This window comes from Pan troglodytes, chromosome 6 (genome assembly GCF_028858775.2).
Source record: "Pan troglodytes isolate AG18354 chromosome 6, NHGRI_mPanTro3-v2.0_pri, whole genome shotgun sequence".
Classification (NCBI taxonomy): Eukaryota; Metazoa; Chordata; class Mammalia; order Primates; family Hominidae; genus Pan; species Pan troglodytes.
This window is the reverse complement of record NC_072404.2, coordinates 67613499-67757677: the sequence shown is the minus strand read 5'-3', so window position 1 is coordinate 67757677 and position 144179 is coordinate 67613499. Positions and strand designations below refer to the sequence as shown.

General features: G+C 40.9%; 1 protein-coding gene, 3 long non-coding RNA genes and 7 pseudogenes across 10 annotated transcripts in view; 6 read left to right on the top strand and 5 right to left on the bottom strand.

The window, feature by feature from the left end:
- The window catches only part of LOC100611103 (zinc finger protein 479), a 13073-nt gene extending 4540 nt beyond the window's left edge, over positions 1-8533 (bottom strand). The window contains exons 1-3 of the mRNA XM_024357844.3: positions 8357-8533; positions 2689-2815; positions 2115-2210 (exon numbers count right to left, since the gene is read on the bottom strand). Coding sequence (XP_024213612.3) covers positions 2115-2210; positions 2689-2815; positions 8357-8395 — 262 coding nt within the window. The 5' untranslated portion in view covers positions 8396-8533. The remainder of the gene's footprint in view (positions 1-2114; positions 2211-2688; positions 2816-8356) is intronic.
- Positions 8534-44054: 35521 nt separating this feature from the next.
- LOC134810614 (serine/threonine-protein kinase A-Raf-like) lies at positions 44055-47724 on the top strand (annotated as a pseudogene).
- On the top strand, positions 50059-50951 carry PANTROV1R-PS219 (vomeronasal 1 receptor panTroV1R-ps219 pseudogene; annotated as a pseudogene).
- LOC134810538 (uncharacterized) lies at positions 53261-55988 on the top strand. Its single transcript, XR_010158863.1, has 2 exons — positions 53261-53766; positions 55818-55988. It is a non-coding gene; the product is annotated as an uncharacterized LOC134810538 (long non-coding RNA).
- A 2072-nt stretch (positions 55989-58060) lies between these two features.
- LOC134810539 (uncharacterized) lies at positions 58061-75230 on the top strand. 5 transcript variants are annotated; one of them, XR_010158868.1, is made up of 5 exons: positions 58111-58584; positions 59351-59515; positions 63279-64011; positions 66488-66597; positions 74188-75230. It is a non-coding gene; the product is annotated as an uncharacterized LOC134810539 (long non-coding RNA). The 5 variants fall into 5 exon arrangements; XR_010158866.1 differs by having other exon boundaries at positions 58133-58296; XR_010158864.1 differs by lacking the exon at positions 63279-64011 and having other exon boundaries at positions 58061-58296.
- LOC129144574 (uncharacterized) lies at positions 72613-98586 on the bottom strand. Of its 3 annotated transcripts, XR_010158861.1 has the most exons (12): positions 98113-98586; positions 97182-97346; positions 92686-93418; positions 90100-90209; positions 80782-80914; positions 80551-80708; positions 79359-79435; positions 77644-77804; positions 74835-74985; positions 74583-74647; positions 74359-74449; positions 73568-73875 (listed from the first exon to the last, which is right to left on the bottom strand). It is a non-coding gene; the product is annotated as an uncharacterized LOC129144574 (long non-coding RNA). The 3 variants fall into 3 exon arrangements; XR_008549009.2 differs by lacking the exons at positions 92686-93418; positions 98113-98586 and adding an exon at positions 97916-98087 and having other exon boundaries at positions 72613-73875; XR_010158860.1 differs by lacking the exon at positions 92686-93418 and having other exon boundaries at positions 98401-98562.
- PANTROV1R-PS220 (vomeronasal 1 receptor panTroV1R-ps220 pseudogene) lies at positions 74143-75059 on the bottom strand (annotated as a pseudogene).
- Positions 84275-85116, top strand: PANTROV1R-PS221 (vomeronasal 1 receptor panTroV1R-ps221 pseudogene; annotated as a pseudogene).
- A 4051-nt stretch (positions 98587-102637) lies between the features above and the next one.
- Positions 102638-103343, top strand: LOC134810537 (tricarboxylate transport protein, mitochondrial-like; annotated as a pseudogene).
- Positions 103344-105745: 2402 nt separating this feature from the next.
- Positions 105746-106482, bottom strand: LOC129144486 (vomeronasal type-1 receptor 94-like; annotated as a pseudogene).
- Positions 106483-108972: 2490 nt separating this feature from the next.
- Positions 108973-112645, bottom strand: LOC134810613 (serine/threonine-protein kinase A-Raf-like; annotated as a pseudogene).
- Positions 112646-144179: the final 31534 nt, after the last annotated feature.

Below are 144179 nucleotides of genomic sequence, written 5' to 3'. Positions count from 1 at the left end.
AGAAAAAAAGTAATACTGGCAAATCAAAAATACATGGAAATAAACACACTCTTCACTGTATTCTTGCACAGGGTCAAATAATTTAAATTAATTTAATATTTTTTCTCGAGGGCCAGCATATTTAAGTGATGACTTAATTTGTTAAGATGTCAATATAACCCACAGTGGTGAACAAATTTAATATAATCTGTATCAAAATTCCAAAAGTATATTTATTCCTGAAATATTGTTTAAATTTTTTAAATTTTATTATGAACCAAATCTACAGAAACACACATGAAAAACACAGAGGCACTATACTTCATAATTTCAAAACATAATAAAAAGCTGCAATAACAATAACTATGTGGTATTCACAAAAAGACAGATAAAGACATGATAGAACAAAATAGAAAGCCCAGCAATGAACTCTTCTGTGTATGACCAAATAATCTGCCTCAAGGTTGCCATGAGCAGACAATGGAGAAAATATAATCCCTTCAACAGATAATGTTGAAAACTGGACATCTACATTGAAAAAATGAAGTTGAATGGTTTAATTGCATCACATACAAAAAATATGTTAAACAAAGTACTTAGACTAAGAAAAACCTAATGAAACTCTTAGAAAAAAAGCATAGTGCAAAGACATGACATTGGTCTTGGCACATTTTCTTAGATATGCCATCAAATGCATGCGCAACAAAGAGGAGAACAGAAAATTTAATTGGGCTAAACTTCAAAATTTCTGCAATCAAATAAAACATTTAATAGAGTGACAGTGTCTCCCAAGAAATTGGTGACAATATTTGAAAATCACATGTGATAAGACTTAATATTGAGAATACATAAACTACTCCTAGAACTAGACAACAATAATTGAATTACTTGATTTAGAAATGGACAAATGAGCCAGGTGCGGTGGCTCACACGTGTGATCCCAGAACTTTGGGAGGCTGAGGTGGGCAGATCACCTGAGGTCAGGAATTTGAGACCAGCCTGACCAACATGGCGAAACCCATCCCTACTATAAATACAAAATTAGCTGGGTGTGGTGGCACATCCCTGATCCTAGCTACTCAGGAGGCTGAGGCAGGAGAATCATTTGAATCCAGGAGGCAGAGGTTGCTGTGAGCTGAAATCGCACCATTGCTCTTGTTGCCTGGGAAACAAGAGTGAAACTCCGTCTCAAAAAAGAAAGAAATGGAAAAATGATTAAACTAAATTTTAATAAAAAAGATACACAAATGGGAAGAAGCATTTGAAAGGTTGCACAAAATTAATAATTTATAGAAAAATGCAAAACATAATCACAATACAAAACAAAATCACCTTACATCAATTAGGATGGCCACTATAAATTTTTTTAAAACACCAACTGTTGATGATGTAAAGAAATTGAAACCTATGTAAGCTGTTTTTTATGAGAAAAAAGATACAGCCATCATAAAAACATCATAAGCGTTCTTTAAATAATCTAAAATGAAATTATTATATAATACAGCAATACCATTTATGAGTCTATATCTAAAATATGCAACACAGTAAAATGAAGGCATAAAAGGTACCCTGCTTGCATATCCCCCCACAGCAAGTGGGGGGATAACCAAGCCTCTAAATAAATACATACATATAAAAAATTAAAAAATTTGTAAAAAATTTGTAAAAACTTTAAAATATATTTCAAGGCTATAGTAATAAAAACAGAATGGCATGTGCAGAAAAATGGATGACCACCAATGAAAGAGAAACTACTATTCTCACACATTTTAGACATGATGCAAAAAAAATTTTAATGCTTTAGAGTTTTTCAAAAATATGCAGATATTAGTGTGTCCCCAAAAGCAATGGCAAAGCAGTCAGTTTGCGCAGTCCCTGATAACCTTTAAAGAAAACTTTGGCTCACACTGCAAACTTGAAGAAAGATTATTGAAGCAGAAGTGGAATCCTTAGAGACTTTAACAGCATGAGGCAGGAGGTGTCCCTATGTGAGAGCAAAAGAAAAAAATGACTTGAGCTTCTCAGAAACTCTTTTCATCAAAGCACAGCTCCCCAGACCACATTTTAAGGACTGGCTGCCTCCTTGATTTGTATACCTCTCATCTGTCTCATCTGCTTCATTCGCTCTCACCTACCTGGGTGTTTGGCTACCATCTCATTTCTCTTTATATTCTGGGACTCTTTATTTTGCTCCAGACAGGTGATCAAGTCTGGCTTAGAGACAGCAATACCTGTTTAATTAAGAAAAAAAAGTAACATAGATCATGCTGAATTCTTTAATTACCAAATTAGTATTATGCTTAGAGGATATAATAGAAAATTCTAGAAAATTAATATTGATTCATAATAGAACTTTCTAAATATTCAGAAAATATTTTAAATTTGTAGGTCCTTAATTTCACTACTCAGTACTACTGAATCAAAAATTGGTGGCAGCAACTGAATTCTAATGTGTGGGCAACGATCTTTTATGCCATGGCATTTTTGGAATTCCCACTAACCTAGAGCAAAAGATACATAAGCTCAGGAAAGGCAAAAGTTCTGGTCAAGATAAAACATCTTGAAGAATTTGTTCTACAGCAATGAATCCCCAAGATTTTCTTAAAATTGGAGATCTAAAATTCATTCATGCAAAGCAGAAATTACCAAAAACATCTTAGAAAAGAGAAAAGCAATATATTAGGAATTATGTATTGAAGTTATCCTCACCCAGGGAGACCAGGTTTCTGTAGTTCTCTAACATCACATCTGTATATAAATTCTGCTGAGCACAATCCAGGCATTGCCATTCCTCCAGAGAGAATTCTATAGCTATGTCTCTGAATGTCAACAGTCCCTGGAAAACAAACAAACAAACAAAACCACTCATGAACACACAAGCACTTACCACATGGCCATAGGCAGAGATTTTTATTTGACTCAAGTTAAAAAAGAGAGTAAAAAGAAGTGGTTCTCACTTACAAGAGTGACTAAAATTATTCAATAAGATAATTTTTAACACTGAAGTATTCTCTAACTCTGAGAAAAGAGGATAGCATAAGATCCACAATACCACTGTAGATTTGATACTTTTCTGGATGATACATTATAAAGTTAAGGGCATCAACATGGACATGTCTTTTTCTTTTCTGTTTTTCTTTTCTTCTTTTTTTTGAGACCGAGTCTCACTCTGTTGCCCAGGCTGGAGTGCAGTGGTACGATCTTGGCTCAGTGCAACCTCCACCTATCGGGTTCAATCGATTCTCCTGCCTCAGCCTCCTGAGTAGCTGGGACTACAGGCATGAGCCACCATGACTGGCTAATTTTTGTATTTTTAGTAGAGGCGGGGTTTCTCCATGTGGACCTGGCAGGTCTTGCACTCCTCACCTCAGGTGATCCACCCACCTCAGCCTCCCAAAGTGCTGGAATGGTAGGCATGAGCCACTGTGCCTGGCCGGACATGTCTATTTTTGAGTGCTATATTTACATCATATAGAATAAGTTGTGTATATTTCTCAGATAGAAGAGTCATGATGAATTGGAAGATACCTCTCAAGTCTTAGTATGTGCAATAACTAAAGATCTTGTGAGATTTTGTTTCAGGAGATTTCGGAGGAAGTCTGAATTTCTGAATTTTTAGCAAGCTCACCAATGTTTCTAGCCTAGTAAGAATATGTTGTCAAATATCCAGTAAATGGCAGAGTTTGGGTTTTTCCCAGTTTCTCTCACCTGTAAATAAAGATAAGAGCCTTCATTTTTAAAAGACAAATATAAGCAAAAGTCATCTAAAAGGAAAGGACAGCTTCCAGATTGAATGCAACGGTTTATGCACTTCAGCTAGTAAATCTCCTAAGTGTCCTTAATAATTAAGAGAATAAGAATTAACTCTAGAGTGGAAAAAAAATGTCATAGAGATCTTGAACCAAGTGAATAAAATTGTTATCAACTTTATTAGGACACATTTTTATTATGTGCTGATGCACACACAACACAACATCACTGCTGTGGCATTTCTCTCCTCTCAGAAAAGTAAATTATAATCTACATTTAATTTTATTATATATATATATATATATTTTTTTGAGACAGAGTCTCGCTGTGTCACCCAGGCTGGAGTGCAGTGGTGCCATCTCATCTCACTGCAACCTCAACTTCCTGAGTTCAAGCAATTCTCCTGCCTCAACCTCCCAAGTAGCTGGGATTACAGGTGCATGCACCATGCCTGGCTAATTTTTGTATTTTTTTTAGTAGAGATGGTGTTCCACCATATTGGTCAGGCTGGCCTTGAACTCCTGACCTCACGTGATCCGCCTGCCTCGGCCTCCCAATGTGCTGGCATTACAAGCCAAAGCCATTGCGCCTGGCCTAAATTTAATCATAAAGAAACATCAGTTTTATGCAAAGTTGAAGGTGCAGATAACTTCCCTGTTCTGTAATTTTTATTAGTAATTTTAAGGAGCCTTTCCTTAGCACCCCGGAAAGCAAGTATCTCCTAACAGTTTTTTCAGAACTTTCTGTGTAATAAATGCCACCCTGTTTAAATGAGCATTTTCTAAACGCTGTTCTGCATGGAACTAATAGAGCACACAGATGAAACCTCAATATAACATGTTTCACTTTTCACTAATCTCCAAAGACAACGGTGTTTCCCCAATAGAAATCTTGAGTATCCACACCTTCTAATGTTCAACAGCTACAATGGGAACATTTTATATATCGTAGGTCATAAATTTGTGGTAAGAATTCTGCATGATATACAAGAATCCAAGATGAAGAGAAATGTATAGAATGCTATGGCATAGAGAAAACAAATATTTTTTTCAGAACCCCTTGACTATCATAAAAATCACAAAAAATAGTTGAAACAAACTCATTAGGGATCAACAGCACAAGTAGAGAAGTAAAAATTTGCAAGTTCTGAACACAAGGCATTCCAAAAGGCAGAGTGGACGCTGCGCTTGATCTGAGACATGCTCACCTGAGAAAAAGTGATTTGTTTCTTTTCCTCCTCTTTCTCTGAAATGTATTTTCAGATAAGATGCTCTGGACATATCAAACCTGCATCTTGAGAATATGACTTTAAAGTGCAACCTATTCACCTGCTACCCCCACACACACCCACGGGTGGAAGACCGAGACTTGCAGAAAACATTCACCCATTTTTGTTGTTTATAACTGAAAAGATTTAAGAGCAATGAGAGAACAATGAGCTTCTCCACAGCTATTAAAATATAAGTTTCTTTGTCCCTGCCCTCCCCTATCAGAAACCAGCAATTTTCTTTAGAGTAATGGGAACATGAACCGCACTGACCTCTTCCTACCAAACTGAAACAGGGCAGGCAGTGCAGCCTTCCTTTGATGCAAAGGTTGAACTAAACTCTCCTGAATGTATCTTGAACCCCTCAAGTTTATAAATCACTTGGTAATCTTGGCCCCGCTCTATGCAACGTGATTCTGCAGGATCCAAAAGGGTCCAGGAATGGGCTTTTACAACAAGTCCCCTGTAAATGCTGATTGTGCTTTCCCAGACACATTATTAGCATTAGCAAGAGAAAGCAGGCACAGCAGAGTCCCTTACACACACCACATTTGTCACAATACTAATACTTCTGCTACAAATAAAAACAACCAATTTCCACCCTGAAATGCTATATTTTTGTTGGCTTTTTTAAGTTTACAGGGACAACAGAAGACAGCAATGTCTGAGTGAATCTGCACCTGGGAAACCTGTACACATGTACTAATAAAACATTTATTAAGCAGGTACTGTGTGCTCAGGAGCATGTCACAGAACACTGCGCTGGGAATAACACATTTTGTGATTTAATTTTCATAGCACCCTGGGAGTTGGTACTAAGTGCTGAATAATTTTTAGCATTTAGATTAAGAGCACAGCATTTTTATTTCTTCTTATCTTTCTCATTAATTTTAAAAAGAAAATGTATAGAATAATTCAATACAAAAAAAAAACATGTGAAAGGATGCAATTACATAAAAATGGAATAATCAGCTTCCAAATGGCTATTTTGGAAATAATGAAATTAAGGCAGAAATAAAATTTTTGAAACTAATTACAACCGAAATACAACATACCAGAATCTCAGGGTTAGAGCTAAGGCAGTGTTAAGAATAAAATGCATATCACTAAACATCCACATCAAAAAGTTAGAAAGATCTCAATTTAAAAATCTAATGTTACAATTAAAAGAATTTCAAAAGTAAGAGCAAACCAACTTCAGAGCTCACAAAAGTCAAGAAATAACCAAAATCAGAGCCGAAATGAAGAAGTTTGAGACATAAATAACTATAAAAAGTTCAATGGGCCACTCATGGGCTGTGGCTCGCTCCTGTAATCCCAGCACTTTGGGAGGCCAGGGCGGGAAGATCACGAGTTCAGGAGTTTGAGACCAGCCTAGCCAACATGGTGAAAGCCCATCTCTACTAAAAACACAAAAATTAGCTGGCCGTGGTGGCACATGCCTGTAATCCCAGCTACTCGGGAGGCTGAGGCAGGAGAATTGCTTGAAACTGGAAGGCAGAGGTTGCAGTGAGCTGAGACCGCACCACTGCACTCCAGCCTGCGTGTAAGAGTGAAACTCTGTCTTAAAAAAAAATTCAAAGGAACCAGAAGTTGATTCTATGTAAACATAATAAGATAGATAAAACACTGGACTAATGGGAAAAAAAGAAATAATTCAAATACAAACAATTAGAATAAAAAGTAAAAACAAAAACAAAAACAGATGCTTGTGAGGTTGTGGAGAAACTGAATGCTTATATGCTGCTGGTGAAAGTATAAATTTATTTAACCATTGAGAAAAGCAGCTTGGCATTTTTTCAAAAACCTGAAAACAGAATTACCATTCCCAATCCCGCAATTGGGAATATACCCAGTGAATGTAAGTTTTTCTACCATGAACACACATGCACGCATATGTTTATTACAGCACGATTCACAATAGCAAAAACAAGAAATAATCCTGTATGTCTTCAATGGTAGACTGGATAAAGGAAATGTGGTATGTAAACACCATGAAATAGGATGCAACTATAAGAAAGAACAACATCATGTCCTTTGCAGCAACGTCGATGGAACTAGAGACCGTTATTTTTAGAAAACTAGTGCAGGAACAGAAAATAAAAAACTGTATGTTGTCACTTATAAGTGGGAGCAAAATAATGAGAACACGTGGACACAAATAAGAGAACAACAGACACTGAGGCTCAGTTCAGGGTAGAGGATCAGAGGATGAAGAAAATCAGAAAACAAATCTGTTGGGTACTATGCTTAGTACCTGAGTGATAAAATAATCTGTACACAAAAACTTCATGATATGATTTTACCTATACAACAAACCTGCACATGTACCCCTGAACCTAAAATAAAAGGTAAAAAAAAAAAAAAAAATCGGCCGGGTGCGGTGGCTCACACCTGTAACCCCAGCCCATTGGGAGGCTGAGGCAGGCAGATCACCTAAGGCCAAAAGTTGGAGACCAACCTGGCCAACATGGTGAAATCCCGTCTCTACTACGAATACAAAAATTAGTTGGGCCTGGTGGCACACACCTGTAATTCCAGCCACTCGGGAGGCTAAGGCAGGACAATTACTTGAACCTGGGAGGCGGAGGTTGTAATGAGGTGAGATCGCACCACTGCACTCCAGCTTGGAGGACAGAACGAGACTCCCTCTCAAAAAAAAAAAAAAAAAAAAAGCATTTCTTGGAAATTACTATCTTGAAGAAAATATTCAGGCCTAGGCAACCACAGACTGCCAATTAATCTCGGATGACATAACCAAGAAATTTTTACCTGGATCTCACAAATAAACTACATAACTGTACCAAACCAATTATTGAATCTGGTTTGCTTCTTCATGAAACTTATAACAGACTTTTCTTCAAGTCTCTCCCATGGATCACAACCCACAAACCATAGTTGGGCGCTCTATGATTCTTGAATCACACTTTGATCAGATTCTCATTTTTAGAGTGACTCCCATACATCTCTAAAAGGAAAAATGAGGAACTAAGGACCCCAGGACCACAGCTCTTTCCACTCATGAATCTTGCACCCTGAGTCAGGATTCTCCCCGATGACTTTCCTATCCCTGTACAATCTGGGTGAGATGAGGCGCTAGGAGTGCAGAGCAAACCAGAGAGGCCTCCAGTCCAGGGTAAAGCCACTGCAGAGGAAAAAGACAGAAATCCCAGGGTCCCAGGCGCTGGCCCAGGCACCATCTTGCGGCTGGAGGGGACGAGAGCCGAGCTGGGCCAAAGACGATTTGGGTCGTCAGGCTCTGGAGCTGACTGCGAGAAAGTCTGGGACCTGCTACAGCCACTTTCTGCCGGTTCCAACCAGCCCCCACCCCTCTCTCACGATGACAGACCCAGCACTCACCATTTCCCGGCTTCCAGGGGGTCCCGGTCTTTTAGCCATAAATCTGCAGATACCTGCAGGACACAAGGACACATAGGCTTGGCCTCTAGGAGCAGAGGACACAGAGCAGTGAAGAGAAGAACTGCAGCTCTGGACGCAGAAAAACACAAAGGACCCGCAAAATTACGGAAGTAGCCTGTTCTTTCCAGCTGCATGCCTGATTGGACAGTTTCTAGACCACGGCTCCTGATTGGATAAGGTTTCAGGCCCCACCCTTCATGCCCTGAGTGAGGGAATATTTGATCAGACACCGGGCTGAGCGAAGCAAAAATAACAGCCTAGGCTGCAGCCTTCACAGGCAGGGCTTCTTCCTTGATCTGAGCCAGGCCAACTTCAGAGGATATTTGCATTTAACCTTGTGTATAATGTCATACGCATTTATAAATGATATATAATATTTATTCATAAATTGAAATAATGACAATTATTTTAAAATTTAGGATTTTATGCCCTTCCTTGCTGCAGGTCCTTTGCAGTGATATGGTGTGACTTTCTGGCTCCACCCAAATCTAATCTCAAATTGTAATTCCCGTCCATGTGCGGTGGCTCACACCTATAATCCCAGCACTTTGGGAGGCCGAGGCGGGCAGGTCACTAGTTCAGGAGTTCGAGACAGGCCTGGCAAATATGGTGAAACCCCGTCAATACTAAAAATACAAAAATTAGCCAGGCGTGGCAGCGCGCCTGTTAGTCCCGGCTACTCGGGAGACTGAGGCAGGAGAATTGCTTGAACCCAGGGGGTGGAGGTTGCAGTGAGCCGAGATGGCGCCATTGCACTGCAGCCTGGGTGACACAGAGAGACTTCCTCTGAAAGAAAAAAAAAACTGTAATTCCCATTTGTCAGGGCAGGGACCGGGCAGGAGGTGATTGGATCATTGGTGTGGATTATCCTCATGCTGTTCTGGTAGTAGTAAGGGAGCTCTCAAGACACCTAACGGTTTAAAAATGTGGCACGTCCTCCCCGGTTCTCCCTCTTTTTCCACCATGTAAGATGCGCCTTGCTTTCCCTTCACCTTCTGTCATGGTCATGAATTTAAGTTTCCCAAGGATTCTGCAGCCATGTAGGACTATGATTCAATTTACTTTAAAAAAAAATTACGCGGTTTGAGCTATTTGTCTGTAGCAGTGTGAAAATGGACTAATACAGGCGGACAGCCTGAGATTTCAGAAGGGAGGCAATCCTCTGCAGTAAAATATGAGCCACATGTAAATTTTTAATTTTCTAGTAGCCAAATGTTAAAAATAATAAAAAAAAAAGTGGGGCCGGGCGCAGTGGCTCACGCCTGTAATCCCAGCACTTTGAGAGGCCGAGGTGGGGAACCACCTGAAGTCAGGAGTTCGAGACCAGCCTGACTTACATGATGAAACCCCTGCTCTACCAAAAGTAGAAAAATTAGCTGGGCGTGGTGACAGGCATTTGTGATGCCAGCTACTAGGGAGGCTGAGACAGGAGAATCGCTTGAACCCAAGGGGCAGAGGTTGCAGTGAGCCGAGATCACACCACAGCACCCCAGCCTGGCGACAGAGAAACTCTGTCTCAAAATAAAAAAGAAAGAAACAGGTGGAATAACAGGTGGAATTGATTGCAACAACTTAATCAGCCCAATATATCCAAAATATTATTATTTTAATATGTGATTACTATGTAATTGTTAATAAAGCATATACATTTTTGAAGCTAAATCTCTGAATGTAATCTTGTATTTTACCTTTCTAGCACATTGCAGTTCACACTAGCCACATTCCAGCACCCTGTAGCTATGTCAGAGGCGTCTGAAGCAGAGAAACTGCATCTGGAATAGGTGCTGGCTAAAATGGGGCTGAGACCTACAGGACTGTATTTCCATGAGGCCCGGCTTTCTAAGTCACAGGATAAATAGAAGATTGGCACAAGATCCATTTTACAAAGACCTTGCTGATAAAACAGTTTGCAGTAAAGAAGCCACAAAAATCCACCAAAACCAAGGTGGGAATGAAAGGGACCTCTGGTTGTCCTCAGGAATCACTATACGCTAATTATAATGCATCAGCATGTGAAAGACATTCCCACCAGCGCCATGACAGTTAACGAATGCCATGGCAACATCAGAAAGTTACCTTACATGGTCTAAAAAGAAGAGAAACACTCAGTTCTGGGAATTGCCCACGTCTTTCTTGTAAAACTCATGAATAATCCACCCCTTGGTTAGCATATAATCATGAAGTAACTGTTAAGTATCCTTAGTTGAGCGGCCCACATTGCTGCTCTGCCTGGAGAGTAGCTATTCTTTTATTCTTCTACTTTCCCAATAAATTTGCTTTTGCTTTGCACTGCAGACTCACCCAAAACTCTTTCTTCTATCTTCTTCTTTTTTTTTTTTTTTTTTTTTTTGTCTTTGAGACAGCATCCTGCTCTGTCACCCAGGCTGGAGTGCAGTGGCGCCATCTTGGCTCACTACAACATCTGCCTCCTGAGTTCAAGAGATTCTCCTGCCTCAGCCTCTGGAGTAGCTGGGATTACAGGCATGCGCCACCATGCCTGGCTAATTTTTTTACTTTTAGTAGAGATTGGGTTTCACCATGTTGCGAGGCTGGTCTCGAACTCCTGACCTCAAGTGATCCTCCCGCCTCTGCCTCCCAAATTGCCGGGATTACAGGCATAAGCCACTACCCCTGGCTCTAAATTATTTCTTGCACGAGATCCAAGAACCCAATCTTCGTTTCTGAATTGGGGCCATTTCTGGAAGCTTCTTTTCAGTGAATTACAAAAGGATGATACTAAGGAAACCCGCAGCTCAAAGGAAATAGACTGAATTACCAATTGGCTAACTTTTTGTAAGTGGTGGCATACGCGGGTAAAGAATGGGATCGGGTTAGTAGCCCAATTTAGTGGAGTTAGAGTGTCTCCTAAGACAGATAAGATAAAAGGTCCCTTTTAATAAAAGGCAAGAACACTTGAAAAACTTGTGTTTGAGGTGCAACTTAGAAAGGTTAGAGTCTTTCCTAAGATTTAGGGGGTTAGAGGCCCCTGTCAGTAAAGTCCCTCTCAGTTAAGATTAGATTTGGCATTATGGAATATTAACCATTGCTGTCTTTGTGTTTGTTTGTTTTTTTGTTTGTTTTGAGACAGAGTCTCACTCTTGTCCCTCAGTCTGGAGTGCAGTGGTGAGATCTTGGCTCACTGCAACCTCCACCTCCCAGGTTCCAGTGATTCTCCTTCCTCAGCCTCCCAAATAGCTGGGATTACAGGCGCCCACCACCACACCTGGCTAATTTTTGTATTTTTAGTAGAGACAGGGTTTCACCATGTTGGCCAGGCTGGTCTCGAACTCCTGACCTCAGCTGATCCACCTGCCTCAGCCTCCCAAAGTGCTGGGATTACAGGCATGAGCCACCGAACCAGGCCTTGTCTTTGTATTAAGTTGCCTTGCACTTTTTGCTAATGGCTGTGGCTGACAGAATTAGGTGAGTACAGAATCATGGAACATGTGGAGATTTTTCCTCCCTAAAGTGGGAAACTTGAGAGCAGATGGGACTGCAAAAAAGATTCTTGCACAACCAACAAGCGGCCACCTAAACTTTTGATTCGGTGCAATGCTTGGGTCTTTCTCTGGCTTTCCTGAGCTCCTCACCTTTCCTGCCCTGCCATAGGCAATCTCTGTCTCTCTGTCTCTCTCTCTCTCTCTTTCTCTCTCTTTCCTTTCCTATCTTTTCTGTTACTCTAGGCCACCATCTTGTGCAGAGATCACATGTTGAAACTTCTGATCAGAAGTCCCTGAAACAGGCCAGGCATGGTGACTCACGCCTGTAATCTCAGCACTTTGGGAGGCCGAGGTGGGCGGATCACCTGAGGTCAGGAGTTGAAGACCAGCCTGGCCAACATGGCAAAACCTCGTCTCTACAAAAAATACAAAAATTAGCCAGGGTGGTGGCAGATGCTTGCAGTTTCAGCTACTCAGGAGGCTGAGGCAGGGAGAATTGCTTGAACCTGGGAGGCAGAGGTTGCAGTGAGCTGAGTTCACGCTACTGCACTCCAGCCTGGGACACAGAGCAAGACTCAGTCTCAAAAAAAAAAATACTCCCAAGGAAACAAAAAAGAAGTCCCTGAAACAAACAACAACAACAACAACAACAAAACAATGGATGAAATTTCCCTCTTGTTTTATGTTCTTGGGAGCTTGACTTTGTAGCCATGTGGCAGTATTTTCTCTCGGTTTCTACCATCCGGCATACATAAATTTTGAAATTTATGTTATACTTAACTCTAAAAATGATCTTGAGCAGTTAAAAACCTTTGCAAGCTCAAAATTGGCTGCTGGAGGCTTCTTCTGGGAGACTCCAACGGAGACTGCTCAGTGCTGTAGCTCAGTAGCTGGGCTTTGCTGTCTCACAGTGGCAGCCTGGGTTCAGGGTTCAATTTCTAGCTTAGGAGATGAGTCCTTTCTGATTTGATATCTGTGTGAACATTTGTTGATTCTCTTCCCCTCCATGAAACATTTTGGATTTTCCTTTCTCTGAGCTACCTTTGAAGATTCTAGATTTTGTAAAAACTGCTTTGCCACCTTTTTGAAAATACTTTGTACACTTGTGGTTAGGTTCTTAACCTTAGTTAAAGCTTATTGGTTTCAGGAGGTGGGGGTTTCAGTGAGCCAAGTTTGGTCACTGCACTCCAGCCTGGGCGACAGTGGGAGACTCCATCACAAAACAAAACAAAACAAACAAAACAAAAAAAGGCTTATTTGTTTCACCTGTGACGTTATGTTAGTAAAGTTCAAAAGCCAGAAATATTGGCAATTTGGCATGGCTAAAGTCAAGCAATGAGAGAATTAAATACATGTTTTCAGAAAGAGCATCATGGTTAAAAGCTGGCTTAATTATTATTATTATTTTATTTATTTATTTTGAGATGGAGTCTTGGTCTGTCACTCAGGCTGGAGTGCAATGGTGCAATCTTGGCTCACTGCAACCTCCACCTCCCGGGATCAAGCAATTCCCCTGCCTCAGCCTCCTGAGTAGCAGGGATTACAGACACCCACCACCACACACGGCTAATTTTTGTACTTTTAGTAGAGATGGGGTTTCACCATGTTGGCCAGGCTGGTCTTGAATTCCTGACCTCAATTGATCTGCCTGCCTTGGTCTCACAAAGTGCTGGGATTACAGGCATGAGCCACCACACCTGGCCCAAAAGTCAGCTTAATTAATTGCAGATATTCAAGCTCCAACAGCTAGAAGTCCTTAGAAAAAACAGAGGAGGTGCCACAATAGGCATTTTGGGAAAAACATCTGTTTTCTTCATGAAACTCCAGGAATTAGAAGTGGATAGATCCCTCTCAAAGTCTAAGGCTCTGTTCCATTTTTGCTTTGCATTATCTGATGGTTTTTACTTTCTGGGGTATCAGAAATTACTTCACGTTATGAAAAAATTTAGATATGTAATAAGTAGGTAGGAAATGTACATTCAGGGATGGCTAATGGCAGCTATGGGGGGATACTTGGCTTTTTGCATATTTGAATCAGAGAAGTGTGCTCTTGGCCACCTAGAAGGCATGGAAATGTCCCCGCCCCCCACTGACAGGTAAGATGCCAATGGGAGATGGGCTGATTCCCTCTTTTTGGGATCCAGGTTCTAGTATGAAAATAGGAGTCTTAATCTGGGGGGGGGGGAAATCTGTTTTGCCTTCCAGCTGTGCCTACTTATTAAGCTGTAGAAATTGCTTAGGTTTTGCTTTCCTGGTCCTATTTCTCCTATGGATCCATCTTGAAGCCAGGGTGGTAATCCAATTGAGAAACTGACAAATGTAAAATCTTACAGGTACTTGATCTTCTTCCAGCTGTGTATTTATATGTGTTGTGTGTGTAATATGAAGGAGATTTGATTAATTGGTTTAAAAATACTAAGAGCTCAAATCAAATATTTTATCAGAAAAATAGAAACCATGGTGTATTTTAGTTTACATCACTTTAGTAATCATTGGGAAATAAAAACAGTTTTACATGCTAGGTATGTAAAAAAAGTCAAATGTGTTTTCGGTAAAAGATTACAAGAAGTCATGGGAATGTAGATTACTTTTGTCCTAAATTAAAGGGTCAAAGGATTGTTTTAAATTAGATAAAACAGAGCTGAAGGATTAAGCAAGTTGTGAAAAGTTCGTAAAAATTTACATCTGGTAAAAGAAATTCTGTGTGTTAACATATTGGCTAAAGTTAAAGGGGTATTCAGTTTTTTATAAATTGAACACTGGAATAAAAGTACAACTGGTTTTCTTTAGAGCACTACTCTGCTCTTTCACAAAAATTGTAAAGTATTATAAAAGGGTTATAGGAATCTTACCTTATTGTCAAACTGATTAAGACTAGATAGATTTGTCTATAAGGTTTTATTAAGAATTAGGTTTGACATCAATAGTACATTAATGCAAGGGTGAGATTTAGCTTTTTTTCATGAACAAGATTTTCATGTAATATTTTAAAAATGACATATTTTTGTCTGCCCTTTTGAATAAACTGGAGCAAAAGGAAAGGAAAAAAAGATTGTGTGGAAAGTGAAGTCTTCCCTCTATTAGTGAGTAAAGGTTTTTGTCTTTTTAAAATTTTTGAGTTATCATTTTGGTTAGTGAGTGACTTATGATAACCTGGGATTTGATATTTGACAAACCTTTAAAAAATCAAATTATAAATTATGTATTTTTCTTACCTAAATATCTTTTAGATATTAGGTCCTCTAAAATACAAACATGACATTTGGCTTATTTCGTATAAAAATCAAACAGGAGGAAATGTCAGAAAGCATTGTCAGGCCGGGTGCAGTGGCTCACACCTGTAATCCGAGCACTTGGGGAGGTCAAGGAGGGTGGATCACCTGAGATCAGGAGTTAGAGACCAGCCTGGACAACATGGTGAAACCCTGTCTCTACTAAAAATACAAAAAAATTAGCCAGGCGTGGTGGCATGCACCTGTAATCCCAGCTACTCGGGAGGCTGAGGCAGGAGAATCACTTGAACCCAGGAGACGGAGGTTGCAGTAAGCAGAGATTGCAGCATTGCACTCCAGTCTGGGCAACAAGAGTGATACTCTATCTCAAAAAAAAAAAAAAAAAAAAAAAAGGAAAGAAAGAAAATATTGTCAAATATGAAATGGTGTTTGGTTTTCCTTGGGCTGTATTTGTATAAACATGTTATTGGTATGTGATTCAAAAAAAGGGAAAACTCCCATAATTCCAATATAACTTAGTGTATGTTATTAATAGTAATAATTGTTATGTAAAATCATTGTACGCAACAGAAGTAACCAAAATCTGTCAATTGTAGCTTTAATAGTGGCTGTCCTAAGACTTCTTTGTCATCCACAGACAATTGTTGTCTTGTTTTAATCCTCTTTGAAAGGTGATTTATAATCAGGTTTAGGACGTTGACAGGTGCTCTTAAATGCAGGTTTCTGATAACTTTGGAAATTTTGGCAATAGAATAAAGAAAAAACTTTCAGAACTCTCATGGAGAGCTGAAATGTTCATCAATATCAAGCAGAACAGGAGATAACTGCGTGGAGTGAACTAATGTAAGACTAAAGTAATCTTTTTGACTTTGCTTAAAATATTGGTGATCCATTGTTTTGTTTTTCAGAGTCCTGGAAACTTTTATTTTGAGCTATTTACAGCTTTTAGCAATTGAGTAAAATATATTTCTGTAAACAAAATTTGGAGCACATTTGTTTCTATCTGTTTTCTCCAGAATTTGGAAACTATTTGTGAGTATTCTTAACTTATGGCAATATAATTTGTATAAGTGCAAAATAATGTTTTCTTCTGCAACAGGACACTGTTGGAGAAATTAGTTATTTTGCCAAGGCTTTGGCTGGAATGACGTGCTTTCCTTTAAGGAATCAAACTTGACTTATAGAGCCAATAAAAGCCCCTTGGGAAAACTGGCTTTATGCCTTGTCTACACAGTCCCTATACAGGGTTCCTAATCTGGGGTAAGTAAATAATGTCACTTTTTGACAGGTTCATGAGCCCCAAGTTATCCCGTGATATCAAAAAAGAAATTTATGCAACTCATATTTGAGGGTATAGACTCATGGCTGGCTCAGCTTTAAAAAGTCTTATCTGAGATTCATTTTATGGAACAGTTTCATCAAATGCAATTTTTAAAACCTATGTAAAAATAATTATTCTTGCTGCACTTCGTACAAATAATCAGGCCAAGTATAATAAAGCAACTTGGTCATACCATGATTTGTCTTTAGTAAAATGGCAGACTGGGGAGAGTAAAAAATTATACTTCAAGAACTATGGTACATCTGTTATTAAATTCTAGATTTATCTGTTGTTGTTGAACTTTTTTTTTGAAAGAAGTTGAATCTTTGAATAAGCCAATGACAAGTTCTAAAATTGAGGCAGTAATAAATAGCCTGCTAACCAGAAAAACCCAGGACCAGATGTTTTCACAGCCTAATTCTACCAGAGGTACAAAGAGGAGCTGGTACCATTTCTCTTCTGAAAGTATTCCAAACAATTGACAAAGAGGGACTCCTCCCTAACTCATTTAGTGAGGCCTGCATCATCCTGATACCAACACCTGACCCTGGTGGCGCTGGTGGTGGTGCAGCATGAGAGGGAGTGGGGATGGGGTTTATCCACGGGCCAGGGGTTAGAGGATTCCCTGGGCAGCACACTGCCTGGCTCCATTCTCTTCATTTTAGATATATTGGGAGGGTTTGACACACAGAGAAAGAGGAGACCCATCTCAATAAAGTGTGTGAATAGGAGACGGAAATCAAGGACCAATCTTTGGAGGAGGGCTGCTTGTATCTAACTCTGAGAACAGACTGGGGCGGCATGGGACTGGAGGAGAGGAAGGAGCCTCTTAAGAGAAAGGCCCCAAGAGGCTGGGCCCCTGCTCCCTCCCTTCCCCACAAGGCCCCTTGAGCATCTTCCACCCAGGCCCTGTGAGTATCCTGTCCTTCCCTCTGTGTCTAGAAAATCAAAGTTCTCCAGGAGATGTAGCCACTCCAGGTGGCTGGAAAAAATGACTATTTTCAGCCCAAGGAGCAATTTTGGGTCTGCTTTCAGGCAATGAAGTGGTTAAATGAGAATGAGAGAAGTGGACCCAGTAAATTAGCAGAGGGGAGGAAAAGACTTTTTTGTGGCCAGCTACAGAGAGCCTGTGGCCATAGCTCCCTGGCCAGTGTCAGGTCCTGTTGCATAGTGACCCCTGGGGCACAAATATTCCAGCTGGGCAGGTACCGGGAGGGATACCTGAGGTGTGACTCCTGGTAGCCTCACAGCTGCCTTAATGTCCTGCAGCTACAACCATTTCTGCCAGCGGCCGCCCCTATCCCAGCAGGCCAGCAGCTCATCCAGCACCTGTAGTGTCTGAGGCTCCACCAGAATGTGATTCAGGACATCAGCCCTGTACCATCCTTGACCTAGAGAGTGAGCCCCAGGGAACAACCTCGATGTGGGTGGCAACTTAGCTCCATGGTGTCTCTGTTACCAAAGACCAACTGCTCCTGCTGGTTGGGATTAGATCCCAGGACCTCTGCAGGTGATGTGGGTGAGCATGAGGCAGGCACCCCAATATTTGATGCTCTGGGGCTTAACACCTGTACAACAGGCAAATGGCACCCCCACTTGGCAGACACCCCAGTGAAGGTCAAAGCAGCCCTCAGTGGGGAAGACTCTGACCCAGTGCCTGGAGTCCCACCAGAGAATTCTCAAACCAGGGTCTAAAAACTCTTCCTCAAAATGGCTAGGGTTCAGTATTTGCAGCTTTGCCAACCCATGTCGATTGCAATGACTCAAATCTGCAGTTGCAGTGTGACAGCAGCCTCCCGCAGACAACCTGTGAATGAAGGTGCATGGCTGCAATCTCATAGAACTTTCCTTACAGGCACTGAAAACTCCAATTTCAAAACATCAAGTATGATTCTTCTTTTGGTTTGTTCGACCATTTGGAAATGTAAAATTCATCCTTGGCTCATGGGAGACAGGAAAGCAGGCAGGGACAGGCTGCACCTTGATGACCTCTGGCAGAAATGAAGCTCAGAGGAGGAGATGACAGGAGGGGGTGAGCCCAGCCCCCTCACAGCTGAGATTTACCCCAGGAGGGGTCCCTGCCAGCACCACCCTACTTATCCCTCATCTTGGCTTCAAGAGCAGTTCAGGTGAAGAGCAGGGGAACAGAAAAGACCTCAGCAACGAAAAGGAAGGAGATGCAGGGTTGGGCAGCCATGTGGATGGATGGCGCTCAACAGTGCATGCTACCACAGCCATTGATTTTTACTTTTTATTTATTTTTTATTTTTTGAGACAGAGTCTTGCTCTGTCACCCAGGCTGGAGTGCAGTGGTGTGATCTCGGCTCATTGCAACCTCCACCTGCCGGGCTCAAGCAATTCTCCTGCCTCAGCCTCCTGAGTAGCTGGGATTACAGGGGTGCACCACCATGCCTGGCTAATTTTGTAATTTTAGGAGAGACAGGGTTTCACCATATTGGCCAGACTGGTCTCAAACTCCCGACCTCGTGCTCCGCCTGCTTTGGCCTCCCAAAGTGCTGGGTTTATAGGCACCCAGCCTAATTTTTATATTTTTAGTAGAGATGAGGTTTTGCCATGTTGGCCAGGCTGGTCTTGAACTCCCGACCACAGGTGATCCACTCGCCTTGGCCTCCCAAGTGCTAGGATTACAGGTGTGAGCCACTGCACCCGGCCAACAGCAGCCATTTACACCAAGTTGAGCAAGGCATGACCATCCCCAGGGGGACCATGGTGGGGGCTCTGTGGGATAGAGGACATGCTGTATTCTGCACTTATATGGACGCTCTACACAGCAGTCATTACAGAAAACACACCGGGTAAAAGGGCAGTATACAAATAGGACACCAGTACTGGCCAGTTGGGTCTCACTGGTCAGTGGGGTAACGAGGTCCAGGTGGGCCCACAAGGTGTGGCTGGTGGTTGGTTTCTGTCTGCAGGAAGCCTGGGACCCGTGTCTAACAGAGGAGGACCCAGGCTGGAGTGAGGAAGTCATCAGAGTCACCAGGTGAGGGGTCAGAGCTGGAAACAGAGCAGGCAGGGAGCCCTGGCCTCTCCCAGTGAGGGCTGAGAAGCTGGGGTGGGAACACAACCCATGGGCAGATGCACACAAGTGGTCCCTGGGCCCCTGCCGGTGCCCAGTGACTGCCCAGTTCTAGGGAGCCACTGAGGCCTGAGACCCAGGGACACACCACCTGATCATCACCCCCAGGCCTTTCTGCTGAGACCAGACAATGCCCAGTGCAGGCAGGTGGTCTGGGATTGGAGTCTGGGGCAGGGGTGCATGTTCCTACCTGGCAGGTGCCCTGACCTAGACCTGCCTGAGCTGGCTGCACCATCACTTGTTATTCTGCCTATGTATGGCCTAGATTCAAAGGTCCAGCTGTCCATTCTGGCCACACCATTCCCTGGCTCCTCTGCCAGGCCCAATTGTGCCTGACCTACCTAAGCCAGCCCTATCTGCCCAGTGATCACAAGAATCCTGCCAGCCAGAAGGACTCACTTTTTTCCCCTGAAATATCCACAAGAGCCTGTCTTTTTTATTTATCTGTTTATCGAGACGGAGTCTTGCTCTGTCACCCACGCTACAGTGCAGTGGTATGATCTCGGAGGAGCCTGTCTTTTGCAGGGGCCACAGCTCAGGGCCAGCTTTCTGGAAGCCCCAGAGTCAGATGTACTCCTGTCCTGACTTCCAGCCTTCCAGTACTGGCTATCATGTCTTTTGGGGACCACTCAGCACTGGGAGCTGCCTGAGGCCCCCACATGGCAGAGAACATGCTGGTCATGACAGCCTCAGCCCAAGACCCTGGCCCAAGAGCAACAGCCAGTTGGTTCTAGTGTCTGGATAGTGACAACAGGTGAAGCCATCTGCACAAATACTGCCTTCAACCTGGTCCAGTGACAGACTAGGGGAGCCACAGAGCAGCCCCCAGGCCAGCCCTGCCCAGTGTTTCCATCAGTGTGGCATGAAAAAAGGACCCTGTACTCAGCCAAAAGCTGAGCCCTGACCTGCCCACCCACCCTGCCCACGAGGGACTCTGACTTCAGGCAGAGGCAGGCAGCAGAGCTGTCAACTTCTGTGATGCTATCCCAGGGCCCACAAGGTCCTCAGGAGACCCAAAAGGAGCTGAGCTGGGGGAGTCAGGGTGTGGCCTGCTGAGTGAAGGGCAGCGTGGGCCTGGGCGTGAGTCGGCACTAAGAGCACATGGCCTGGCTCCCACTGGAGAGGAGGCAGCAGGGGAGAGTCCTGCAGAGCTCTCACACACTCCACTCAGCTCCCAGGTACATGTAGTGCCCATAAGCCTCCCAGGAGACCCAGAAATGGTTCTTTCTTGGTCAAGAAAAGAGGCAACCCCACCCATACCCACACAGGCCCTGATGCCCACACACATCAGAGAACAAAGCTTTTGTGCCCAGGGTGGGGCAAAGGGGGAATATCCCCTCCTTCCCCCTGTGGATCCCATAACACTTGCTCCTCCTGGTGCTCCACCCCCACCCCACAGGGTGCTGACTGCAACCAAAGCACCCCATGGAAAGAACAGCCCATGGATGGAGCCCAAGAGGCGCTATGTCCTGAACGGGCCGTGCTGGGTCTAAGGTGATATTTCCCAATCACAGAGTCTCTAACTTTGCCACCCACTGGCCCTGTGCTTCCGCTTCCCTTGGTGGCCCAGGGTAACAATCCCACTCTGAAGGCTGGAGGACCCACAGAGGCACCACCCCCAGTTAAATGGCTGCATTGTGAAAGGGGGTGCACAAGAGACATTTCCTGCCTTGGGTCTCTTGCCTCAGGACTGATGTGCATCAGGCCACGGCCAGGCCAGCCTGCTGGAGAGGGCTGCGTTCCCTGTGCTCTGTGTGGGGAATGGTGTTCACAGTTCTGGGTCACTACCGTTGACTCCCCCAAAACACGGGGGCAGATGTGCTCCATTATATAAGCCTTGGGTCAATCCCAGAGAATGAGCATCAAATTCACTCCCGTCTGAAGCTGGCTGCCCCAAGGCATTTGGGTTTTGGGGTGAGGTAAGGGTCTGGAGTCAGCATCAAAGTGTTCTGGTTTTGGAAACACATGAAGTTCTCTGCAGCTCTCTGAGGTACAGGAAATGGTGCTAGGTCTGTGCTTTAAAAAAGCCTAAGAGGAGGGGGTGCCTGGGAGGAATCCTGAAGCCAAGGGTAAGGGATTTCCTACCTCCCCACCAGAGACATTCCACAAAGTCTCATGACAAACTCAGAATAGGCAAAAAAAAAAAGGAGGCAGGGTGAAGGGTGAAGGAAAGTGGAGGGGAGGGAGGGGAGGGAGGGGGTAATAAGAGATTACAGGGGATCATCTGGCCCAATCCTGAAACACCCCTGCCATATGATGCCCTATCAGTCCTCTCAGACAGCTGAGGAATCTGAGGTCTGGAGGAGGCGCCTTGAGCCTGGACAGGCAGCTGGCAGCCTGGAGCCCCTGAGGTCCAGGCAGATTCCGCCACAAGCCTGAGCCAGAGGCAGCGGGACCCCAGTTCATTCACTTGGAAATCACTCAAGTTGACTGGGCCACTGCCCCTCCCCAGACCCTCCCCTTTCACTTGTCAGGCAACAGCCTTCCTGCAAAGCTGCCAGGCTAGGGATGAGGATGCCTCGGTCCCCCTAGGAATTGGCTGTCCCCAGGGTGCAGGTGCCCGGCAGCTGCCCACCAGGCCACTTCTCTCTGCTTACTGCCTGGAGCCTGGAGCGCATGTGAGGAGCAGGTGGCTCACGGAGCGCTTAGCCCGGCCGCGTACTGTAGGCACTGCATTATGGGTACCATGGTACCCCTGCAGGTTGGGGTTGGCATACCCTTCCCCGGCTGACCCCACAAACCCTTCTCGAAGACCCACCACATTCCACCTGACCTTGACAGCCAGGGGCCCCACAGCCCTGGGACATTGGCCCGCTACCCTCCTCCTTGCATTCAGCACCCCTGGGGGGGAGACCCATTAGCTCGCCAGGTAGGAAAGCAGGGTGGGGGCACTGGTGACACTAGAGGGTGTCACCTTGTTGTGCCGAGCACTGGTGGGGGGGGCTGGACATGAGCTCACACACTCACACTCACCCTCCAAAGTCCAACCTCTTGCTTTAGCCAAAGCTGGCCAGAAACTAGGGCCTGGGGACAGAGGAGATAGAAGTCTCCATGCCGGCTTCCTGCAGTGTCCCCACGGTTGGGTGTCGGTTCTGCCCCTGCAGGTGACACATCAACTGCTGCACCCAGGTGGCTCCAGCCGCCATCTTCAGGAAGCGGGGGCAGCAAAACCGGGCACTGGCCCCACAGTGCCACTCACACCTGGCAACCACTTTCCACCCAGGCGCCCATTCCGCCTCCTCAAAGCCTCAACCCGCTGAACCCAGGCCTTTGCCTTGTGCTGGCTGAGTCTTTCTTCACCTGCTGCTCTCCAGGAGCTTTGAGGAGGCGCTGGCCACAGGGGTCACAGCCAGGCAGAGCACAATGGTGCAGGCTGAGACGCCCAAGGCGGAGAGGGGATCTTAGCATCTTTAACTGGTGCCCTCCACTACCGGAAGGCATGCTGCCCCCCAGGCCCGTCTATGGCACCCGCAGAAGGAGGGTTGTGAGAAGCAGGCTGCTCATTATAACTCCAGTTCTGGGCCCCTTAGACGTGGGATAGAGGGGGACAGGCAGAGCTGGGATGTGACTGTAATGGAGATGGGTCTGTCAAGGGCTGGCTGGGAGCTCCAGCCTCCTCTCTCCTTGGCAGGGGGCCTGAGGCCCATCCGCAGCTCTCTTTGACTCCTTTTATTCTGCAGAACACCCAGACCCCAGCCTTCTCATGGGAATCATAAGACGCATGAGGCCCAGGGTTCTTTCTGCCTCTTCCCAACCATGGTCTTTGTATTTCCCACAAGGAGTGTCTAACTCCTTGAACAGAATTGTGGCCCAGAGATCTGTATGCTGTAGTCATTGAATTATGCCAAGGTTCTAGAAAAGTAACCACACAAAATGAAGTGCTTAATATTTCTGTGTTAAATGAATGAATCCCAACTAGAACCTTCTTAGATATCTGAGTGGGCACAGGACCCCTTTTCCAGCACTCAGGGACCCTGAGCTGTCTCTATAACTGATGGCGACTAGCTGGAAAAAAGACCGTCACACTTTCTTTAAAATGGAAAACAGATTATTAATTTGTCTTGATGAATAAAACAGATTTGCTTTCTATGTGCTATTTTAAATACAGTGTAAAAAACGTGGCAAAGCCTTTATTGTTCACACTTTACTCAACATCAGATAATTCATGCTAGAGAAACACTATACACGTAATGGATGTAGAAGGAGTTTGATTTAAAATATAAACCTTAGAAATAACCAGAATTCATACGGAATTCTTCCATAGGGAAACTTTTCAGATGCAATAAATGTGAGGAAGTATTCAAAAATCAAGTCTAAATAAACATCGGAGAATTTCCACGAGAAAGTACAAAGGCACTAAAATTTTAAAACTTTACATTAAACAAGAATATCTAATATAGAGACTAATCTAAAGTCAAAACAATTAGATAATTTATTTGTATGTTTCAGTGAAGCAAGGGCTTTGTATTTGGACAGGTATAATTATATATCAATGGATACTCGTTTTGTATTGTCATTATTTGCTTTTTTTTTTTTTTTTAGAAACAACTATTATTGATGTAATTCAACTTTCAATTCAGTTGACCCTGTCCCTACATTCCTAGTGTTTATATGAAAACATGTGACCTACTGTTGCTGCATCAGAGCTGGGAGAGGCCATTCTACATGAATTTCTCCATGGAACCTTCATGGAAAACGTAAAATTAAGAAATAAAAATAAAAATAAAACTGCCAGGCACTGTGGCTCATGCCTGTAATCCCAGAACTTTGGAAGGCCGAGTCAGGTGGATCACCTGAGGCCAGGAGTTCAAGATTAGCCTGGCCAACATAGTGAAACCTCATCTCTACTAAAAATACAAAAAATTAGCCAGAGGTGGTGGCAGGCACCTGTAATCCCAGCTACTTGGGAGGCTGAGTCAGGAGAATCGCTTGAACCCAGGAGGCGGAAGTTTCAGTGAGCAGGGATTGCATCACTGCACTCCAGCCTGGGCAACAGGAGTGAAACTCTGTCTCAAAAAAAAAAAAAAAAGAAAAAACAAATTTAAGGAGAGATCCTCTTTGTGGTTTACTTAAAGTCTGCATGCGGGAGGTGTTCTGGAAGTTATTCTTCTCTATTAAAGCAAGAGTGAAAAATCCTGAATTTCTGAAATAAATAATTTTACCAATCATCTCTCCTTGAAGGATAAAAAAGCTGGCCAGTCTATTAAAATACCAGTGTATTATAGTAAAAGTTTAAAGTCTTGAATATCATTCAGTGTGATAATTTTTTAAAAAAATTACAGATACCAGAGAAAAGTAAAGATAACACCTCCATGAGAGGTTTTTAATGTGTTTTAAATCAATGTTTCTTAAATAATTAACCTTAGTCTTTAAAAATGGAGAAAGGAAGTATCTAAGATAATTACATCAGAGAAAAAATAATGCTTATTCAGTGTTTGTGACTGTATTTTCACCAAGAAGAATATAGTGGATTTTGGAATGCCTTACTTAGACTATGTGTGAACTTAGTTTTAATTAATAAACTAAATGGTTTTCAATGTTTTGACACTGATGTGCAATAAATGAAATGTTATCCTGCCACCAATGTTAAACTATTTTCTTTAATCAAGATAACAATATACTATTGAGTAACACAGTGAAATGACTTATTTAGTAATCATTTGTTCAGAGAACTTAAAACAAATAATTTGGTGACTATTGTTGTCAAAAGTTTTATTTCATTTTTTTAACCTTTTGGTAACTACAGGAAGATTATGCCAGTTATGATAAAGATCATATAGGCATGTGGTTGGCCAGGTGCAGTGGCTCACACCTGTAATCCCAGCACTTTGGGAGGCCGAAGCAGGTGGATCAAGAGGTCAGGAGTTTGAGACCTGCCTGGCCAATATGGTGAAACCCTGTCTGTACTAAAAATACAAAAATTAGCCAGGCATGGTGGTGCACACCTGTAGTCCCAGCTACTTGGGATGCTGAGGCAGAAGAATCACTTCAACCCGGGAGACGGAGGTTATAGTGAGCCAAGATAATGCCACTGCACTCCAGCCTGGGTGACAAAGTGAGACTCTGTCTCAAAAACAAACAAACAAACAAACAAACAAACAAAAAAAGATATAGGAATGTGATTGGAAGCCATAATTTCTGAATTTTAAATTATTATTTATAAAAATTTACTGAATGTTGGCTGGGCTCAGTGGCTCATGCCTGTAATCCCAGCACTTTGGGAGGCCGAGGTGGGTGGATCACAAGGTCAGGAGCTCAAGACCATCCTGGCCAAGATGGTGAAACCCTGTCTCTACTAAAGATAAAAAATATTAGCTGGGCGTGGTGGTGTGCCTGTAATCCCAGCTGCTTGGGTGGCTGAGGAAGGAGAATCACTTAAACCCGCGCAGCAGAGTTTGCAGTGAGCCGAGATCACACCACTGCACTCCAGCCTGGGTGAGAGAGCACGACTCTGTCTCCAAAAAAAAAAAAAAATTATCATCAAAAAGTGGGCAAAGGATATGAACAGACACTTCTTGAAAGAAGTCATATATGCAGCCAACAAATATGAAAAATTTCTCATCATTACTGGCCATTAGATAAATGCAATCAAAACCACAATCAGATACCATCTCATGCCAGTTAGACTGGTGATCATTAAAAAGTGAGGAAACAGCAGATGCTGGAGAGGACGTGGAGAAATAGGAATGCTTTTACACTGTTGGTGGGAGTGTAAATTAGGTCAACCATTGTGGAAGACAATGTGGCAATTCCTCAAGGATCTAGAACTAGAAATACCATTTGACCCAGCAATCCCATTACTGGGTGTATACCCAAAGGATTATAAATCATTCTACTATAAAGACACATGCACATGTATGTTTATTGAGGCACTGTTCACAATAGCAAAGACTTGGAACCAACCCAAATGCCCATCAGTGATAGACTGGATGAAGAAAATGTGGCATATATACACAATGGAATACTATGCAGCCATAAAAAAGAATGAGTTCATGTCCTTTGCAGGGACATGGATGAAGTTGGAAACCATGATTCTCAGTAAACTAACACAAGAACAGAAAACGAAACATTGCATGTTCTCACTCATAAGTGGGAGTTGAACAATAAGAACGCATGGACATAGGGAGGGGAACATCACACACTGGGGCCTGTCAGGCGGGTGGGGGGCTAGGGGAGGGATAGCATTAGGAGAAATACCTAATGTAGATGACGGGTTGATGGGTGCAGCAAACCACCATGGCACGGGTATACCTATGCAACAAACCTGCACGTTCTTCATCCATGTCCCTGCAAAGAACATGAACTCATCCTTTTTTATGGCTGCATGGTATTTCATGGTGTGTATGTGCCACATTCTCTTTATCCAGTCTATCATTGATGGACATTTGGGTTGGCTACCATTCAGGACATAGGCATTGGCAAAGCCTTCATGTCTAAAACACCAAAAGCAATGGCAACAAAAGCCAAAATTGACAAACAGGATCCAATTATAGGTTTTAAATACCACATTCTGATCACTTAATTGAGGTGAGAGAAAAATAATGCAATAGTCCAGAGCATCAGATCAGGCAGTCAGCACTGTGGCAGATGTGGAGACAGATTAAACATGATGATGGTGTCCTTCTTAGAGAGGTAGATGAGGCCTATTCCAAATATATGTGTGTGTACGTATATATATATATATGTATATACATACATACACACACACACACACACACACATATAGCAGACGCATTTGAAATTTGGGGTAGAAATTGAAGTGAGCTCTCTGTAATCACTCTGAGGTCTTAGGATAGCTAGCTACAAGTGGTGTCATCACGTGAACAAATGTGACAGAGATGAGATGGGGACTTGGGAAATGTAAGTTTCTTTTTCTTTTCTTTTCTTTCTTTCTTTCTTTCTTTTTTTTTTTTTTTTTTTTTGAGACAGGGTCTCGCTCTGTCACCCAGGCTGGAGTGCAGTGGTGTGATTGCGGCTCACTGCAACCTCTGCCTCCCGGGTTCAAGCGATTCTCCTGCCTCAGCCTCCTGAGTAGCTGGGATTACAGGTGTGCCCCACCATGCCAGACTAATATTTGTATTTTCAGTAGAGACGGGGTTTCACCATGTTGGCCAGGCTGGTCTCAAACTCCTGACCTCAAGTTATCCACCCACCTCGGCCTCCCAAAGTGCTGGGATTATAGGTTTGAGCCACCGACCCGGCCTAAATTGAGACAGCTTTAGAATGTTAAGCAGTGATAGAGTTTGGATGAGAGTTTGGATGAGTTTCCCCGCCCAAATCTCACATCGAAATGTAATCCCCAATGGTGGTGGTGGAGCCTGGGGGGAGGTGATCGGATTGTGGGTGCGGATTTCTTCTGAATAGTTTAACCCCATCCCTCCTGGTACTGTCCTCCCAATAGTGAGTGAGTTCTCAGGAGATCTTGTCATTTAAAAGTGTATAGCACCCCCGTTGCCTGCTTTACAAGCTCCTGCTTACCCTTCCACCATGATTTTAAGCTTCCTGAGGCCTCCCCAGAAGTAGATGCTGGTGTTTTGCTTTCTGTACAGCCTGTAGAACCGTGAGCCAATTAAACATCTTTTCTAATCAATTACCGAGTTTGAGGTGTTTCTTCATAGCAATTCAGGAACGGATTAATAGAGTTTATTTGCACAAACAGCAATTTATGAATCAGAGAGCACCAAGTTATGGTTTCTTTGGAGGCTCCAAGGAGGGTCTTGTAAAAAAGGTTTTTGTAAAGGGCATCAGAAAGAAAACCAAATTCAATATCTGATTGGTTACAGTTATATATTGCATTTGCACCCATCAGGTGGAAATGTCTTGGTCGTGTAATGAGAGCTTTATTGGCAGCTTGTGGTTGGTTAAGCCTAATTTTTTTTTTCTCAAAGTTAGTAATTTACAATAAATTCCTTTGATGTAGTTAGGTTTCCTTAGGAAGAATCCCAGGGCAGCATGGCCACTTCAGTGTAAGTGCCTGCTATTCAATTATTTTAACCCTCCACAGAGGGCCTGGTTTTCCTCGCATTTTTCAAATGTATGGCAAGCAGGGTCTCAAATCCATGACTGTTCTCCCAGCCTAACTGTTCTAGGCCCTGTGGAAAATTCTAACTTTCCAATTCCTTTCCCACATTCCCAAATGCCAACCGTTCTTCTCCAAATCACAACATTATCAACTATTAGTCTTTTATTTAGTTTTAAAACAGACACAGCATTTTAATTGTTTATTTTTGTTTCACGGCGTGGTGGATGGCTCTTCTAAAAATATGTGTCTGTTTGTGAACATTTCACATGACAGGGAAGCAAAGGGTAATCACCTGACACTCTGCTGTGACAAGTCTTCGCGCGTCTAATTTTCCCTAGGCACACACACCTTACCAGAATATCTCTGGGTGAAGGTTTCTTTTTGGAACCTTTGCAGGGTGATGTGTCCTCAGCCACTGTCCTGTCTTTTCCTGGTTCTGAATACTACAACCGTCTGGGGATGACCCAAGATACCCACAAGAGCCATGTCTCTTGGAGTGTCTAGTAAATATCAGTCTTTCTGTCATCTTCCAGAGGAGAGTCTGAGATATTGGGTGGAGCCTCTCAGAGAAGCAGCTGGATGTCCTTATGCTGAGAGCAGTTTCCTGATATACCATTCCTCTAAAAAGCTAACTGCTTAAACATTTAAAAAAATATTCCCTCAGCCCCAGTTTTTATTCCTCGCAGACATATTGGTGGTCAGCCAATCAGGTGCTGGTATTGAGGGGAAAAGGCGCCAATGCATCTTTCCCTCTTGTTTCTCTCACGCTTGTGAAAGGAGAATATCCCAAAGTAGAAGTAAAACCCACCCTATTGAGGTAGTGTATGAACTTGCAAAGCCAAATACACATCAGACACACAGGGGGCAAGTGCATTGTCTTCTGAGAGGGTGGTGATCAAGTTCTTTAGTGAGCAGGATGTGGGGAGGAGATTCTATCAAGTGATTGATACATGAATCCAATATGTCTGTGTTCCAGTGTGGTGATTCCTCAAGGATCTAGAACTAGAAATCCCATTTGACCCAACAATCCCATTACTGGATATACACCCAAAGGATTATAAATCATGCTACTCTAAAGACACATGCACACGTATGTTTATTGTGGCACTATTCACAATAGCAAAGACTTGAAACCAGACCAAATGTCCATCAATGATAGACTGGATAAAGAAAATGTGGCACATATACACCATGGAGTATAGGCAGCCATAAAAAAGGGTGAGTTCATGTCCTTTGCAGGGACATGGATGAAGCTGGAAACCATCATTCTCAGCAAACTATCACAAGGACAGAAAACCAAACACCACATGTTCTCACTTACAGGTGGGAGTTGAACAATGAGAACACTGGGACACAGGGCAGGGAACATCACACACTGGGGCCTGTCAGGGGGTGGGGGGCTGGGGGAGGGATAGCATTAGGAGAAATACCTAATGTAAATGATGAGTCGATGCGTGCAGCAAACCAACATGGCACATATATACCTATGTAACAAACCTTCATGTTGTGCACATGTACCCTAGAACTTAAAGTATAATAATGAAAAAAAAAAATGTCTGTGTTCCAGTCAGCACCACCTCCCCAGGTGTTCATCACCTTGAATATATTTGTTCACTTATTTCAACTTCCGCCTTTCATTAACCATATGCTGTATTTCATCATTAGAGCTTGAAAGATAAAAAACACAAATGTTTTCTAAGAGAAAAATAGGTAGATTTCAGAAAAAAATCATATTCCATTGGTTAAAAATTCTCATGTACTGCTTTTATTTTGCAGAGTGAGCGTAGTAAGATTCTGAGGTCTGTTCTGTTTTAGCATGATTTCAGACAGAGTCGCAGGACTTGGTTTTGGGAATGCTACCTTGGAAAAGAAATAGAGAAAATGTCTCTCTCTTTATGCCTGCATAAAAATAAATACATTTCTACAAGAAAGTGTTACAGATTAACACATGAATTACAAACATTCATGAAAACGCCAGTTACACTCTTGTGCAGGGTGGAGAACTTGTGACAGTTGGTAACTTATTTTTTTCTAGAGGAATTTCTACTTCATAGGGAATATTTATATATATATGATAAAGAAGTATTTGCCACTATGCATACACCTCTTTCCTCAGCTAGCATATAACCTAAAGCAATATGATTGTCTAGTACAAGCTTAGCCAGTGAATCAGTAGCATTTTTGTTGAGCTACAATGAATACAACAGTGTCATCTGTAATTTTTTCCAAGGTTATAAAAATATTTTAAGTCATGTGTTCATGGGAACAACTCACCAAGGCAAAAGCATTTTTCCAGTAAAATGCATAAAGCTGTTCTCCTGAAAGCCAGGCAGATAATTAGCAGATTTCCTCCAAATGGAGTCTTCATCTAAAACAGATTGGTGGCCAAGCTTGGGGAAAAGTTTGAGAGAATTTGTCCAGTGTTGGGTTTCTTCGGAGCTGTGTATAAATAGAGGGGTGACCAAATATCCTAAAAGACATTGCCCTTCAACTTAGCAGCACAGGTAGTGGCCAAGAAAACCTAATATGGTTCCTTCCAACAGGTTTGCAGGGTATCTGTTTCTTCATAGAAATCTCGTTTAAAAGAAAAACTCAAATTTTATGATTGTATTTTTGTATGGTTAGTATTAAAACTAATTTTAAGAAAAACCTTACAGATAGGTGTATCTAATCTCAATCAACTTTGACAATACAAGATAGGACTTCTATAAACCTTTTATAACTCTTTTAACTCTTTTCTCTTTTTTTATTCTCTTTCTCCAACTTTTTATATCCATTTAGTTTATCTCTCTTTTTTATTTTTTGAGACAGAGTCTCACTCTGTCGTCCAGAATGGAGTGCAGTGCACCATCTCAGCTCACTGCAACCTCTGCTTCCCGGATTCAAGCGATTCTTCTGCTTCAGCCTCCTGAGTAGCTGGGGCTACAGGCGTGTGCCACCACGCCCGGCTAATTTTTTTTTTTTTTTAGTAGAAAAGGGGTTTTACCATAGTGGCCAGGCTGGTCTCAAACTCCTGGCCTCATGATCCACCTGCCTCTGCCTCCCAAAATGCTAGGATTACAGGCATGAGCCACTGTGCCCTGTCGAGTTTATCTCATTTTCTTTGGCTTTTATTCTTTCAATTTTATGCAACCTTTAAATAAACTCTAAACTCACCAAAATTGCCCTTTAAGAAAAAATCACATCCTCATGTCTCCTTTTTAAAATAAATTTTTCCACCAAGAAACACATCTTATTTTCTTTGTACACGCTATGTAGAATTGTTTCTCTTCTTAACAATAGTTTTAGTTATATCTTAACCAGAATTTTAATTCTTAGTAATTTTAACTCATAGTGAAATTCTAAGAAGTAAGCAATTTTAACTATTAGTCATATACTAACAATTTATGAGTACATATTTTATGATTTTTTAGAAACGTAGGATCTTAAATGGAAACATCTTTTTTTTTTTTTTTTGAGATGGAGTCTTGCTCTGTTGCCCAGGCTCGAGTGCAGTGGTGCAATCTCGGCTCACTGCAACCTCCACCTCTTGGGCTGAAGTGATTCTCCTACCTCAGCCTCCCGAGTAGCTGGGATTACAGGCGAGTGCCACCATGCCCAACTAATTTTTCGTATTTTTAGTAGAGATGGGGTTTCACCATGTTTGCCAGGCTGGTTTTGAACTGCTGACCTTAAGTGATCTGCCTGCTTTGGCCTCTCAAAGTGCTGGGATTATAGCCGTGAGCCACTGCGCCCAGCAGGAAACATCTTTTAACGTGGAACAGGATGTATTTACTTACAGATCTAAATATCTTTTGTTTTTGTGAAATAAACCTTTAAGAAAACTTTATAAATAGGTGTATCTAATCTCAATCAACTTTGACCATACAAGATAAGATTTCTACAAACCTTTTATAACTCTTTTTCTCTTCTCTTTCTCCAAATTTTTATATCCACTTAGTTTATCTCTCTTTTTTACTTTATTTTTTTTATTTTTAGAGACAGACTCTCACTCTGTCGCCCAGAATGGAGTGCAGTGCGCCATCTCGGCTCACTGCAACCTCCGTCTCCCGGATTATATATATAAATTTGAGATGGAGTCTCACGCTGTCATCCAGGATGGAGTGCAGTGGCACTATCTCTGCTCACTGCAACCTCCACCTCCCGGGTTCAAGCGACTTGCCTGCCTCAGCCTCCTGAGCAGCTGGGATTACAGGTTCCCACCACCACACCTGGGCAATTTTTGTATTTTCAGTAGAGACGGGGTTTCACGATGTTGGCTAGGCTGCTCTCGAACTCCTGACCTCAGGTGATCCACCCACCTCAGCCTCATTTAAGTTAATTTGATATCATGTAGATAATATACAAACACGTAGATAGACATATACATACATGTAAACACAAAATAGAGCTTACACATGTATGTATCTAAAAGCCCTAGAGATGCAGGAGTTCATTGTAAAAGAGTAGAGCTTCAGACCTGAGAGCAACCTGTCCACCCACAACTCTTGGGGCTCCATGAGGAAAAATAGAGGTACCCTGCCAAAGACGGAGAAGCCTGTGGTGCTTTATCTGTGTTCTTCAAGGGGTCCAAGGCTGCTAGAAGTTTCCTTTAGGTTCTCTCACATGGTACCAAAAGGTCGCAAAAGGAAGATGAGATAGATAGAAGTAAACAGAAGAGTTAATTCTAGAAAAGGCCGTTTGAGAAGATTTAGGTTTCCAAAAAGCCAGTAAAGTTTTACATTATCCTTGGCAAAAATCATGTCAGCAAGAGAAGAGACAGAGGGAGCACACATAGTTAGCATGAGTTTAGGGAAAGAGGAATTGAGTTGACTGAGAAGCTTATATAAAAAAACTCACAGGCCTCAAATTAATATATACATAAATAGCCTGAATATCAGTTATAAGTGGACTTTTGACTGTAGAGCTCTTAAATTTTTTAAAATTAAATTTTAGCCAAGTAAATAGCAAACATTACTTGTTTTTTTCTTTCTAAAGTTTACATCAAGATGAAATTTTGGAGGTGGGACATTTCTGTTTACTGGAGGTCTAGGGTAATTACTATTTAAAGCTGTTTGTCTTCGGAAATTTTTAGTAAATGTTTTCTATCTTCCAAACCACAGTATATGGTTTTATTTATGTCAGGAGAGAAGGTTAAATGAAAAAAACAAAACAAAACATTTCTGTCACACTCTAAATATGAACCAAAATTTTAAATTAAAGGCGTACCTGAACTAGTGACTCAAAACCAACACAAATAAACATGTGTGAGACCAAATCCAAGAAGTCATGCATGGCTTTAACTAAAGCTCCAAAGAGAGCACGAAAAGTGTAGCTTTTCCATGATTAAAACACCTATTAAAAACAGCTTCCTGCAAATGGGGTGCAATCTACATTTTCAGGCCACATATTCTAGTGCCTCAACTTCTCAGTTTACCATCAACCCACAAAGGCCAGTCAGAAGATGGAAAGCAATGGTCGGTAAAACAGAAGAACAAAAAATTTCTATGGGGTAGAAAAGGTTCCAAATGTGTACTCCAAAAGTCCGAGAGTCATACAAATGATAGAAAACAAATAAATTCATCATTATAAATGTTTCTTGCCTAAGCTAGAGGTACTAACCGAGAAATAAAATTTTGAGGGTGAGTCTAAAAACCTTCAATTTTTTTTTTTCAATTTGATTTCAGCTGCAATGCTGTTTTGCTAATTACCTGGATGTTAACATTTCAAATACATGGTAAGGTTTACATCTTTGAGGGACTGAGAAAGGCCTGGGAAAGGTTAAAATATGTGTTGTAAATCCTGCAGCAAAGTCAAGCAGGCAATTTGAGCATGTAAAGGGTTTTCTTGAGGTGGTGAAAGAAGAGCCCTCTGAAAATGTTATGTAGTTATTATACAGTTAATAGTTATTCAACTTGGTCTTTAACTTGTCTGTGGCTGGATATTGTTTATGGGTTACACTCTAATTCACAGTTTCAGATGTCATTTCACAATGTCTAAAAAATATGACCTATTGAATGTCTACTTTCATGAAGTTACTGACATAATTTTGCATCCAAAATTTTAAAATTTTAAATATTTTTCTATGGAATTTGAAAATAATATGTATACTCTTTATACTAGTTAATAATGCTATCCATTTGTTCATATAATAACTAATCAAACTGTCTTAAATGTTAATGAACACTCTTTATGTTTACTTATTTGTTGTATATAAAAAAAGTTTATTTTTTGACAGTTTAATGTCACCTAATATTATTTTTAATGTTTCAATTTCTCATTTACATGAATGTTTGTGTTGTTTATTTTAGTCTTACAGGTATTATTTAAACTGTCTGTGCAAATGCCTTGGAATAGCGCATAACACATCGTGAATTCTATGTACGTGTTCAGGGCTGTTTCATCACATTTTAATCTGTCATACCCTTCTTCATTTACCGTCATTTTGTGTTTGTCCTTATTCAGATTATGTTTGTGCCTTGACTTGACTACATATTCATGGAAGAGAGAAGGTAGACTCAGACTTCCATCCGGATTAAACACAAAGTTAACTAACATATCTTCTTAGCTCACTTTAGATAGAATATTATATTTGTTTTATAATATAAATATGAATTTTAAGTACTGCATGAAGAATAATCTTCCCCATCTTACAAAAGAAGATCATCAGACATTGGATCATTCATGAATTACCCAAAGCTGTATTCTCTCAACAATTCTTTTTATTCTTACATCTTAACCTCCACGAAAATCTAGAGGCATGAAGTACTAGATATTAGAAACAAATTTGCAGAAAAGCACAAATTGTCAAAATTAATCCAAGAAGAAAGAGAATATATTAATATACTTATAACAGGTAAAGATATTGACAAGATTCCTTCCCAGAAAAAAAGGCTCAGATAGCTTCACTGGTAAATTCTACTAAATATTTAATGAATAATTAATGCCAATTCTACACAAACACTTGCAAAATGTAAAAGGGAAAAGAAAACAATTCATTTGTTGAGGCCGGTATTACCCAGTAAATGAAACCACATGAAAGCATAAAAAAAAAAAAATGAGAGACCATTATTCTTCACAAGTATAGACCCAGAATTTTTTTTTTTTTTGAGATGGAGTTTTGCTCTTGCTGCCTAGGCTGCAGTGCCATGGCCCCATCTCAGCTCACTGTACCCTCTGCCTCCTGGGTTCAAGTGATTCTCCTGTCAGCCTCCTGAGTAGCTGGGATTACAGGCACCCGTTACTATGCCCGGCTAATGTTTGGTATTTTTTTTAGTAGAGACGGGGTTTCACCATGTTGGCCAGGCTGGTCTCAAACTCCTGACCTCAGGTGATCCGCCTGCCTTGGCCTCCCAAGGTGCTGAGATTACAGGCACGGGCCCCCGCACCCAGCCTAGAAGTCTTTAAAAACTCTAGAAAACTGAATTCAGCAACACATAAAATGTTAGATAAAATGACCAAGTGGAATTATCTCACTAATGCAAATATCAGTCAATGTAATATACCATATTAATAGAATAGAGGACAAAACCATAATTATTTCAGTAGACACACAAAAGCATTTGACAAAATCCATTACTCATTAACAATAAAGCCTCCAGAAATCTAGGAATAGAAAAATCTGCTTAACCTCTCCTACAGGGCATCTATAAATCTTTCACACATTCCAGTAAAATATAATAGAGGACATATTGGTATGTCTTACTTTATGGTTTTAAAAATTAACAACGCATAATAAAGATAATTTATTTACCTAGAAAACAAACACTTTTCTAAAAACGTTTCTATTGCATGTGATAAAAGTGGAAATTAAGATAAAAAAGAGTAGTACTGTTGAGAATGACTAAGATTTGGTATCATTAATTTTCTTATTAGCAATTAAAATAGTATCAACAATTCTAACAAGACACAGGTGCATTCTCCCCAGCAAAAAGGCAAGATGATCACATAAAATCCTTATGTTATACATAACAGAAAGTATTTTATATTTGAAACATATGGCAACATTGTCATAACTACATTCTACTAAAAATGTTGCACAATACATACTCCAAAAAATTAGAACTTTCCTTGGGGACATATGGTTTTTCTAAAGATAATTGTGTTCATTATTCTGATAAGCAATTCCTCCAAAGGTAAATGTGGCTATCTGGGATTCTGGGAATATCCTGAAAAGTTACATGTTCTAAAAATAGTTCCATTGAAAAAAAACACCACAAAGCCTAGACAATGCAGCAAGTGCTTAACTGCAGAGTTTAGTTCTAAGTGCTAAAGTAAAAATAAAGGGGCTGGGCATGGTGGCTCACACCTGTAATCCAAGCACTTTGGGAGGCTGAGGTGGGCAGATTACTTGAGTTCAGGAGGTCGAAACCAGCCTGGGCAACATGATGAAACCCTGTCTGCCCCTGAAAATACAAAAAAAAAAAATATATATAGCCAGGCGTGGTGGTGGGTGCCTGTAATCCCAGCTACTCAGGAGGCTGAGGCAGGAGAATCGCTTGAACCCGGGAAGTGGAGGTTGCGGTGAGCCGAGATAGTGCAAATACACTCCAGCCTGGGCAATAGAGTGAGACTCCATCTCAAAAAAATAAAACAAAGAAAGAAGCACAGGCAGCAGAAAGAAGGGAGGATGAGACAGTCCATCTGGCAGGGTGAGGCTTCCTACAATAGGTTGATAATAATAGGGGCATCATTTCTTGGGTTTTTACAGCTCTCAGGGGTAGATGTGGTGCCACACTAGAATCAAAGTAAGGGAGATGAACCTGACTAGCCTAACTAAAGCCAAAAGCCTCAAGGTTCTGCAAATCTAAGAAAAATGAGATAGAATATGAAGCCTGCAGTCAAAGTGAGATAAAAAGGGAAGCTAGTCAGTCCGTGCCTTGGCTGATTTGGCAAGGAAGGCCAACTGTACTGATATGTTGGGGTTTGAATTGACCCGGAGTTTTTATAGAGAAAAATTTAATAAGTTAATTTAAATGTTTTCAGATTCATGTAGAGAAGAAAACAAAAATTCCAAGACAATTTTTTTTTTTGAGGAAAAAACCCTCAACCCAAAAAACTGAAAATCTTATCAGTTCAGGCTTGTCAAGTATAATCACACAACGTAATTTTTTTAAATATGCAAAATAAAGGACACAAAAATTAATTTTGTTCAAAAATAACAACAATCATAAAACACTTGTACCAGTAGACTTCAAGGAATTCCGAGCAGACGTACAGAAAATATGTAAGCTAGGCATGGTGGCGCTTGCCTATAATCCCAGCATTTTGGGAGGCCAAGGCAGTAGAATCACTTGAGGCCAGGAGTTTTAGGCTAGCCTGGTCAACATAGCATAACCTAATTTCTATAAAAATACAAAAATAAAAAATATATACATACATAGTTAAAATATTTAGATAAATATAAGGGATATGAGCAAAGTAAAAAATAGGAGCTAAAGTATAAGAAAAAAGAATGAGCTAACAATGCCAGGTGCGGTGGCTCACGCCTGTAATCCCAGCACTTTGGAAGGCCGAGGCAAGCAGATCACGAGGTCAGGAGATCGAGACCATCCTGGCTAACACGATGAAATCCCATCTCTACTACAAACACAAAAAGTTAGCTGGGCGCGGTGGCATGTGCCTGTAATCCCAGCTACTTGGGAGGCTGAGGCAGGAGAATTGCTTGAACCTGGGAGGTGGAGGTTGCAGTGAGCCAACATGGCGCCACTGCACTCAAGCTGGGCAACAGAGGGAGACTCCGTCAAACAAACAAAAAAAAACATAGATGTCAGGACAAGGAGAAAAATGAGTGGAAAATATGCAAGTCAGAATAAGTTAAAAATGAAATAAGAGTGCTATGTCTAATGGTTTGTTGTTGTTGTTGTTTGGTTTTGGTTTGGTTTGGTTTTTGAGGTGGAGTCTCACTCTGTCGCCCAGGCTGGAGTGCAGTGGCACGATCTCGGCTCACTGCAACGTCCGCCTCCCGGGTTCAAGCGATTCTCCTGCCTCAGCCTCCTGAGTAGCTGGGACTACAGGCGCCGGCCACCACAGCCCAGCTCATTTTTGTATTTTTAGTAGAGACGGGTTTCACCATGTTGGCCAGTCTGGTCTTGAATTCCTGACATCAGGTGATCCACCCGCTTTGGCCTCCGAAAGCGCTAGGATTACAAATGTGAACCACCACGCCTGGCCTTGTCTAATGATTTTTTGAACAAAATAGAGAAAATATGGCATGCTTAAACATTTTAAAGAACTAATAAAACATCAACCAAGGAAAGTACAAAAAAATATCTAAAAACATCATAATAACTAAAAAGCTTACCACCAAAATGATTTAAAATCATTGAAATATAAAATGTGAATCAACTACAAAGCAACAAGAGATTTTTAACCCATATTTGGCATCTTCATAGAATTCACAAATCAATGGATATTATGTTCGAAGTTCTGAGTTAAAATATCTGTAAATTTTGAATTGCATCCCTAGTTAAAAATTTTTTAAGATCAAAGATAAAATTAAAATAATTCATATAAGTAATACAAACTAAGTTTACTTCAGTTATTTACTTGTTTAATAAACTTATTAATTACATTAGTCATCACATAAATAAAATGCTGCTTCCTATTGTGAAACATATAATTTGTGAAGCATATAACGTTCAACATTTTGTCTCTAAAACAGGTAACATTTTGAATGAAGAGAACAAAAATTTAATGATTGGTATAAAAATAAATTTCAGGAAAATGAAAGGTTTGTATGATGACATAATTAACATAATAGAAAGGACAGAAATCTCAATATTTGTTTTTACACATTTTGGAGGGAAAGTAACCCTGAGATATTAAAGTGCAGAAAATAATATTAATTATATTCTTGAGTTTTCAAACCCCTCTTTCCTTGGTACTTACAGAACATCCGGCACAGGCCCAGGATTCCCTGGGTGTTTCTGCCAAGGAGACTATCCAGCGGAGTTAAAGTGGAAAGCCATGTGCACAAAGATGGATGGATGCTCACCTCTAAGAGATCAGTGGGTGCAGGTTGCAGAGGGAGTTGGGTGAGTGCAGTTTGTAGAGGGAGTTGTGTGGGTGCAGGTTGCAGAGGGAGTTGGCCCTTCTTGGAGGTCCAGGGAGGGGCTACAGGCACCATCCTTGAAGTGGGTCCTGGAACTCCACTGAGCCCTCCTGCCTACAGGGGCCTTAGAGGGTCCTGGGGGAGGCCAGCCTGGGTGCCCTGTCCTGTCCGTGGCCCCTGAGTCCTACCTCACCCGCTAGCTTTTTTTTTTCTTACAGAGGAATCAGGGTGGCAACCCCAATGCAGCCTTGCTAGAGGAAGGATATCAAAAGTGTCAGGGTGATGGGAATAGCATTAAATCTATGAATTACTTTGGGCAGTGTGGTCATTTTCACGATATTGATTCTTCTTATCCATAAGCATGGAATAGTTTTTCCATTTGTTTGTGTCCTCTCTTATTTCCTTGAGCAGTGGTTTGTAGTTCTCCCCGAAGAGGTCCTTCATGTCCCTTGTGAATTGTATTCCTAGGTGTTTTATTCTCTTTGTAGCAATTGTAAATGGGATTTCATTCATTATTTGGACCTCTGCTTGTCTATTATTGGTGTGTAGGAATGCTTGTGATTTTTGCACATTGATTTCATATCCTGAGACTTTGTTGAAGTTGGTTATCAGCCCAAGGAGTTTTTGGGCTGAGACAATGGGGTTTTCTAAATATACAATCTTGTCGCCCGCAAACAGACAATTTGACTTCCTCTCTTCTTATTCGAATACCCTTTATTTCTTTCTCTTCCCTCATTGCCCTGGCCAGAACTTCCAATACTGTGTTGAATAGGAGTGGTGAAAGAGGGCTTCCTTGTCTTGTGCCAGTTTTCAAAGGGAATGCTTCCAGCTATTTTGCCCATTCAGTATGATATTGGCTATGCGTTTGTCATAAATAGCTCTCATTATTTTGAAGTATGTTCCCTCAATACCTAGTTTATTCAGGGTTTTTAGCATGAAGGGGTGTTGAATTTTATTGAAGGCCTTTTCTGCATTTATTGAGATAATCATGTGGTTTTTGTGGTTGGTTCTGTTAATGTGATGGATTACATTTATTGATTTGCATATGTTAAACCAGCCTTGCATCTCAGGAATGAAGCTGACTTGATCGTGGTGGATAAGCTTTTTAATGTGCCACTGGATTTGGTCTGCCAGTATTTTATTGAGGATTTTTGCATCAATGTTCATCAGGGATATTGGCCTGAAATTTTCTTTGTTTGTTGTGTCTCTGCCAGGTTTTGGAATCAGGATGACACTGGCTTGATAAAATGAGTTAGGGAGGAGTCCTTCTTTTTCTGTTGTTTGGAATAGTTTCAGAAGGAATGGTACTAGCTCCTCTTTGTACCTCTGGTAGAATTCGACTCTGAATTGGTCTGGTCCTGCCTGGGCTTTTTTTTTTTTGGTTGGTAGGCTATTAATTACTCCCTCAATTTCAGAACTTGTTATTAGTCTATTTAGAGATTCAACTTCTTCCGGGTTTAGTCTCGGGAGGATGTATGTGTCCAGGAATTTATCCATTTCTTCTAGATTTGCTAGCTTATTTTCGTAAAAATATTTATAGTATTCTCTGATGGTAGTTCATATTTCTGTGGGATCAGTGTTGATATCCCATTTATCACTTTTTATTGTGTCTCTTTGATTCTTCTCTCTTTTCCTTTTTATTAGTCTAGCTAGTGGTCTACCTATTTTGTTAATCTTTTCAAAAAACCAGCTCCTGGATTCATTGATTTTTTTAAGGCTTTTTTCATGTCTCTATCTCCTTTAGTTCTGCTCTGATCTCAGTTATTTCTTATCTTTTGCTAGCTTTTGAATTTGTTTGCTCTTGCTTCTCTAATGCTTCTAATTGTGATATTAGGGTATTGATTTTAGATCTTTCCTGCTTTCTGATGTGAGCATTTAGTGCTATAAATTTCCCTCTTAACACTGCTTTAGCTAGGTCCTAGAGATTTTGGCACATTGTGTCTTTGTTCTCTTTGGTTTCAAAGAACTTCTTTATCTCTGCCTTAATTTTTTTTATTTACCCAGTCGTCATTCAGGAGCAGATTGTTCAGTTTCCATGTAGTTTTGTAGTTTTGAGTGAGTTTCTTAATCCTGAGTTCTAATTTGATTGCACTGTGGTCTGAGAGACTGTTTGTTATGATTTCATTCTTTTTGCATTTGCTGAGGAATGTTTTACTTCCAATTATGTGGTCAATTTTAGAATAAGTGCTATGTGGTGCTGAGAAATATGTATATTCTGTTGATTTGGGGTGGGGAGTTATATAGATGTCTATTTGGTCTGCTTGGTCCAGAGCTGAGTTCAAGTCTTGAATATCCTTGTTAGTTTTCTGTCTCATTGCTCTGTCTAATATTGACAGTGGGGTGTTAAAGTCTCCTACTATTATTGTGTGGGAGTCTAATTCTCTGTGTAGGTCTCTAAGAACTTGTTTTATGAATCTGGGTGCTCCTGTATTGGGTGCATATATATTTAGGATAGTTAGTTCTTCTTGTTGCGTTGATCCCTTTACCACCACATAATGCCCTTCTTTGTCTTTTTTGGTCTTTGTTGGTTTAAAGTCTGTTTTATCAGAGACTAGGATTGCAACCCCTGCTTTTTTGTGTGTGTTCCATTTGGTTGGTAAATATTCTTCCATCCCTTTATTTTGAGCCTATGTGTGTCTTTGGATATAAAATGGGTCTCCTGAATACAGCACAGTGATGAGTCTTGACTCTTTGTCCAATTTGCCAGTCCATGTCTTTTAATTGGGGGCATTTCACCCATTTACATTTAAAGTTAATATTGTTATGCGTGAATTTGATCCTGGCATCATGATGCTAGCTGGTTATTTCACACATTAGTTGATGCAGTTCCTCATAGTGTTGCTGGTCTTTATATTTTGGTGTGTTTTTGCCGTGGCTGGTACCAGTTTTTTCCTTTCCATATTTAGTGCTTCCTTCAGAAGCTCTCATAAGGCAGGCCCGGTGGTGACAAAATCCCTCAGCATTTGCTTGTCTGGAAAGGATTTTATTTCTTCTTCACTAATTAAGCTTAGTTAGGCTGGATATGAAATTCTGGGTTGAAAATTATTTTCTTTAAGAATGTTGAATATTGGCCCCCACTCTCTTCTGGCTTGTAGGGTTTCTGCAGAGAGATCCACTGTTAGTCTGACAGGCTTCTCTTTGCAGGTAATCTGACCTTTCTCTCTGGCTGCCCTTAACTTTTTTTCCTTTGTTTCAACCTTGGATAATCTGATGATTATGTGTCTTGGGGTTGCTCTTCTCGAGGAGTATCTTAGTGGTGTTCTCTGTATTTCCTGAATTTGAATGTTGGCCTGTCTTGCTAGGTTGGGGAAGTTCTCCTGCATAACGTCCTGAAGTGTGTTTTCCAACTTGGTTCCATTCTCCCCATCAATGTCAGGTACACCAATCAATTGTACGTTTGGTCTTTTCACATAGTCCTATATTTCTTGAAGGCTTTGTTCCTTTTCATTCTTTTTTCTCTAATCTTGTCTCCCTACCTTATTTCAGTAAGTTGATCTTCAATCTCTGATATCCTTTCTTCCACTTGATCAATTTGGCTATTGATACTTGTGTATGCTTCACAAAGTTTTCATGCTGTGTTTTTCAGCTCCATCTGGTCATTTATGTTATTCTCTAAGCTGGTGACTCTATAATAACTGTTGGTTATTACAGCAGTTCCTGTAGCCTCTTATCAAGGTTCCTAGCTTCCTTGCATTGGGTTAGAACATAGTCTTTTAGCTCAGAAGAGTTTTGTTATTACCCAGCTTCTGAAGCCTACTTCTGTCAATTCATCAAACTCATTCTCCTTTCAGTTTTGTGCCCTTGCTGGAGAGGAGTTGTGATCATTTAGAGGAGAAGAGGCATCCTGGTTTTTGGAATTTTCAGTACTGTTACACTGGTTTTTCCTCATTTTGTGGATTTAGTTACCTTTGATCTTTGAGGCTGATGACCTTTGGCTTGGGTTTTTGCGTGGGGGTCCTTTTTGTTGATTTTGATGTTGTTGCTTTCTGTTTGTGAGTTTTTCTTCTAACAGTCAGGCCCCTCTTCTGCAGGTCTGCTGCAGTTTGCTGGAGGTCCACTCCAGACCCTGTTTGCCTGGGTGTCACCAGCAGAGGCTGCAGAACAGCAAAGATTGCTGCCTGCTCCTTCTTCTGGAAGCTTCGTCCCAGAGGGGGCACTGGCCTGATGCCAGCTGGGGCTCTCCTCTATGTGGTGTCTGTTGACTCCTGCTGGGAGGTCTCTCCCAGTCAGGAGGCATGGGGATCCGGGACCCACTTGAGGAGGCAGTCTAAGAGCTCGAGCGCTGTGCTGGGAGAATCCTCCTTTTCAGGATCTGCTGCTCTCTTCAGAGCCAGCAAGCAGAAATGTTTAAGTCCACTGAGGCTGTGCCCACAGCTGCCCCTTCCCCCAAGTGCTCTGTCCCAGGGAGGTGGGAGTTTTATCTATAACCCCCTGACTGGGGCTGCTGCCTTTCTTTCAGAGATTCCCTGCCCAGTGAGGAGGAATCTACAATGGCAGTCCGGCCACAACCGCTTTGCTGCACTCTGTTGAGTTCTGCTCAGTCCAAACTTTCCAGCCTCTTTAGCACTGTCAGAGAAAAACTGACTACTGAAGCCTCAGTAATGGTGGACACCCCTTCCCTCACCAAGCTCAATCATCCCAGGTTGACTTCAGACTGCTGTGCTGGCAGTGAGAATTTCGAGCCCGTGGTTCTTAGCTTGGTGGCCTCCATGGGAGTGGGACCCGCTTATCGAGACCACTTGGCGCCCTGGATTCAGTCCTCTTTCCAGGGGAGTGAACAGTTCTGTCTCGCTGGGGTTCCAGGTGCTACTGGAGTATGAAGAAAAAATTCCTGCAGCTATCTCGGTGTCTGCCCAAACAGCTGCCCAGTTTTGTGCTTGAAACCCAGGCCCCTGTTTGTATAGGCACACAAGGGAATCTCCTGCTCTGTGGATTGCAAAAACTGTGGGAAAAGCACAGCATTTGGACCGGATAGCACAGTGTCTCACCACTTCCCTTGGCTGGAGGAGGGAGTTCCCTGGCTCCTTGCACTTCCCGGGTGAGGTGATGCCCCAGCCTGCTTCTGCTCGCCCTCCGTGGGCTGCATCCACTGCCTAACCAGTCCTAATGAGATGAACTGGATACCTCAGTTGGAAATGCAGAAATCACCCGCTTTCTGCATTGGTCTTGCTGGGAGCTGCAGACTAGAGCTGTTCCAAGCAACCCCACTTTCTCTCTTTTTGCTCCTCAAAGTCACTAAGGTCTTAAGAGCTAACACTGAAGATCAACTTTGTATTTGTATACATGTTTTATTACAGAAAATTTAAAACATATACAAAATAAAACAGTATAATACAACTGTTATCCAGGCTCAACAACCTGTGCCAAGTTTGTTTTATCCATACTTCAATGCATTTTCTTCCCAGACTTTATTATTATTTTTTTCTGAAATAAGATGTGTGCTAATTGAAGGTAAAATCTTGGCTGAGCACAATGGCTTAAGCCTGTGTAATTCCATCCTTTTGGAATGACAAGACAGGAGGCTCACTTGAGTGTCGGAATTTAAGAGCAGCCTGGGCAACATAGTGAGACCACATGGCTACTAAAAATACAAAAAAAAAAAAAATGAGGCATGATGGTGCATGCCTGTATTCCTAGCTACTTGGGATGCTGACATAGCAGGATCCCTTGAGTCTGGCAGGGTGAGGCTTTAAGTGAGATGTGATTGGGCAGCTACACACAAGCCTGGGTGACAGTGAGACTGTCTCAAAAAAAAAAAAAAAAAGAAAGGTTTACTCTTAACTGTACATTTTTAAACATCAGTACACATATATAAACAATTTTTCTTTTAAGAATAGAAGTACCCAAGTTAATAATCATTAACGTGAACCCATTTGTTACTCAGACTTTATCTTTTAATTAGTTTTCCTTTTTTTAAATAAGATGTGAGCTCATTGAAAGGACCAATCTTGGCCAGGCATAGTGGCTTGCATTTGTAATTCCATCCCTTTGGGAAGCCAGAGCTCACGAGTTTGAGACCAGCCTGAGCAACATAACAAGACCTCACTGGGGCAACGTAGTGAGACATCATCTCTACAAACATTTTTTAAAAATTAGTTGGGCATGATGGTGCACACTTGTAGTCCCAGCTATTTGGGATGCTGACGTGGGAGGATCGCTCGAGCCTGGGAGGTCAAGGCTGCAGTGAGCTGTGATTGCACCACTACACTCCACCCTGAGTGACAGATTGAGACGCTGAGAAAAAAAGGTACAATCTTAACTGTACCTGTTTGACACATCAATACATCCATATAAACAATCCCTTTCGTAAAAATAAAAGCACCCCACTTAACAATATTGATACGCATGGGAATTACCTATACATTTTTTATTTCTTTTAGTTTGGATTTTTATTGAAAGGAAACACCTAGAAACATTATGTAAAATCTAGATTTTGAAAAAAATAGACCTGAACTTGGTTTGAGAATTTCAAAATAGACATGAGTTTTCTCTGAGAATTTGTCTTTCTAACAACGTACAGATCTTACAGCACATGGTAGATACAAGGACTCTTTTATCTAAAATAAATAAAATTTGACGAATAAACATTTTAAAATTTGACCTGTGGCTAAAGGATGAATCAAAACACCTGTGCAATGGGTTATCTGTAGAAGTATATTTTAATGACAAACTATTAATAACCAAAAAAGTTATAATAAGTTATTAACTAACATGAGCAAAATTCCTATTATGGTATCTATGAAAATGCTTTCTTAGAGTAAAATATTCTCTTATCTTGCAAGGGCACTGGTTAATAACAGCAAAGATTTGGAGGTCAATGTCTCATAAAGTAAGTAGCAGACCCCTTTCACACCCATAGCTGGCCTTCAGAGTTATCGAAAAAATGGTCATTTACACAAGAGCAGATAATTTTCTTAGGTTCTATTAAGTTTATATGTTAATGTTGTTACAAAATTTAACTCAGTTTTCTTATAAGATTATCTGACAAAATTTTATATGTTATAATATCACAATATATTATGTAATATCATGTAATATAATAAAATTTTGTCAGATACAGTGTCATATATATAATTTATTTCATAAAACATATACAAAAAAACAAAATTTTATGTTATGATATCACAATGTATTATACCATATATTATATACGATTATATATCATGTATTATATTATGATATCACAATGTATTATGATATATATCGTATATATAATACATGATATATCACAATATATTATGACATTATTATATATTATGTCTGACATATATTATATCACAATATATTATATAATATGATATAATGTTACATTATATTTATTATATGATATTATATTATGTTGCATTATATATTATATTATATAGTCCAGCTAATTGACATGGCCCAGCAGACTGCCCAGGGTGTGAACTACCTCCATGCCAAGAATATCATCCAAGGCGATCTCAAGTCTAATAACATTTTTCAACACAAAGATGAGTGACTCTCGTCTGGCCACAGTGAAGACAGAGTGAAGCAGGGCCCAGCCCTTGGAGAAGCCTTCGGGTTCTGTTTTATGGATCGCAGCTGACCTGAACCCCTTCAGCTTCCAGTCGGACGTCTATGCCAGTGTGGCTGTGCTCTAAAATCTCACGACTGGCTCACTGCCTTACAGCCACATTGGCAGCTGTGACCAGATTATCTTTATGGTGGGCTGTGACTCTTCATCCCTGGACCTCAGAAAAATCTCCAGCAACTGCCCGAAGCCATGTGGTGCCTGCTGTCTGACTGCCTCATGTTCCAGCAAAAGGAGTGGCTCCTTTTGCCCCAGACTCTGGCCACAATTTTTCTGCTGCAAGGGTCGCTCCCCAAGATGGAGGGGAATACCTCTAAATCGTCCTTTTATCAAACCCAAGCTGATGAGTTTCCTTCCTGACTACTCAACACAGGCTGTCTTGAGCCTGACCTTACTCCCAGCCACTAGGGAGCCAATCTTAGCCCACCATGCCAAGGAGCCCTGCCCACCAACGAATCAATGTTTTATCTCTGTCCCGAAGTTGCATCAGGATCTCATATCCCCCACCCTGTTAGATGAGGGGGTCCCGATGTGCTTTCCCAGTTCCTCCAAAATTGGAAAACTCTTAAAGATTGAGCCCCTGTCCCCCTCCATCATTTTATTTTTTGGCTTAGAAGATACCTCTAAATTGGGGGAACTCCTTCATCTCTCATGGCTAAAATTTGTAGCAGGGATTTCACTCAGAACCTCTATGGGATTTGTGCCTGATGTGACTTCCACTGGACTTTGGGGTTCTCAACACATCATGTATTTTGGGGGTTCCCTTTTTGTCCTCTCCTCCATTCAAGGACTACTGTCTTACTTCATTAAAATACAGAGAATTTTGCTGAAAAAAAAATAAAGTGTTTCAAATAAAACCTTCCCAACCTTTGCCTCTGGGGAAAACATAATTTTATTAAATTATTTATGTATGTATTTGACCTCTGCTCTAAAAAGAGACACTACTCACTTCACACAAGGCTGTTAGTTATTTTAAAACATCCTTGAAAATATTGTCCAAATGGAAGCTTATATAAGATGTAAAACAAATTAACCAACAGGTCTATAAAAATTGGCTCCCAACAGAGTACAACATACACTTAAAAATACAGAAATATTGGTACAAACATTACAGAAACATTGTGAAGCTTTCTCAAATAATTAAAATAGAATTGCCATATTATTCAGCAATTTCACTTCCAGATATATAACCAAAGAGAATAAAATTAGTATCTAAAAGAGACATCTGCCCTTCTGTATTCATGGCAGAATTATTTACAATGACAGAGACATGCAAACAATCTAGGTATCCATTAATAGATGAATGGATAAAGAAATTATGGAATATTTATATAATGGAATATTATTCAGCCATAAAAAAGAGAATTCTGCCATTTGCTACAAAACGAATGAACCTAGAGGACATTAGGTTAAATGAAATAAGCTAGACACAGAATGACAAATACTGTTTGATTTCACTCATATATGAAGCCAAAAAAGTCAAAGTCATAGGAACAGAGAGTCCACAGTGGTTGCTAGGGGGTGGTGGGTGGCAGAAATGAAGACACGGTGATCAAAACTTTTAGATATAAAATAAACAAGTTCCAGTGATTTAGTGCACAGCATGGATGTTCACGAATGTTGTCTTAGGCTATCCCTATTTCTGTAATAAAATACTTTAGAACAGGTAATTTATATAGAGTCTAAACTTACTTCTCACAGTTACAGAGGCTGAGAAGTCCAAGACCAGGGCACTAGCAGATACACATAATATAGTACCTGCTAATTACATTAATTTGATAATTACACCATATATATGTATGTAGGTAGGTATTGGAGCTTCACATTTTAACCTTATATTCATTTTCTGAAAACGTTACTCCTGTACAACTTTATTCTGTCTTTCCCTCCTAGTTTGGGTACTAATGTTTAAATCTACATATGTTACAAACACAACAGTTTGTAGTTATCTGCTTACATAATTTTATTTTTTAAAATAAGCTGAAATAAGAAAAAAGAGCACTTGTGTATTTACAGGTTTGTTTTGTTAAACTTCTTATTATTCATTATGTTATTGTAATCCTTCGCTTTTTCTGATGTATTTTTTTAAATCTTTGTAGATACAAGTTATTATCTGGAAAGATTTTCTTAGCCCAATATATCTTTTCTTGAACCCACTTTCTCTGTGCTGTAATTGGCAAATAAATTAAATTTCTTTATGTTATAGCACTGAAGATCCCATTACAAACAATATTACACAGTTGCTTTTGACAATCAGATAATATGAGAAAAAATATTTCTTATATTGCCTTAAATATTTGTTACATTTACTAGTCCTCTTTGTCTTTTGGGGGCATTAAAATTGTCTGGGATTACTTGCATTCAGCCTGAAAACTTATTTCTATTCTTTCTCAAATGATCTGTCTGCTATCAAAAAATTGCCTCAGCTTTTATTTACCTGAAATGTCTTTATTTTTTATTTATTTTTAATTGATAGTTTTTCTGAGGATAAAATTTTTAGTGGACATTTTTTCATCTTTGAGCATTGAAATATGTATACATTCTTAGAAGTTGAAAAGCTTTTAAGAAGAAAAAAAGTTTTGATCTGAGAATGTTCAGTGATTTGAGGAATTCAGAAGGGAAGGAAATGCTTTCTGATGAGTGAGCCACAAGTACTCTATGAGTATAGATAATGTGCACCCTACATGGGTGTGATTGTGGATGTATGGAAGTTTCAGATACGTATAACTTACTTGTTGTAAGATAAAATGCTTAGGCTACATTTTAAAGAATTTATTTAAAGATAGTCCAGGTTAATCAGGATAAATGGGTAAAATTAAAATGATAATATTGGTAATAATTTTGACCGTGCAATAAATAATACTGATGATAGGATATCTATTGCTTTTTCAGATATATAAAATATGATTCCTCTTCACCATTAAGACGACCATAGTCCACTTATGACACTATTAAAAATTGCCCTTTTTTTCCAAGCTGGTATTGGACTCACAGCCAACACCTTCCTCCTTTTCTTCTGTATCTGCACACTCCCTCTGGACTGCAGGCCTAAGCCCACTGACCTCATCACCTGTCACCTGGCCCTTGTCCACTTAGTGATGCTCCTCACTGTGAGCTTCTTGGCATCTCTGGACCTCTTTGAGTCACAGTATTTTCAGAATGACTTCAAGTGTAAGGTATTCTTCTACATGCATAGAGGGATGAGGGCTCTCCATCTGCACCACCTGCCTCCGGAGTGAGCTCCAGGCTGTCACCATTACCCCCGGCACCTCCTGGTTGGCAAGAATTAAACAGAAATTCACACATTGCATCTTTCACTTCTTGGGGTTCTCAGTTTCTTTCTCAGTAGTAACCTGCCCTCCTCCACTGTGGCCTCTTCTAATGTGACCGATAGCAATGTGCCAAGTATCAGTAAATACTGTTCACTTTCTTACATAAGCTACATCATCAGGAGTCTGTCTTTCATGCTGCCACTACTTGCAGATGTCTTCTTTGTAGCAGTCATGTTGCTCTCAAGGGCATACATGGTAATTCTTTTGTCCAGGCATCAGAGACAACCCCAGTACCTTCCCAACACCAACCTGTCTGCGAAAGCCTCCCCAGAGAAAAGGGCCACCTAGACCATTCCCATGCTGGTGAGTCGCTTTGTGGTCATGTATTGGGTGGGCCTCATCATCTCATCCTCCTCAACCCTGTTATGGGCTTATGACTCATTCATCATGGGTGTCCAGATGCTTATGGGCAATTTCTATCTGTTAGCCCTTTTATGCTAATTAGTTCTGATAATAGAATAATCAAAATTTTGCATAATGTGTTATATAAATATCATAGATGATAATAAAGTATGACAATAATTATCTGAAAAACAGATTTGGACATCAAATAATTCAAGAAGCAGGTGATTTTATATATTATTTTATTACACTTTTATTTCATCTAAATACTTTTGAAAACTATGCTGCCAAGAACTTGGTGGTTTCTTTAAAGTCCACTGTCATAGTCCCCTGTGTCCACAAGTTTCTTATATTTAATTTTGATCCCTTAAGTTTTATATAAGACAACTTTTCTATCTTCTTGAAGTGTACACTTAAGATGCTCCTGTTGGTAGATAAAATTTCTCTTTGTGTGTGTGTGTGTTTTACTTCTGAAGGTTATTTAGTTTACCCTTATTTATTAAATATATACTAGCTATGTATTCAGTTATAGGTTGAACAATAATTTTTCAGCACTCTTAATATTTCCTTCTCAGTTTTCTGGCTCTGCCTGGGCTGTGGAGATTTCACTCTCACATGTGTAGATTCTCTCTCTCTCTCATGGCTTTGAAGTTTCTTCATTCTCTTTGGTGTTATGCAGTTTGACTTATGGTGTTGGATATCTTTCTTTATTGCTTTTTCTTTTTTTAATTTGGTGACGGAATCTTGCTCTGTCACCCAGGCTGGAGTCTTGGCTCACTGCAACCTCCGCCTCCCGGGTTCAAGCGATTCTCCTGCCTCAACCTCCGGAGTAGCTGGGATCACAGGCAGCTGACACCATGCCCGGCTAAGTTTTTTGTATTTTTTTGTATTTTTAGTAGACACGGGGTTTCACCTTGTTGGCCAGGTTGGTCTTGAACTCCTGACCTCAAGTGACCCGCCCTCCTTGGCCTCGCAAAGTGCTGTGATTACAGATGTGAGCCGCTACACCCAGCCTCTTTATTGCTTGCTTTCAGGCACAGTGTCTCTTTTAGGCACATGTCTGGTTTTTACTTTTAGAAATTTGTAAATAATTATTTATTAGTATGACTTATTATTTGTATGAATTCAAGTGAAATAATTGTGCTTTATTCTTTGTCATTCTATTCTTCACATATGTATAATTACATTCATATTACTATTATTTTGTTTCTCTTTCTTTTATTTGGTTATATTCGTTCTGCTCAAAATTTCAGTTCATTAATCCAGTTCACTAATTCTCTCATCAACTTAGTCTAATTTTATAATTAACTCACATATCGTATATTAAATTTCTTTATGTTTAAATTATTCCATTTCTATTTGACTCTTTTCCAAATTTCCTCATTCAGTTTATAGTTTCCCGCTCTTTCAAAAATTATTTGGATATCATCTTTTCCTCATTTGTTTTTACCTAAACATTTAAAATATTTAAATTTAATATTTTATATTAATATGTACAAATATAAATATATTTATAATACTTTTTAAATTTAAAATATTACAAATATATTTCCCGTATGCAAAGTTTATGTGATATCAAATTTCTTCCAACCGGGCCAGGCACAGTGGCTCATGCCTGTATTGGGAGGGAGAGGCAATCCGATCACTTGAGGCCAGGAGTTCCAGACCAGCCTGGTGAACATGGTGAAACCCCATCTCTACTAAAAACACAAAAATTAGCTGGGCATGGTGAGGCATGCCTGTAACCCCAGCTACTCGGGAGGCTGAGGCAGGAGAATCACTTGAACCCGGGAGGCGGAGGTTGCATTGAGCCTAGATCGGGCCACTGCACTCCAGCCTGTATAACAGAGCAAGACTCTGCCTCAAAAAGAAAAATCTTCTAACCCTTTTTCCTCGTAGCTTATTTTCTTCTGTGCTTCATACTTTTTATTTATTTTTTATTTTTTACAATAGGATCCGGTTTATTCTGCCTTGGCAGGGTGATCCTGAGAGTGGTGGGTGTCACCCTCTCCTGGGCAGAGGGAGGGGCCGTGGGCCAGTCAAGCCAGTGGTAGGAGAAGCGCTGGTGAGGGGCGGAATTTGGGGTTCAGGGGTGTAACCCCAAGAATGCAGTGAAACCAGGCCGAGGCCCAGAGGCAGCTGTGGTAGGCCAGGGCAGGGTGGAAGGCAGTGGACTGGGCCCGGGCCGGGATGACAGGGCCAAGGACTCAGGCCACACTGGCATCCCGGGAGGCGGGGCGCAGTGTCGCATGACGTAGAAAATGAATCACAGGCCCAGGGCTCACAATAAGCACATGGACAAGTGGGCACAGACTCACAGGCCAGATGGACCTCCAGCCACGGCCGGGCCAGACTTGTGGACACAGGCGCAGCGTCACATACAGACCACGGGGAGACATGGCACTAGGGGACAAACGGACGTGACACCACAATGCACAGGGCAGGCCACAGAGCTCGAGGGACGTGGGCAGGGGCCTTTTGGCATTTCTGCGCTGGAATCATGTGAGACAAGGGTGGTGGCCGCTCTGGAGGTGCCTGGGGGGTTCCCTCATGAGCCCTCTGGGCTTAGTCCATCCTCCACACTGTTGTGCAGCTTCTCCACCTCCTGGTAGAGGATAAATACTGTTACCCTTATCCCTGGTCACATCCAGGGAGACGCGGTCCAGCGGCCCAGGCGGGGGACAGTGCCGTTCTAGAGGTCCTTGAGCCCCTCCTTCCTCAGGATCTGCAGTCATAGGCCGGTGTGTTCCGCATTTGTGCTGCTCCAGGCCCCGCATCCGGGTCTCGATCCCATCCAGAGGAGCGTTTCCCAAGACACTGGCTGCGCCCACAATGGCTCCGAAGACCCCAGCGACCAGCGCGGGTCCATGGGCTTGCTGGGGTTGTCCCCTCGGTACCAGCTGTGCAGGGAGGTCAGGAGGAGAAGCAGACGGCCTGGTTCCAGCCCTGCTTCAGCGTGGGTGCCATGAGGCCCCGGTGAGTCCCCTTGTTCTCGCACAATCTCTCTAACCTGGTGGGAGACTCCTCTGCACTGGAGGTCTGGGAAGGTCTGGCCGTGGATGAACTTCACCTTGATGGTGTCCATGGAACATACGACCACCATGGCCTCGGCCACGCCAGCGCCCTGGCCGCACCGCAGCCAGCGCTGCCGTCAGGCCGTCCCTGGGCATCCCGCGTCTGGCTGCTGTGGAACTGGAACATTCAGAACCCAACGCCGCCCTGGAGACAAGAGCCGCAGAGCAGGGAGCTGAGGCCGCGGTGCCGGCCCCCGACGCCATGACCGCGACAGTGCGCACGCGGGATCCATGCGCGGTGCCCGGCTGGTGCCAGCGCTCGTCCGGCTGCAGCTACGACCTCCCGCGCTCCGTGGGGAGCGGACGCCCATTTCAATGCCGCCGGCCAGGCCGCCTGCCTGGTGTCGCCTTCCCCGGAGCCTCCGCTGCGCCTTCCCGGACGCGGCGCGGCGTGGCCACGGCGGGCGGGAGGCGGGCGCCCGCTGTGATCTGAAGTCCCAGCCTCCTAAACTCCGCAGTGGGACCTTAATTTGGTTTTAACACAAATGAAGATCTCACTAAAGATAAAAAGGGATGTCTTGGCTTCTAATTTTTGTTAAAAGCAATAGCATATGTTGTATAGGATAGTGCATTGGGGTAAATCTTTTTTTAATTATTTTTATTTTTTCATCAGCCCACTGACATTGAAAGGGGATAGTTTTTAGGTTATTGACGAGCAGTTTTCTCTCAGATAACTGCCTTAGTATAGGGGTTTGTGGTCACGTTGATGAGAGCGTAGGCTGGGGTTAAAAGTCGTTATGGCAGTAACAACCTTCTGAGGACCAGGAAATTCAAATCCCTCTCATGATACTTTGCTAATATCTCCCGAGTTTGCTGTGCCTTCCCTTTGTGCCTCTTCCCACACGTGGTTTCTTGCACTTGGCCCAGCTATATTCCACTGTTTTGACTCCATGCTTCTTAGCCTGGTGGCAGTGGTGAGGGAGTGAGGAGATCTCTAATGTTCTGAGGAAGCCTCAGACTTAGCACTGTGAACTGGGGTGTGGCGTTACTGACCATTGAAGAGTTTCCTGCCCATCCTGTACATGCAATGCCAGGACAAGGGCACATTCCTGTCCCTCCTTGTCCATGGTAGGGGAAACGTGCTCCTTCTCCATGCTCTTAACTCCCAGTTGAAGTGGGCCTTGAACAGTGCCCTGTAAATTAATGGTTTCTTTTCTTTATGGGAGATGCATCTGTGCAGAAATGCGGGTGTTGGCCTTGTTCCTTCACCCTCAGTTCCATGAGTTTTTCCCCAGTGCCCTTTGGCTCAGGTTTGGATGCTCTTTCTCTGCAGATTAGGCCTCATGTTATATAGGAGAGATGTGAGGGCTGTGTCTCCAGAGTTGCAGTAGTGGATGGGATAGTGGTCCCTCCCCATCAGCACTGTGGGGTAAGCATCCTCAGGATTCTACCCCCATCTTCCCTGACAGGCCTTGTAGGGTTCCTAGAAAAATTATACACAACGGTATAAACCCTATGTCTGTAGACTCCAGGGTTTCTCATTCTCCTCACCCACCCACACACAGCCACCAGGAACTAGTTCAAAAGTTCTGGCTTAATTTTACCAGTTTACATGGTCTTCAGGGTACACATAAAAGCCTGGAGCCTGTGTGACCTGCAGGCTTTCTGCATCCCCTGATGTTGGGTTTGTAGTCTGCCCTGTGACCTCAGTTCTTTAAAGGGCTCAGGAGAAACCATCCATTCATTTGAAGTTTCTCCAGCATTTTTGTTTGTTTGTTTAATGTGTAGGAGCAACTCTTTGTCAGGTCTCTATATCTACAAACTTAACTCAGAAACTAATATTTTTAAATATATTTCTTTTCTATCATACTTCTAGTGCTCCTCTACCTATGCTAATTGTTCTTCAGTATTTTTTATATTTGTATGTCTTTATCTATTTTAAAATCAGGTTTAATTGCTTCTTAATCGAATTAATAACTTTTCATTTATTTCCCTATGTAACTTTCTTTTCAGACGTTTAAAGTATTGCTGTGTGTTTCAAGTGGAGGAGGTCATATTACAACTGACATTTATCCTTGACTACTGGACATATCACACCAGCCCTGATTGCAGTTATACTTGAAGCCAGATCTACCCTTAACGTATATTCATTTTACTATTCAATAAATATTAACTTATCATGAATGGTATATATTGTTACAGTTGTAGGTTTATGGACCTGAATAGACAATAAAATAAATAAAACCCAAATTACATGGCTTCAGGGGGGTATAACTTTTTATTAAGTTTTTAGTTAAAACATTTTTGCCTTTCTGTGATTTGCAACTTTGAGTGATTGCCTTGAAAAAGGAACCAGAGTTGAAACTGAAGTAGTAGGTGTTGGTGAGATTTTGATGGCTAAGAGCATCGGGCTCATTTTGTAACTGAAGGGGAAATTAGAACAGGCCACCAGTTCCATCTGACCACAATGCATTTGGAATAATCACCATGGCAACCCATGACTTGTATTTTAGGGGAAAAGAATTGGAAATAAAATGACCAAGCATAAAGCTGACCCAGTCTACATGGATCTTTGTCTTTAAAACATATCTGCAATACTCATGTAGGCAGTGTATAAATAACTTGTCAGAAATATCGTTTATGCCAAGGTTCTTCTTGAATTTTCAGGATTTTGCTTCTCCAGTAGTGAGTGTGTTACTGAGCAAAAGGGGCTTTCTATCCAAAACACTAGAACCCAAAACTGTGGCACTGGGTTTTTCTTTTTAAGAAAAAAAAAAGCTGCTCCTTATTATAATTTTTGTTTATATTATAATTATGTAAGTACAATTTTAATTTTATTATAAATTTGCTTTATTATAATTTTTATTTCAGTATCATTTACAGTACAAGTGGTTTTTGGTTACGTGGATGAATTATATAGCAGTGAATTCTGAGATTTTAGTGCACCTGTCACCTGAGTAGTTTATATTGTACCAAATAGGTAGTTTTTTCATCCCTCATCCACCTCCCACTCTCTGCTTCTGAGTCTCCAAAGTCCATTACATCACTCTGTATGCCTTTGCATACGCATAGCTTAACTCCCACTTATAAGTGAAAAATAATAGTATTTTATTTTCCATTCTTGAGTTATTTCACTTAAAATAATGGCCTCATATCCCTTGCCCTGAAATTAACAGCCAGCAGGGGTGTCCTCAGTATCAAAACAAGTCAACCACACAAAGCCGTCAAGGACTCCAGGAACCCAGGTCCATGGGGTGCAGCCCTGCAAGGTGGAAAAGCTGACCAAGTCTTCCTTCCAGCCAAATCTGGAAGAAAGGCCCCTTGCCTGCAGCAGCGTTCCTGGTACCCAGGCCTCTGTGGGCATCCCTCAGCACAAAGACCCTCTCCAAGGGGCATGGGCCGGCCCTTCCAGGACCACCAGCCCAGCTCCAGAAGCCCATGGGTCATCCCCACCCTCACCTGACTGAGCTGTCCCTGAGGCTAAGGCCCAGCAGCATGAAGAGACTTCCACAGAAACCAGGGCAATAGGCTGCTCTCTGGCGGCACGGGGGGCTCAGGGTCTGGCTAGCCTGTCCCTGGCTCAAGTCACATGCCTGGAAATTAGGGTTTTCTCCTCTGCTCTTAGCATCTCCTGGGTAAACCAATAATTACCCTCCTTCATGTCTCAAAATTCACATCCATGTAAAAGGCTCTGGTGAGGGTGACATTTCCAGGAAGCCACAGCCCATGTCAACCCCCTGCAAAGCTGTGACCTTGTCCGCGGGCAGGTGAGGCGGCGGAGTTCTCCCAAAAGCCGGTGAACTGGCGCTCTGGCTGGAGAGCGCGGAGGGCGGCAGCACAATGGACAGCGTCTGGGACCTCAGGCCAGTTCCACAGCAGCCTAGGAAAGCAGGCGGCTCCTGTGCTGGAGGAGGCGTGATGCTCTGGAGGGAAACCGAGCTGAGCAGCGAGAGGTGGGGTGAGGCTGAGACCCGCCCGATTTAGGCAAAGACGAGGTGCACTTCGCAGCGTCACACTCTTCTCACTGCCCAGCCCCGACTTGCCCCTCAAGTCCCTCTCTGGACTCACTCCCCTTAGCCAGGGATGGCACAGAATCAGTGGCCAGCATAGGTTTGGAAGCAGAGAGGTCCACACGGCTTGCGCCTCCCTCCGGGACTGCTCACCACCCCGCAGCCCGGCGCTTGCTGGGACTGTAGGCCGGTAGCCCTGCGACCAACAGCCGAAAGCGGTTAAGAAACTACTCCCAGAATGCCTGGCGAGGCGCGCACCACGCGGCCCCTTCCTCCAGGCATTCGCACCACCCCCCACTCCCGTTGCATGCTGGGACTGTAGTTGATCGCCTGCGATCAACGGCCGGAAGCGGCTAAAACTACTCCTGCCTGCATACCCCGCAGGAGCAAAGCGCGCCATGTCTCCCTCCAGGGATCCGCACCGCTCACAATCCTGTTGAGTGCTGGGATTGTAGTCCTGCGAGCCTACGACTAATAGCTGGGTGCGGATAAGAGACCACAGCTCCCCCCATTCCCAGCAAAGGTCCCTCCTCCACCGAGCTCCTCCAGGCTTCCAGTGCAGTTCCGCCGTGCGGTGGGAAGCTTGGCTGTTCACAAACCTCTCCTGCCCGCGAGGAGACAGCTTGGCCAGGGCGGCTGATCTCACCTTGTCATTGTGACACGGTGTCTCCCCAACGTGCTGGCTTCATGACTTGTGCCCAGAGTTTGATTTTCCACAGACCAGGTAGAGGCCAAGAGCCTCTCACAGACTCTGCAGCAGGGTTTCTATGGTAACGCTTGCCCCCCCCAGCAGCCGGCTCGACACCGCCCTTTCCCTCTGAAGGGCCACTCGTTTTAGCCACGTCCTCTTATTGTCCCTCCCCTGGCCACACCCCTTCAGACATGCGTAGTGCTCCCCTTGGTCCAGCGCGGGAAGCTCCCTCGTGAGTGTCCGAGACTACTAGCTCACTCACTGCCTCATGTGAAGGTACCCAGTCTCTGGTAACCTGGCACTTCCCTTTTGAAAACCACCTTTTTCTCTCTCTCTGGGCTGCCACGAATCCCCCTGTACTCCCCAGATGCACCTGTTGGACCCCGGGCTGGCTGCATGGTCCACACCTGGGTCAGGCCTCGCACAGGGGCGCTCCTGCCACTATAATAACGATGAGAAAATGTCCCAGGGGAAAGGCCTGACCCTGCTGCATCCAGTCAGGAAACTGCCACGGGGAAGGGACCACCTAAACTACTTTGCGAGCCACATCCACCACTTCTTTGTCCCCCACCCAGGCTGGTTCCCAGGCCTTGGGGTCCTAGTGTAGACCTCCCGGCCATAACTAACACAGGTGCAGGACCAGAGAGTGCCTTGGTTCCTCCCAACACATGAGGAAGTTTGTGTGGTGAGGTTTGGACAGTGTCTTTGTTTTTGCTCTGAATAGGGTGCCCTGGAAAAATCTTTACCTCTTATTAAATACTCCCTTTGGGACCACTTTTAAGACTTTGCCGATGGAACTTAACAGTGATCATTTATTGAATCCATTTTTCTATTCGCTTTTTTAGATTAACTCTTAAGTACTCCACAACTACACGCTTTTGAAACTGGCGTTGGCATAGCGTTAGTTCTGTGCAGGGCGGACGCAGCAGGACAGAATCTCCCTGGGCATCTTTTCGGAGCATCAATTTTACTGCAAAATTTTGAAAAAACAAATTTAATTGATTTCCAAGGTAAGAAATTAAACCTTGAAAAATAGACTAAAGAGTCATCTGCACCTGACATATCAGACTTTCTGCAGGAAGAAAACTCTAAGGAGAGCATATTGTCCATTATTATAAATAGTGAAAATGAGAAATCATAGCAAGTCCCTTGAAAACCCTGCCCTGCCAGTTTTCTAATAGGGCCTTGGTATGGTTTTATGTGTATTTTCTTTTGAAGTGTGCTCATCTTTTGAATATACAAATTTGAGGTTTTGACCAAATTTTGCAAGTTTTCAGCTATGAGTTGTTTATTTGCTCTTGTATCATATTTAATTTTTCTGTCTCTCCCTCTCTTTCTCGGACTCAGTCATTCCACAGGTCTCTAAGGAGCTTTTCATTTTCTTCAAACTTGTTTCACTCTTCAGATTGGATGATGATGATTTCTATTGCTGTCTTCTGTTTCTACTCTGTTTATAAACTCAAAGGTCTTTTTAATTTTTCATTTCATTATCTCTGTATCCCATTCTTTTTATAATTTTCATTTCTCTGTAATGGAGTCTCGCCGTGTCACCCAGGCTGGAGTGCAGTGGCTGATCTCAGCTCACTGCGCCCTCCTCCTCCCAGGTTCAAGTGATTCTCCTGCCTCAGTCTCCCAAGTAGCTGGGACTACAGGCACACGCTGCCACACTCAGCTAATTTTTGTATTTCTAGTAGAGATGGGGTTTCACCATGTTGGCCAGGATGGTCTCAATCTACTGACCTCATGATCCACCCACCTCGGCCTCCCAAAGTGCTGGGATTACAGGTATGAGCCACCGCCCCCAGCGTTTCTGGTGTTTTATCAGGGGAGCAAAACCTGAGGTAATTCAGATTCTGCTCTTTGTTATCTTCTAGGAGTTTTGTGAGTTTTCCTCCTATATAGGTCTATGATCCATTCTTAGTAATTTCTGTGAAAGTTGTCAGGTCTGGGTTTAGGGTTTTTTTTTTCTTCTTTTCTCTTGTATGTGGATGTCCAGTTGTTCCAGTACTGTTTGTTGAAAAAGTATTGTTTCTCAATTGAATTTCCTTTGCTTTTTCCTCAAAGATAAGCTGACTATATTTCATGGGTCAATTTATGAGCTTTATCTTTTGTTTGATTGATCTGTTTCTCTATTATTTTTTACCAGTACCGTGTTGTTTTGATTACTGTAGCTTTATAGTAGTGCTTACAGTTGGGTAGTGTCATTCCTATAACTGTTCTTTTAAAATATTTTCTTGGTTATTCTGAATCTTTTACCTTTCCATATAAACTTTAGAATCAGTTTGTCAATATCCACAAACTAGCTTTGTGGAATTTTGATTGGGATTGCACTGAATATGTAGATCTAGTTGGGAAGTACTGACGTTTTAACAACGTTGAATCCTTCTTTACTTGAATGTGGATTATCTCTCCATTTATTTAGATCTTCTTTGATGTTTTCACAGTTTTGTAGTTTTCTTCATATGGTTTCTATATTTATATTTATTTTCTTATATTTGTACCTAAAGAATTTCATTGTTATTGGTGCTAGCATAAATGTCACTGAATTTTTAAATTTCAAATTCTAATTACATTACTGATATATAGGACAGTAATTGACATTTGTATATTAATCTTATATTGTGCAAAGTTGCTATAATTGCTCATTAAAAATGGTTATTCTAAGATTTTGTTTTGTGATCTTTTTGTATTTCTCCATAGGTAATTATATCATCTGTGTAAAAAGACTGTTTTATTTCTTCCTTCCCAGTCTATGTACCTTTTCTATTCTTGTCTTATTGCATTACCTAGGGCTTATAGTATAATATCATATAGGAATGGTGAGAGGAGACATCTTTGCCTTGCTCCTGATCTTAGCAGGAAGGAATCTAGTGTTTCTACATTCAGTATGAGGTTAGATGCAGGTTTTTTTTTTTTTTTTTTTTCTTGAGATGTCGTCTCACTCTGTCACCAGGCTAGAGTGCAGTGGTGTGACCTCAACTCGTTGCAACCTCCGCCTCCCGGGTTCAAGCAATTCCTTGCCTCAGCCTCCCAAGTAGCTGGGACAACAGGCACGCACCAGCATGCCCGGCTACTTTTTTGTATTTTAGTAGAGACGGGGTTTCACCATGTTGGCCAGGATGGTCTCAATCTCCTGATCTCATGATGCACCCACCTCAGCCTCCCAAAGTGCTGGGATTACAGGCATGAGGCACTGTGCCTGGCCAGGTGCAGGTTTTTTTAATAGACATTATTTATGAAATTGAGGAAGTTTTCCTCTATTTCTAGTCTGCGGAGAGTTTTTCTCATGAATGGGTTTTGGATATTGTCAAATGATTTTTCTGAATGTATTGATGAAATCTTATCTTTTTAAAACTTAATATGATGAACTAATTTTTTTTAAAGACAGAGTCTTGCTATGTTGCCCAGGCTTAGTTTGAACTCCTGGCCTCAAGTGATCCTCCCTCCTTGGCTTCCTACTGCATTTAGGATTACAGGTATAAGCCACCACACTTAGCCTAATTTATTTTCAAATGTTGAACCAGCCTGGCATGCCTGTAATAAATCTCACTGGGTTGCAGTATATAATTATTTTTTACATTTTTGGACTTGATTTCTTAATATTTTGGTGAGGATTTTTGCATCTTTCTTCATGTGAGATATTGTCCTGCATTTTTTTCTTGTAACGTCTCTGTCTGAATTTGGCATTATGGTAATCCTGGCCCCCTTGAATAGTTTGAAAGTATTCACTCTGCTTCTGTTTTCTGGAGGAGATTGTAGAGGGTTGGAATAATTTCTCTTAAATATTTGCATAAATATACTAGTTACCTCATCTGGGTCTGGTACTTTCTATTTGGTAAGGTTACTTATCATTGACCCAATTTCTTTAATAGATGTAGTACTATTCAAATTGTCTGTTTCTTATTGTGTGAGTTCGGGTAGGTTGTTTCCTTCAAAGAATTTGTCTATTACATTTGGGTTACCAAATTTGTGGGCAAAGAGTGGTTTATAATGTTTCTTTATTATGCTTTAACTCTTCATGGGATCAGTAATGATAGATCCTCTTTCATTTCTGAAATTAGGACTGTGTCTTCTGTCTTTTTCAACCAAAACTAAAAAGGAACGTTTTGAAAAGTGAAAGCTATTTTTGATAAACTATCTAATTTCCCATGATCTGCAACTGTGGGTACATAGGAAGTACATGGAAACAGATGTTTGGCAGAGCTTGCCAACAAATTCTTTTCTGCATCAAGAAGGCATGCCTCTCAGCATGACACTCTTAAGAGGCAGAAATGTGACAAAAGAAGGATGTGATCTGCTCCTGGTGAAGAGCCACCTGACTCTCCCTCAGCTGCACATAGTGGCCTTAACGTGCATCTTGCTAGAAGGGGCATGCAAGCCAGGGGCTGCCAGCCAAGCCATACAGGCCAAGGACAGTTTCAAGTCTGCCTTTTATTTCATCGAACTGTTGTTCTAGTAAGCAGCTAGAGTTTTATGAACACTGTAAACTCTTTATCATATTTCTTTGCTATTTCTGGAGGATTTGTTCTAGGAGTCCTCTTGGATACCAAAATGCATGGATGTATAAGTTCTTTATGTATAATGGCATAGTATTTACATATAACCTATGCATATTCTCCTGCATACTTTAAATCTTCTCTAGATTACTTTTAATACCTAAATTGTTGTTATGCTGTGTTGTTTAGGGAATAGTGAAAAGAAAAATAAAATTCTGTAAATGTTCAGTACAGAAACCTTATTAAAATATTTTTGATTCGCATTTGTTGAATCCAGGAATGCAGAAATAAGGAGGGACAGCTCTACCTATGTTTGGAGTCCATGAATGTGTCATCTTGCTGTGTTTGTAAATAGAAATTTATTTCACAAAATGACTCAACTGCTTCTTCACTAACATGTTCAAAAACTTGCAAGAAGCAGCCAGGCATGGTGGCTCACACCTGTAATCCCAGCACTTTGGGAGACCCAGGCAGGAAGATCACCTGAGGTTGGGAGTTCGAGACTAGCCTGACCAACATGGAGAAGAATCGTGTCTACTAAAAATACAAAATTAGCCAGGCACGGTGGCGCATGCCTGTAGTCTCAGCTACCTGGGAGGCTGAGGCAGGAGAATTGCTTGAACCCAAGAGGTGGAGGTTGTGGTGAGCCGAGATCGCACCATTGCACTCCAGCCTGGGCAACAAGAGCAAAATTCCGTCTCAAAAAAAAAAAAAGAGAGAGAGAGAGAGAGAAAAGAAAAGAAAAACACTTGCAAGAAGCAAAACAAGAATTGAGAAAGGGGAAAGATGATATCTGAGAGTTGGAAGGTTGCACATTTTCACAGAAAAGTAGAACGGAATTGTAACAAGCACTCTGATAGGAAATCATAGTTTATGTCTCACAACTGTCCCTAAAAAAATACAATGGTTGGCAGAAAAGACAAGAAATGAGATAGACTATAAATTAACTGGAGAAGAGAAAAAATAATTCCCAGAAGTAAATTGTCAACGAGTTTGAAAGCAGGTAAAAGGTAGGTGCATTATCCCTACTCTTTCTGAATAATTTTACAACCTTGTGCAACAGGAGCTTCTGTCACTGCAGAACCAGGGTCACCTGTGGAAAGTCCTTGCTGAAGCCATCTCCCTGTCTGTCTGTCCCTCAGGCCCAGGAGTCATGAGTCCTTTCTCCAATAAGTCATTCAGTTGGCTGGCAGCAAACCCTGGTAAGATTCTTCAAGGCAGCTACTTTTTATCTTAGATTTTAACAGAAACTCATGAAGAAAAGTCTTAAGACCTAAACTCCCAAGTCCCTGACTGTATCATTTTGAGTATTAGGAAATCAGTCAGAGGTCTTTTCAGCATCTCTGAAATCACAATGCAAAAATAGCCCCAGCTTCATAAGGCCGATTCTTGGTATCTCTGTTCTGCAAAGTAGGGTAAGCAAGATGCCACAAAAGGCAGGTTGAATGCAGCATTATCCTCACTCCACCAACAGAACTATCATACTTTAAGTAACCCAGCAGGTCTTTAAAATAAAGAAATTATAAAACATAAGGAAAAACTTTCTTGAGAGGAAAAAATTTACAAATCAGAGGAAAATCTTCTAGAACTTTTACATCTTATAACAAATAAATCATATGCTTTATTGTTTTCCTCTGAGTACATCATCAGTACTTCCATAATACTTCTAATTTTTAGCTTGAAAACACCAGTTGCTTAAAAAAACACAGGGACACAAAACAAAATCCCAGAAATGTATAATTATTTTTTTTTAAGCTGACAAAGGAGTAACACACCACTGACTTCTCAGGGAAAAGCTTTCAAGCAAAGCGGTCATTTCTGGTGGGGATTATAGAAGAGGGAGTTATCATGGTGAGATGGTGGAACTAATCCAGAACAAGCCAGATTTTTAGTATTGACAAAGGGATTTAATCAGTTGCCCAGGAATACTCACTCACTTGGAAATCAAACTTCCATCATTATTCTTGGAAGAATTTATGGAACTTCCCCTTTGGAAACAAATTTTTATCTTCAAAAATACCAGACAATAGAAGAAAAGAAATGAAAAAGGAGGCAGAGGAAGATGAATCTTGCTTAGGCAGGGACTGAAAGGGAATTCGTGGCCATAGGCCACATTTTTCAGAGCCCACTGTGTGACGGCTTTCCCCAGGACCACACGTGTGCCACTGAACAAGAAGAGTCCACAGGGACCTTCACCTTATTCCTCCCCAACATCAAAACCAAAATGGAACAACCTACCATGAGAATATGAGTATATATCACAACTTCCGTTACATTTAAAGCATGCAGAGTATCTAATTGCAAATTCAAACAGTGGAAAAACAAATCTACTTGCCTCCTGGCCACAGCCTTACTCTTTTAAGAGAATGTGGTCTATGCTTTCTAATCCCATCACCAGGGATAAATAACCACAGGTTAGTGTGACATAGAACCACCTCCATGCAGAGGTAAATACGCATTTATTTTTTATAAAATAAGAATTATACTCTGTACTTTTATACCATACTTTTAGAATATAACAGTTCTTATGATCATTTTATAATTATTTGAAACAACCTCAGTAGCTATATAACATTAAATCAAAAGAACATTTCATAATTTTACCATTTTCCTATTGGACATTGAGTTTGCTCTCATGAAGTTTATATTTGTGTGATGATTTGGGGGAAGTTTCTCGGCCTCACTAGATTGAACACCTTGTGATGGTGGTCACTGTTATATTCTTTTTTATTTTTATTTTTTGAGATAGAGTCTTTCTCTGTTGCCCAGGCCGGAGTGCAGTGGCATGATCTCGGCTCACTGCAACCTCCACCTCCCAGGTTCAAGCGATTCTCCTGCCTCAGCTTCCTGAGAAGCTGGGATTACAGGTGCACGCCACTATGCCCAGCTAATTTTTGTATTTTTAGTAGAGACGAGGTTTTGCCATGTTGGCCAGGCTGGTCTTGAACTCCTGACCTCAGGTGATCCCCCCGCCTCGGCCTCCCAAAGTTCTGGGATTACAGGCGTGAGCCACCATGCCCAGCCCTATTCTTATTTCATTAAAATACCTGAAACATATCAGGTATATTGCAGCATCTGTTGAATGAATGAATGAATCTCTCCTTCAAATCTTGGCTAAAATCTGCCTCATCCACAAAAGTTCCTGACCCTCACTTCAATCATAAACCTCTTTCTCTTCTATAATTTCCCATGTAGCTGTTTGTTTGTTTTTTTTTAACTCCCTGGCAGGAAAAAGAGGAAACATGCTATTTATTGAGCACTATTCTGAGTCAGGGACTGTGGTAAATACATTCAAGAAGAAAGTCAGCATCAAAAGGGCTATACGTCAGCCTAGACAGTGTGCCCCAGAGGGTCCTTGATTGAACATTTGGTGACGAGCATGTTGGGCATGTGCTCTAGGCTGAGGTGCAGCTCTTATGCCACAGACTGACCCTGGATCAATTATGGCTCAAGCCCCACCCTGAAATCTCTCTTTCCCATTTCTAGGTTTGTCAAGGAGGACAGAAACTCAGAGCACCCTGCACTTGGGGATCGGCACTAGGAGCTGCTCTCTGGATGGGGAGATGGGAGCTAGCAGCTCACAATGGGGTCACAAGGTAAGTTCCAAACAGCTCTGTCACAGAGAGTGTCAGCAGATCTTTGTGACATCAATCGCAAAGAAAGGGAGCATGTGAAGGAGAAAGCCCTGAGTGATGTCACAGCTCATTTCTGGGCAAAGGGAGAAGAAATTAGCACCCTGAGGCCCTTCCGCCTTATTAACCCATTGCACTTATTCTCAGAGGCTCCTGCCAAAAATAGAGACATTATTCCACCTCCACCTCCTCAAATTCTAAGCCAGAAATATGTGTGTGTTATCATTCAACTTATATCATTTTTTCCTCCTTAAATGATATTTTCGCCACTAATAAATTTATCAAAATTGTACTTCACATGTGTAATACAGAAGAAACAAGGCTTCCTTCAACACTGAATTAATGAAAAACAACTCAGGATATTTACTTTTCTTCACACCATAAATTTTGAAGAGCTTTTTCATTATGCTCTGTGTGTTACAACATATGTGCTTAAGCAGTCAAGCAAGTATCTCATATCTGAATTTGAAAGCTTTAGAGTATTGACAAAGAAGATGTATGTATGTATGTGATGTTGCTGGCCTAAGACAGGCCACTGCTACTGCACACAGAGCAACCGTATGTTAACAACTGCTGTGCTAGGGGCGTGTCCCCTGAAGTTAGTGTTGCTAGCATGGAATTGAAAATATTTATGAGTCTCAGACATGGCATCACGGTGTTTGACTATTATTACATTAGTTACTTTTAGTCACTGTTTTATTACAACATTTTAATGTACATTTGTTCACAGTGTAAAGAAACTGAAGTTTTTGTTTGTTTGTTTTTTCTTTGTTTCTGTTTTTGTTTTTAACTTTTATGGTTGTGTGCCCATGGGCCCCCACAAGAGGTCTCTGTTTGATCTCATTTCTGTGCTAGTGATATTTCTAGGAGTCCAATAATATGGGGCATGTTATAATATACCTTTTAGAATGAAGAAAAAGTGGTTACGTATACATTCTCCTACATCAAAAAAAAGGCGCAAGAGCTGGCAGGTTTCTTTGGGTTATGAGAAACCCATTCCTAGTTTGAGTATGATACCCTGGCCCATTCAATGAATGTAATAGAAAGCTGCTACTTTTAAATTGGGCACAGAATAATAGAAGGCCTGCAAAAAGTCCAGAGTGCAATGCAAGCTACTTTGCCACTTGTGCCATATGACTGCAGATGCAATGGTTTTTAAGGTGTGACTGGGAGATAGGAATGCTGTTGTATCTTTGATAGGTTGCTATACATAAAGCCTGGTGTAGGTCCTTATAATTTTGGAGCAGAGCCTTAAAACCTTCTGCAGATAATTAATTCTTTCTTTCTTTTTTCTTTCTTTTTTTTCTTTTTTTTTTGAGGCAGTGTCTGCCTCTGTCAACTTGGCTAGAGTTCAGTGGCATAATCATGGTTCACTGCAGCCTCAACTTCCTAAGTGCAAGCAATTCTGCAGTCTCAGCCTCCTGAGACTACAGGTGCATGCCACCACATTCCATGGATTTTAAATATTTTTGTACATATGGGGTCTTTCTGTGTGTGCCCAAGCTGGTCTCGAAATCCTTGCCTCAAGCAGTCCTCCTGCCATAGCCTCCCAAAGTGGTGGGATTACAGTTGTGAGCCACCACAATCAGCCTTACCTTTTGAAACTATTGTAAATGGAATTGTTTCTTCATGTCATGTTGAGATTGTTCATTGCTAGGGTATAGAATTTTTATTAATATTTTTATATTTATTTTAAATCATGCAGTCTTAACTCATTTATTATAGTGGGTATTTGTGAATTTTCTTTTTTCTTTTCCTTTTTTTCTTTTCTTTTTTTTTTTTTTTTTGAGACGGAGTTTCGCTCTTGTTGCCCAAGCTGGAGTGCAATGGCGTGATCTTGGCTCACTGCAACCTCCGCCTCCTGGGTTCAAGCAATTCTCCTGCCTCAGCCCCCCGAATAGCTGGGATTACAGGCGCGCACCACCACGCCTGGCTAATTTTTTGTATTTTTAGCAGAAACGGGGTTTCACCATGTTAGCCAGGCTGGTCTCGAACTCCTGACTTCAGGTGATCCCCCCGCCTCGGCCTCCCAAAGTGCTGGGATTATAGGCGTGAGCCACCATGCCTGGCCGAATTTTCTAGAAAGTTTTATATACAGGATGTCATCTGAATAGGCTTCCGATCTTTATCTGAAGGTCATGAATTTATTTTTGTTCCATGATATTTCTGGCCAAAATCTCCAGTGTACTGTTAAAATAGAAGTGGTAAAAATATATTCTTGTCTTGTTTCCAAACTAATGTTCTCAAACCCAGGATTTCAACATTATGCATGATATTAGCTGTAGGTTTTTAATAGATGTCTCATAGCAGGTGTAAAAATTTTGCTTGTGTTTCTAGTCTAGTTAGGGTTTTTTCATAAATGGGTCTAGATTTGTCAAATGTTCTGTGTTTTTCAGAATGATCATTTTGATATTTTATTGTTTTATTAAGCTGTATTATATTGACTGATTTTTGAATGTTCAATTTGTATTGTGAGATACCCCTCTTGGTAATGGTGTCCAATAATTTTCATTTGTGGCTACATTTATTTTGTTATTATTTTTGTGGATTTCTGTGTCAATATGGATAAGGGATGATAGTCTATAGTCTTGTAGTGATTTTTCCTGACTTTTGTCTGGGCAATACTGGCCTCATGGAATGAACTGGTAAGTTTCTTCTGTTATTCAGTTTTTTGTTTTGTTTTGTTTTGTTTTTGTTTTTGTTTTTGTGGGGCAGTCAACTAAAAGACCTGGTTTTAACTCATTATTAAATATTTGGTCAAATTTACAAGTGAAACTATCTACTGAGCTTTTCTTCATAGAAAAAGTTTAATCTCTTTAATTGTTTTGGTTCTATTGATATATTCTACTTATTCTTGAACTTACTGTAATAACGTATGCATATTATCCACTCATCAATTTCTAATTTGTAGCATACTATCTTTTTATATTTTCATTGCAATAAAAAGTAAAGGGAAGAATAATGTGGAAAGACAAAGATTTTGGCAATCCATGTTTCCCTAGTGTCTCAGGGTCCTCTGTTGTAGGGAGGAGATTATTGTACTTGTTGTACTGAATACTCACATATGTTCATGAAGTAAATGGGACCCATCATCTAAAGTAAATTAGAGAACTTTGCAAAATGTAACCAAAATAAAAGTTTGTGCCTACCTCTCTTTTAATCAATATTTAGACGGGACAGGAATATAAATTTCAAGAAAAACATATACAAAATGACATGGTAAATTAAGAATGGCATGAAAAGATAAAAACCTAATATATCAGAGTTGTTTAGTACAGTGGCGTGATCTTGGCTCACTGCAACATCCACCTCCCGGGTTCAAGCGATTCTCCTGCCTCAGCCTGCTGAGTAGCTAGGATTACAGCTGCCCACCACCTTGCCTGGCCAATTTTTTGTATTTTTAGTAGAGACAGGGTTTCACTATGTAGGCCAGGCTGGTCTTGAACTCTTGACCTTGTGATCCACCCACCTCAGCCTTCCAAAGTGCTGGGATTACAGGCATGAGCCAACACACACGGCCTAGAGTTGTTTTAAAATTTTTTAGAGACAGGGTCTCTGTTGCTCAGACTGGAGTGCAGTGGCACAATTATAGCTCACTGCAACCTCAAACTTCTGAGCTCAGGTGATTTTCCCACCTCACCCTCCTGAGTAGCTTGGGGCTACAGGCACTTGTCACCATGCCAGGCTAATTTTTAAATTTTTTTCTAGAGATGGGGTCTCACTATGTTTTCCAGCCTTGTCTTGAACTCCTGTGGGCAGTCCCACAGCAGCATCTCAAAGTGTTGGAATTACAGGTGTGAGCCATTGTACTGAGCTCCAGAGTTGTTAATACTTAAGGATATATGATGTTTTAGGCACAATTCCAAGCCATTTGTATGTATATATTTAATAACAAAGAGTTTAATGTGTAACCCAAAGTTTCATGTAAGTGAGGAATTTATACCTTTATAAAAATATTAGGTGACATTAAAATCATTCTAGAGGCCAGGCACAGTGGCTCATACTTATAATCCAACAGTTTGGGAAACCAAGGTGGGAGGATAACTTGAGGCCTGGAGTTTGAAACCAGGCTGGGCAATGTCTACAAATTAAAAATTAGCCAGACATGGTGGCATGCACCTGTCTTCCTTGCTACTTGGGAGTTTGAGATGGGAGGACTGCTTAAACCCAGGTGTTTGAGGTTATAGTGAGCCATGACCATACCATTGCACTCCAGCCTGGGTGACAGGGTGAGATCCCATCTCTAAAACAAACACACAAATATCAGAGAAAGAATTTTTCTTGTAGAAAACAAATAAATGAATATAAAGAGTGCTAAATAACTTTTTAAAAGTTGTGCTAGTTAATCAGGTAGACAAATATTATCTTTTAGCACTCAAAAGAAGATAAAAATAATTTTCAAATATCATAGAAATTATTAAAATTTCAAGAGTTTAGGCTTGAAAATGTATTACTAACTTTATAAAAGCAAAAGTCTTACATGTGATATTTTCTAAGTACCATTAAAGGGCAATAGAAATAATCATTTAAGGTGTAACCAACCAAAAAATAAAGAAAACAAAAAGTGTAACAAGTAATATATAACCACATACTAGTTTTTAAAAGATCATTAAAAAAAAGTTATACAAATAATCAAAAAAATCATTTTAAATAACTACTGGAGGAAACAGAATCCAAATGTGATTACTTTTACAAAGTCAGAGTACTGCTAAGGAGAAACCATTTTGACTGGAGCCAAATGACTAAATTCAGGTAATTAAATCTACCAATACTATCTTAATATTAAGGAAAAACAGTAATTCTAGCCATAAACATGTATTATTCCTTACCATGGAGGATTATCTTTTAAAAGTTTCTGCAGTATATAAATATACATTCAAGTAATAATAAAAATTACCCTGCACAATAATCCCAGCATATGGTAGATATTGGCGGTGGTGTTCTAAATGAAGAATGTTGAGATTTCCAATGAGACATTATTCTGCAACAAATATCAATGTGAAATATTTTACTTACAGATGCATGGTGAATATTTGATGTTTTAGAACAAAAATGTATTTACAAATCTCATTTGATGCAGACATCTGAAAATACTCAGAAGTTACAAGAATTCATAAAATACCCGCCAAAGCTAATAGAAAACATGGAACCTTCCAGGACAAGAAGTAAATTAAAAGAACAACCCAGAGGAGTAATCAAAGTGAGAAGCCAGTGCCGCCTCCAAGTACTGGATGATCACAGGGACCTCAGGCTTTGGGGATTATTCAACTACCTTCTTGGAATAAACAACAAAGAAAGTACTGACTAAAGTTATTTTGTACAAAATCTCTCAAATACAAAACCAAAATTATTTTCAAATTATAATTTCTCACATACTATGAAGTACAAAAGAAGCTACCAAGATGAAGAGTTAGAAGAAACTAGACATCACATAAAATTCAGATATTGAAAATGTGTTTAAAATGCTTAAGTGAAGTAAATGGTAAAAAATAGAAAATGAAAATATTTTGGCAAAGCAAGAAACTATAAACTTAACAAGCATATTTGGAAAAGAACCACAAAGAAGTTGAGCAATTGAAAAATAAATTCAATGCACAGTGTTTGGGATTAGGCTGAACTGACAAAAATAATAGTGAATTATAATATTTAGAAGAATAAATATCACCAGATAAACCAAAGGTAATAAAAATATGAGTATAATTCATCACTGGCCATCAGAGAAATGCAAATCAAAACCACAATGAGATACCATCTCACACCAGTTAGAATGGCAATCATTAAAAAGTCAGGAAACAACAGGTGCTGGAGAGGATGTGGAGAAATAGGAACACTTTTACACTGTTGGTGGGACTGTAAACTAGTTCAACCATTGTGGAAGTCAGTGTGGCGATTCCTCAGGGATCTAGAACTAGAAATACCATTTGACCCAGCCATCCCATTACTGAGTATATACCCAAAGGACTATAAATCATGCTGCTATAAAGACACACGCACACGTATGTTTATTGCGGCACTATTCACAATAGCAAAGACTTGGAACCAGTCCAAATGTCCAACAATGATAGACTGGATTAAGAAAATGTGGCACATATACACCAGGGAATACTATGCAGCCATAAAAAATGATGAGTTCATGTCCTTTGTAGGGACATGGATGAAATTGGAAATCATCATCCTCAGTAAACTATCGCAAGGACAAAAAACCAAACACCGCATGTTCTCACTCATAGGTGGGAATTGAACAATGAGATCACATGGACACAGGAAGGGGAACATCACACTCTGGGGACTGTTGTGGGGTGGGGGGAGGGGGGAGGGATAGCATTAGGAGATATACCTAATGCTGAATGACGAGTTAATGGGTGCAGCACACCAGCATGGCACATGTATACATATGTAACTAACCTGCACACTGTGCACATGTACCCTAAAACTTAAAGTATAATAATAAAAAAAGTCAGTAAATCTCAAAAATAAAAATAAAAATAAATAAAAATATGAGTATAATTATGTGTATTGAAATAGAATAAAAACAATTCACTAGAATACATAAAATAATGAATCACAGTAGTAAAACAATTTACTAATTTCTAAAATTGTAAATCAGATATACAAATATTTAAATGTGTAATTGTACTATACCAAAAAGATATAAAAATACAACTCAATGTAACAAACTATAAAATACTAAAGATAAGCAGAAAACTAAAAGAAGTGTGAGAAAGAAAAGGAAACCACCTATAAATATAAGAGCAAAATGTCCAAAGCCTGTGTAGAGTCAGAGAGCAGAGAAGTAGTGCCGAGAAAAATTATTATTGTTCTTATACTGGATACCTGGCTAAAATATCTTTTATGAATGAGGGTAGCCTAAACAAATTTATAAAGTAAAACACTTTTATAAACAATAAGAACTTCTTCTTTTTTTTTTTTTTTTGAGATGGAGTTTCGCTTTTGTGACCCAGGCTGGAGTACACTGGCACAATCTTGCCTCACTGCAACCTCTGCCTCCCGGGTTCAAGCAATTCTCCTGCCTCAGCCTCCCAAGTAGCTGGGATTACAGGTGCCTGCCACCACGTCCGGCTAACTTTTGTATTTTTAGTAGAAACGGGGCTTCACTGTGTTGGTCAGGCTAATCTTGAACTCCTGACCTCAGGTGATCCACCAGCCTCTGCCTCCCAAAGTGCTGGGATTACAGGTGTGAGCCATCACGCCCTGCCAACAATGAGCTTCTTAACGATGTAACTCAAGAAGAGAGAAAAGTTTCCTTGTATAAACTTTACAAAATCAAAATGAAATGTAAGAAACTTCTAAGACATATGGGACTTCAGTCAACATACACATCAAACTTAAAAACATCACCCAAGTTCTTGGCAGCATCAGTTTCAAAATTATTTAGATATAGTAAAAGTATACTTTTACATATTTTAATTAATTAAAGTAAGTTATCTGCTACTGGAATGATTTAACTGATGGCAGAAGAACTCATTTTTCCAAGAATTATTTTTATTATTAATTGATATTAAATCTGTGACACTTCTGTTGTGTATTTTTCAGAATATTGGTTCTTCTTTTATCTGAACTGAGGAGCACCAGAGGACTGATCATGGCATAGACATTCACTACAAGACTCTGAACTTGCTGGTTGATTGGGCCATATGCCCACAACATTGCTGAGGAGAAGGAGATGATGAAATCCACCCAACAGAGGACCACAGAGAAACTTACCAGCAGCAGTATGGTCTGGATGGCCCATTTCTCAGGGGAAGCTCCTGGGGAAGGACCATTGCTGTGAAGGTGGTGGGATCACCTCTGAGGCCTGAATAAGAGAGTCACCATGTATGCAATTAAGAACAGCAGTATTCCTACCAGGAAAGCATCCCTAAGTGTTGTCAGAATAAGAAACGTGGCCCTGAGGATGAAGCTCATGGAGAAAACTGGGCAGTACTTACCTATATTCAGTACATTTGTCTGGCTCACACTGGAAGCAGCTACAGTGTAGAAGATCCTGTTACTACTGAAAGACAAGTTGAGGAACCATAAGAAGAAGAAAACATGGATAATGTAATTTGAAGATTTATGTTTAAACCTTGCCAATCAGGAGGTGCTGGGGCTGATGGTGGTGGCCTGGAACACACTCAGGGGGCAGGTGGTGCAGATGGAGAGGCCCCACAACACCCTGCTCAGGTGGAAAAGTGCCTTACACTTGAAGTCATTCTGAAGTTCAATGATGCAAACAGGTTTGGAGACTGCAATAACAGTGCAATGAAGAAGTTCACTATGTGGACGAGGGGCAAGGGACAGATGATCAAGTCAGTGGGTTTTAGTCTGTGATACAGAAGGAGAGTGAAGATGCTGAAGAGGAACAGAAAAGTATTGGCTGAGATTCCAACAGCAACTTGTAAAACAAAGCAGCTTTTTAATAACATATATGATATGTATGTACATTGTAGTGGCAAAGAGGAAACATTTGTATATCTGAAAAAACAAGTTTAGACATCTTCAGTGCTGTTCTATAGTTAAAATTATCACAACTATGATTATGTTTATTTCTCCCAATTATTAAGACTTACAATGTAATATAAATTATTAGAAAATACTCCTTCAGCATTACATGTATTTATTTGCACAATGCTTCAGTGTGTGTGTGAGACACTATACGTAAATGTATATGTCAGCATTACACATATATATAGTCAGCATTAATTTTATGCCAAGTAACATATATATAATGTGTTTGTGCATAATCGTTTTGTTTTGTTTTGTAGGGACAGGATCTTACTCTGTTGCCCAGGCTGGTCTCAAGTCCATGGGCTCAAGTAATCCCTCTGCCTTGGCCTCCCAAAGTGCTAGAATTACAGAAAGTAGCCACCATGCCCAGCCTATGTACACACACACATATATACATACATATCTAACATATGTATACATATACATAAGTGATCACTTAATGTAATCACTAGGTTCATAAAAATTGACTTTAATCAAAATGATATACTGTATCATGAAACCAATTTAACCATAGGCTAATAGATATAAACAGGTACTAAGTTTCTATGGAATAAAACAAACTTTTACACTTAAAATTGCACATTTCTAAAACCTATCATGATATTAAGTGATGATGTAGTGTATGTAAAACACCAGCATATCCTCTATCATGTCTACGTAATGTACTCATTTTCTATGCTCCTACGGTTCTTGGCCTTACTCTTTAGAAAACTTTGCTTTACTGTTCTGTATTTCACTGTTTAATATTCAGCACACACAATGGTGACAGGCATGTATATGATGCAGAAGTGTTTGTATGGCTGAGCTGAAGCAAATTTATGCTAATGGTAAAAGAACCCCCAAAACATGCAACTGGAAACAAAGAATGTCCAAGTGAGTCTTTGTAACATGACATTCATTTCAGCCTGCATGTTTCTGTTTTCTCTAAATTTGTATGTTAAAACCAAACCACCAGTGTAATGGTATTAGAAGGTAGGACCTTTGGGAAGTAGTTAGGACATTTTCAACAAAAGCCCTCATAAATGGGATCTGCACCCTTCTATAAGAGGTTCTAGGGAGCTGGCTTGCCCTTCCAGTTGTGTGAGGACACATGTAGAAGGTGCCATCTCTGAACTAGGATACAGGCCCTCACCAGACAGTAAATCTTCCAGTACTTTGATCTTGAAGTTCTCAGCATCCAGCACTGTGAATAATAAATTTCTGTTGTTTATAACCTACTCAGTCTATGATATTTTGTTATAGTATCTTGAATGGACTAATAAGACAGCATCACTCCGACACTTTCTCTTCTCTATTTCTCTTTCACATTTCAGGACCCTTGTGATTATATTAAGCTCACCCTAGTAATCCAGGATAACCTCCCTGCTTTAAAGTTAAGTGACTATAACCTTTATTTTATCTGCAATGTTATTTCCCATTGCTGCATGACCTAATATATCTGCAGTCTGGGGATTAGGATGTGGACACCATTGGAAAAGCATTAGTCTGTTTATCACCAATCTTATTCACTATTTTTATTAAATATTATTCTGGCCATCTTCTAATTTACTTTAAATTCAAGAGATCCATTATATAAACTATTTTCATCTCACAAGAAAATTGTTAAAATCTAGCTTTCAATTTTTGGAAAGACAGTCACCATATTTCTTTACATTTTGACATCTGTGAGGTTGTATTGAAATATTTACATGGTGATGCTATTCTTGAGATTTTAATGGAGGGATAGCCTCCCGTGCCTCTAAAAATATTTAGATCTTCTATGGAAAAGATTCTTTTTTGAATTTTAATCAAGATGTTTTCACATTAGAACCCTTTGTAAAATTTCACTGAATAAGTTTGCAATGATATTATCATGTTATTTTTCTAGATGCAGGCATTACTATTTCAACTGTATAAATCAATTTAATGCTGAGAACAGTTTAGCTGATGACACCAATAAATAAATAATGGAAAAGTGCATAGGCATTCAGATCCTTTCCCTGAGATGAAAGAATGTTTACTTATGTTTTCAATGCAGACATTCTGCTAGTGTTCTTGGCTTCAAGTCAGAAGGTCATATATGGTGGAGAATATTGCTCTAAAACTGACTAATATGTATGAACATATAAAGAAAATATTGTATATTTTGTTAAATTGTTATAACACTTTTCCTACATCTTAATCTACTGAAGGAATCCATTTATCTTTAATACAAAAACCAAATAACTGATAATTACTACCAACTTATGGAACCATGCTAAGCACAGTTGACTTCTACTGCTATGTGGGAACAAGTGTAAGATTAGTATTAAGGCACAATAATTTCCACATTTTAAGAATCACAGTCCAGTACCAGTAAAATAATATTTGGGCACGAACCACTAATATATGTGTAATCATTTAGTAACTATATATGAATTATTTTACTAATATACTGCATCTATCACAAGTCATATCCCCAAAATAGTAAAATTTATCACATAAAAGAACATAGATAATAATGTTAATATTTTCATTTCTTACCTCACAGGGTATTTAGCTCATGACCACTAACTTTAGCTCCCTCTTTCTAAACATCACATACCACAAAATGAATGTATCCATTAGATTTAAAAATGTTGGCTTTCTTCAATATGACTCTCAAGAGCATTAGTGTTCAGCCTGGACAGGAGAGCACCATGGTTCTGTGAATTAGAGTTCAGAGAATAAAGCACAACACATAGTATTTAAACTTCAGGTAAAAAATGAATAACTACTTCGGTGTATGTATCTCCAAAGTATCACATACAACTATTACATTCAAGTATGCAAAATATTTCATAGTTATGCTAAAAAGTTACGGTCATCTTTCTGAATTTCAAACTTAACTACAACTTGAATTGTTATTTGGTGAATCTGGAAACCCCACCATGAAAGAATTATGAAATTTAGATAACATGGTTAGTATCATAAAAACAAAATAGAAAAAATCATGAAAGTCATATCAGTCAGAGTATAAAGGAGAATTTGCCTCTAACAGCTGCCTTAAAATACATAAATCTGAATGTACATCTCAGCATTTACTATTAGCAGTGACAACCAGATTGTTGGCCTGAGCGTGAAGCTCCTGAGCACTCAGATAATGCAGTTAAAGTTCGTTCTTAGTATTATGGCTTCACTGTAGGCTATCTTAATATTGTAAATTCAAAAGCAGGAACATAAGCACAGATAAAGGTGGAGAAAATAGCACCATCAAATAGACTAGGTACAAAAGTTTTTTAATGTAGACATCCAAAGTAATAGGAAAACATGTTCAAAAGTAAGAAGCTACTTATAATATCCTAAGTGCTATTATGCATAAAAAATATTTTGGAGAAAATAAAATTTGATAAAATCTATTTTCTCATATTTATAGTAATATATTGTCTCATATTTATAGTAATATAATTTTAGAGTTTTATCATCTTATAAATCATATTATTTAGTACAGTTCGTTGTACTCTGCCTTTATGTATGTGTTTTGCTTTATTATTGTATTAATTAATGGCATTATTTTGCTTGTAAATTTTTCCCACATTCTATGGGGAATTTTTCACATTCTATGAACAGCATTGCACAACCTATTGCTGTTCTTGGACAGCATAAGTCATAATGAAGTTTTCAGGTGACAAGGCCAGGGTGAGTTTGTTAACCCAATGGCAATATTTGGCAACCTGAGAAACACAGCTGACAGTGGCAGGAAGGAAAACACCTTTCCATCTAGATTAATTCCATGAAATTACCTTTATGAAATGCATAAATGGTGAAGAATAAATATAATAAACATTAGACAGTAGTGAGTAACTGATAAAACAGCTACTATTTTTTCTTGGAATTTGAAATTAGTGTAGGAACAGCTAGGAACACAATGCTGCTGACAAGGAAATTATAACTTAAAGACATTTAATTCTCAGCTTTCCCAAGGAAAGGAGAAAACACAATAAAAAAGCAAAAGTAGGAGACAGAAAAACACACAAAATGTTTGACCACAAATCTTGTGTTATAAATTTTGGGAAACCCTATAAACCTGTTTGGAAATGTGTTTTTGTAATCAACACAACCTAGAAGATACCAGCGAAATATACAATTCTTATGTCAAAATGCTTATGTGGTGTTTTAGGATCAGATATCTGTGCATCACAGTAATGAGAAGATCGTAGTCATACCAATTGCATTCAACTGGAGAATTTGGAGGAAAATGGAGGGCATGCCTTGTGTACCTGAGGTCTCCGGTTCAGGAGCAGTCAAGGTCCTCCTCTTCTCAGACATTCTCTCCACTATGCATGGAAGCCAGGGGCTTTCAACACAAATTATTTTAAGACAAATTCATTCATATTCAGAAATATAGCAATTGTCCACTGAGTATGTTCCTTAATATTTTGATGCCCACATGGACCACAAATTTATTTTATCATCATTTGTTCCTTTCTGTGTTTTACTTATCCTGATTTCATCCTCTCTGTTTTCTATTTTAAAGAAACACACATACTTGATGACGATATGCCTGCTGAATACAGACAATGATTATTTGTGTTTTTAAAAACCAAATTTACTTGTCACATTTTGGACTGTGTTTTATTGAACACATTGCAGTTGGTAGTCTTCAGAGGTATAAGCAGAAATACTAAATCAAGAGGATGTTTTATAATAAGAAAATACCATTGTTTTAAATATTGCAAATTATTTTCTCATCATGAAATAACCTCACCCAAACTAATACACAGAGTATTTTAAAGTTTTGGTTTACTTAGAAACAATACCATACTAAAACAATTTACTTTAGGAAAAGATTTCAAAGCACACTGAGTATCACCTCCTCCCCATTTATACAAGGTAGTAGTTAGCTCAACAGAAATTTATATAAACAGCAGAACATTATATTCTCAGATAGTTTTAATATCACAGGAAAAAATCTCTATTGGCAATTACTATAATGAAATGAAACAAAAGAATCTGGGTATCTGCTAAAATCTTATTACTGTAAAATGTTAGACATATCTTGTGTTTTTAACATCCTAATTTGAAACAGTTCTAAAATATCAGAATTATATAAAGCAATCTTCAAAGTTTAAAGAAGCAAGAAGTATGACTAAATAATTTTATTAGTTCAGATTTCTGTGTTTACAAATTAAAACTTCACATAAATGCAGAAAGTTGTAGTTCAGCTAATTATATTGAGAGTTCAGCTATTATATTGAGAAAAGTTAAATGTATACAAATTCAAGTAGAACATCTCCAAAAATCTAAATGTTTTTCTACAAATCTATAAATTTGTTACTTCATAAGATTAATTATTTTGTATCTGGAAACACCTTCTTATGATAGTTAGAATTCAATGAACCACAGACTGAAATTATTAGGAGCTAATTCTAACAACTAGCTAATAAAATTCTATCTCGATTCACCACTCACCTAGACTTGTGAGCACCCACTGTTAATGAAGCTGAGAAGCAGACACCCAGGTCAGTCTTTGGAGTGAGTCTGTGTATGTGAGATCAGATCCAACAAGTGGTTATAGGGAAGGGATGTTGTCAACTCATCTCCCTCCAGGCCTACAATTGTCATGTCGCCTGTAGAAAAAGGATAAGAGCAGATGTTGAGATTGGTGGAAAAAGGAGCCACCAAAGGGAAAAGTGAACTTACCTATCTGAGGAGGAGCAGCTGGGTTCCACACTTTTCGTATCTGAAGATCACTTACACAAGTCAACTTTGCCTGGTGAGTTGGATGATCTCAGTATTTGTCAACAAAACAGGATTATCCCAATAACACTCCTGTCTAAGTAATGAGAATGTCATGTCAGTCTTCCCAGTGTGACTCTGGTGACTTAAGAATGTTTTCATAGTAAATACTGAAGTTTCTTATAGCAGTAGGAAGCCTTGCACCTGATAATTTTCTTTTTTTAATTGGCAAAGGTAATTGTGTATATTTATGTGGTACAATGTAATATTTTGATTTATAGGAAGATCCAGTCAAGCTAATTAATATATTGCCTAACCAAATTGCTAACAATCTATTCTTTTAGCAATTCTGAAATATATAATTTATTATTAAGAACTCTGGTCATCATTCAGTACAATAGATCACTAAAACTTCTTTCCCCAGCCTAACTGAAACCTGTACCCTTTGATCAACATCTTTGCTATACCCATTCCACCCCGACCATAGCCTCTGGTGATCACCTTTCTTCTCTGTTTCTATGAGATCAACTTTTTTAGCTTTCATATATGTGAGATCATACATTATTTGCCTTTCTGTGCCTGGTTTATTTTCACTGAGCATAATGTCCTCCTGTGTCACCCATAGCCATTCAAATAAAACAATTATTGTAATCCAATGACCTTAGGGTCCCAGCTGGACTATAACTACCTTTTTGAGAAAGAAAAAAAAGGTAGTTATAAAAAGGTAGTTATAAAGTCAGTCACTCCTCTGACTGACATTCCCAGAAATAATGCTCTGTTCTCCAGGTGACACAGCCTTGCTCCAGGGTACCTGGCATTGGAATTCAAATGCAGGCTGCATTTTAACACTTATTTCCCCCACCTATTTCATCAATTTTCTTTACGGAGGGCAGAAGGGTTCCATCTATTTAAGCAACACCGAGGGTTAGGATCGGCACTGTTCTTTGCAATATAGCTTATTTAGACATGGAGCTCTAAATGGCCATGCCTCCCATGGTGATGTGTTCTGTCAACCCCAACCTTCAGTCTCCTCGGTTCCTTCTACTCAAGAGACACTGGATCTCACATATCCAGCAGGAGAACATCCACATTTTAAACACTATTCGGTTTTGATTTTGTGACAACAACTAGCCACATCTTTGTGTAATTAGCTCTAACTTTAACCTTAATTGTTATGACTATCATATTTGTGGCCCACTTTCTTAACCAAACACTATCTTGTGTTAAAGTGAAGATTTCTTTTAACAAACCAATACATTTTTTACCTGGGTACTAGATCAAACTGTTTAGCTTCATTTTGAAGTATCTCTCTCACATTTCATCTCTAATGCTCAAGCAAACAATTCCCACACTCAACACCTGCCCTGCAGACTTCAAATTTTGCAATTATATGTCTTCCTGCTTTCTCCAACCCGGTACACTCTATAATCAGCTACTATCACTATGTTATCATTGACAAATCCAGCTAACTTATTAGATCTTATTTGTTTGCCCCCTCCTCTCAAACTTCTGTCATTTCAAATGAAATAAATGGTTTCTAGTGCACTTCCCCAACACTTCTGTGTCTTTATTTGTGCCTGACTTTTCTTTCCTTCTTCCAAACTGGCTGGACAGTACATATGTCTGAATAAAGCACTGGGCTGTGGCTTATTTGGAAAGAACCTGGAACTGTGCAATAAATAGATGCTTCTAGTAAAAAAAGAAATCTGAAGCAGATTCTGATGAGTTAAAATGTATGTATTAAATCCTAGACTGAACAGTAATTAAATAACTCAAAGAAAAAAGCCATATAGATATTAAAATGTAAGATAAAATGTATTTACTTAATGCAAAAGAAAGCAGTTAAGGAAAGAAAAAAATGAGACATGTAGAAAACAAAATTTAGAAACATTAAATATAAAAGTATTCAACAATCAACACGCAGAGTTTGCCAACTGGGATGTTAAAATCAAGAACCAACTCTGGCTGGCATGGTGCCTCTTGCCTGTAATCCCAGCACTTGGGGAGGCCGAGGCAGGAGGACCACCTGAGGTCAGGAATTTGAGACCAGCCTACCTAACATGGTGAAAACCCATCTCTACTAAAAATACAAAATTTAGCCAGGCATGGTGGCACATGGTGGCGATTCTCCTGTCTCAGCCTCCCAAGTAGCTGGGATTACAGGTGTACACCACCACGCTCAGCTGATTTTTGTACTTTTAGTAGAGACAGGGTTTCACCATGTTAGCCAGGCTAGTCCCAAACTCCTGACCTTAGGTGATCCACCCACCTCGCCCTCCCAAAGTGCTGGGATTACAGGTGTGAGCCACCATGCCCATCCAGAGCATGCTTTTTATCTATCATGCAAGAACTCAGAGGGAAGGTGGCTATCTTCAAGCAAGGAAGAGATAGTTTGCTGAGGAATTGAATGAGCTGGCACCTTGATCTTGGACTTTTCAGTCTCCAGAGCTACAAGAAAGAAATACCTATTGTTTAAGCTACTAAGTCTATGGTATTCTACTATAGCATCTAAAGGATGCTAATACAGATTTTGATATGGAGAAGTGGGGTCCTGATATAATAAACACCTAAATGTGTAAGCAGCTTTGGAACTGAATGATGTGTAAAGGCATCAAAGAGTTTGGAAGTGCATATTAAAAATATGTAATCAAGCTGAATTGTGATGAGGGCTCAGGAAGAAAATACAACTGCAGAGAAAGTTTTCATCTTCTTAGAAAATATGTAAATAATTTTGAAGACAATGTTGGTAAAAATATGGACATTAAAGGCCAATCTAATGAGGTATGAGACAGAAATGAGTAACATTAGAAACTGAAGAAAAAATAGCCACAAATAAAATGAAATACCTAGCAATGTACTTAATCAAAGTAAAATATCTGTATAATGAAAACTATAAAACATTTATTTTTAAAAAATTGAAGAGGACACAAAATTTTTTTTTTAATTTGCTTTTTATAGAAGAATCAATATTGTTAAAATGTCTATACTAGCCAAAGCAATCTCAGTTTCAATGCAATTCCTATCAAAATACCAATGACATTCTTCACAGAAATAAGAAAAAAATTCTAAAATTCATATGAAACCTTAAAAGACCTAGAAAAAAACTAAATAAAACAAAAAGAATAAAACTAAGGGAATCACATTACCTGACTTCAAATTATACTACAGAGTTATAGTAACCAAAACAACATGTAATGTATATATTATTTACTGTACAAAATAACACAGAAGGTAGATTGTTAAGAATTCATATGAGATAAGGTTAATGATGAATAATGAAGATTGTCAAGAATTCATATGAGATAAGGCTAATGATGAATAAATGAGCAAAATAAAAATAATGATGATTGGGATAATGTCACTTTAGAATGAACATTGATGATGTGAGGTATATTGTTTCTTCCAGACATACAAAAATGTTTCTTCTATGTCATTAAGATGAAAACAATTTTTACTTATGTTATCATTAACAAGTGCCTTTATTTTTCGAGTTGGCATTGGATTATTCATCAATACCATTTTTTTTTCTTTCAAATCTTTACATTTCTTCTGGATCCCAGGCCTAAGTTCCATGACTTGATCATCTGCCACTTGGTCCTCAGTCATATTCTAATGCTCCTTACTGCAGTGGATTTTTTTCCTCAAGTTGTGTTTGAATCACTGAATTTGGGAATGGCTTTAAATGTAAGCTATTATTTTACACAAAAAGGGTGATAAGAGGCATCTCCCTCTGTCCCCCCTGGCTCTTGAGTGTGCTCCAGGCCATCACCATCAGTCCCAGAAACTCATGGTTGGCAAGGTTTAAACATAAATTTACAAATTACATTACTAATGTTTTCTTCTTTTTTTGGTTCTTCAATTTGTCTTTTAGTAGCAGCCTAATCTTCTTCACTGTGTATTTTTCAAATGTGACTCAGACTGATCTATTGAATGTCAGTAAACACTGCTCACTTTTCCCCATGAACCTCATCATCAGGGAGTGAAATTATCCAGGGATGCCTTCCTTGTCAGAGTTATGCTGCTCTCAAGTGCATTCATGTGGATCCTCTTTTTCAGAAATCAGAAGCAATCCCAGCTCCACAGCACCAGCCTCTCTCCAAGAATCTCCTCAGAGAAAAGGGCCACCCAGACCATCCTGCTGTTATGAGTTGCTTTGTGGTCATGTATCCTATGAACCTTCTTATTTCAACATCCTCAATCCTGTTATGGGTGTATGACCCAGTTGTCCTGAATTTCCGGAGGCTTGTGCTCAATGCATATGCCACTGTTAGTCCACTGGGACAAATTAGTTCTGATTAAAAAAAAAGTATTCTGCAGAATTGTAATTGATGTGCCACCAATTTTAACAAGCTATTGATGAAAAACATTTTCTGAAAAATAGTCATCTGCTATTATTTAAACTGCTCAAGTAGCTCATTTTTTATCTGATTTAACCAATGTGTATAAGATCACCTTTTAGAATTATATATGAATACTTTTGAAGCTGATATTACTAAGGACTTTATAGCTCGCTAAGTTCAATATCTACCATAAATTAATATTCTCATATCAAATCTTTTTCTCTTTCATTTTCATTTTAACTTTATATTAGTAAATGTTTCTTTTTTCTTAAAAGGTACTCTTAAGCTCCTGTTGGTAATCAAATCTCTCAAAATTTTAGCTTTTGAAAATATTTTAATTTACCCCTACTTTAATAAGTAGGGATATTATGGTATTATGTAGGGGTATTAGGTATTATGACTATTCAATTATATCTTTAATATCATGCTTCCTCATTAGAATTTTCCTTATTCTGTAAAAATTATGTCAGTTTGGATTTTATATTGAAAATCTAGAATTTATTTAAATGGGTCTAAATAAAATTTGCATGTGGCTAGACATTAGTTTGGTTACACTTAATTTTTCCATTTTAATTGGGATATGATTGACAAATAAAAATTGTATAAGTTGTATCACCTTACATATATGTTCTAATAAAGTTGTATATTGTGAAATTATTAATATAATCAAGCGAATTAACATGTCCCTCACACCTCACCTAGTTGCCTTTTCCTAGTGTGGTGAGACTATTTGAGTTTTATTTTCTTAACAAAGTTCAAGTGTACAATACATTATTAATAACTATAGTTATGGAACAAAAGGGAGCAGAAACCTCTGCAGACTTAAATGTCCCTGTCTAGCAGCTTTGAAGAGAGTGCTGGTTCCCCCAGCACAGAGTTTGAGATCTGAGAACGGACAGACTGCCTCCTCAAGAACGGACAGGGTGCCTCCCGAGTAGCCTAACTGGGAGGCACCCCCCAGTAGGGGCAGACTGACACCTCACATGGCCGGGTACCCCTCTGAGATGAAGCTTCCAGAGGAACAATCAGGCAGCAACATTTGCTGTTCAGCAATATTCGCTGTTCTGAAGCCTCTGCGGCTGATACCCAGGCAAACAGGGTCTGGAGTGGACCTCCAGCAAACTTCAACAGACCTGCAGCTGAGGGTCCTGATTGTTAGAAGGAAAACTAACAAACAGAAAGGACATCCACACCAAAATCCCATCTGTACATCACCATCATCAAAGACCAAAGGTAGATAAAACCACAAAGATGGGGAAAAAACAGAGCAGAAAAGCTGAAAATTCTAAAAATCAGAGTGCCTCTCCCCCTTCAAAGGGACACAGCTCCTTGCCAGCAACAGAACAAAGCTGGAAGGAGAATGACTTTGACAAGTTGAGAGAAGAAGTTTTCAGACCATCAAACTTCTCTGAGCTAAAGAAGGAAGTTCAGACCCATTGCAAAGAAGCTGAAAACCTTGAAAAAAGATTAGACGAATGGCTAACTAGAATAACCGGTTAACAGAAGTCCTTAAATAACCTGATGGAGCTGAAACCCATGGCACGAGAACTATGTGACGAATGCACAAGCTTCAGTAGCCAATTCGATCAACTGGAAGAAAGGGTATCAGTGATTGAAGATAAAATGAATGAAATGAAGCAAGAAGAGAAGTTTAGAGAAAAAAGAGTAAAAAGAAATCAACAAAGCCTCCAAGAAATATGTATTTGTTTTTCTTGAAATTTATATTCCTGTCCCGTCTAAATATTGATTAAAAGAGAGGTAGGCACAAACTTTTATTTTGGTTACATTTTGCAAAGTTCTCTAATTTACTTTAGATGATGGGTCCCATTTACTTCATGAACATATGTGAGTATTCAGTACAACAAGTACAATAATCTCCTCCCTACAACAGAGGACCCTGAGACACTAGGGAAACATGGATTGCCAAAATCTTTGTCTTTCCACATTATTCTTCCCTTTACTTTTTATTGCAATGAAAATATAAAAAGATAGTATGCTACAAATTAGAAATTGATGAGTGGATAATATGCATACGTTATTACAGTAAGTTCAAGAATAAGTAGAATATATCAATAGAACCAAAACAATTAAAGAGATTAAACTTTTTCTATGAAGAAAAGCTCAGTAGATAGTTTCACTTGTAAATTTGACCAAATATTTAATAATGAGTTAAAACCAGGTCTTTTAGTTGACTGCCCCACAAAAACAAAAACAAAAACAAAACAAAACAAAACAAAAAACTGAATAACAGAAGAAACTTACCAGTTCATTCCATGAGGCCAGTATTGCCCAGACAAAAGTCAGGAAAAATCACTACAAGACTATAGACTATCATCCCTTATCCATATTGACACAGAAATCCACAAAAATAATAACAAAATAAATGTAGCCACAAATGAAAATTATTGGACACCATTACCAAGAGGGGTATCTCACAATACAAATTGAACATTCAAAAATCAGTCAATATAATACAGCTTAATAAAACAATAAAATATCAAAATGATCATTCTGAAAAACACAGAACATTTGACAAATCTAGACCCATTTATGAAAAAACCCTAACTAGACTAGAAACACAAGCAAAATTTTTACACCTGCTATGAGACATCTATTAAAAACCTACAGCTAATATCATGCATAATGTTGAAATCCTGGGTTTGAGAACATTAGTTTGGAAACAAGACAAGAATATATTTTTACCACTTCTATTTTAACAGTACACTGGAGATTTTGGCCAGAAATATCATGGAACAAAAATAAATTCATGACCTTCAGATAAAGATCGGAAGCCTATTCAGATGACATCCTGTATATAAAACTTTCTAGAAAATTCGGCCAGGCATGGTGGCTCACGCCTATAATCCCAGCACTTTGGGAGGCCGAGGCGGGGGGATCACCTGAAGTCAGGAGTTCGAGACCAGCCTGGCTAACATGGTGAAACCCCGTTTCTGCTAAAAATACAAAAAATTAGCCAGGCGTGGTGGTGCGCGCCTGTAATCCCAGCTATTCGGGAGGCTGAGGCAGGAGAATTGCTTGAACCCAGGAGGCGGAGGTTGCAGTGAGCCAAGATCACGCCATTGCACTCCAGCTTGGGCAACAAGAGCGAAACTCCGTCTCAAAAAAAAAAAAAAAAGAAAAGAAAAAAAGGAAAAGAAAAAAGAAAATTCACAAATACCCACTATAATAAATGAGTTAAGACTGCATGATTTAAAATAAATATAAAAATATTAATAAAAATTCTATACCCTAGCAATGAACAATCTCAACATGACATGAAGAAACAATTCCATTTACAATAGTTTCAAAAGGTAAGGCTGATTGTGGTGGCTCACAACTGTAATCCCACCACTTTGGGAGGCTATGGCAGGAGGACTGCTTGAGGCAAGGATTTCGAGACCAGCTTGGGCACACACAGCAAGACCCCATATGTACAAAAATATTTAAAATCCATGGAATGTGGTGGCATGCACCTGTAGTCTCAGGAGGCTGAGACTGCAGAATTGCTTGCACTTAGGAAGTTGAGGCTGCAGTGAACCATGATTATGCCACTGAACTCTAGCCAAGTTGACAGAGGCAGACACTGCCTCAAAAAAAAAAGAAAAAAAAGAAAGAAAAAAGAAAGAAAGAATTAATTATCTGCAGAAGGTTTTAAGGCTCTGCTCCAAAATTATAAGGACCTACACCAGGCTTTATGTATAGCAACCTATCAAAGATACAACAGCATTCCTATCTCCCAGTCACACCTTAAAAACCATTGCATCTGCAGTCATATGGCACAAGTGGCAAAGTAGCTTGCATTGCACTCTGGACTTTTTGCAGGCCTTCTATTATTCTGTGCCCAATTTAAAAGTAGCAGCTTTCTATTACATTCATTGAATGGGCCAGGGTATCATACTCAAACTAGGAATGGGTTTCTCATAACCCAAAGAAACCTGCCAGCTCTTGCGCCTTTTTTTTGATGTAGGAGAATGTATACGTAACCACTTTTTCTTCATTCTAAAAGGTATATTATAACATGCCCCATATTATTGGACTCCTAGAAATATCACTAGCACAGAAATGAGATCAAACAGAGACCTCTTGTGGGGGCCCATGGGCACACAACCATAAAAGTTAAAAACAAAAACAGAAACAAAGAAAAAACAAACAAACAAAAACTTCAGTTTCTTTACACTGTGAACAAATGTACATTAAAATGTTGTAATAAAACAGTGACTAAAAGTAACTAATGTAATAATAGTCAAACACCGTGATGCCATGTCTGAGACTCATAAATATTTTCAATTCCATGCTAGCAACACTAACTTCAGGGGACACGCCCCTAGCACAGCAGTTGTTAACATACGGTTGCTCTGTGTGCAGTAGCAGTGGCCTGTCTTAGGCCAGCAACATCACATACATACATACATCTTCTTTGTCAATACTCTAAAGCTTTCAAATTCAGATATGAGATACTTGCTTGACTGCTTAAGCACATATGTTGTAACACACAGAGCATAATGAAAAAGCTCTTCAAAATTTATGGTGTGAAGAAAAGTAAATATCCTGAGTTGTTTTTCATTAATTCAGTGTTGAAGGAAGCCTTGTTTCTTCTGTATTACACATGTGAAGTACAATTTTGATAAATTTATTAGTGGCGAAAATATCATTTAAGGAGGAAAAAATGATATAAGTTGAATGATAACACACACATATTTCTGGCTTAGAATTTGAGGAGGTGGAGGTGGAATAATGTCTCTATTTTTGGCAGGAGCCTCTGAGAATAAGTGCAATGGGTTAATAAGGCGGAAGGGCCTCAGGGTGCTAATTTCTTCTCCCTTTGCCCAGAAATGAGCTGTGACATCACTCAGGGCTTTCTCCTTCACATGCTCCCTTTCTTTGCGATTGATGTCACAAAGATCTGCTGACACTCTCTGTGACAGAGCTGTTTGGAACTTACCTTGTGACCCCATTGTGAGCTGCTAGCTCCCATCTCCCCATCCAGAGAGCAGCTCCTAGTGCCGATCCCCAAGTGCAGGGTGCTCTGAGTTTCTGTCCTCCTTGACAAACCTAGAAATGGGAAAGAGAGATTTCAGGGTGGGGCTTGAGCCATAATTGATCCAGGGTCAGTCTGTGGCATAAGAGCTGCACCTCAGCCTAGAGCACATGCCCAACATGCTCGTCACCAAATGTTCAATCAAGGACCCTCTGGGGCACACTGTCTAGGCTGACGTATAGCCCTTTTGATGCTGACTTTCTTCTTGAATGTATTTACCACAGTCCCTGACTCAGAATAGTGCTCAATAAATAGCATGTTTCCTCTTTTTCCTGCCAGGGAGTTAAAAAAAAACAAACAAACAGCTACATGGGAAATTATAGAAGAGAAAGAGGTTTATGATTGAAGTGAGGGTCAGGAACTTTTGTGGATGAGGCAGATTTTAGCCAAGATTTGAAGGAGAGATTCATTCATTCATTCAACAGATGCTGCAATATACCTGATATGTTTCAGGTATTTTAATGAAATAAGAATAGGGCTGGGCATGGTGGCTCACGCCTGTAATCCCAGAACTTTGGGAGGCCGAGGCGGGGGGATCACCTGAGGTCAGGAGTTCAAGACCAGCCTGGCCAACATGGCAAAACCTCGTCTCTACTAAAAATACAAAAATTAGCTGGGCATAGTGGCGTGCACCTGTAATCCCAGCTTCTCAGGAAGCTGAGGCAGGAGAATCGCTTGAACCTGGGAGGTGGAGGTTGCAGTGAGCCGAGATCATGCCACTGCACTCCGGCCTGGGCAACAGAGAAAGACTCTATCTCAAAAAATAAAAATAAAAAAGAATATAACAGTGACCACCATCACAAGGTGTTCAATCTAGTGAGGCCGAGAAACTTCCCCCAAATCATCACACAAATATAAACTTCATGAGAGCAAACTCAATGTCCAATAGGAAAATGGTAAAATTATGAAATGTTCTTTTGATTTAATGTTATATAGCTACTGAGGTTGTTTCAAATAATTATAAAATGATCATAAGAACTGTTATATTCTAAAAGTATGGTATAAAAGTACAGAGTATAATTCTTATTTTATAAAAAATAAATGCGTATTTACCTCTGCATGGAGGTGGTTCTATGTCACACTAACCTGTGGTTATTTATCCCTGGTGATGGGATTAGAAAGCATAGACCACATTCTCTTAAAAGAGTAAGGCTGTGGCCAGGAGGCAAGTAGATTTGTTTTTCCACTGTTTGAATTTGCAATTAGATACTCTGCATGCTTTAAATGTAACGGAAGTTGTGATATATACTCATATTCTCATGGTAGGTTGTTCCATTTTGGTTTTGATGTTGGGGAGGAATAAGGTGAAGGTCCCTGTGGACTCTTCTTGTTCAGTGGCACACGTGTGGTCCTGGGGAAAGCCGTCACACAGTGGGCTCTGAAAAATGTGGCCTATGGCCACGAATTCCCTTTCAGTCCCTGCCTAAGCAAGATTCATCTTCCTCTGCCTCCTTTTTCATTTCTTTTCTTCTATTGTCTGGTATTTTTGAAGATAAAAATTTGTTTCCAAAGGGGAAGTTCCATAAATTCTTCCAAGAATAATGATGGAAGTTTGATTTCCAAGTGAGTGAGTATTCCTGGGCAACTGATTAAATCCCTTTGTCAATACTAAAAATCTGGCTTGTTCTGGATTAGTTCCACCATCTCACCATGATAACTCCCTCTTCTATAATCCCCACCAGAAATGACCGCTTTGCTTGAAAGCTTTTCCCTGAGAAGTCAGTGGTGTGTTACTCCTTTGTCAGCTTAAAAAAAAATAATTATACATTTCTGGGATTTTGTTTTGTGTCCCTGTGTTTTTTTAAGCAACTGGTGTTTTCAAGCTAAAAATTAGAAGTATTATGGAAGTACTGATGATGTACTCAGAGGAAAACAATAAAGCATATGATTTATTTGTTATAAGATGTAAAAGTTCTAGAAGATTTTCCTCTGATTTGTAAATTTTTTCCTCTCAAGAAAGTTTTTCCTTATGTTTTATAATTTCTTTATTTTAAAGACCTGCTGGGTTACTTAAAGTATGATAGTTCTGTTGGTGGAGTGAGGATAATGCTGCATTCAACCTGCCTTTTGTGGCATCTTGCTTACCCTACTTTGCAGAACAGAGATACCAAGAATCGGCCTTATGAAGCTGGGGCTATTTTTGCATTGTGATTTCAGAGATGCTGAAAAGACCTCTGACTGATTTCCTAATACTCAAAATGATACAGTCAGGGACTTGGGAGTTTAGGTCTTAAGACTTTTCTTCATGAGTTTCTGTTAAAATCTAAGATAAAAAGTAGCTGCCTTGAAGAATCTTACCAGGGTTTGCTGCCAGCCAACTGAATGACTTATTGGAGAAAGGACTCATGACTCCTGGGCCTGAGGGACAGACAGACAGGGAGATGGCTTCAGCAAGGACTTTCCACAGGTGACCCTGGTTCTGCAGTGACAGAAGCTCCTGTTGCACAAGGTTGTAAAATTATTCAGAAAGAGTAGGGATAATGCACCTACCTTTTACCTGCTTTCAAACTCGTTGACAATTTACTTCTGGGAATTATTTTTTCTCTTCTCCAGTTAATTTATAGTCTATCTCATTTCTTGTCTTTTCTGCCAACCACTGTATTTTTTTAGGGACAGTTGTGAGACATAAACTATGATTTCCTATCAGAGTGCTTGTTACAATTCCGTTCTACTTTTCTGTGAAAATGTGCAACCTTCCAACTCTCAGATATCATCTTTCCCCTTTCTCAATTCTTGTTTTGCTTCTTGCAAGTGTTTTTCTTTTCTTTTCTCTCTCTCTCTCTCTCTTTTTTTTTTTTTGAGACGGAATTTTGCTCTTGTTGCCCAGGCTGGAGTGCAATGGTGCGATCTCGGCTCACCACAACCTCCACCTCTTGGGTTCAAGCAATTCTCCTGCCTCAGCCTCCCAGGTAGCTGAGACTACAGGCATGCGCCACCGTGCCTGGCTAATTTTGTATTTTTAGTAGACACGATTCTTCTCCATGTTGGTCAGGCTAGTCTCGAACTCCCAACCTCAGGTGATCTTCCTGCCTGGGTCTCCCAAAGTGCTGGGATTACAGGTGTGAGCCACCATGCCTGGCTGCTTCTTGCAAGTTTTTGAACATGTTAGTGAAGAAGCAGTTGAGTCATTTTGTGAAATAAATTTCTATTTACAAACACAGCAAGATGACACATTCATGGACTCCAAACATAGGTAGAGCTGTCCCTCCTTATTTCTGCATTCCTGGATTCAACAAATGCGAATCAAAAATATTTTAATAAGGTTTCTGTACTGAACATTTACAGAATTTTATTTTTCTTTTCACTATTCCCTAAACAACACAGCATAACAACAATTTAGGTATTAAAAGTAATCTAGAGAAGATTTAAAGTATGCAGGAGAATATGCATAGGTTATATGTAAATACTATGCCATTATACATAAAGAACTTATACATCCATGCATTTTGGTATCCAAGAGGACTCCTAGAACAAATCCTCCAGAAATAGCAAAGAAATATGATAAAGAGTTTACAGTGTTCATAAAACTCTAGCTGCTTACTAGAACAACAGTTCGATGAAATAAAAGGCAGACTTGAAACTGTCCTTGGCCTGTATGGCTTGGCTGGCAGCCCCTGGCTTGCATGCCCCTTCTAGCAAGATGCACGTTAAGGCCACTATGTGCAGCTGAGGGAGAGTCAGGTGGCTCTTCACCAGGAGCAGATCACATCCTTCTTTTGTCACATTTCTGCCTCTTAAGAGTGTCATGCTGAGAGGCATGCCTTCTTGATGCAGAAAAGAATTTGTTGGCAAGCTCTGCCAAACATCTGTTTCCATGTACTTCCTATGTACCCACAGTTGCAGATCATGGGAAATTAGATAGTTTATCAAAAATAGCTTTCACTTTTCAAAACGTTCCTTTTTAGTTTTGGTTGAAAAAGACAGAAGACACAGTCCTAATTTCAGAAATGAAAGAGGATCTATCATTACTGATCCCATGAAGAGTTAAAGCATAATAAAGAAACATTATAAACCACTCTTTGCCCACAAATTTGGTAACCCAAATGTAATAGACAAATTCTTTGAAGGAAACAACCTACCCGAACTCACACAATAAGAAACAGACAATTTGAATAGTACTACATCTATTAAAGAAATTGGGTCAATGATAAGTAACCTTACCAAATAGAAAGTACCAGACCCAGATGAGGTAACTAGTATATTTATGCAAATATTTAAGAGAAATTATTCCAACCCTCTACAATCTCCTCCAGAAAACAGAAGCAGAGTGAATACTTTCAAACTATTCAAGGGGGCCAGGATTACCATAATGCCAAATTCAGACAGAGACGTTACAAGAAAAAAATGCAGGACAATATCTCACATGAAGAAAGATGCAAAAATCCTCACCAAAATATTAAGAAATCAAGTCCAAAAATGTAAAAAATAATTATATACTGCAACCCAGTGAGATTTATTACAGGCATGCCAGGCTGGTTCAACATTTGAAAATAAATTAGGCTAAGTGTGGTGGCTTATACCTGTAATCCTAAATGCAGTAGGAAGCCAAGGAGGGAGGATCACTTGAGGCCAGGAGTTCAAACTAAGCCTGGGCAACATAGCAAGACTCTGTCTTTAAAAAAAATTAGTTCATCATATTAAGTTTTAAAAAGATAAGATTTCATCAATACATTCAGAAAAATCATTTGACAATATCCAAAACCCATTCATGAGAAAAACTCTCCGCAGACTAGAAATAGAGGAAAACTTCCTCAATTTCATAAATAATGTCTATTAAAAAAACCTGCACCTGGCCAGGCACAGTGCCTCATGCCTGTAATCCCAGCACTTTGGGAGGCTGAGGTGGGTGCATCATGAGATCAGGAGATTGAGACCATCCTGGCCAACATGGTGAAACCCCGTCTCTACTAAAATACAAAAAAGTAGCCGGGCATGCTGGTGCGTGCCTGTTGTCCCAGCTACTTGGGAGGCTGAGGCAAGGAATTGCTTGAACCCGGGAGGCGGAGGTTGCAACGAGCTGAGGTCACACCACTGCACTCTAGCCTGGTGACAGAGTGAGACGACATCTCAAGAAAAAAAAAAAAAAAAAAAACCTGCATCTAACCTCATACTGAATGTAGAAACACTAGATTCCTTCCTGCTAAGATCAGGAGCAAGGCAAAGATGTCTCCTCTCACCATTCCTATATGATATTATACTATAAGCCCTAGGTAATGCAATAAGACAAGAATAGAAAAGGTACATAGACTGGGAAGGAAGAAATAAAACAGTCTTTTTACACAGATGATATAATTACCTATGGAGAAATACAAAAAGATCACAAAACAAAATCTTAGAATAACCATTTTTAATGAGCAATTATAGCAACTTTGCACAATATAAGATTAATATACAAATGTCAATTACTGTCCTATATATCAGTAATGTAATTAGAATTTGAAATTTAAAAATTCAGTGACATTTATGCTAGCACCAATAACAATGAAATTCTTTAGGTACAAATATAAGAAAATAAATATAAATATAGAAACCATATGAAGAAAACTACAAAACTGTGAAAACATCAAAGAAGATCTAAATAAATGGAGAGATAATCCACATTCAAGTAAAGAAGGATTCAACGTTGTTAAAACGTCAGTACTTCCCAACTAGATCTACATATTCAGTGCAATCCCAATCAAAATTCCACAAAGCTAGTTTGTGGATATTGACAAACTGATTCTAAAGTTTATATGGAAAGGTAAAAGATTCAGAATAACCAAGAAAATATTTTAAAAGAACAGTTATAGGAATGACACTACCCAACTGTAAGCACTACTATAAAGCTACAGTAATCAAAACAACACGGTACTGGTAAAAAATAATAGAGAAACAGATCAATCAAACAAAAGATAAAGCTCATAAATTGACCCATGAAATATAGTCAGCTTATCTTTGAGGAAAAAGCAAAGGAAATTCAATTGAGAAACAATACTTTTTCAACAAACAGTACTGGAACAACTGGACATCCACATACAAGAGAAAAGAAGAAAAAAAAAACCCTAAACCCAGACCTGACAACTTTCACAGAAATTACTAAGAATGGATCATAGACCTATATAGGAGGAAAACTCACAAAACTCCTAGAAGATAACAAAGAGCAGAATCTGAATTACCTCAGGTTTTGCTCCCCTGATAAAACACCAGAAACGCTGGGGGCGGTGGCTCATACCTGTAATCCCAGCACTTTGGGAGGCCGAGGTGGGTGGATCATGAGGTCAGTAGATTGAGACCATCCTGGCCAACATGGTGAAACCCCATCTCTACTAGAAATACAAAAATTAGCTGAGTGTGGCAGCGTGTGCCTGTAGTCCCAGCTACTTGGGAGACTGAGGCAGGAGAATCACTTGAACCTGGGAGGAGGAGGGCGCAGTGAGCTGAGATCAGCCACTGCACTCCAGCCTGGGTGACACGGCGAGACTCCATTACAGAGAAATGAAAATTATAAAAAGAATGGGATACAGAGATAATGAAATGAAAAATTAAAAAGACCTTTGAGTTTATAAACAGAGTAGAAACAGAAGACAGCAATAGAAATCATCATCATCCAATCTGAAGAGTGAAACAAGTTTGAAGAAAATGAAAAGCTCCTTAGAGACCTGTGGAATGACTGAGTCCGAGAAAGAGAGGGAGAGACAGAAAAATTAAATATGATACAAGAGCAAATAAACAACTCATAGCTGAAAACTTGCAAAATTTGGTCAAAACCTCAAATTTGTATATTCAAAAGATGAGCACACTTCAAAAGAAAATACACATAAAACCATACCAAGGCCCTATTAGAAAACTGGCAGGGCAGGGTTTTCAAGGGACTTGCTATGATTTCTCATTTTCACTATTTATAATAATGGACAATATGCTCTCCTTAGAGTTTTCTTCCTGCAGAAAGTCTGATATGTCAGGTGCAGATGACTCTTTAGTCTATTTTTCAAGGTTTAATTTCTTACCTTGGAAATCAATTAAATTTGTTTTTTCAAAATTTTGCAGTAAAATTGATGCTCCGAAAAGATGCCCAGGGAGATTCTGTCCTGCTGCGTCCGCCCTGCACAGAACTAACGCTATGCCAACGCCAGTTTCAAAAGCGTGTAGTTGTGGAGTACTTAAGAGTTAATCTAAAAAAGCGAATAGAAAAATGGATTCAATAAATGATCACTGTTAAGTTCCATCGGCAAAGTCTTAAAAGTGGTCCCAAAGGGAGTATTTAATAAGAGGTAAAGATTTTTCCAGGGCACCCTATTCAGAGCAAAAACAAAGACACTGTCCAAACCTCACCACACAAACTTCCTCATGTGTTGGGAGGAACCAAGGCACTCTCTGGTCCTGCACCTGTGTTAGTTATGGCCGGGAGGTCTACACTAGGACCCCAAGGCCTGGGAACCAGCCTGGGTGGGGGACAAAGAAGTGGTGGATGTGGCTCGCAAAGTAGTTTAGGTGGTCCCTTCCCCGTGGCAGTTTCCTGACTGGATGCAGCAGGGTCAGGCCTTTCCCCTGGGACATTTTCTCATCGTTATTATAGTGGCAGGAGCGCCCCTGTGCGAGGCCTGACCCAGGTGTGGACCATGCAGCCAGCCCGGGGTCCAACAGGTGCATCTGGGGAGTACAGGGGGATTCGTGGCAGCCCAGAGAGAGAGAAAAAGGTGGTTTTCAAAAGGGAAGTGCCAGGTTACCAGAGACTGGGTACCTTCACATGAGGCAGTGAGTGAGCTAGTAGTCTCGGACACTCACGAGGGAGCTTCCCGCGCTGGACCAAGGGGAGCACTACGCATGTCTGAAGGGGTGTGGCCAGGGGAGGGACAATAAGAGGACGTGGCTAAAACGAGTGGCCCTTCAGAGGGAAAGGGCGGTGTCGAGCCGGCTGCTGGGGGGGGCAAGCGTTACCATAGAAACCCTGCTGCAGAGTCTGTGAGAGGCTCTTGGCCTCTACCTGGTCTGTGGAAAATCAAACTCTGGGCACAAGTCATGAAGCCAGCACGTTGGGGAGACACCGTGTCACAATGACAAGGTGAGATCAGCCGCCCTGGCCAAGCTGTCTCCTCGCGGGCAGGAGAGGTTTGTGAACAGCCAAGCTTCCCACCGCACGGCGGAACTGCACTGGAAGCCTGGAGGAGCTCGGTGGAGGAGGGACCTTTGCTGGGAATGGGGGGAGCTGTGGTCTCTTATCCGCACCCAGCTATTAGTCGTAGGCTCGCAGGACTACAATCCCAGCACTCAACAGGATTGTGAGCGGTGCGGATCCCTGGAGGGAGACATGGCGCGCTTTGCTCCTGCGGGGTATGCAGGCAGGAGTAGTTTTAGCCGCTTCCGGCCGTTGATCGCAGGCGATCAACTACAGTCCCAGCATGCAACGGGAGTGGGGGGTGGTGCGAATGCCTGGAGGAAGGGGCCGCGTGGTGCGCGCCTCGCCAGGCATTCTGGGAGTAGTTTCTTAACCGCTTTCGGCTGTTGGTCGCAGGGCTACCGGCCTACAGTCCCAGCAAGCGCCGGGCTGCGGGGTGGTGAGCAGTCCCGGAGGGAGGCGCAAGCCGTGTGGACCTCTCTGCTTCCAAACCTATGCTGGCCACTGATTCTGTGCCATCCCTGGCTAAGGGGAGTGAGTCCAGAGAGGGACTTGAGGGGCAAGTCGGGGCTGGGCAGTGAGAAGAGTGTGACGCTGCGAAGTGCACCTCGTCTTTGCCTAAATCGGGCGGGTCTCAGCCTCACCCCACCTCTCGCTGCTCAGCTCGGTTTCCCTCCAGAGCATCACGCCTCCTCCAGCACAGGAGCCGCCTGCTTTCCTAGGCTGCTGTGGAACTGGCCTGAGGTCCCAGACGCTGTCCATTGTGCTGCCGCCCTCCGCGCTCTCCAGCCAGAGCGCCAGTTCACCGGCTTTTGGGAGAACTCCGCCGCCTCACCTGCCCGCGGACAAGGTCACAGCTTTGCAGGGGGTTGACATGGGCTGTGGCTTCCTGGAAATGTCACCCTCACCAGAGCCTTTTACATGGATGTGAATTTTGAGACATGAAGGAGGGTAATTATTGGTTTACCCAGGAGATGCTAAGAGCAGAGGAGAAAACCCTAATTTCCAGGCATGTGACTTGAGCCAGGGACAGGCTAGCCAGACCCTGAGCCCCCCGTGCCGCCAGAGAGCAGCCTATTGCCCTGGTTTCTGTGGAAGTCTCTTCATGCTGCTGGGCCTTAGCCTCAGGGACAGCTCAGTCAGGTGAGGGTGGGGATGACCCATGGGCTTCTGGAGCTGGGCTGGTGGTCCTGGAAGGGCCGGCCCATGCCCCTTGGAGAGGGTCTTTGTGCTGAGGGATGCCCACAGAGGCCTGGGTACCAGGAACGCTGCTGCAGGCAAGGGGCCTTTCTTCCAGATTTGGCTGGAAGGAAGACTTGGTCAGCTTTTCCACCTTGCAGGGCTGCACCCCATGGACCTGGGTTCCTGGAGTCCTTGACGGCTTTGTGTGGTTGACTTGTTTTGATACTGAGGACACCCCTGCTGGCTGTTAATTTCAGGGCAAGGGATATGAGGCCATTATTTTAAGTGAAATAACTCAAGAATGGAAAATAAAATACTATTATTTTTCACTTATAAGTGGGAGTTAAGCTATGCGTATGCAAAGGCATACAGAGTGATGTAATGGACTTTGGAGACTCAGAAGCAGAGAGTGGGAGGTGGATGAGGGATGAAAAAACTACCTATTTGGTACAATATAAACTACTCAGGTGACAGGTGCACTAAAATCTCAGAATTCACTGCTATATAATTCATCCACGTAACCAAAAACCACTTGTACTGTAAATGATACTGAAATAAAAATTATAATAAAGCAAATTTATAATAAAATTAAAATTGTACTTACATAATTATAATATAAACAAAAATTATAATAAGGAGCAGCTTTTTTTTTTCTTAAAAAGAAAAACCCAGTGCCACAGTTTTGGGTTCTAGTGTTTTGGATAGAAAGCCCCTTTTGCTCAGTAACACACTCACTACTGGAGAAGCAAAATCCTGAAAATTCAAGAAGAACCTTGGCATAAACGATATTTCTGACAAGTTATTTATACACTGCCTACATGAGTATTGCAGATATGTTTTAAAGACAAAGATCCATGTAGACTGGGTCAGCTTTATGCTTGGTCATTTTATTTCCAATTCTTTTCCCCTAAAATACAAGTCATGGGTTGCCATGGTGATTATTCCAAATGCATTGTGGTCAGATGGAACTGGTGGCCTGTTCTAATTTCCCCTTCAGTTACAAAATGAGCCCGATGCTCTTAGCCATCAAAATCTCACCAACACCTACTACTTCAGTTTCAACTCTGGTTCCTTTTTCAAGGCAATCACTCAAAGTTGCAAATCACAGAAAGGCAAAAATGTTTTAACTAAAAACTTAATAAAAAGTTATACCCCCCTGAAGCCATGTAATTTGGGTTTTATTTATTTTATTGTCTATTCAGGTCCATAAACCTACAACTGTAACAATATATACCATTCATGATAAGTTAATATTTATTGAATAGTAAAATGAATATACGTTAAGGGTAGATCTGGCTTCAAGTATAACTGCAATCAGGGCTGGTGTGATATGTCCAGTAGTCAAGGATAAATGTCAGTTGTAATATGACCTCCTCCACTTGAAACACACAGCAATACTTTAAACGTCTGAAAAGAAAGTTACATAGGGAAATAAATGAAAAGTTATTAATTCGATTAAGAAGCAATTAAACCTGATTTTAAAATAGATAAAGACATACAAATATAAAAAATACTGAAGAACAATTAGCATAGGTAGAGGAGCACTAGAAGTATGATAGAAAAGAAATATATTTAAAAATATTAGTTTCTGAGTTAAGTTTGTAGATATAGAGACCTGACAAAGAGTTGCTCCTACACATTAAACAAACAAACAAAAATGCTGGAGAAACTTCAAATGAATGGATGGTTTCTCCTGAGCCCTTTAAAGAACTGAGGTCACAGGGCAGACTACAAACCCAACATCAGGGGATGCAGAAAGCCTGCAGGTCACACAGGCTCCAGGCTTTTATGTGTACCCTGAAGACCATGTAAACTGGTAAAATTAAGCCAGAACTTTTGAACTAGTTCCTGGTGGCTGTGTGTGGGTGGGTGAGGAGAATGAGAAACCCTGGAGTCTACAGACATAGGGTTTATACCGTTGTGTATAATTTTTCTAGGAACCCTACAAGGCCTGTCAGGGAAGATGGGGGTAGAATCCTGAGGATGCTTACCCCACAGTGCTGATGGGGAGGGACCACTATCCCATCCACTACTGCAACTCTGGAGACACAGCCCTCACATCTCTCCTATATAACATGAGGCCTAATCTGCAGAGAAAGAGCATCCAAACCTGAGCCAAAGGGCACTGGGGAAAAACTCATGGAACTGAGGGTGAAGGAACAAGGCCAACACCCGCATTTCTGCACAGATGCATCTCCCATAAAGAAAAGAAACCATTAATTTACAGGGCACTGTTCAAGGCCCACTTCAACTGGGAGTTAAGAGCATGGAGAAGGAGCACGTTTCCCCTACCATGGACAAGGAGGGACAGGAATGTGCCCTTGTCCTGGCATTGCATGTACAGGATGGGCAGGAAACTCTTCAATGGTCAGTAACGCCACACCCCAGTTCACAGTGCTAAGTCTGAGGCTTCCTCAGAACATTAGAGATCTCCTCACTCCCTCACCACTGCCACCAGGCTAAGAAGCATGGAGTCAAAACAGTGGAATATAGCTGGGCCAAGTGCAAGAAACCACGTGTGGGAAGAGGCACAAAGGGAAGGCACAGCAAACTCGGGAGATATTAGCAAAGTATCATGAGAGGGATTTGAATTTCCTGGTCCTCAGAAGGTTGTTACTGCCATAACGACTTTTAACCCCAGCCTACGCTCTCATCAACGTGACCACAAACCCCTATACTAAGGCAGTTATCTGAGAGAAAACTGCTCGTCAATAACCTAAAAACTATCCCCTTTCAATGTCAGTGGGCTGATGAAAAAATAAAAATAATTAAAAAAAGATTTACCCCAATGCACTATCCTATACAACATATGCTATTGCTTTTAACAAAAATTAGAAGCCAAGACATCCCTTTTTATCTTTAGTGAGATCTTCATTTGTGTTAAAACCAAATTAAGGTCCCACTGCGGAGTTTAGGAGGCTGGGACTTCAGATCACAGCGGGCGCCCGCCTCCCGCCCGCCGTGGCCACGCCGCGCCGCGTCCGGGAAGGCGCAGCGGAGGCTCCGGGGAAGGCGACACCAGGCAGGCGGCCTGGCCGGCGGCATTGAAATGGGCGTCCGCTCCCCACGGAGCGCGGGAGGTCGTAGCTGCAGCCGGACGAGCGCTGGCACCAGCCGGGCACCGCGCATGGATCCCGCGTGCGCACTGTCGCGGTCATGGCGTCGGGGGCCGGCACCGCGGCCTCAGCTCCCTGCTCTGCGGCTCTTGTCTCCAGGGCGGCGTTGGGTTCTGAATGTTCCAGTTCCACAGCAGCCAGACGCGGGATGCCCAGGGACGGCCTGACGGCAGCGCTGGCTGCGGTGCGGCCAGGGCGCTGGCGTGGCCGAGGCCATGGTGGTCGTATGTTCCATGGACACCATCAAGGTGAAGTTCATCCACGGCCAGACCTTCCCAGACCTCCAGTGCAGAGGAGTCTCCCACCAGGTTAGAGAGATTGTGCGAGAACAAGGGGACTCACCGGGGCCTCATGGCACCCACGCTGAAGCAGGGCTGGAACCAGGCCGTCTGCTTCTCCTCCTGACCTCCCTGCACAGCTGGTACCGAGGGGACAACCCCAGCAAGCCCATGGACCCGCGCTGGTCGCTGGGGTCTTCGGAGCCATTGTGGGCGCAGCCAGTGTCTTGGGAAACGCTCCTCTGGATGGGATCGAGACCCGGATGCGGGGCCTGGAGCAGCACAAATGCGGAACACACCGGCCTATGACTGCAGATCCTGAGGAAGGAGGGGCTCAAGGACCTCTAGAACGGCACTGTCCCCCGCCTGGGCCGCTGGACCGCGTCTCCCTGGATGTGACCAGGGATAAGGGTAACAGTATTTATCCTCTACCAGGAGGTGGAGAAGCTGCACAACAGTGTGGAGGATGGACTAAGCCCAGAGGGCTCATGAGGGAACCCCCCAGGCACCTCCAGAGCGGCCACCACCCTTGTCTCACATGATTCCAGCGCAGAAATGCCAAAAGGCCCCTGCCCACGTCCCTCGAGCTCTGTGGCCTGCCCTGTGCATTGTGGTGTCACGTCCGTTTGTCCCCTAGTGCCATGTCTCCCCGTGGTCTGTATGTGACGCTGCGCCTGTGTCCACAAGTCTGGCCCGGCCGTGGCTGGAGGTCCATCTGGCCTGTGAGTCTGTGCCCACTTGTCCATGTGCTTATTGTGAGCCCTGGGCCTGTGATTCATTTTCTACGTCATGCGACACTGCGCCCCGCCTCCCGGGATGCCAGTGTGGCCTGAGTCCTTGGCCCTGTCATCCCGGCCCGGGCCCAGTCCACTGCCTTCCACCCTGCCCTGGCCTACCACAGCTGCCTCTGGGCCTCGGCCTGGTTTCACTGCATTCTTGGGGTTACACCCCTGAACCCCAAATTCCGCCCCTCACCAGCGCTTCTCCTACCACTGGCTTGACTGGCCCACGGCCCCTCCCTCTGCCCAGGAGAGGGTGACACCCACCACTCTCAGGATCACCCTGCCAAGGCAGAATAAACCGGATCCTATTGTAAAAAATAAAAAATAAATAAAAAGTATGAAGCACAGAAGAAAATAAGCTACGAGGAAAAAGGGTTAGAAGATTTTTCTTTTTGAGGCAGAGTCTTGCTCTGTTATACAGGCTGGAGTGCAGTGGCCCGATCTAGGCTCAATGCAACCTCCGCCTCCCGGGTTCAAGTGATTCTCCTGCCTCAGCCTCCCGAGTAGCTGGGGTTACAGGCATGCCTCACCATGCCCAGCTAATTTTTGTGTTTTTAGTAGAGATGGGGTTTCACCATGTTCACCAGGCTGGTCTGGAACTCCTGGCCTCAAGTGATCGGATTGCCTCTCCCTCCCAATACAGGCATGAGCCACTGTGCCTGGCCCGGTTGGAAGAAATTTGATATCACATAAACTTTGCATACGGGAAATATATTTGTAATATTTTAAATTTAAAAAGTATTATAAATATATTTATATTTGTACATATTAATATAAAATATTAAATTTAAATATTTTAAATGTTTAGGTAAAAACAAATGAGGAAAAGATGATATCCAAATAATTTTTGAAAGAGCGGGAAACTATAAACTGAATGAGGAAATTTGGAAAAGAGTCAAATAGAAATGGAATAATTTAAACATAAAGAAATTTAATATACGATATGTGAGTTAATTATAAAATTAGACTAAGTTGATGAGAGAATTAGTGAACTGGATTAATGAACTGAAATTTTGAGCAGAACGAATATAACCAAATAAAAGAAAGAGAAACAAAATAATAGTAATATGAATGTAATTATACATATGTGAAGAATAGAATGACAAAGAATAAAGCACAATTATTTCACTTGAATTCATACAAATAATAAGTCATACTAATAAATAATTATTTACAAATTTCTAAAAGTAAAAACCAGACATGTGCCTAAAAGAGACACTGTGCCTGAAAGCAAGCAATAAAGAGGCTGGGTGTAGCGGCTCACATCTGTAATCACAGCACTTTGCGAGGCCAAGGAGGGCGGGTCACTTGAGGTCAGGAGTTCAAGACCAACCTGGCCAACAAGGTGAAACCCCGTGTCTACTAAAAATACAAAAAAATACAAAAAACTTAGCCGGGCATGGTGTCAGCTGCCTGTGATCCCAGCTACTCCGGAGGTTGAGGCAGGAGAATCGCTTGAACCCGGGAGGCGGAGGTTGCAGTGAGCCAAGACTCCAGCCTGGGTGACAGAGCAAGATTCCGTCACCAAATTAAAAAAAGAAAAAGCAATAAAGAAAGATATCCAACACCATAAGTCAAACTGCATAACACCAAAGAGAATGAAGAAACTTCAAAGCCATGAGAGAGAGAGAGAATCTACACATGTGAGAGTGAAATCTCCACAGCCCAGGCAGAGCCAGAAAACTGAGAAGGAAATATTAAGAGTGCTGAAAAATTATTGTTCAACCTATAACTGAATACATAGCTAGTATATATTTAATAAATAAGGGTAAACTAAATAACCTTCAGAAGTAAAACACACACACACACAAAGAGAAATTTTATCTACCAACAGGAGCATCTTAAGTGTACACTTCAAGAAGATAGAAAAGTTGTCTTATATAAAACTTAAGGGATCAAAATTAAATATAAGAAACTTGTGGACACAGGGGACTATGACAGTGGACTTTAAAGAAACCACCAAGTTCTTGGCAGCATAGTTTTCAAAAGTATTTAGATGAAATAAAAGTGTAATAAAATAATATATAAAATCACCTGCTTCTTGAATTATTTGATGTCCAAATCTGTTTTTCAGATAATTATTGTCATACTTTATTATCATCTATGATATTTATATAACACATTATGCAAAATTTTGATTATTCTATTATCAGAACTAATTAGCATAAAAGGGCTAACAGATAGAAATTGCCCATAAGCATCTGGACACCCATGATGAATGAGTCATAAGCCCATAACAGGGTTGAGGAGGATGAGATGATGAGGCCCACCCAATACATGACCACAAAGCGACTCACCAGCATGGGAATGGTCTAGGTGGCCCTTTTCTCTGGGGAGGCTTTCGCAGACAGGTTGGTGTTGGGAAGGTACTGGGGTTGTCTCTGATGCCTGGACAAAAGAATTACCATGTATGCCCTTGAGAGCAACATGACTGCTACAAAGAAGACATCTGCAAGTAGTGGCAGCATGAAAGACAGACTCCTGATGATGTAGCTTATGTAAGAAAGTGAACAGTATTTACTGATACTTGGCACATTGCTATCGGTCACATTAGAAGAGGCCACAGTGGAGGAGGGCAGGTTACTACTGAGAAAGAAACTGAGAACCCCAAGAAGTGAAAGATGCAATGTGTGAATTTCTGTTTAATTCTTGCCAACCAGGAGGTGCCGGGGGTAATGGTGACAGCCTGGAGCTCACTCCGGAGGCAGGTGGTGCAGATGGAGAGCCCTCATCCCTCTATGCATGTAGAAGAATACCTTACACTTGAAGTCATTCTGAAAATACTGTGACTCAAAGAGGTCCAGAGATGCCAAGAAGCTCACAGTGAGGAGCATCACTAAGTGGACAAGGGCCAGGTGACAGGTGATGAGGTCAGTGGGCTTAGGCCTGCAGTCCAGAGGGAGTGTGCAGATACAGAAGAAAAGGAGGAAGGTGTTGGCTGTGAGTCCAATACCAGCTTGGAAAAAAAGGGCAATTTTTAATAGTGTCATAAGTGGACTATGGTCGTCTTAATGGTGAAGAGGAATCATATTTTATATATCTGAAAAAGCAATAGATATCCTATCATCAGTATTATTTATTGCACGGTCAAAATTATTACCAATATTATCATTTTAATTTTACCCATTTATCCTGATTAACCTGGACTATCTTTAAATAAATTCTTTAAAATGTAGCCTAAGCATTTTATCTTACAACAAGTAAGTTATACGTATCTGAAACTTCCATACATCCACAATCACACCCATGTAGGGTGCACATTATCTATACTCATAGAGTACTTGTGGCTCACTCATCAGAAAGCATTTCCTTCCCTTCTGAATTCCTCAAATCACTGAACATTCTCAGATCAAAACTTTTTTTCTTCTTAAAAGCTTTTCAACTTCTAAGAATGTATACATATTTCAATGCTCAAAGATGAAAAAATGTCCACTAAAAATTTTATCCTCAGAAAAACTATCAATTAAAAATAAATAAAAAATAAAGACATTTCAGGTAAATAAAAGCTGAGGCAATTTTTTGATAGCAGACAGATCATTTGAGAAAGAATAGAAATAAGTTTTCAGGCTGAATGCAAGTAATCCCAGACAATTTTAATGCCCCCAAAAGACAAAGAGGACTAGTAAATGTAACAAATATTTAAGGCAATATAAGAAATATTTTTTCTCATATTATCTGATTGTCAAAAGCAACTGTGTAATATTGTTTGTAATGGGATCTTCAGTGCTATAACATAAAGAAATTTAATTTATTTGCCAATTACAGCACAGAGAAAGTGGGTTCAAGAAAAGATATATTGGGCTAAGAAAATCTTTCCAGATAATAACTTGTATCTACAAAGATTTAAAAAAATACATCAGAAAAAGCGAAGGATTACAATAACATAATGAATAATAAGAAGTTTAACAAAACAAACCTGTAAATACACAAGTGCTCTTTTTTCTTATTTCAGCTTATTTTAAAAAATAAAATTATGTAAGCAGATAACTACAAACTGTTGTGTTTGTAACATATGTAGATTTAAACATTAGTACCCAAACTAGGAGGGAAAGACAGAATAAAGTTGTACAGGAGTAACGTTTTCAGAAAATGAATATAAGGTTAAAATGTGAAGCTCCAATACCTACCTACATACATATATATGGTGTAATTATCAAATTAATGTAATTAGCAGGTACTATATTATGTGTATCTGCTAGTGCCCTGGTCTTGGACTTCTCAGCCTCTGTAACTGTGAGAAGTAAGTTTAGACTCTATATAAATTACCTGTTCTAAAGTATTTTATTACAGAAATAGGGATAGCCTAAGACAACATTCGTGAACATCCATGCTGTGCACTAAATCACTGGAACTTGTTTATTTTATATCTAAAAGTTTTGATCACCGTGTCTTCATTTCTGCCACCCACCACCCCCTAGCAACCACTGTGGACTCTCTGTTCCTATGACTTTGACTTTTTTGGCTTCATATATGAGTGAAATCAAACAGTATTTGTCATTCTGTGTCTAGCTTATTTCATTTAACCTAATGTCCTCTAGGTTCATTCGTTTTGTAGCAAATGGCAGAATTCTCTTTTTTATGGCTGAATAATATTCCATTATATAAATATTCCATAATTTCTTTATCCATTCATCTATTAATGGATACCTAGATTGTTTGCATGTCTCTGTCATTGTAAATAATTCTGCCATGAATACAGAAGGGCAGATGTCTCTTTTAGATACTAATTTTATTCTCTTTGGTTATATATCTGGAAGTGAAATTGCTGAATAATATGGCAATTCTATTTTAATTATTTGAGAAAGCTTCACAATGTTTCTGTAATGTTTGTACCAATATTTCTGTATTTTTAAGTGTATGTTGTACTCTGTTGGGAGCCAATTTTTATAGACCTGTTGGTTAATTTGTTTTACATCTTATATAAGCTTCCATTTGGACAATATTTTCAAGGATGTTTTAAAATAACTAACAGCCTTGTGTGAAGTGAGTAGTGTCTCTTTTTAGAGCAGAGGTCAAATACATACATAAATAATTTAATAAAATTATGTTTTCCCCAGAGGCAAAGGTTGGGAAGGTTTTATTTGAAACACTTTATTTTTTTTTCAGCAAAATTCTCTGTATTTTAATGAAGTAAGACAGTAGTCCTTGAATGGAGGAGAGGACAAAAAGGGAACCCCCAAAATACATGATGTGTTGAGAACCCCAAAGTCCAGTGGAAGTCACATCAGGCACAAATCCCATAGAGGTTCTGAGTGAAATCCCTGCTACAAATTTTAGCCATGAGAGATGAAGGAGTTCCCCCAATTTAGAGGTATCTTCTAAGCCAAAAAATAAAATGATGGAGGGGGACAGGGGCTCAATCTTTAAGAGTTTTCCAATTTTGGAGGAACTGGGAAAGCACATCGGGACCCCCTCATCTAACAGGGTGGGGGATATGAGATCCTGATGCAACTTCGGGACAGAGATAAAACATTGATTCGTTGGTGGGCAGGGCTCCTTGGCATGGTGGGCTAAGATTGGCTCCCTAGTGGCTGGGAGTAAGGTCAGGCTCAAGACAGCCTGTGTTGAGTAGTCAGGAAGGAAACTCATCAGCTTGGGTTTGATAAAAGGACGATTTAGAGGTATTCCCCTCCATCTTGGGGAGCGACCCTTGCAGCAGAAAAATTGTGGCCAGAGTCTGGGGCAAAAGGAGCCACTCCTTTTGCTGGAACATGAGGCAGTCAGACAGCAGGCACCACATGGCTTCGGGCAGTTGCTGGAGATTTTTCTGAGGTCCAGGGATGAAGAGTCACAGCCCACCATAAAGATAATCTGGTCACAGCTGCCAATGTGGCTGTAAGGCAGTGAGCCAGTCGTGAGATTTTAGAGCACAGCCACACTGGCATAGACGTCCGACTGGAAGCTGAAGGGGTTCAGGTCAGCTGCGATCCATAAAACAGAACCCGAAGGCTTCTCCAAGGGCTGGGCCCTGCTTCACTCTGTCTTCACTGTGGCCAGACGAGAGTCACTCATCTTTGTGTTGAAAAATGTTATTAGACTTGAGATCGCCTTGGATGATATTCTTGGCATGGAGGTAGTTCACACCCTGGGCAGTCTGCTGGGCCATGTCAATTAGCTGGACTATATAATATAATATATAATGCAACATAATATAATATCATATAATAAATATAATGTAACATTATATCATATTATATAATATATTGTGATATAATATATGTCAGACATAATATATAATAATGTCATAATATATTGTGATATATCATGTATTATATATACGATATATATCATAATACATTGTGATATCATAATATAATACATGATATATAATCGTATATAATATATGGTATAATACATTGTGATATCATAACATAAAATTTTGTTTTTTTGTATATGTTTTATGAAATAACAAATTATATATATGACACTGTATCTGACAAAATTTTATTATATTACATGATATTACATAATATATTGTGATATTATAACATATAAAATTTTGTCAGATAATCTTATAAGAAAACTGAGTTAAATTTTGTAACAACATTAACATATAAACTTAATAGAACCTAAGAAAATTATCTGCTCTTGTGTAAATGACCATTTTTTCGATAACTCTGAAGGCCAGCTATGGGTGTGAAAGGGGTCTGCTACTTACTTTATGAGACATTGACCTCCAAATCTTTGCTGTTATTAACCAGTGCCCTTGCAAGATAAGAGAATATTTTACTCTAAGAAAGCATTTTCATAGATACCATAATAGGAATTTTGCTCATGTTAGTTAATAACTTATTATAACTTTTTTGGTTATTAATAGTTTGTCATTAAAATATACTTCTACAGATAACCCATTGCACAGGTGTTTTGATTCATCCTTTAGCCACAGGTCAAATTTTAAAATGTTTATTCGTCAAATTTTATTTATTTTAGATAAAAGAGTCCTTGTATCTACCATGTGCTGTAAGATCTGTACGTTGTTAGAAAGACAAATTCTCAGAGAAAACTCATGTCTATTTTGAAATTCTCAAACCAAGTTCAGGTCTATTTTTTTCAAAATCTAGATTTTACATAATGTTTCTAGGTGTTTCCTTTCAATAAAAATCCAAACTAAAAGAAATAAAAAATGTATAGGTAATTCCCATGCGTATCAATATTGTTAAGTGGGGTGCTTTTATTTTTACGAAAGGGATTGTTTATATGGATGTATTGATGTGTCAAACAGGTACAGTTAAGATTGTACCTTTTTTTCTCAGCGTCTCAATCTGTCACTCAGGGTGGAGTGTAGTGGTGCAATCACAGCTCACTGCAGCCTTGACCTCCCAGGCTCGAGCGATCCTCCCACGTCAGCATCCCAAATAGCTGGGACTACAAGTGTGCACCATCATGCCCAACTAATTTTTAAAAAATGTTTGTAGAGATGATGTCTCACTACGTTGCCCCAGTGAGGTCTTGTTATGTTGCTCAGGCTGGTCTCAAACTCGTGAGCTCTGGCTTCCCAAAGGGATGGAATTACAAATGCAAGCCACTATGCCTGGCCAAGATTGGTCCTTTCAATGAGCTCACATCTTATTTAAAAAAAGGAAAACTAATTAAAAGATAAAGTCTGAGTAACAAATGGGTTCACGTTAATGATTATTAACTTGGGTACTTCTATTCTTAAAAGAAAAATTGTTTATATATGTGTACTGATGTTTAAAAATGTACAGTTAAGAGTAAACCTTTCTTTTTTTTTTTTTTTTTGAGACAGTCTCACTGTCACCCAGGCTTGTGTGTAGCTGCCCAATCACATCTCACTTAAAGCCTCACCCTGCCAGACTCAAGGGATCCTGCTATGTCAGCATCCCAAGTAGCTAGGAATACAGGCATGCACCATCATGCCTCATTTTTTTTTTTTTTGTATTTTTAGTAGCCATGTGGTCTCACTATGTTGCCCAGGCTGCTCTTAAATTCCGACACTCAAGTGAGCCTCCTGTCTTGTCATTCCAAAAGGATGGAATTACACAGGCTTAAGCCATTGTGCTCAGCCAAGATTTTACCTTCAATTAGCACACATCTTATTTCAGAAAAAAATAATAATAAAGTCTGGGAAGAAAATGCATTGAAGTATGGATAAAACAAACTTGGCACAGGTTGTTGAGCCTGGATAACAGTTGTATTATACTGTTTTATTTTGTATATGTTTTAAATTTTCTGTAATAAAACATGTATACAAATACAAAGTTGATCTTCAGTGTTAGCTCTTAAGACCTTAGTGACTTTGAGGAGCAAAAAGAGAGAAAGTGGGGTTGCTTGGAACAGCTCTAGTCTGCAGCTCCCAGCAAGACCAATGCAGAAAGCGGGTGATTTCTGCATTTCCAACTGAGGTATCCAGTTCATCTCATTAGGACTGGTTAGGCAGTGGATGCAGCCCACGGAGGGCGAGCAGAAGCAGGCTGGGGCATCACCTCACCCGGGAAGTGCAAGGAGCCAGGGAACTCCCTCCTCCAGCCAAGGGAAGTGGTGAGACACTGTGCTATCCGGTCCAAATGCTATGCTTTTCCCACAGTTTTTGCAATCCACAGAGCAGGAGATTCCCTTGTGTGCCTATACAAACAGGGGCCTGGGTTTCAAGCACAAAACTGGGCAGCTGTTTGGGCAGACACCGAGATAGCTGCAGGAATTTTTTCTTCATACTCCAGTAGCACCTGGAACCCCAGCGAGACAGAACTGTTCACTCCCCTGGAAAGAGGACTGAATCCAGGGCGCCAAGTGGTCTCGATAAGCGGGTCCCACTCCCATGGAGGCCACCAAGCTAAGAACCACGGGCTCGAAATTCTCACTGCCAGCACAGCAGTCTGAAGTCAACCTGGGATGATTGAGCTTGGTGAGGGAAGGGGTGTCCACCATTACTGAGGCTTCAGTAGTCAGTTTTTCTCTGACAGTGCTAAAGAGGCTGGAAAGTTTGGACTGAGCAGAACTCAACAGAGTGCAGCAAAGCGGTTGTGGCCGGACTGCCATTGTAGATTCCTCCTCACTGGGCAGGGAATCTCTGAAAGAAAGGCAGCAGCCCCAGTCAGGGGGTTATAGATAAAACTCCCACCTCCCTGGGACAGAGCACTTGGGGGAAGGGGCAGCTGTGGGCACAGCCTCAGTGGACTTAAACATTTCTGCTTGCTGGCTCTGAAGAGAGCAGCAGATCCTGAAAAGGAGGATTCTCCCAGCACAGCGCTCGAGCTCTTAGACTGCCTCCTCAAGTGGGTCCCGGATCCCCATGCCTCCTGACTGGGAGAGACCTCCCAGCAGGAGTCAACAGACACCACATAGAGGAGAGCCCCAGCTGGCATCAGGCCAGTGCCCCCTCTGGGACGAAGCTTCCAGAAGAAGGAGCAGGCAGCAATCTTTGCTGTTCTGCAGCCTCTGCTGGTGACACCCAGGCAAACAGGGTCTGGAGTGGACCTCCAGCAAACTGCAGCAGACCTGCAGAAGAGGGGCCTGACTGTTAGAAGAAAAACTCACAAACAGAAAGCAACAACATCAAAATCAACAAAAAGGACCCCCACGCAAAAACCCAAGCCAAAGGTCATCAGCCTCAAAGATCAAAGGTAACTAAATCCACAAAATGAGGAAAAACCAGTGTAACAGTACTGAAAATTCCAAAAACCAGGATGCCTCTTCTCCTCTAAATGATCACAACTCCTCTCCAGCAAGGGCACAAAACTGAAAGGAGAATGAGTTTGATGAATTGACAGAAGTAGGCTTCAGAAGCTGGGTAATAACAAAACTCTTCTGAGCTAAGAGACTATGTTCTAACCCAATGCAAGGAAGCTAGGAACCTTGATAAGAGGCTACAGGAACTGCTGTAATAACCAACAGTTATTATAGAGTCACCAGCTTAGAGAATAACATAAATGACCAGATGGAGCTGAAAAACACAGCATGAAAACTTTGTGAAGCATACACAAGTATCAATAGCCAAATTGATCAAGTGGAAGAAAGGATATCAGAGATTGAAGATCAACTTACTGAAATAAGGTAGGGAGACAAGATTAGAGAAAAAAGAATGAAAAGGAACAAAGCCTCCAAGAAATATAGGACTATGTGAAAAGACCAAACGTACAATTGATTGGTGTACCTGACATTGATGGGGAGAATGGAACCAAGTTGGAAAACACACTTCAGGACGTTATGCAGGAGAACTTCCCCAACCTAGCAAGACAGGCCAACATTCAAATTCAGGAAATACAGAGAACACCACTAAGATACTCCTCGAGAAGAGCAACCCCAAGACACATAATCATCAGATTATCCAAGGTTGAAACAAAGGAAAAAAAGTTAAGGGCAGCCAGAGAGAAAGATCAGATTACCTGCAAAGAGAAGCCTGTCAGACTAACAGTGGATCTCTCTGCAGAAACCCTACAAGCCAGAAGAGAGTGGGGGCCAATATTCAACATTCTTAAAGAAAATAATTTTCAACCCAGAATTTCATATCCAGCCTAACTAAGCTTAATTAGTGAAGAAGAAATAAAATCCTTTCCAGACAAGCAAATGCTGAGGGATTTTGTCACCACCGGGCCTGCCTTATGAGAGCTTCTGAAGGAAGCACTAAATATGGAAAGGAAAAAACTGGTACCAGCCACGGCAAAAACACACCAAAATATAAAGACCAGCAACACTATGAGGAACTGCATCAACTAATGTGTGAAATAACCAGCTAGCATCATGATGCCAGGATCAAATTCACGCATAACAATATTAACTTTAAATGTAAATGGGTGAAATGCCCCCAATTAAAAGACATGGACTGGCAAATTGGACAAAGAGTCAAGACTCATCACTGTGCTGTATTCAGGAGACCCATTTTATATCCAAAGACACACATAGGCTCAAAATAAAGGGATGGAAGAATATTTACCAACCAAATGGAACACACACAAAAAAGCAGGGGTTGCAATCCTAGTCTCTGATAAAACAGACTTTAAACCAACAAAGACCAAAAAAGACAAAGAAGGGCATTATGTGGTGGTAAAGGGATCAACGCAACAAGAAGAACTAACTATCCTAAATATATATGCACCCAATACAGGAGCACCCAGATTCATAAAACAAGTTCTTAGAGACCTACACAGAGAATTAGACTCCCACACAATAATAGTAGGAGACTTTAACACCCCACTGTCAATATTAGACAGAGCAATGAGACAGAAAACTAACAAGGATATTCAAGACTTGAACTCAGCTCTGGACCAAGCAGACCAAATAGACATCTATATAACTCCCCACCCCAAATCAACAGAATATACATATTTCTCAGCACCACATAGCACTTATTCTAAAATTGACCACATAATTGGAAGTAAAACATTCCTCAGCAAATGCAAAAAGAATGAAATCATAACAAACAGTCTCTCAGACCACAGTGCAATCAAATTAGAACTCAGGATTAAGAAACTCACTCAAAACTACAAAACTACATGGAAACTGAACAATCTGCTCCTGAATGACGACTGGGTAAATAAAAAAAATTAAGGCAGAGATAAAGAAGTTCTTTGAAACCAAAGAGAACAAAGACACAATGTGCCAAAATCTCTAGGACCTAGCTAAAGCAGTGTTAAGAGGGAAATTTATAGCACTAAATGCTCACATCAGAAAGCAGGAAAGATCTAAAATCAATACCCTAATATCACAATTAGAAGCATTAGAGAAGCAAGAGCAAACAAATTCAAAAGCTAGCAAAAGATAAGAAATAACTGAGATCAGAGCAGAACTAAAGGAGATAGAGACATGAAAAAAGCCTTAAAAAAATCAATGAATCCAGGAGCTGGTTTTTTGAAAAGATTAACAAAATAGGTAGACCACTAGCTAGACTAATAAAAAGGAAAAGAGAGAAGAATCAAAGAGACACAATAAAAAGTGATAAATGGGATATCAACACTGATCCCACAGAAATATGAACTACCATCAGAGAATACTATAAATATTTTTACGAAAATAAGCTAGCAAATCTAGAAGAAATGGATAAATTCCTGGACACATACATCCTCCCGAGACTAAACCCGGAAGAAGTTGAATCTCTAAATAGACTAATAACAAGTTCTGAAATTGAGGGAGTAATTAATAGCCTACCAACCAAAAAAAAAAAAGCCCAGGCAGGACCAGACCAATTCAGAGTCGAATTCTACCAGAGGTACAAAGAGGAGCTAGTACCATTCCTTCTGAAACTATTCCAAACAACAGAAAAAGAAGGACTCCTCCCTAACTCATTTTATCAAGCCAGTGTCATCCTGATTCCAAAACCTGGCAGAGACACAACAAACAAAGAAAATTTCAGGCCAATATCCCTGATGAACATTGATGCAAAAATCCTCAATAAAATACTGGCAGACCAAATCCAGTGGCACATTAAAAAGCTTATCCACCACGATCAAGTCAGCTTCATTCCTGAGATGCAAGGCTGGTTTAACATATGCAAATCAATAAATGTAATCCATCACATTAACAGAACCAACCACAAAAACCACATGATTATCTCAATAAATGCAGAAAAGGCCTTCAATAAAATTCAACACCCCTTCATGCTAAAAACCCTGAATAAACTAGGTATTGAGGGAACATACTTCAAAATAATGAGAGCTATTTATGACAAACGCATAGCCAATATCATACTGAATGGGCAAAATAGCTGGAAGCATTCCCTTTGAAAACTGGCACAAGACAAGGAAGCCCTCTTTCACCACTCCTATTCAACACAGTATTGGAAGTTCTGGCCAGGGCAATGAGGGAAGAGAAAGAAATAAAGGGTATTCGAATAAGAAGAGAGGAAGTCAAATTGTCTGTTTGCGGGCGACAAGATTGTATATTTAGAAAACCCCATTGTCTCAGCCCAAAAACTCCTTGGGCTGATAACCAACTTCAACAAAGTCTCAGGATATGAAATCAATGTGCAAAAATCACAAGCATTCCTACACACCAATAATAGACAAGCAGAGGTCCAAATAATGAATGAAATCCCATTTACAATTGCTACAAAGAGAATAAAACACCTAGGAATACAATTCACAAGGGACATGAAGGACCTCTTCGGGGAGAACTACAAACCACTGCTCAAGGAAATAAGAGAGGACACAAACAAATGGAAAAACTATTCCATGCTTATGGATAAGAAGAATCAATATCGTGAAAATGACCACACTGCCCAAAGTAATTCATAGATTTAATGCTATTCCCATCACCCTGACACTTTTGATATCCTTCCTCTAGCAAGGCTGCATTGGGGTTGCCACCCTGATTCCTCTGTAAGAAAAAAAAAAGCTAGCGGGTGAGGTAGGACTCAGGGGCCACGGACAGGACAGGGCACCCAGGCTGGCCTCCCCCAGGACCCTCTAAGGCCCCTGTAGGCAGGAGGGCTCAGTGGAGTTCCAGGACCCACTTCAAGGATGGTGCCTGTAGCCCCTCCCTGGACCTCCAAGAAGGGCCAACTCCCTCTGCAACCTGCACCCACACAACTCCCTCTACAAACTGCACTCACCCAACTCCCTCTGCAACCTGCACCCACTGATCTCTTAGAGGTGAGCATCCATCCATCTTTGTGCACATGGCTTTCCACTTTAACTCCGCTGGATAGTCTCCTTGGCAGAAACACCCAGGGAATCCTGGGCCTGTGCCGGATGTTCTGTAAGTACCAAGGAAAGAGGGGTTTGAAAACTCAAGAATATAATTAATATTATTTTCTGCACTTTAATATCTCAGGGTTACTTTCCCTCCAAAATGTGTAAAAACAAATATTGAGATTTCTGTCCTTTCTATTATGTTAATTATGTCATCATACAAACCTTTCATTTTCCTGAAATTTATTTTTATACCAATCATTAAATTTTTGTTCTCTTCATTCAAAATGTTACCTGTTTTAGAGACAAAATGTTGAACGTTATATGCTTCACAAATTATATGTTTCACAATAGGAAGCAGCATTTTATTTATGTGATGACTAATGTAATTAATAAGTTTATTAAACAAGTAAATAACTGAAGTAAACTTAGTTTGTATTACTTATATGAATTATTTTAATTTTATCTTTGATCTTAAAAAATTTTTAACTAGGGATGCAATTCAAAATTTACAGATATTTTAACTCAGAACTTCGAACATAATATCCATTGATTTGTGAATTCTATGAAGATGCCAAATATGGGTTAAAAATCTCTTGTTGCTTTGTAGTTGATTCACATTTTATATTTCAATGATTTTAAATCATTTTGGTGGTAAGCTTTTTAGTTATTATGATGTTTTTAGATATTTTTTTGTACTTTCCTTGGTTGATGTTTTATTAGTTCTTTAAAATGTTTAAGCATGCCATATTTTCTCTATTTTGTTCAAAAAATCATTAGACAAGGCCAGGCGTGGTGGTTCACATTTGTAATCCTAGCGCTTTCGGAGGCCAAAGCGGGTGGATCACCTGATGTCAGGAATTCAAGACCAGACTGGCCAACATGGTGAAACCCGTCTCTACTAAAAATACAAAAATGAGCTGGGCTGTGGTGGCCGGCGCCTGTAGTCCCAGCTACTCAGGAGGCTGAGGCAGGAGAATCGCTTGAACCCGGGAGGCGGACGTTGCAGTGAGCCGAGATCGTGCCACTGCACTCCAGCCTGGGCGACAGAGTGAGACTCCACCTCAAAAACCAAACCAAACCAAAACCAAACAACAACAACAACAAACCATTAGACATAGCACTCTTATTTCATTTTTAACTTATTCTGACTTGCATATTTTCCACTCATTTTTCTCCTTGTCCTGACATCTATGTTTTTTTTTGTTTGTTTGACGGAGTCTCCCTCTGTTGCCCAGCTTGAGTGCAGTGGCGCCATGTTGGCTCACTGCAACCTCCACCTCCCAGGTTCAAGCAATTCTCCTGCCTCAGCCTCCCAAGTAGCTGGGATTACAGGCACATGCCACCGCGCCCAGCTAACTTTTTGTGTTTGTAGTAGAGATGGGATTTCATCGTGTTAGCCAGGATGGTCTCGATCTCCTGACCTCGTGATCTGCTTGCCTCGGCCTTCCAAAGTGCTGGGATTACAGGCGTGAGCCACCGCACCTGGCATTGTTAGCTCATTCTTTTTTCTTATACTTTAGCTCCTATTTTTTACTTTGCTCATATCCCTTATATTTATCTAAATATTTTAACTATGTATGTATATATTTTTTATTTTTGTATTTTTATAGAAATTAGGTTATGCTATGTTGACCAGGCTAGCCTAAAACTCCTGGCCTCAAGTGATTCTACTGCCTTGGCCTCCCAAAATGCTGGGATTATAGGCAAGCGCCACCATGCCTAGCTTACATATTTTCTGTACGTCTGCTCGGAATTCCTTGAAGTCTACTGGTACAAGTGTTTTATGATTGTTGTTATTTTTGAACAAAATTAATTTTTGTGTCCTTTATTTTGCATATTTAAAAAAATTACGTTGTGTGATTATACTTGACAAGCCTGAACTGATAAGATTTTCAGTTTTTTGGGTTGAGGGTTTTTTCCTCAAAAAAAAAAATTGTCTTGGAATTTTTGTTTTCTTCTCTACATGAATCTGAAAACATTTAAATTAACTTATTAAATTTTTCTCTATAAAAACTCCGGGTCAATTCAAACCCCAACATATCAGTACAGTTGGCCTTCCTTGCCAAATCAGCCAAGGCACGGACTGACTAGCTTCCCTTTTTATCTCACTTTGACTGCAGGCTTCATATTCTATCTCATTTTTCTTAGATTTGCAGAACCTTGAGGCTTTTGGCTTTAGTTAGGCTAGTCAGGTTCATCTCCCTTACTTTGATTCTAGTGTGGCACCACATCTACCCCTGAGAGCTGTAAAAACCCAAGAAATGATGCCCCTATTATTATCAACCTATTGTAGGAAGCCTCACCCTGCCAGATGGACTGTCTCATCCTCCCTTCTTTCTGCTGCCTGTGCTTCTTTCTTTGTTTTATTTTTTTGAGATGGAGTCTCACTCTATTGCCCAGGCTGGAGTGTATTTGCACTATCTCGGCTCACCGCAACCTCCACTTCCCGGGTTCAAGCGATTCTCCTGCCTCAGCCTCCTGAGTAGCTGGGATTACAGGCACCCACCACCACGCCTGGCTATATATATTTTTTTTTTTTGTATTTTCAGGGGCAGACAGGGTTTCATCATGTTGCCCAGGCTGGTTTCGACCTCCTGAACTCAAGTAATCTGCCCACCTCAGCCTCCCAAAGTGCTTGGATTACAGGTGTGAGCCACCATGCCCAGCCCCTTTATTTTTACTTTAGCACTTAGAACTAAACTCTGCAGTTAAGCACTTGCTGCATTGTCTAGGCTTTGTGGTGTTTTTTTTCAATGGAACTATTTTTAGAACATGTAACTTTTCAGGATATTCCCAGAATCCCAGATAGCCACATTTACCTTTGGAGGAATTGCTTATCAGAATAATGAACACAATTATCTTTAGAAAAACCATATGTCCCCAAGGAAAGTTCTAATTTTTTGGAGTATGTATTGTGCAACATTTTTAGTAGAATGTAGTTATGACAATGTTGCCATATGTTTCAAATATAAAATACTTTCTGTTATGTATAACATAAGGATTTTATGTGATCATCTTGCCTTTTTGCTGGGGAGAATGCACCTGTGTCTTGTTAGAATTGTTGATACTATTTTAATTGCTAATAAGAAAATTAATGATACCAAATCTTAGTCATTCTCAACAGTACTACTCTTTTTTATCTTAATTTCCACTTTTATCACATGCAATAGAAACGTTTTTAGAAAAGTGTTTGTTTTCTAGGTAAATAAATTATCTTTATTATGCGTTGTTAATTTTTAAAACCATAAAGTAAGACATACCAATATGTCCTCTATTATATTTTACTGGAATGTGTGAAAGATTTATAGATGCCCTGTAGGAGAGGTTAAGCAGATTTTTCTATTCCTAGATTTCTGGAGGCTTTATTGTTAATGAGTAATGGATTTTGTCAAATGCTTTTGTGTGTCTACTGAAATAATTATGGTTTTGTCCTCTATTCTATTAATATGGTATATTACATTGACTGATATTTGCATTAGTGAGATAATTCCACTTGGTCATTTTATCTAACATTTTATGTGTTGCTGAATTCAGTTTTCTAGAGTTTTTAAAGACTTCTAGGCTGGGTGCGGGGGCCCGTGCCTGTAATCTCAGCACCTTGGGAGGCCAAGGCAGGCGGATCACCTGAGGTCAGGAGTTTGAGACCAGCCTGGCCAACATGGTGAAACCCCGTCTCTACTAAAAAAAATACCAAACATTAGCCGGGCATAGTAACGGGTGCCTGTAATCCCAGCTACTCAGGAGGCTGACAGGAGAATCACTTGAACCCAGGAGGCAGAGGGTACAGTGAGCTGAGATGGGGCCATGGCACTGCAGCCTAGGCAGCAAGAGCAAAACTCCATCTCAAAAAAAAAAAAAATTCTGGGTCTATACTTGTGAAGAATAATGGTCTCTCATTTTTTTTTTTTTATGCTTTCATGTGGTTTCATTTACTGGGTAATACCGGCCTCAACAAATGAATTGTTTTCTTTTCCCTTTTACATTTTGCAAGTGTTTGTGTAGAATTGGCATTAATTATTCATTAAATATTTAGTAGAATTTACCAGTGAAGCTATCTGAGCCTTTTTTTCTGGGAAGGAATCTTGTCAATATCTTTACCTGTTATAAGTATATTAATATATTCTCTTTCTTCTTGGATTAATTTTGACAATTTGTGCTTTTCTGCAAATTTGTTTCTAATATCTAGTACTTCATGCCTCTAGATTTTCGTGGAGGTTAAGATGTAAGAATAAAAAGAATTGTTGAGAGAATACAGCTTTGGGTAATTCATGAATGATCCAATGTCTGATGATCTTCTTTTGTAAGATGGGGAAGATTATTCTTCATGCAGTACTTAAAATTCATATTTATATTATAAAACAAATATAATATTCTATCTAAAGTGAGCTAAGAAGATATGTTAGTTAACTTTGTGTTTAATCCGGATGGAAGTCTGAGTCTACCTTCTCTCTTCCATGAATATGTAGTCAAGTCAAGGCACAAACATAATCTGAATAAGGACAAACACAAAATGACGGTAAATGAAGAAGGGTATGACAGATTAAAATGTGATGAAACAGCCCTGAACACGTACATAGAATTCACGATGTGTTATGCGCTATTCCAAGGCATTTGCACAGACAGTTTAAATAATACCTGTAAGACTAAAATAAACAACACAAACATTCATGTAAATGAGAAATTGAAACATTAAAAATAATATTAGGTGACATTAAACTGTCAAAAAATAAACTTTTTTTATATACAACAAATAAGTAAACATAAAGAGTGTTCATTAACATTTAAGACAGTTTGATTAGTTATTATATGAACAAATGGATAGCATTATTAACTAGTATAAAGAGTATACATATTATTTTCAAATTCCATAGAAAAATATTTAAAATTTTAAAATTTTGGATGCAAAATTATGTCAGTAACTTCATGAAAGTAGACATTCAATAGGTCATATTTTTTAGACATTGTGAAATGACATCTGAAACTGTGAATTAGAGTGTAACCCATAAACAATATCCAGCCACAGACAAGTTAAAGACCAAGTTGAATAACTATTAACTGTATAATAACTACATAACATTTTCAGAGGGCTCTTCTTTCACCACCTCAAGAAAACCCTTTACATGCTCAAATTGCCTGCTTGACTTTGCTGCAGGATTTACAACACATATTTTAACCTTTCCCAGGCCTTTCTCAGTCCCTCAAAGATGTAAACCTTACCATGTATTTGAAATGTTAACATCCAGGTAATTAGCAAAACAGCATTGCAGCTGAAATCAAATTGAAAAAAAAAAATTGAAGGTTTTTAGACTCACCCTCAAAATTTTATTTCTCGGTTAGTACCTCTAGCTTAGGCAAGAAACATTTATAATGATGAATTTATTTGTTTTCTATCATTTGTATGACTCTCGGACTTTTGGAGTACACATTTGGAACCTTTTCTACCCCATAGAAATTTTTTGTTCTTCTGTTTTACCGACCATTGCTTTCCATCTTCTGACTGGCCTTTGTGGGTTGATGGTAAACTGAGAAGTTGAGGCACTAGAATATGTGGCCTGAAAATGTAGATTGCACCCCATTTGCAGGAAGCTGTTTTTAATAGGTGTTTTAATCATGGAAAAGCTACACTTTTCGTGCTCTCTTTGGAGCTTTAGTTAAAGCCATGCATGACTTCTTGGATTTGGTCTCACACATGTTTATTTGTGTTGGTTTTGAGTCACTAGTTCAGGTACGCCTTTAATTTAAAATTTTGGTTCATATTTAGAGTGTGACAGAAATGTTTTGTTTTGTTTTTTTCATTTAACCTTCTCTCCTGACATAAATAAAACCATATACTGTGGTTTGGAAGATAGAAAACATTTACTAAAAATTTCCGAAGACAAACAGCTTTAAATAGTAATTACCCTAGACCTCCAGTAAACAGAAATGTCCCACCTCCAAAATTTCATCTTGATGTAAACTTTAGAAAGAAAAAAACAAGTAATGTTTGCTATTTACTTGGCTAAAATTTAATTTTAAAAAATTTAAGAGCTCTACAGTCAAAAGTCGACTTATAACTGATATTCAGGCTATTTATGTATATATTAATTTGAGGCCTGTGAGTTTTTTTATATAAGCTTCTCAGTCAACTCAATTCCTCTTTCCCTAAACTCATGCTAACTATGTGTGCTCCCTCTGTCTCTTCTCTTGCTGACATGATTTTTGCCAAGGATAATGTAAAACTTTACTGGCTTTTTGGAAACCTAAATCTTCTCAAACGGCCTTTTCTAGAATTAACTCTTCTGTTTACTTCTATCTATCTCATCTTCCTTTTGCGACCTTTTGGTACCATGTGAGAGAACCTAAAGGAAACTTCTAGCAGCCTTGGACCCCTTGAAGAACACAGATAAAGCACCACAGGCTTCTCCGTCTTTGGCAGGGTACCTCTATTTTTCCTCATGGAGCCCCAAGAGTTGTGGGTGGACAGGTTGCTCTCAGGTCTGAAGCTCTACTCTTTTACAATGAACTCCTGCATCTCTAGGGCTTTTAGATACATACATGTGTAAGCTCTATTTTGTGTTTACATGTATGTATATGTCTATCTACGTGTTTGTATATTATCTACATGATATCAAATTAACTTAAATGAGGCTGAGGTGGGTGGATCACCTGAGGTCAGGAGTTCGAGAGCAGCCTAGCCAACATCGTGAAACCCCGTCTCTACTGAAAATACAAAAATTGCCCAGGTGTGGTGGTGGGAACCTGTAATCCCAGCTGCTCAGGAGGCTGAGGCAGGCAAGTCGCTTGAACCCGGGAGGTGGAGGTTGCAGTGAGCAGAGATAGTGCCACTGCACTCCATCCTGGATGACAGCGTGAGACTCCATCTCAAATTTATATATATAATCCGGGAGACGGAGGTTGCAGTGAGCCGAGATGGCGCACTGCACTCCATTCTGGGCGACAGAGTGAGAGTCTGTCTCTAAAAATAAAAAAAATAAAGTAAAAAAGAGAGATAAACTAAGTGGATATAAAAATTTGGAGAAAGAGAAGAGAAAAAGAGTTATAAAAGGTTTGTAGAAATCTTATCTTGTATGGTCAAAGTTGATTGAGATTAGATACACCTATTTATAAAGTTTTCTTAAAGGTTTATTTCACAAAAACAAAAGATATTTAGATCTGTAAGTAAATACATCCTGTTCCACGTTAAAAGATGTTTCCTGCTGGGCGCAGTGGCTCACGGCTATAATCCCAGCACTTTGAGAGGCCAAAGCAGGCAGATCACTTAAGGTCAGCAGTTCAAAACCAGCCTGGCAAACATGGTGAAACCCCATCTCTACTAAAAATACGAAAAATTAGTTGGGCATGGTGGCACTCGCCTGTAATCCCAGCTACTCGGGAGGCTGAGGTAGGAGAATCACTTCAGCCCAAGAGGTGGAGGTTGCAGTGAGCCGAGATTGCACCACTGCACTCGAGCCTGGGCAACAGAGCAAGACTCCATCTCAAAAAAAAAAAAAAAAGATGTTTCCATTTAAGATCCTACGTTTCTAAAAAATCATAAAATATGTACTCATAAATTGTTAGTATATGACTAATAGTTAAAATTGCTTACTTCTTAGAATTTCACTATGAGTTAAAATTACTAAGAATTAAAATTCTGGTTAAGATATAACTAAAACTATTGTTAAGAAGAGAAACAATTCTACATAGCGTGTACAAAGAAAATAAGATGTGTTTCTTGGTGGAAAAATTTATTTTAAAAAGGAGACATGAGGATGTGATTTTTTCTTAAAGGGCAATTTTGGTGAGTTTAGAGTTTATTTAAAGGTTGCATAAAATTGAAAGAATAAAAGCCAAAGAAAATGAGATAAACTCGACAGGGCACAGTGGCTCATGCCTGTAATCCTAGCATTTTGGGAGGCAGAGGCAGGTGGATCATGAGGCCAGGAGTTTGAGACCAGCCTGGCCACTATGGTAAAACCCCTTTTCTACTAAAAAAAAAAAAAAATTAGCCGGGCGTGGTGGCACACGCCTGTAGCCCCAGCTACTCAGGAGGCTGAAGCAGAAGAATCGCTTGAATCCGGGAAGCAGAGGTTGCAGTGAGCTGAGATGGTGCACTGCACTCCATTCTGGACGACAGAGTGAGACTCTGTCTCAAAAAATAAAAAAGAGAGATAAACTAAATGGATATAAAAAGTTGGAGAAAGAGAATAAAAAAAGAGAAAAGAGTTAAAAGAGTTATAAAAGGTTTATAGAAGTCCTATCTTGTATTGTCAAAGTTGATTGAGATTAGATACACCTATCTGTAAGGTTTTTCTTAAAATTAGTTTTAATACTAACCATACAAAAATACAATCATAAAATTTGAGTTTTTCTTTTAAACGAGATTTCTATGAAGAAACAGATACCCTGCAAACCTGTTGGAAGGAACCATATTAGGTTTTCTTGGCCACTACCTGTGCTGCTAAGTTGAAGGGCAATGTCTTTTAGGATATTTGGTCACCCCTCTATTTATACACAGCTCCGAAGAAACCCAACACTGGACAAATTCTCTCAAACTTTTCCCCAAGCTTGGCCACCAATCTGTTTTAGATGAAGACTCCATTTGGAGGAAATCTGCTAATTATCTGCCTGGCTTTCAGGAGAACAGCTTTATGCATTTTACTGGAAAAATGCTTTTGCCTTGGTGAGTTGTTCCCATGAACACATGACTTAAAATATTTTTATAACCTTGGAAAAAATTACAGATGACACTGTTGTATTCATTGTAGCTCAACAAAAATGCTACTGATTCACTGGCTAAGCTTGTACTAGACAATCATATTGCTTTAGGTTATATGCTAGCTGAGGAAAGAGGTGTATGCATAGTGGCAAATACTTCTTTATCATATATATATAAATATTCCCTATGAAGTAGAAATTCCTCTAGAAAAAAATAAGTTACCAACTGTCACAAGTTCTCCACCCTGCACAAGAGTGTAACTGGCGTTTTCATGAATGTTTGTAATTCATGTGTTAATCTGTAACACTTTCTTGTAGAAATGTATTTATTTTTATGCAGGCATAAAGAGAGAGACATTTTCTCTATTTCTTTTCCAAGGTAGCATTCCCAAAACCAAGTCCTGCGACTCTGTCTGAAATCATGCTAAAACAGAACAGACCTCAGAATCTTACTACGCTCACTCTGCAAAATAAAAGCAGTACATGAGAATTTTTAACCAATGGAATATGATTTTTTTCTGAAATCTACCTATTTTTCTCTTAGAAAACATTTGTGTTTTTTATCTTTCAAGCTCTAATGATGAAATACAGCATATGGTTAATGAAAGGCGGAAGTTGAAATAAGTGAACAAATATATTCAAGGTGATGAACACCTGGGGAGGTGGTGCTGACTGGAACACAGACATTTTTTTTTTTCATTATTATACTTTAAGTTCTAGGGTACATGTGCACAACATGAAGGTTTGTTACATAGGTATATATGTGCCATGTTGGTTTGCTGCACGCATCGACTCATCATTTACATTAGGTATTTCTCCTAATGCTATCCCTCCCCCAGCCCCCCACCCCCTGACAGGCCCCAGTGTGTGATGTTCCCTGCCCTGTGTCCCAGTGTTCTCATTGTTCAACTCCCACCTGTAAGTGAGAACATGTGGTGTTTGGTTTTCTGTCCTTGTGATAGTTTGCTGAGAATGATGGTTTCCAGCTTCATCCATGTCCCTGCAAAGGACATGAACTCACCCTTTTTTATGGCTGCCTATACTCCATGGTGTATATGTGCCACATTTTCTTTATCCAGTCTATCATTGATGGACATTTGGTCTGGTTTCAAGTCTTTGCTATTGTGAATAGTGCCACAATAAACATACGTGTGCATGTGTCTTTAGAGTAGCATGATTTATAATCCTTTGGGTGTATATCCAGTAATGGGATTGTTGGGTCAAATGGGATTTCTAGTTCTAGATCCTTGAGGAATCACCACACTGGAACACAGACATATTGGATTCATGTATCAATCACTTGATAGAATCTCCTCCCCACATCCTGCTCACTAAAGAACTTGATCACCACCCTCTCAGAAGACAATGCACTTGCCCCCTGTGTGTCTGATGTGTATTTGGCTTTGCAAGTTCATACACTACCTCAATAGGGTGGGTTTTACTTCTACTTTGGGATATTCTCCTTTCACAAGCGTGAGAGAAACAAGAGGGAAAGATGCATTGGCGCCTTTTCCCCTCAATACCAGCACCTGATTGGCTGACCACCAATATGTCTGCGAGGAATAAAAACTGGGGCTGAGGGAATATTTTTTTAAATGTTTAAGCAGTTAGCTTTTTAGAGGAATGGTATATCAGGAAACTGCTCTCAGCATAAGGACATCCAGCTGCTTCTCTGAGAGGCTCCACCCAATATCTCAGACTCTCCTCTGGAAGATGACAGAAAGACTGATATTTACTAGACACTCCAAGAGACATGGCTCTTGTGGGTATCTTGGGTCATCCCCAGACGGTTGTAGTATTCAGAACCAGGAAAAGACAGGACAGTGGCTGAGGACACATCACCCTGCAAAGGTTCCAAAAAGAAACCTTCACCCAGAGATATTCTGGTAAGGTGTGTGTGCCTAGGGAAAATTAGACGCGCGAAGACTTGTCACAGCAGAGTGTCAGGTGATTACCCTTTGCTTCCCTGTCATGTGAAATGTTCACAAACAGACACATATTTTTAGAAGAGCCATCCACCACGCCGTGAAACAAAAATAAACAATTAAAATGCTGTGTCTGTTTTAAAACTAAATAAAAGACTAATAGTTGATAATGTTGTGATTTGGAGAAGAACGGTTGGCATTTGGGAATGTGGGAAAGGAATTGGAAAGTTAGAATTTTCCACAGGGCCTAGAACAGTTAGGCTGGGAGAACAGTCATGGATTTGAGACCCTGCTTGCCATACATTTGAAAAATGCGAGGAAAACCAGGCCCTCTGTGGAGGGTTAAAATAATTGAATAGCAGGCACTTACACTGAAGTGGCCATGCTGCCCTGGGATTCTTCCTAAGGAAACCTAACTACATCAAAGGAATTTATTGTAAATTACTAACTTTGAGAAAAAAAAAATTAGGCTTAACCAACCACAAGCTGCCAATAAAGCTCTCATTACACGACCAAGACATTTCCACCTGATGGGTGCAAATGCAATATATAACTGTAACCAATCAGATATTGAATTTGGTTTTCTTTCTGATGCCCTTTACAAAAACCTTTTTTACAAGACCCTCCTTGGAGCCTCCAAAGAAACCATAACTTGGTGCTCTCTGATTCATAAATTGCTGTTTGTGCAAATAAACTCTATTAATCCGTTCCTGAATTGCTATGAAGAAACACCTCAAACTCGGTAATTGATTAGAAAAGATGTTTAATTGGCTCACGGTTCTACAGGCTGTACAGAAAGCAAAACACCAGCATCTACTTCTGGGGAGGCCTCAGGAAGCTTAAAATCATGGTGGAAGGGTAAGCAGGAGCTTGTAAAGCAGGCAACGGGGGTGCTATACACTTTTAAATGACAAGATCTCCTGAGAACTCACTCACTATTGGGAGGACAGTACCAGGAGGGATGGGGTTAAACTATTCAGAAGAAATCCGCACCCACAATCCGATCACCTCCCCCCAGGCTCCACCACCACCATTGGGGATTACATTTCGATGTGAGATTTGGGCGGGGAAACTCATCCAAACTCTCATCCAAACTCTATCACTGCTTAACATTCTAAAGCTGTCTCAATTTAGGCCGGGTCGGTGGCTCAAACCTATAATCCCAGCACTTTGGGAGGCCGAGGTGGGTGGATAACTTGAGGTCAGGAGTTTGAGACCAGCCTGGCCAACATGGTGAAACCCCGTCTCTACTGAAAATACAAATATTAGTCTGGCATGGTGGGGCACACCTGTAATCCCAGCTACTCAGGAGGCTGAGGCAGGAGAATCGCTTGAACCCGGGAGGCAGAGGTTGCAGTGAGCCGCAATCACACCACTGCACTCCAGCCTGGGTGACAGAGCGAGACCCTGTCTCAAAAAAAAAAAAAAAAAAAAAGAAAGAAAGAAAGAAAGAAAGAAAAGAAAAGAAAAAGAAACTTACATTTCCCAAGTCCCCATCTCATCTCTGTCACATTTGTTCACGTGATGACACCACTTGTAGCTAGCTATCCTAAGACCTCAGAGTGATTACAGAGAGCTCACTTCAATTTCTACCCCAAATTTCAAATGCGTCTGCTATATGTGTGTGTGTGTGTGTGTGTGTATGTATGTATATACATATATATATATATACGTACACACACATATATTTGGAATAGGCCTCATCTACCTCTCTAAGAAGGACACCATCATCATGTTTAATCTGTCTCCACATCTGCCACAGTGCTGACTGCCTGATCTGATGCTCTGGACTATTGCATTATTTTTCTCTCACCTCAATTAAGTGATCAGAATGTGGTATTTAAAACCTATAATTGGATCCTGTTTGTCAATTTTGGCTTTTGTTGCCATTGCTTTTGGTGTTTTAGACATGAAGGCTTTGCCAATGCCTATGTCCTGAATGGTAGCCAACCCAAATGTCCATCAATGATAGACTGGATAAAGAGAATGTGGCACATACACACCATGAAATACCATGCAGCCATAAAAAAGGATGAGTTCATGTTCTTTGCAGGGACATGGATGAAGAACGTGCAGGTTTGTTGCATAGGTATACCCGTGCCATGGTGGTTTGCTGCACCCATCAACCCGTCATCTACATTAGGTATTTCTCCTAATGCTATCCCTCCCCTAGCCCCCCACCCGCCTGACAGGCCCCAGTGTGTGATGTTCCCCTCCCTATGTCCATGCGTTCTTATTGTTCAACTCCCACTTATGAGTGAGAACATGCAATGTTTCGTTTTCTGTTCTTGTGTTAGTTTACTGAGAATCATGGTTTCCAACTTCATCCATGTCCCTGCAAAGGACATGAACTCATTCTTTTTTATGGCTGCATAGTATTCCATTGTGTATATATGCCACATTTTCTTCATCCAGTCTATCACTGATGGGCATTTGGGTTGGTTCCAAGTCTTTGCTATTGTGAACAGTGCCTCAATAAACATACATGTGCATGTGTCTTTATAGTAGAATGATTTATAATCCTTTGGGTATACACCCAGTAATGGGATTGCTGGGTCAAATGGTATTTCTAGTTCTAGATCCTTGAGGAATTGCCACATTGTCTTCCACAATGGTTGACCTAATTTACACTCCCACCAACAGTGTAAAAGCATTCCTATTTCTCCACGTCCTCTCCAGCATCTGCTGTTTCCTCACTTTTTAATGATCACCAGTCTAACTGGCATGAGATGGTATCTGATTGTGGTTTTGATTGCATTTATCTAATGGCCAGTAATGATGAGAAATTTTTCATATTTGTTGGCTGCATATATGACTTCTTTCAAGAAGTGTCTGTTCATATCCTTTGCCCACTTTTTGATGATAATTTTTTTTTTTTTTTGGAGACAGAGTCGTGCTCTCTCACCCAGGCTGGAGTGCAGTGGTGTGATCTCGGCTCACTGCAAACTCTGCTGCGCGGGTTTAAGTGATTCTCCTTCCTCAGCCACCCAAGCAGCTGGGATTACAGGCACACCACCACGCCCAGCTAATATTTTTTATCTTTAGTAGAGACAGGGTTTCACCATCTTGGCCAGGATGGTCTTGAGCTCCTGACCTTGTGATCCACCCACCTCGGCCTCCCAAAGTGCTGGGATTACAGGCATGAGCCACTGAGCCCAGCCAACATTCAGTAAATTTTTATAAATAATAATTTAAAATTCAGAAATTATGGCTTCCAATCACATTCCTATATCTTTTTTTGTTTGTTTGTTTGTTTGTTTGTTTGTTTTTGAGACAGAGTCTCACTTTGTCACCCAGGCTGGAGTGCAGTGGCATTATCTTGGCTCACTATAACCTCCGTCTCCCGGGTTGAAGTGATTCTTCTGCCTCAGCATCCCAAGTAGCTGGGACTACAGGTGTGCACCACCATGCCTGGCTAATTTTTGTATTTTTAGTACAGACAGGGTTTCACCATATTGGCCAGGCAGGTCTCAAACTCCTGACCTCTTGATCCACCTGCTTCGGCCTCCCAAAGTGCTGGGATTACAGGTGTGAGCCACTGCACCTGGCCAACCACATGCCTATATGATCTTTATCATAACTGGCATAATCTTCCTGTAGTCACCAAAAGGTTAAAAAAATGAAATAAAACTTTTGACAACAATAGTCACCAAATTATTTGTTTTAAGTTCTCTGAACAAATGATTACTAAATAAGTCATTTCACTGTGTTACTCAATAGTATATTGTTATCTTGATTAAAGAAAATAGTTTAACATTGGTGGCAGGATAACATTTCATTTATTGCACATCAGTGTCAAAACATTGAAAACCATTTAGTTTATTAATTAAAACTAAGTTCACACATAGTCTAAGTAAGGCATTCCAAAATCCACTATATTCTTCTTGGTGAAAATACAGTCACAAACACTGAATAAGCATTATTTTTTCTCTGATGTAATTATCTTAGATACTTCCTTTCTCCATTTTTAAAGACTAAGGTTAATTATTTAAGAAACATTGATTTAAAACACATTAAAAACCTCTCATGGAGGTGTTATCTTTACTTTTCTCTGGTATCTGTAATTTTTTTAAAAAATTATCACACTGAATGATATTCAAGACTTTAAACTTTTACTATAATACACTGGTATTTTAATAGACTGGCCAGCTTTTTTATCCTTCAAGGAGAGATGATTGGTAAAATTATTTATTTCAGAAATTCAGGATTTTTCACTCTTGCTTTAATAGAGAAGAATAACTTCCAGAACACCTCCCGCATGCAGACTTTAAGTAAACCACAAAGAGGATCTCTCCTTAAATTTGTTTTTTCTTTTTTTTTTTTTTTGAGACAGAGTTTCACTCCTGTTGCCCAGGCTGGAGTGCAGTGATGCAATCCCTGCTCACTGAAACTTCCGCCTCCTGGGTTCAAGCGATTCTCCTGACTCAGCCTCCCAAGTAGCTGGGATTACAGGTGCCTGCCACCACCTCTGGCTAATTTTTTGTATTTTTAGTAGAGATGAGGTTTCACTATGTTGGCCAGGCTAATCTTGAACTCCTGGCCTCAGGTGATCCACCTGACTCGGCCTTCCAAAGTTCTGGGATTACAGGCATGAGCCACAGTGCCTGGCAGTTTTATTTTTATTTTTATTTCTTAATTTTACGTTTTCCATGAAGGTTCCATGGAGAAATTCATGTAGAATGGCCTCTCCCAGCTCTGATGCAGCAACAGTAGGTCACATGTTTTCATATAAACACTAGGAATGTAGGGACAGGGTCAACTGAATTGAAAGTTGAATTACATCAATAATAGTTGTTTCTAAAAAAAAAAAAAAAAAGCAAATAATGACAATACAAAACGAGTATCCATTGATATATAATTATACCTGTCCAAATACAAAGCCCTTGCTTCACTGAAACATACAAATAAATTATCTAATTGTTTTGACTTTAGATTAGTCTCTATATTAGATATTCTTGTTTAATGTAAAGTTTTAAAATTTTAGTGCCTTTGTACTTTCTCGTGGAAATTCTCCGATGTTTATTTAGACTTGATTTTTGAATACTTCCTCACATTTATTGCATCTGAAAAGTTTCCCTATGGAAGAATTCCGTATGAATTCTGGTTATTTCTAAGGTTTATATTTTAAATCAAACTCCTTCTACATCCATTACGTGTATAGTGTTTCTCTAGCATGAATTATCTGATGTTGAGTAAAGTGTGAACAATAAAGGCTTTGCCACGTTTTTTACACTGTATTTAAAATAGCACATAGAAAGCAAATCTGTTTTATTCATCAAGACAAATTAATAATCTGTTTTCCATTTTAAAGAAAGTGTGACGGTCTTTTTTCCAGCTAGTCGCCATCAGTTATAGAGACAGCTCAGGGTCCCTGAGTGCTGGAAAAGGGGTCCTGTGCCCACTCAGATATCTAAGAAGGTTCTAGTTGGGATTCATTCATTTAACACAGAAATATTAAGCACTTCATTTTGTGTGGTTACTTTTCTAGAACCTTGGCATAATTCAATGACTACAGCATACAGATCTCTGGGCCACAATTCTGTTCAAGGAGTTAGACACTCCTTGTGGGAAATACAAAGACCATGGTTGGGAAGAGGCAGAAAGAACCCTGGGCCTCATGCGTCTTATGATTCCCATGAGAAGGCTGGGGTCTGGGTGTTCTGCAGAATAAAAGGAGTCAAAGAGAGCTGCGGATGGGCCTCAGGCCCCCTGCCAAGGAGAGAGGAGGCTGGAGCTCCCAGCCAGCCCTTGACAGACCCATCTCCATTACAGTCACATCCCAGCTCTGCCTGTCCCCCTCTATCCCACGTCTAAGGGGCCCAGAACTGGAGTTATAATGAGCAGCCTGCTTCTCACAACCCTCCTTCTGCGGGTGCCATAGACGGGCCTGGGGGGCAGCATGCCTTCCGGTAGTGGAGGGCACCAGTTAAAGATGCTAAGATCCCCTGTCCGCCTTGGGCGTCTCAGCCTGCACCATTGTGCTCTGCCTGGCTGTGACCCCTGTGGCCAGCGCCTCCTCAAAGCTCCTGGAGAGCAGCAGGTGAAGAAAGACTCAGCCAGCACAAGGCAAAGGCCTGGGTTCAGCGGGTTGAGGCTTTGAGGAGGCGGAATGGGCGCCTGGGTGGAAAGTGGTTGCCAGGTGTGAGTGGCACTGTGGGGCCAGTGCCCGGTTTTGCTGCCCCCGCTTCCTGAAGATGGCGGCTGGAGCCACCTGGGTGCAGCAGTTGATGTGTCACCTGCAGGGGCAGAACCGACACCCAACCGTGGGGACACTGCAGGAAGCCGGCATGGAGACTTCTATCTCCTCTGTCCCCAGGCCCTAGTTTCTGGCCAGCTTTGGCTAAAGCAAGAGGTTGGACTTTGGAGGGTGAGTGTGAGTGTGTGAGCTCATGTCCAGCCCCCCCCACCAGTGCTCGGCACAACAAGGTGACACCCTCTAGTGTCACCAGTGCCCCCACCCTGCTTTCCTACCTGGCGAGCTAATGGGTCTCCCCCCCAGGGGTGCTGAATGCAAGGAGGAGGGTAGCGGGCCAATGTCCCAGGGCTGTGGGGCCCCTGGCTGTCAAGGTCAGGTGGAATGTGGTGGGTCTTCGAGAAGGGTTTGTGGGGTCAGCCGGGGAAGGGTATGCCAACCCCAACCTGCAGGGGTACCATGGTACCCATAATGCAGTGCCTACAGTACGCGGCCGGGCTAAGCGCTCCGTGAGCCACCTGCTCCTCACATGCGCTCCAGGCTCCAGGCAGTAAGCAGAGAGAAGTGGCCTGGTGGGCAGCTGCCGGGCACCTGCACCCTGGGGACAGCCAATTCCTAGGGGGACCGAGGCATCCTCATCCCTAGCCTGGCAGCTTTGCAGGAAGGCTGTTGCCTGACAAGTGAAAGGGGAGGGTCTGGGGAGGGGCAGTGGCCCAGTCAACTTGAGTGATTTCCAAGTGAATGAACTGGGGTCCCGCTGCCTCTGGCTCAGGCTTGTGGCGGAATCTGCCTGGACCTCAGGGGCTCCAGGCTGCCAGCTGCCTGTCCAGGCTCAAGGCGCCTCCTCCAGACCTCAGATTCCTCAGCTGTCTGAGAGGACTGATAGGGCATCATATGGCAGGGGTGTTTCAGGATTGGGCCAGATGATCCCCTGTAATCTCTTATTACCCCCTCCCTCCCCTCCCTCCCCTCCACTTTCCTTCACCCTTCACCCTGCCTCCTTTTTTTTTTTGCCTATTCTGAGTTTGTCATGAGACTTTGTGGAATGTCTCTGGTGGGGAGGTAGGAAATCCCTTACCCTTGGCTTCAGGATTCCTCCCAGGCACCCCCTCCTCTTAGGCTTTTTTAAAGCACAGACCTAGCACCATTTCCTGTACCTCAGAGAGCTGCAGAGAACTTCATGTGTTTCCAAAACCAGAACACTTTGATGCTGACTCCAGACCCTTACCTCACCCCAAAACCCAAATGCCTTGGGGCAGCCAGCTTCAGACGGGAGTGAATTTGATGCTCATTCTCTGGGATTGACCCAAGGCTTATATAATGGAGCACATCTGCCCCCGTGTTTTGGGGGAGTCAACGGTAGTGACCCAGAACTGTGAACACCATTCCCCACACAGAGCACAGGGAACGCAGCCCTCTCCAGCAGGCTGGCCTGGCCGTGGCCTGATGCACATCAGTCCTGAGGCAAGAGACCCAAGGCAGGAAATGTCTCTTGTGCACCCCCTTTCACAATGCAGCCATTTAACTGGGGGTGGTGCCTCTGTGGGTCCTCCAGCCTTCAGAGTGGGATTGTTACCCTGGGCCACCAAGGGAAGCGGAAGCACAGGGCCAGTGGGTGGCAAAGTTAGAGACTCTGTGATTGGGAAATATCACCTTAGACCCAGCACGGCCCGTTCAGGACATAGCGCCTCTTGGGCTCCATCCATGGGCTGTTCTTTCCATGGGGTGCTTTGGTTGCAGTCAGCACCCTGTGGGGTGGGGGTGGAGCACCAGGAGGAGCAAGTGTTGTGGGATCCACAGGGGGAAGGAGGGGATATTCCCCCTTTGCCCCACCCTGGGCACAAAAGCTTTGTTCTCTGATGTGTGTGGGCATCAGGGCCTGTGTGGGTATGGGTGGGGTTGCCTCTTTTCTTGACCAAGAAAGAACCATTTCTGGGTCTCCTGGGAGGCTTATGGGCACTACATGTACCTGGGAGCTGAGTGGAGTGTGTGAGAGCTCTGCAGGACTCTCCCCTGCTGCCTCCTCTCCAGTGGGAGCCAGGCCATGTGCTCTTAGTGCCGACTCACGCCCAGGCCCACGCTGCCCTTCACTCAGCAGGCCACACCCTGACTCCCCCAGCTCAGCTCCTTTTGGGTCTCCTGAGGACCTTGTGGGCCCTGGGATAGCATCACAGAAGTTGACAGCTCTGCTGCCTGCCTCTGCCTGAAGTCAGAGTCCCTCGTGGGCAGGGTGGGTGGGCAGGTCAGGGCTCAGCTTTTGGCTGAGTACAGGGTCCTTTTTTCATGCCACACTGATGGAAACACTGGGCAGGGCTGGCCTGGGGGCTGCTCTGTGGCTCCCCTAGTCTGTCACTGGACCAGGTTGAAGGCAGTATTTGTGCAGATGGCTTCACCTGTTGTCACTATCCAGACACTAGAACCAACTGGCTGTTGCTCTTGGGCCAGGGTCTTGGGCTGAGGCTGTCATGACCAGCATGTTCTCTGCCATGTGGGGGCCTCAGGCAGCTCCCAGTGCTGAGTGGTCCCCAAAAGACATGATAGCCAGTACTGGAAGGCTGGAAGTCAGGACAGGAGTACATCTGACTCTGGGGCTTCCAGAAAGCTGGCCCTGAGCTGTGGCCCCTGCAAAAGACAGGCTCCTCCGAGATCATACCACTGCACTGTAGCGTGGGTGACAGAGCAAGACTCCGTCTCGATAAACAGATAAATAAAAAAGACAGGCTCTTGTGGATATTTCAGGGGAAAAAAGTGAGTCCTTCTGGCTGGCAGGATTCTTGTGATCACTGGGCAGATAGGGCTGGCTTAGGTAGGTCAGGCACAATTGGGCCTGGCAGAGGAGCCAGGGAATGGTGTGGCCAGAATGGACAGCTGGACCTTTGAATCTAGGCCATACATAGGCAGAATAACAAGTGATGGTGCAGCCAGCTCAGGCAGGTCTAGGTCAGGGCACCTGCCAGGTAGGAACATGCACCCCTGCCCCAGACTCCAATCCCAGACCACCTGCCTGCACTGGGCATTGTCTGGTCTCAGCAGAAAGGCCTGGGGGTGATGATCAGGTGGTGTGTCCCTGGGTCTCAGGCCTCAGTGGCTCCCTAGAACTGGGCAGTCACTGGGCACCGGCAGGGGCCCAGGGACCACTTGTGTGCATCTGCCCATGGGTTGTGTTCCCACCCCAGCTTCTCAGCCCTCACTGGGAGAGGCCAGGGCTCCCTGCCTGCTCTGTTTCCAGCTCTGACCCCTCACCTGGTGACTCTGATGACTTCCTCACTCCAGCCTGGGTCCTCCTCTGTTAGACACGGGTCCCAGGCTTCCTGCAGACAGAAACCAACCACCAGCCACACCTTGTGGGCCCACCTGGACCTCGTTACCCCACTGACCAGTGAGACCCAACTGGCCAGTACTGGTGTCCTATTTGTATACTGCCCTTTTACCCGGTGTGTTTTCTGTAATGACTGCTGTGTAGAGCGTCCATATAAGTGCAGAATACAGCATGTCCTCTATCCCACAGAGCCCCCACCATGGTCCCCCTGGGGATGGTCATGCCTTGCTCAACTTGGTGTAAATGGCTGCTGTTGGCCGGGTGCAGTGGCTCACACCTGTAATCCTAGCACTTGGGAGGCCAAGGCGAGTGGATCACCTGTGGTCGGGAGTTCAAGACCAGCCTGGCCAACATGGCAAAACCTCATCTCTACTAAAAATATAAAAATTAGGCTGGGTGCCTATAAACCCAGCACTTTGGGAGGCCAAAGCAGGCGGAGCACGAGGTCGGGAGTTTGAGACCAGTCTGGCCAATATGGTGAAACCCTGTCTCTCCTAAAATTACAAAATTAGCCAGGCATGGTGGTGCACCCCTGTAATCCCAGCTACTCAGGAGGCTGAGGCAGGAGAATTGCTTGAGCCCGGCAGGTGGAGGTTGCAATGAGCCGAGATCACACCACTGCACTCCAGCCTGGGTGACAGAGCAAGACTCTGTCTCAAAAAATAAAAAATAAATAAAAAGTAAAAATCAATGGCTGTGGTAGCATGCACTGTTGAGCGCCATCCATCCACATGGCTGCCCAACCCTGCATCTCCTTCCTTTTCGTTGCTGAGGTCTTTTCTGTTCCCCTGCTCTTCACCTGAACTGCTCTTGAAGCCAAGATGAGGGATAAGTAGGGTGGTGCTGGCAGGGACCCCTCCTGGGGTAAATCTCAGCTGTGAGGGGGCTGGGCTCACCCCCTCCTGTCATCTCCTCCTCTGAGCTTCATTTCTGCCAGAGGTCATCAAGGTGCAGCCTGTCCCTGCCTGCTTTCCTGTCTCCCATGAGCCAAGGATGAATTTTACATTTCCAAATGGTCGAACAAACCAAAAGAAGAATCATACTTGATGTTTTGAAATTGGAGTTTTCAGTGCCTGTAAGGAAAGTTCTATGAGATTGCAGCCATGCACCTTCATTCACAGGTTGTCTGCGGGAGGCTGCTGTCACACTGCAACTGCAGATTTGAGTCATTGCAATCGACATGGGTTGGCAAAGCTGCAAATACTGAACCCTAGCCATTTTGAGGAAGAGTTTTTAGACCCTGGTTTGAGAATTCTCTGGTGGGACTCCAGGCACTGGGTCAGAGTCTTCCCCACTGAGGGCTGCTTTGACCTTCACTGGGGTGTCTGCCAAGTGGGGGTGCCATTTGCCTGTTGTACAGGTGTTAAGCCCCAGAGCATCAAATATTGGGGTGCCTGCCTCATGCTCACCCACATCACCTGCAGAGGTCCTGGGATCTAATCCCAACCAGCAGGAGCAGTTGGTCTTTGGTAACAGAGACACCATGGAGCTAAGTTGCCACCCACATCGAGGTTGTTCCCTGGGGCTCACTCTCTAGGTCAAGGATGGTACAGGGCTGATGTCCTGAATCACATTCTGGTGGAGCCTCAGACACTACAGGTGCTGGATGAGCTGCTGGCCTGCTGGGATAGGGGCGGCCGCTGGCAGAAATGGTTGTAGCTGCAGGACATTAAGGCAGCTGTGAGGCTACCAGGAGTCACACCTCAGGTATCCCTCCCGGTACCTGCCCAGCTGGAATATTTGTGCCCCAGGGGTCACTATGCAACAGGACCTGACACTGGCCAGGGAGCTATGGCCACAGGCTCTCTGTAGCTGGCCACAAAAAAGTCTTTTCCTCCCCTCTGCTAATTTACTGGGTCCACTTCTCTCATTCTCATTTAACCACTTCATTGCCTGAAAGCAGACCCAAAATTGCTCCTTGGGCTGAAAATAGTCATTTTTTCCAGCCACCTGGAGTGGCTACATCTCCTGGAGAACTTTGATTTTCTAGACACAGAGGGAAGGACAGGATACTCACAGGGCCTGGGTGGAAGATGCTCAAGGGGCCTTGTGGGGAAGGGAGGGAGCAGGGGCCCAGCCTCTTGGGGCCTTTCTCTTAAGAGGCTCCTTCCTCTCCTCCAGTCCCATGCCGCCCCAGTCTGTTCTCAGAGTTAGATACAAGCAGCCCTCCTCCAAAGATTGGTCCTTGATTTCCGTCTCCTATTCACACACTTTATTGAGATGGGTCTCCTCTTTCTCTGTGTGTCAAACCCTCCCAATATATCTAAAATGAAGAGAATGGAGCCAGGCAGTGTGCTGCCCAGGGAATCCTCTAACCCCTGGCCCGTGGATAAACCCCATCCCCACTCCCTCTCATGCTGCACCACCACCAGCGCCACCAGGGTCAGGTGTTGGTATCAGGATGATGCAGGCCTCACTAAATGAGTTAGGGAGGAGTCCCTCTTTGTCAATTGTTTGGAATACTTTCAGAAGAGAAATGGTACCAGCTCCTCTTTGTACCTCTGGTAGAATTAGGCTGTGAAAACATCTGGTCCTGGGTTTTTCTGGTTAGCAGGCTATTTATTACTGCCTCAATTTTAGAACTTGTCATTGGCTTATTCAAAGATTCAACTTCTTTCAAAAAAAAAGTTCAACAACAACAGATAAATCTAGAATTTAATAACAGATGTACCATAGTTCTTGAAGTATAATTTTTTACTCTCCCCAGTCTGCCATTTTACTAAAGACAAATCATGGTATGACCAAGTTGCTTTATTATACTTGGCCTGATTATTTGTACGAAGTGCAGCAAGAATAATTATTTTTACATAGGTTTTAAAAATTGCATTTGATGAAACTGTTCCATAAAATGAATCTCAGATAAGACTTTTTAAAGCTGAGCCAGCCATGAGTCTATACCCTCAAATATGAGTTGCATAAATTTCTTTTTTGATATCACGGGATAACTTGGGGCTCATGAACCTGTCAAAAAGTGACATTATTTACTTACCCCAGATTAGGAACCCTGTATAGGGACTGTGTAGACAAGGCATAAAGCCAGTTTTCCCAAGGGGCTTTTATTGGCTCTATAAGTCAAGTTTGATTCCTTAAAGGAAAGCACGTCATTCCAGCCAAAGCCTTGGCAAAATAACTAATTTCTCCAACAGTGTCCTGTTGCAGAAGAAAACATTATTTTGCACTTATACAAATTATATTGCCATAAGTTAAGAATACTCACAAATAGTTTCCAAATTCTGGAGAAAACAGATAGAAACAAATGTGCTCCAAATTTTGTTTACAGAAATATATTTTACTCAATTGCTAAAAGCTGTAAATAGCTCAAAATAAAAGTTTCCAGGACTCTGAAAAACAAAACAATGGATCACCAATATTTTAAGCAAAGTCAAAAAGATTACTTTAGTCTTACATTAGTTCACTCCACGCAGTTATCTCCTGTTCTGCTTGATATTGATGAACATTTCAGCTCTCCATGAGAGTTCTGAAAGTTTTTTCTTTATTCTATTGCCAAAATTTCCAAAGTTATCAGAAACCTGCATTTAAGAGCACCTGTCAACGTCCTAAACCTGATTATAAATCACCTTTCAAAGAGGATTAAAACAAGACAACAATTGTCTGTGGATGACAAAGAAGTCTTAGGACAGCCACTATTAAAGCTACAATTGACAGATTTTGGTTACTTCTGTTGCGTACAATGATTTTACATAACAATTATTACTATTAATAACATACACTAAGTTATATTGGAATTATGGGAGTTTTCCCTTTTTTTGAATCACATACCAATAACATGTTTATACAAATACAGCCCAAGGAAAACCAAACACCATTTCATATTTGACAATATTTTCTTTCTTTCCTTTTTTTTTTTTTTTTTTTTTTTTGAGATAGAGTATCACTCTTGTTGCCCAGACTGGAGTGCAATGCTGCAATCTCTGCTTACTGCAACCTCCGTCTCCTGGGTTCAAGTGATTCTCCTGCCTCAGCCTCCCGAGTAGCTGGGATTACAGGTGCATGCCACCACGCCTGGCTAATTTTTTTGTATTTTTAGTAGAGACAGGGTTTCACCATGTTGTCCAGGCTGGTCTCTAACTCCTGATCTCAGGTGATCCACCCTCCTTGACCTCCCCAAGTGCTCGGATTACAGGTGTGAGCCACTGCACCCGGCCTGACAATGCTTTCTGACATTTCCTCCTGTTTGATTTTTATACGAAATAAGCCAAATGTCATGTTTGTATTTTAGAGGACCTAATATCTAAAAGATATTTAGGTAAGAAAAATACATAATTTATAATTTGATTTTTTAAAGGTTTGTCAAATATCAAATCCCAGGTTATCATAAGTCACTCACTAACCAAAATGATAACTCAAAAATTTTAAAAAGACAAAAACCTTTACTCACTAATAGAGGGAAGACTTCACTTTCCACACAATCTTTTTTTCCTTTCCTTTTGCTCCAGTTTATTCAAAAGGGCAGACAAAAATATGTCATTTTTAAAATATTACATGAAAATCTTGTTCATGAAAAAAAGCTAAATCTCACCCTTGCATTAATGTACTATTGATGTCAAACCTAATTCTTAATAAAACCTTATAGACAAATCTATCTAGTCTTAATCAGTTTGACAATAAGGTAAGATTCCTACAACCCTTTTATAATACTTTACAATTTTTGTGAAAGAGCAGAGTAGTGCTCTAAAGAAAACCAGTTGTACTTTTATTCCAGTGTTCAATTTATAAAAAACTGAATACCCCTTTAACTTTAGCCAATATGTTAACACACAGAATTTCTTTTACCAGATGTAAATTTTTACGAACTTTTCACAACTTGCTTAATCCTTCAGCTCTGTTTTATCTAATTTAAAACAATCCTTTGACCCTTTAATTTAGGACAAAAGTAATCTACATTCCCATGACTTCTTGTAATCTTTTACCGAAAACACATTTGACTTTTTTTACATACCTAGCATGTAAAACTGTTTTTATTTCCCAATGATTACTAAAGTGATGTAAACTAAAATACACCATGGTTTCTATTTTTCTGATAAAATATTTGATTTGAGCTCTTAGTATTTTTAAACCAATTAATCAAATCTCCTTCATATTACACACACAACACATATAAATACACAGCTGGAAGAAGATCAAGTACCTGTAAGATTTTACATTTGTCAGTTTCTCAATTGGATTACCACCCTGGCTTCAAGATGGATCCATAGGAGAAATAGGACCAGGAAAGCAAAACCTAAGCAATTTCTACAGCTTAATAAGTAGGCACAGCTGGAAGGCAAAACAGATTTCCCCCCCCCCCAGATTAAGACTCCTATTTTCATACTAGAACCTGGATCCCAAAAAGAGGGAATCAGCCCATCTCCCATTGGCATCTTACCTGTCAGTGGGGGGCGGGGACATTTCCATGCCTTCTAGGTGGCCAAGAGCACACTTCTCTGATTCAAATATGCAAAAAGCCAAGTATCCCCCCATAGCTGCCATTAGCCATCCCTGAATGTACATTTCCTACCTACTTATTACATATCTAAATTTTTTCATAACGTGAAGTAATTTCTGATACCCCAGAAAGTAAAAACCATCAGATAATGCAAAGCAAAAATGGAACAGAGCCTTAGACTTTGAGAGGGATCTATCCACTTCTAATTCCTGGAGTTTCATGAAGAAAACAGATGTTTTTCCCAAAATGCCTATTGTGGCACCTCCTCTGTTTTTTCTAAGGACTTCTAGCTGTTGGAGCTTGAATATCTGCAATTAATTAAGCTGACTTTTGGGCCAGGTGTGGTGGCTCATGCCTGTAATCCCAGCACTTTGTGAGACCAAGGCAGGCAGATCAATTGAGGTCAGGAATTCAAGACCAGCCTGGCCAACATGGTGAAACCCCATCTCTACTAAAAGTACAAAAATTAGCCGTGTGTGGTGGTGGGTGTCTGTAATCCCTGCTACTCAGGAGGCTGAGGCAGGGGAATTGCTTGATCCCGGGAGGTGGAGGTTGCAGTGAGCCAAGATTGCACCATTGCACTCCAGCCTGAGTGACAGACCAAGACTCCATCTCAAAATAAATAAATAAAATAATAATAATAATTAAGCCAGCTTTTAACCATGATGCTCTTTCTGAAAACATGTATTTAATTCTCTCATTGCTTGACTTTAGCCATGCCAAATTGCCAATATTTCTGGCTTTTGAACTTTACTAACATAACGTCACAGGTGAAACAAATAAGCCTTTTTTTGTTTTGTTTGTTTTGTTTTGTTTTGTGATGGAGTCTCCCACTGTCGCCCAGGCTGGAGTGCAGTGACCAAACTTGGCTCACTGAAACCCCCACCTCCTGAAACCAATAAGCTTTAACTAAGGTTAAGAACCTAACCACAAGTGTACAAAGTATTTTCAAAAAGGTGGCAAAGCAGTTTTTACAAAATCTAGAATCTTCAAAGGTAGCTCAGAGAAAGGAAAATCCAAAATGTTTCATGGAGGGGAAGAGAATCAACAAATGTTCACACAGATATCAAATCAGAAAGGACTCATCTCCTAAGCTAGAAATTGAACCCTGAACCCAGGCTGCCACTGTGAGACAGCAAAGCCCAGCTACTGAGCTACAGCACTGAGCAGTCTCCGTTGGAGTCTCCCAGAAGAAGCCTCCAGCAGCCAATTTTGAGCTTGCAAAGGTTTTTAACTGCTCAAGATCATTTTTAGAGTTAAGTATAACATAAATTTCAAAATTTATGTATGCCGGATGGTAGAAACCGAGAGAAAATACTGCCACATGGCTACAAAGTCAAGCTCCCAAGAACATAAAACAAGAGGGAA